The sequence below is a fragment of the Macaca mulatta genome, chromosome 15, assembly GCF_049350105.2.
Source record: "Macaca mulatta isolate MMU2019108-1 chromosome 15, T2T-MMU8v2.0, whole genome shotgun sequence".
NCBI classification, from domain to species: Eukaryota; Metazoa; Chordata; class Mammalia; order Primates; family Cercopithecidae; genus Macaca; species Macaca mulatta.
The window spans coordinates 54,434,380-54,578,558 of NC_133420.1; positions in this window are offsets into that span (position 1 = coordinate 54,434,380).

Here is a 144,179-nt window from a genome sequence, read left to right on the forward strand (position 1 = left end):
TTTTCATATGAATCTTCAATTGCGCAAGGAAAATATTTATTTCATTTCCACTTAAATAATTACAATTTAAATCCTCATCTTGTCTTGCCAGCCAGAAATTCAGTCCGATTCATGATTTGGGCTCAACCCTTCCAGCATTATATTAAGATTTTATTCTAGGTCCTATGCTGTGCCAAAGAATTGGAGCAAGCCCCTCTGCTTTTTAGGACTTGGCCCCTATTGGTTTTGGCTGAAAAGTCCCTTATTTCCTCTAGTGTTATTACTTGAGGTTCAGTAGTTCTAATATGTCTGAGGCATGCACATCTTTGTTGAGTCTAGGGAGATTCTACTGTCCTTGTTCATTCATTTTATATTTATTAAGTATCCTTCCAATATCAAGCACCATCCTAGATATTGAGGAACAAGCAGCAACAAAACAAATGTATTTTGTGCTCTCTGCTTAGGTTCCAGACTCTCTTGGTATGTCATGAAGTCTTATAGCCTGTGGAATCTCGTTACCTCTTAACAGGATGCTAAGAGTGGCGCATTCCAGCCAGAGGTGAATTTATCATGAAGCTAACGAAATGGGATTCAGGGACCCTCACTTTCAGGGCCCCTTCCAAAACTTTGAGATGGGCTTTAAGAGTGTGTTTTTGTTTGCTTTGTTTTGTTTGCTTTTGCAAAGATAAGGTATTTGAGTTATAGTCAGTTAGACTTGTCTTTTTTCAACCTTAAGTTCTTTGTGTTTTTATGATCCTGCCAAAGGGAAGTTGAGTTTACTATTTTTATTATTATTATTATTATTATACTTTAAGTTCTAGGGTACATGTGCACAACGTGCAGGTTTGTTACATATGTATACCTGTGTCATGTTGGTGTGCTGCACCCATCAACTAGTCAGCACCCATCAACTCGTCATTTACATCAGGTATAACTCCCAATGCCATCCCTCTCCCCTCCCCCCTCCCTATAATAGGCCCCAGTGTGTAATGTTCTCCTTCCCGAGTCCAAGTGATCTCAGTGTTCAATTCCCACCTATAAGTGAGAACATGCGGGGTTTGGTTTTCTGTTCTTGCGATAGTTTGCTGAGAATGATGGTTTCCAGCTACATCCGAGTTTATTATTAATATTAAGTTGTTAGGTGTGCTAGCTTTATGGTGGTTATATGAAAAATATGTTGTTATTTGTTAAAGTTGTGTCCTCAGCATTCTTAAAGGACATAAAGCACAGAATAATTCCTCCCCCTCTCCAAAAAAAAAAAAAAAAAAAAAAGAGTTATAATGAAACAAGTGCTAGCATGATGTTTATAACTGCTGAAGCTGGGTGATGTATACTTAGAGGTTCATTACATTCTTTCTTTTTTTCTTTTATATGTTTGAACATTTCCAAAATAAAAAGTTAAAAATACCTGAACCCAGGATAAATCTAACTGTGGTATTTTTTTCATGTAAATTTTACATAAGTTGGTAAGTTATTTAATGTATAGTCTCCAGTTTCTTATCCATTTTTTCCCAGAAATATTTGTACTAGATCTTCGATTTGCTTTTTTTAAATTAAACTTATTGTGGTTTTAAGAGTAGCACATTTAATTTATAAATTGAATCAAAATATTTATCAAATTGTTTCATTTTTCTCTACCTTTTTACTTTATGTTCTTGGAGTTTCTCAAGTCTACTCACCATGTTACTGATTTTGTTTTCTGAAATTCAATTTTTCTACTGATTACACCTCGTCACAAATTGATATTTCATTCTTGAATTTGGGGTTCCTTGTATTTTAAACTTTTACTATTATAATGAGCTCATTTTGCTTTTCAGCCTCTACTTCTGTTGATTGACTTCCAGCTTGTAACTCTGTTCCTTTTTCATAAGGCTATATTTTCTTGCAGTTTTTAAAATTAACAAAGCAGGCAACTTATTGTCTCTTTATTTTAGAAACTGGAAGAGGCATGTATGAAACAGTATCTTTTATTATGCTTAATATCTCTTCATAGTGTTAATTATATATCTCCATTTATTATGCTTAATATCTCTTCATAGTGTTAATTATATATCTCCAAAAGGAAGCAACGCTCTCCAAGTAGGTGGGATTTTTCCCTTGTCTGAAGATCCATAAAAATCTCCATCCATATTATTCTACAGAATCCCAATTGGTAAAATGTAGGCTAAACATTTTCTATTTTTTTTTTTCTGCCCATAATCAGAGGGAAGGTGGTAAATTTATGCTGTGAATCTTGTGTGTGTTTTCACCATTACTTAGTTCCATAAAATATTATTTAGCATCTGTAATGGACAAAGCACTGTGCTGGCTCTGGGGATACAAAGACGAATACTTCTCCTAAGCTTTAAGGGACTCCATGGGATAATAAACACATAAACACAGGTGTTTCTGGTAATGGAGAAAGAAAGGTGTATACAACTGTCACTAATAGCACTGACCTAAAGGCTACAAAAAATACATTAACAGAAGTCTTTCAAGAGTAGTAGTACAATTACTAAGTGGTTTGTTTTAAAATATAAAAGCCAAGTGTTCTCTTTATAAGTTAAAGTTTTCTTTTGTTTGTTTGTTTCTGTTTTTGGAGTTTTGTTGGTAACCCTGAGGAAAAAAAGAATGAATCCTATTTTGCCAAAATGTTTCAAAACCTCTTAACATGTATTAAAATGAACGGCTATTTAAATTTAGAGAAAAATATTCTGGTTTAATACTAAACTTCTTTAAGATTTACTGAAGGTGTTTAATATTAGAACAACTGTTTTGGTTCATTAAATTTTTTAAGAGGTTCTAAACTCTCATCAGTGAAAACTCACTCAAGCTTCTAAGAGCAAAAGCGGACTATTTTAAAGTAATGTGACAACTTTAAAATTTTACAATTTTAAAGCTCTTCTACATATAAATTTTCGTGGATGCCTCTGAAGTTTTACATTTCCCTAATGAGATAATACTTATAAATAGACTAAAAATTCTGTAAGATATAAAGACTAATACACATGAGTTTTATAAGTCTAAATTTGGTTTGTACTTAGCATCTTAGAGATAATTTTTAAAAGTAATAAAAAGGCTTATATTTTTTAAGAGCTTTATGCTTTAGTGTTTTCTTTTGTTCTTTATTGTAATAATTCTTATGTTGGTATTTCCAACAAAGAAGTGATTTAAGAAACTAGTATTATGTGAATATTCTTAACAGACAGTTGAACAACAGGAGTTTGAACTGCAAAGGTCCACCTGATTTTTTTCTACCTCTGCCACCTCTGAAACAGCAAGATCAGCCCTTGCTCTTCCTTCTCCTCCTACTCAACATGAAGGCATGAAGATGAACACTTTATAATGATCCATTTTTACTTAATAAGTAGTAAGTATATTTTCTCTTTCTTATGATTTTCTTAACATTTTCTTTTGTCTAGCTTATTTTGCTGTAAGAATATAGTACGTAATACACATAACATACAAACTATGTGTGAATTGCCTGTTTATCAGTAAGGCTTCCTGTCAAACAGTAGGCTATTGGTAATTAAGTTATAAAGGAGTCAAATGTTACACACAAATTTTTGACTGATCAGGGGTTCCTACCTCTATTGCTTGTGTTGTCCAAGAGTCAACTATATAATGAGATATTACACAATTGGCAAATAAGTGTTGAATAGTCCCATAAAAAATGATCAAAGAAAGTGAAGAGGAAGTTCACAAAACATAAACTACAAGTTGCCAGTATAAATTTAAAATGCTGAAAAGCTGAACCTCCACAGTAACACCCTCACTAAACCATGGATCAAAAATATTCCAAAAGAAAACCCAATCAAAAACAGCAACACAACAATAAAATATAATACTAATAAAAAATACAACATAACAAATATTTACTTAGCATTTACATTGTATTAGGTACTATAAGTAATCTAGAGATGATTTAAAGTATACAGGAGGATGTGTGTGGATTATATGAAAATACTACACCATTTTATAGAAAGAACTTGAGTATCATGGAGTTTTGTTTTCATAAGAGTCCTAGAGACAATATCTTATAGGAACCAAGGGATAACTATAATTTATTTTCAACTTATATAATGATATGAATATTAATTTCAAATACACAATTAGGAACCCCTTAGGAGTTACACATAATCCTGCAAATATTTTATATAGGTGTTGAGGGGCACAAAGCAGATGTCACCATGTTCTCCAAATTCAAACTTAATGTTTCAATCTCATGCCTTGGGTAAATGTGGGTGGTTTCCTTGTCTCTTCTGGAAGGACTTAAAGCTTAAGATTGTAGTGGCAGGACTGGCCACAGAAACAGTGCAGTATCCATGAAGCTAAGTGTTGGTTGTCAAACCAAATGCAAAAATAAATACAATTGCGTTTGAAGCATGTAATTGTTATATAAACACAAAATATATTATCATAGTTTGAAGGTATGTAAAGGAGTCTTGTTAGTAGAAAAGTCATCAAAGAATTAATGCTATTCAGAGTGTTTCCAGCTTTGATCTTAGCCACAGTATCACAACTCTTAGCCTGTTGTTACTAGATGCTCTCTTGAAGCCAAATTTTGGGAACAGTAATTTTCAAGCTCTAATACAAAGAGCAAACATCAATTGAACTCTTCCTCTAAGTGCTTAAGGACATTAACTCTGTTGAGCCTTACAACAGATTTTTGTTTTCATCACTACACATGTGAGAACAGAGAATTAGAAAGGATAAATAACTTGCTGAGTGTTACACTCTTGTGAGTTTTAAATCTGAGAATTAAACTCCAGCAACAATTAGGCTCTCACTCATTTACTGAATGGTTTATTTCACTGAAGAAATGAAATATTAAATATTTAGAATTTGATAACCACTTCTCCCATGTCTTATGCTCCTAGTACTGTTCATCGAGTCTATAACTCCTCCAATACCCTACTTAACATATTCTAAATCTGCTCATTCATATATGTTTTATTGTTATCATTTCTATGTTATGAAATAATTTGGCAGAATTAAACATACTCAGCAGTCCTGGAACATGAGAATTAAAATTCTCTGATGTGACTAAAAGAGATAAACCAGCAGATAGTAATACATTCATTTATCCTTCCTCTTTATAGTGTTTTGAATGGCTTCATGATTTTGCAGCTTTTTCAATTATGTTTCCAAATACAACAGTTCACAAGTTCTGCACTTCTACTTTCAACTTAGAAAACTTGATAACTCACTGTTTTTGGTCCCTTGAATCCAAATGTGGCTACTATATTTTAAAGAAAATAATACTGCATTATTATCTCTATAGCGTATTCTTCTACTCTAGGAATAGGGTGGGTTGAAGAGCACAAAGTATATTTTATAATTCTGAGCTATTCCACTGATCATTAATACGAGCATACAATTAATGCATAAGTTCAAGAGGAGAGTCTCTCTCCCATCTTTGCTAGTAGAAGACATGCAGAGCGGCATAAAGGCAGGGAGTGTCTCTTGGCAGTGTGAAGACCAATTTTAAACAACTGACAAAGATGTGTGTGGGAAGGATAAAAGGAAATTCACAAGTGATGGCAAAGCCCTAGGCTCTATCTTTGGATTAGGTGAGAACTTCAGCTGTAGGAGAGTCAGCCTCCTTGAAGATGAGTATTTTGGTAGTTAAATGGCTGAGATTGAGTCTGGAAAGTAAAAAGCCAATGAAACAAAAGTGTCAGCTTCTTGTTTTTGCCTTCTAATCTTCATCTGGTTTACCCATTGGCAGAATCCAACAAGAAGCAGAGGAAAAGGGGACACTCAACCTCCTGGAAGATACATCAAGATATATTAGGGTAGAGAGTAGATCAGGAAGGGTGCAAGCAGAATGTTCAGCACAAATGACACTCCAAAGCTGCCCCACATTGCCATTTATTAGAGCTATATACCTTGATTTCAATTTCTGTTTGCTACTATTTCAATTCCTGTAAAGGTAGCTAATTCTGGAACTAAAATTCCTTTTCACAGAAAGCATTCAACATTAAATTAATAAATACTTTTTGGAGTCTATACTATGTGCCAGATCTATTTCGAGCAGCTGGAAATGCTCTCTGCCATTTAGGAATGTACGTTTTTGTGAGTGATATCTTTACAAAGACAGCGTAGTGCAGTTCATAATCAGATATTACATATGAACAAAGAAGACTTATTTCTGTTTTAGGTAAAGCAGGATATAACAAAAAAGGGTTTGTCTGCGGGCAAGGTAATTACAGCTTTTTCTTTTCTCAGGTGAAGCACTGAAAGTTAGGCTCCCACTAGTCTTTAACAGAAATATTACAAAGTAGAAAGTATTCAAAACTTTAGTGATCCAGAACTGTACAGTATGTCACCGCTTTGTTCCCTCTTCCCTCTCATTGTTTTTAATTATATAAATCATTTATTGGAATGCAACTGTCCAAATCCCTGGGTACCATATTCTTCTAGCTGTAATTCTGTAGTGTTGCTTTACGGTTGAGAAAGGAGTGACATGTGGCAAATGACCAAAAGTCACCCGGGCCAACGAGATTCAATTGTCCAAGAGTCCCTTGACACACCAGCTTAAAAGAAGAAAATAGGCCTATACTGAGAATAAAAGAAACTAATAGAAATGCCATGTCCCAACTGTTTCAAAATATGTGTCTATTCAACTCTGTAGGGAGGTTCTCAGAGCCATGCCAACACTGAGCTTTTTTGTGCTTTCTTCCTTAAGCCTCCTAAATACATATAAATATTACATAGGTAAAAAACACCCCAAGTGCCCTCTATGTATCCAAATTATTTAATACTTTTTGTCCTACACATTGATAATTCTGTCACTTTTATGATGTCTCTTATTCTCTCTTTTCAGAATTAAGTTTTCTTATACTAAAATAGTCCCCATCCAGCCAGGCGCGGAGGTTCACATGCCAACACTTCGAGAGGTTGAGGTGGGAGGATCACTTTAGTCCAGGAGTTTGAGATCTGCCTGGGCAACAAAATGAGACCTCATCTCTACAAAAAATAAAAAATTAGTCAATCATGTTGGTGCAGGCCTATAGTCCCAGCTACTTAGGAGGCTAAGGTGGAAGGGTTGCTTGAGTCTGGTTTGCTGAGGGTTCAGTGATCCATGATTGTGACATTTCACTCCAGTCTGAACAACAGAGTAAGACACTTTCTCAATAAATAAATAAATAAATTTAAAAAGGAAAAAGGAAAGAAAAGAAAAAAAGTCCCCACCAACTCTCTCTTTTAGTTACTTCTATCATAACACTAATTTTCAGAGTGCTTTTTAAGGGAAGCAAATGTGTAAAAAAGAAACAGAAATAGTGTTATGTTTAAAATTGTTAAATGATTTGGATATGAAGGTTTGTGTCTATCTGTTTTGTATGTTTAATGTTCAGATGTCTTTATAATTCTGAAGGTAAGAAAGTGAAGGAGCAACAAGAGCTAATTTTGAGACTCATGTTGATGACAGTCTGTGTCCTGGGATAACTTTCAGTTAAAGAAATATCAAAAATCTAAACTAATCTCTCTGTATTCATCCAGAAAACTTCTACATATAATTTAAAACTCTTACTAGAAAACTCACTCAAATAGAGAGAAATGTCTTTACACTACTAATTACTAAACAGTACTTATCAAATTACTCAGTGTGATGGTTAATTTTATCTGTCAATTTGATTGGGCCATGGGGTGCTCATATTTGACCATGCTTTATTCTAGGTGTTTCTATGAGGATGCTTTTGGATGAGATTAACATTTAAATCAATAGACTGAATCAAGCAGATTGGCCTCAATGATATGAGTGGGCCTTCTCTAATCAGATGAAGGCTTTGAATACAACAAAAGTCTGACTGTCCCCAGAGTAGAAATAATTTTTCCTTCCTGACTGCCTTCAAATTGGGACACCAGCTTTTTTCTTGCCTTTGGATTCAAACTGAAACCTTGGCTCTTGCTGGGTCTTGAGCCTGCTAGCCTTTCAACTGGACTACACCCTTAACTCTCTTGGTTCTTAAGCTTTTGTACTCAGGCTGGCTCTCTTGGGTTTCTACCTTGTCAACTCACTCTGTAATCTTGGGACTTAATAGCTTCCATAATTGTGAGTCAATTCCTTATTATAAATTATGTATGTATTTGTATATACACACCCATACCAACCCTCCTCCTTCTCCCCCAGATCCCTTATTGGTTTTGTTTTTTTTTTCTGAAGACTTTTAATATATTTGGCCTTCCAGGCAAATAATATAGTCAAATCATGATGATATATGCTTTCAATCACTTGTAAAAATAAGTAGGTTTACCGCAGTCTCTTAACAAATTATCTTTATGTTTAGAATATTTTAAACTATGTTGGCTGGTGAGATGTCTAAGGGAACTGTTTGGCTGCCCTTTCTTGACTCAAACAGATTTGGCCACATCTATAGCACAGCACTTTTATAAATGGACTTCTAAACATGAGATTTTCTTTGAAGACGGTTTTGAAACAGATCTGGAAGGCAGAATACAAGAACTTTTCATTTGCTTGTTTGATTGTTCTTTTCATTGTTTTGCTCTTAGTCATTTCTTTTTTAGCTCCAAAACTCCTGATGATTTTCGCCTAAAATTTGCATGATTGGCTTTTAAATGTTGTCGAAAAAAGAGTTTCATGTGGTAATTGTTCAGTTTCTTTTTTCACACAAAAGATACTGAAATTTAGACTAATTTGCATCTCTCCAATAAAAAAGCCCATACTTTAAATAAACATCTAAGTATATCACTTTTTTTTATATTGATGACTGCTACTTAGTACTGAGTTGCTAATTGTGGCTGAGAAGGGCTATCATCCTTGCTTTTAACTTTTTGTGTGCAAAGCCTCAGGGACTAGACACAAGTGTAATATTTTCTAATCTGTTGCTACAAAGAAATTATTTTTACTTTTCTGGCTTTCATGATAAAACCATGACCTTCACTGCCCAAGAAAAGCAAGGTTCTGCTGGCTTTGTTTGCACAGGTATGGGGTGAAACCTTTGAAGCATATAGAATGTAAAACTTATTTTATCCCAAATCATAAGTAAAATGTTCACCTCTTAAAACTACACCACGCATATCCCTAGCCTTCACTTATGGCTCAGCACACTAACCCCATGTGGTGTGTGAACCCTCCTGAGAAGACTGGTTTAGCTCTCTTCCCTAATCTGGTCCTCCCCACTGTGAATGTCTCAAATTGCAATTTCAGTGATTTTTTTTCTTGAATATAACTCTTCTAACACTTCATTGCTTAAAATACCTTAAATGGGTTCTGATATGTCTCTGTTTACCACCACAATATAAGCCGAAACCCTGAAACCCAATTTACCTAGCTTCTGAGGGTCTGTCACTCATTGGTCTCTGTCCACTTCTTGAGTCTCGGCACTTACTATTTCTTCATGTTCATCATAAAGGTTTCTCAGATCCCTGAACCTGTCATCTGCTTTTCCTCTGAGGATTTCTATTTGAGAAATTCCATGATTATAGTTTTTCCTCTGGAGCTTTTCCTGTGCTGTGTCCTCTGGCCAAATCACTGTCCCAGGACTTCTCACTCCTCTCTTGTGTTGATTATTCCCTCTTGACCTTTCAAGCCCAGAAAGACTTCCCCAGCTTACCAAGTTAAGGTCAGTTTTCAACTTCTCCCTCTCCTGAGACATAAATATCTAAACATAATCTCTACTTTCTCGTTGCAACGCTTGTCACATCTTTTTAATTTCCTAATTGTTTGTTCTTTCTGTGACTTTCCAAAGGCAGAGATATGCCCTGCCTTTTTTTTTTTTTTTTTTTTTGGCCTTATTTTTAGTCTTTAATATACTGCCTTCTATATTGTTGGGAATCAGTAAATAGTTGTATCAATGAATGCTTACTGGAATAGGCAACTGCCAGTCAAAAGTCAACCAAGAGTCAACATTATAAGAGCAATATCATACTTTAGCCAATGCTTAATTCTTTTTTTTTTTTTTTTTTTTTTGAGACGGAGTCTCACTCTGTCGCCCCGGCTGGAGTGCAGTGGCACAATCTCGGCTCACTGCAAGCTCCGCCTGCCGGGTTCACGCCATTCTCCTGCCTCAGCCTCTCGAGTAGCTGGGACTACAGGCGCCCGCCACCACGCCCGGCTAATTCTTTCTTTAATTATTTTTATTTTTTTTATTTTTAGTAGAGACGGGGTTTCACCGTGTTAACCAGGATGGTCTCGATCTCCTGACCTCGTGATCTGCCTGCCTTGGCCTCCCAAAGTGCTGGGATTACAGGTGTGAGCCACCGCGCCCGGCCAAGGCTAACTCTTTCGATGTGTTTTTCGTTTTATAATTTGCCCCTGCCATGCAGGTTGGATCAATAAGTATGTATCTCAATGGAGCTTTGTAACAGGACTCCAATGTGAGGTTGATTGGATAGGAGGTAGTAATCTTTCCTGATACACATGCATTCTCCTCAGGGAACTTTTACAGTCCTTCTTACACTATACTGTAATCATCCTTTCTCCCAATAGTCGGTAAGCATTTTAATGGCAGCAAGCTGTCTGATTTCCAGTGTTGAACCCCTAGTCTACCATACAGTACATTTAATGAATTAAAAATTTATTCAATTCTGTGGGAACCTGGATCTCAAAATCATGGAATAACATATTTGAATTCTACAACTGCTGAATTAATATGGAGGCATAAAAGAGTAGAAATCAGAATTTTTGACTCAAAATTTGATTTGAACCAGATTTTTTGATTCTCTCCAATCTTTTAGTAGTCATCTGACTCCTTATTTTAAGACACAGCAGACTGTCAGGAGCTATTTGAGAAATTCCACAATTACATTTGATAAAAAGGCCAACCTGTAGGCCTACATGACAGAGAAGCTTAGATCTCATCTTCTCTGACAGAGATGACTCAGGGCAAAGTGATATTGTAGAAGAGAGACAAGAAGTCAAGTAGTCTATTTTCTGAGTTTAGACTATGAGTGTACTTTTATTATGGTAGATAATTTTATTTCTTCTTTTTTCTTTTTATTGCGATAACACATATGTCAACAAAATATACCAATTATAAATGTACGATTTAATGAGTTATAACAAAGTAATATCCAACTGCCATGTATATTAAGAAATAGAATTACCAGCATGCCAAATACCCACCATTGTGTCCCTCTCAATAATTACCCCTTTCCTCCTTTCTACCTCCCACCCCTTTTAAAATGCTTTGGGATTATATAAGGTATATAAGGGGAAAAAGCCAGCATCTCTGGAAAGCAGGCTACCATAATCTAACAGAAGAGGCAAACTTATTCAAATAGGCACAAGATGGCAATAAGAGGCTAGCAATGTAAGCTGGGGATTATGGAAACTCAAAGGCTGTGGGCTGAGGGGGAAACAGAAGTATTCAGAGGAGGTGATATTTAAAGAGGGTTCTGAAAAATGTTTTTCTGGTTTAGAAAAGAAAGAAAAGTAGGATATACCACAGAGAAAAAAATAATTAACGATTTCATGGTGAGAGGAAAGGGGTTGGCTGTTGGAGAAAAGTATTGGTCTAATGTAATGTGGTTAGGGCAACAGATTTAAACTTCAATTGCACCTCAGAATCACCTACTAGACTCTTGAAAGTACATATCCTAGATCTATAGATTCATGATCTCCAGGGATCCAGGGTTGAGGCCAACAGATGTGGATTGTTTACAAAGCCTGACAGTTAATTATGGTTTGCAAGCAAGATTTGCAAATGACCAAAGCAGAAGACAAAATACAAAATACAGGGCAGATTGTGGAGGATTTTAAAGACAATTAATATACTTTGGGCTCTTTAGCCTGGTATTTCCCAGACTTACCTCATCATAGGAGTCACCCAGAGAGTCTGGTAAAAAGCCAACTTCCTTCGCCCTGCACCAAACCTACAAAACACAAATTGATAGGGAGGTAGGGCTGGAGTTAATCTTCTTTTTTTCCTCTTCCCTCCCTCCCCTGCTTCCTCCCTTCCTTCTTTCCTTCCTTCCTTATCCACTTCTCTTTCTTTTCCTTCCTTGCTTCCTCCATCCCTTCCTTTCTTCCCTTCTTCCTTCCTTCTTCCCCTCCTTTCTTCCTCCCTTCTTTCTTCTTCCCTCTTTCCTTCCTTCCTTTCTTTCTTCTTTATGCTACTATTTCTCTATTTTTTTCTCTCTTTCTCTTTTTCCCCAAATAATTCAGATGATTTTCATTAGTACTCATATTGGAAAACTTTTTTTTTCAGCCCATTGGAAGTCATTTAAAGTTCATTAGAGTAAGATTTGCTTTAAAGATTATCTTGGTACACATTCAGTGGTTGAAGAAAGGGAAGAGATTTAAATGAGAGAGAGGAGAGGGGGATCTGTTCTGTAATTTGGGGGATAGCTGATTAGCAGAGACACTGGTTGGTTTACTTTCTAATTCCTTCATGAGATAGTGTCCAGTAGAAAAGTGATAGAAGTATGTTAAATGAATGGATGAATTATGAACTCATTAGGCTGGAGGATGAGCTTTTCAAAGGATGATGTGCTATTTAAATTTCTGTGTTATAAAATTATGAACTTATTAGGCTGCAGTGGAGGTGCTATATAAAGGAAATTTTCATAGGCATCATAAAGAGGACTTGGTAAACAATTGGTTGTGGGGATTGGGAAATAAGGAGCACTGAGTACGACTTGGAGATTTCTAGCATAAATGGCTGGTGGGTGGGGAAGCCACTCATAGAGACAGGTTTAGTGTTATTTCTTAAGTTGAAACTTGGAGGAAAATACTGTTTCTTTAAAAATAGTTATTAGTAAATGACTTCAGCAACTCAGAGTCTACTATACTTCCTCTCTGTTCTTTATGCTTCTATTCAGGTCAAGCAACACCACCAACGCAAAACTCATACTCACACAAGTGACACATACTGTCATCAAGAAATGGGTATATACATTTTAGGTCCAATACTTCAACTAGCAAAGCCAGTTTCCGTATCTGTCAGATTCTCCCTGCTTTGCTTCCCTCTTCCTCCTTATTCAGAACCACTGTTTTCTACTTCATAACAGGCTTAATACTACATGAAAAAGAGAGAGAACAAGGCTGAATGAAATGATGGCTGTCTGATTTTGTTACAGTATCTGCTGAAAATTCCTCAGTAAGTGGTGTATCTTGGTGCTAGAGTTTGAGGCAGAATGGCAAAACTTTAATTGAATCTTATCTTCAAACAACCAGAGTAATAAAAGAGAAATAAGGGTGAAATTTCATAGCAGTTCAATTTGAGAACTCTTGTAGCTGCTCAATTTGAGAACTCCACATAACAATTACATATATATTAACGGATCATAGGTGAGTCTGGATTTTTTTTTACCTCAGTGAACATTGTTTCTCGCAATAAAACAAGCAATACTTCCTTTTCTTATTATGGTAAAACTGCCACTGGGCTTCATTTAACAAGAATTACTGTGAATAAATTACAGCATTAAATTATGCATCATGACAGGACTTGGTGTGAAAAATCTGGGCAGCTACAAGACTCCTTGAAGTTAATTCAAGCTGAGCTCACTAGAGAAATCCTTAATTACTTCCTGGACCCATGGATTTATTTTCAGTTCTTGGTGCCATTGGGATCACAGTTTAGATGAATTACCAGCAAATGCTCATGAAAGGCGACAGTGGAAACGGACCACAGAAATGGGGGTCAAAGTTTGTATTCTTGATTTGCCTCTGGCTTTTATTGCTACATGTGTCTCCACAAATTGACTTGAGAAACCACAGCTGGATATAGGAGAATCTACATTTTTATATTTGGGAGGAAATATAAAATCATCCAGTTCTACCTCCCACAGAGAACAAACTTTCCTGCTTTGTCATTTTTGACAGATGGTCAGTCTCTACTTATAATAGGTCTATGACCAGGACTCAATACCTCCCAAAGCTCCCTCTTCCCACAGGACAAAATTTTAGAAACTCCTGTCAAAATCTAGCTCATTTTAATAGCGTGTATACATTTAGCTATTTGAATTGGAGTAGAGTTCCCTAAACTTTCATGATTAGTGTCATCTGGTGTACTTGCTAAACGTACAGATTAGCTGATCTTTTCCCTTGGAAATTCTAAACCAGAAAGTGCGAGTTCTGGTCTTTAGATCTTCATTTTATCGCATATAGCAGGTGACTATTGCTTCTATAAAAGTTTGAGAAACACATCTGTAACTACTTCTCAGACATAAGTGTGCACTGAGTCATCTGGAGATCTCATTAAAGTACAAATTCTACCTTAATGGGTTGGGGATGGGACCTGTAATTCTGTGTTTCTAGTAAGCTCCTGGGTGATTCCAGAGCTACACGTCTGTGGACCATACGTCTGTAGCAAGACTCTAGAATGATGTCAAATCCTTCTTTTAAGACGATGCTCCTCAAAATATTGTCAAAGACAATTTCTCCTTAGCTTCTATATCTCCAAGCTGAATGACCTCACTGACTTGAGTAATTTCTCATCAGTATAGACGTGCTATGATCTTCATACCCTTCATCATCTTGGTTACTTTCTCCTACTTAATCTTGATTTGCTAATGTCTCTCATAAAATATAATGCACATAATGTCCTACAATTAATGTAATGTGCTTCAAAATTGAAACTCTAATGTTCTTTCAATAATTTGGTCCAATTTTCACCAATTATTAGGTTATATGAAATTGTAAACTGCTAAAATTTCTAAACGTTCCATGCTCAACTACTGCCAAGGATGGTCGTTTGGAGGCCAACTTAAATTTTTTGGGGGTAAGTGTACACTAAATTCTATACATTAGCTATAAAATATCCCATTTGTTTTATTCTAGTTTAGTTTTTGAGAAAAAGTTTGAATTTTGATTGTGTATCCTATATATTGGCTATCCCTTTCAGCTTTATTTTATGTCTTCCTAGTTCTTCATTCTTTTTTTTTTTATGGAAAGTTGAAAATGAACATACAGAACTTCCTGGCATGTTAATGGAACAGAAATTCCTGGCATGTTAATGAAAGTTAAAAATAGCAAGCTGCTAATCTGTATACTGTATTTAGAATGTGGTCTTTAAATTGAAACTGTACCTTAGATGATGATCATTCAGTCCTTGTTTTTAACAGGGTCTGTTGGCATTTTAGGTAGAAACATTCTTTGTTATGTGGGTCTGCCTTGCATGTTGCAATCCACTTAGCATATGATATGGTGTGGATGTTAATACCCTCCAAATCTCATGTTGACATGTGATTCCCAGTGTTGGAGGTGGGGCCTGTTGGGAGGTGATTGCTCATGGCAACAGGTTCCTGCTGAATGGTTTGGCGCCATCCCCTCAGTGAAAAGTGAGTTCTCACTTAGTTCATGTAAAATGTGGTGGTTAAAAGTCTGGGACCTTCCCTGCCTCACTTTCTGGCAGTAGTCTTGTCAAGTAATGTGCCTGCTCCTGCTTCACCTTCCACCATTATTGTGAGCTTCCTGGGGCCCTCACCAGAAGCAGGTGCCAGCACCAGATTTCTTGTACACCCTGAAGAACCATGAACCAATTAGATCTCTTTTCTTTATAAATTACCCAGTCTCAGGTATTTCCTATATAGTAAAACAAATGGATTAAAACAGCATCTCTGGAAACTATTCTCTAAATGCAGACAGTGTGCCTGATATATTTCCAAATACTCCCTGGGATATAGTACCTTTCGTGGTTGAGAACTGATAAAGCCTATATTTTACTGTTTTTCTAGAGTATGTTGTGGGGCAATTTACCCAATATTTTGACCAAAAAAGCAGTTTCTTTGTGTTAAACTACATCCACGCTTGTGTAAGAACTAAGGCTACTTCTTTCACATAACTATTGAGACTAGAAGTGAGACTAACTGTGTCAATACAATTTAACTGTTTGATCAGGAATTTTTTAATCAGGAAGATAAACCTGTAAACCAATACATTTTATTTTTTGCTTCAAGAAATTTTTGCAAACTAATTTATCTAGGTGAATGATATGGACAACAGTTCATGCACCTGGGCAGACAGCTTGTTTATTAGAGCAATAGTTTGATTATTAAGGCTTATTTTAAGATCCTTTACTTGCTGGAGAAACAATTCTAAATGATATGTGACAAACTTTCCCAAATCCTAATTAGTTCCTCATCTTGAAAGACCTATCTTCAAATCACTTTATCCCAAACCCCAAAGCCCCAAACCTTCCTTAATTCCTTCCTTTTGAGACACTATTGAGACTACTGAGGTGGTGATCTTCTTTGCTTCAATGTTTAATGAATTCAATTTTGTTGAATTACTGGGTTTCTCTGGTGGTCTTTACATGGAGCTGACATTGTTTATCATGTCAGTGATAAAGGCTTTAAAATATTCCTGACGGTGATCTTTTTATATCCTGACCTACGAGTCCTTTGAAGATCTTGAATACTTGTTCCAAACTTGTTTGTTAATGATTGATATATACTTTTGCAGTTGGGAAGAGATGAAAAAAGAGGAAAAAGAGGAAAAACAAGTGATAATGAAGATGACAGAAGAAAGATGAGGAAAAGGAGAAGGTGGTAGGTGAAGGAGGAAGCAGAGAAGACAAAAGGAGACAAAAAAAAAAGAGAGAGAAATACTATGGGAAATATGCAATAAAAAGGAATAAGCAAAAGAGAGAAATATATCTGACCCTTTTCTTTCTCATTTTTTCAATCATGGGAATCTACTGCAACTCTTTGTTGATCCCAGTCAGTAGCTACAAACATGGGCAAGGAGAAGGAAGACAATGAGAATAATTAGATATAGAAGATGCATTCAAGGTATGACTAGTCACTTTACTCCTTATTCAGCAGAGTGCTCTCTCTTTGCAGAAATGGCTCCTCCCACCCAAAATCTGCTGAGCAATACTTGAGATTTTACCAAGTTGTGACTCCTAGAATCTGACACAAAATGGGCTGTCATTAATATTTATCAGTTATCTTGATAATTAATTGAGTCATTTTTATGACCTTTCTTAGCCAATTTGAGGTTCTGTTAGTTTTGGTTTTATTATGAAATATTTATCTGTTAGGTTCCTACTACTGAGATATATACATCACCGTTACAGAAATTTCTTTTTAGATATTTCTAAATTCTAAATTCTAAATTCTGAAATTTAGAAACTCAGAAAAATCTCTTTAGTTCTTCCTGTATCTTTCTCTATAATGGAGTGATCTTAAAACTTACTGATCTTACATAACATTTTCAAATGTATTAAACTCTAAAAGTGTAATCTACCTAAACATTCATAATTCAGATGTTTCTGTCAAGTAAATTTATGCAGGTGAGGGGGGTGTGGCCAATAATGTTTTGTTAAGAAGTCTAAATAACATGTTTATGTATAGATGTCTTTGAAAATAAAATTTGTCTAAAGAAGCATTTAGCTTTTGTTGTAAGTATTCATAATGCAGTCCAATATCTCATTTCTGTATAGGACAGTCAGATATTCATTCTTCATTGACTCAGAATGTGTTTTCTTATTCTTCCCAAACTATTGTATTGTAGAGTGTACTATTCCCTCCTGCAGAATCTGGGGTGCGTTCTTTTACTACCTATGGAGAAATCTATGGTGATTTTCATTTAAAATGTTTTATTTGTCTTATGTGGAGCATATGATAGAAATGAAGAGATTAATCTCAGTAGAACACCAGTTTGTTAATGTAAGCAAACTTTCTCTAACAACTTCATAATAAGCCAACGCCACAATTAACTCCCCCCAATGCATGAAATTTATGCTAAATGAGCCTGTATAAAGCAACCAAGAGTGTCTTAAACTGTAGGCCTGGGCTGTATTATTGACCCTAGGAGCACTTCCAAGAATGGAAAGCCAATAACCAGATGGATGTGAACTGTGCAACCAGTTTATGTGGGTTTCATAGTGCAATGAGAACAGAGGGTGCAACCCAAGTTGGGGAAGAGTGAATATATATGTATATATTTAAATACTTCTCACTCATTAACAGGATACATGAGAAAAAAAATTCTTGAATGCAAAGTATATATTTGGTCCACAAATCTACAGTAAGCCCTAGAGACACTGTTCAAACTCAAATCCAATATAGAAAGGACATCTATTGCCAAAAATTTCTGTGTTAAATGGGGTAGACATTTTGTGTGGCATTATAAATTTGAGAGCAACAGAGGGGACATTAGTAAGGAGTAGGAGTAATGACCAAAAGCTGAGGCCAGAAACTCAGTGTTCCCAGACTATAAGAGGGAGTTTAGTCTACAGCCTAGCAGAGACACTGCACAGCATTAGTGTAGGTCCAGAAGTTTCAGCAGGATGCTGTCCCAGGCATCTGGGGCTTTGAATAGCTTTAGATTCACGTTCATCAGTCATGACAGCTGTGAACTACTTCCAAATTCCACTTGCTAGGAAAATAACTATTAATATGTATTTGGCTAGTTCCTATACTGATTGAGGTTTAGCCTGCAGGTGTGCATATATCATTTCTGGAATTGGGTTAAATAAGCCATAACTAATATTGAGAGGTTTTGAGGAGCTAAGGTAGAAGATAGAGAGTGAAAAACAGTGGCCAGCGTCCCTCCCAGAATATGCTGGTGGAAAGACCATCAGTCCCTCCTTACAGTCTATAATTCCAGGTCTGAAGGATCCTGATAGCAACAATCAAATATTCTTTATATAGTTGTTATTATAAATCAGACTGTGATCGGAGCATTATTTGTAGTGTTTTATTAAATTATCCAACAACTGTGGGAACTATTATCAATTTTCATAGATGAAAAAAATAATGGGATATGGAGAGGCAAATAAAGACCTTTCCTTTGTTTGATTCCCAGTTCTGTCTTTCTCTTTACATATTTTGTTTTGGAAACATTCTTTTTATATATCCCATATCATACAAGGCATCATCATAAATTGACTTGAGAAATAACCCGTGTTAACATAGAGTAATCCATGGTAATTAGGCTCAAACAAGGGTCATATATTATTACATATTGATACTCTGAGGAAAGATAACTTCTGAGACTACTCCCATAAACTTAGCCAATGGCAGAATATATTATTGCAAAACATGATAGCATGATGCTGTTATATGATTCCATGTACATCATAAATAAGTTGTATGAAGTAAGTTGTATATTTAGCAGTTAGCTCTATCCTCTTAGATGAAAGAAAAGCAGCAGTCATGTTCTCTTAAATCATTATAGCTGCTTGTGCTGTTGTGGTTTTTCATAACTCTAACGATAGGTCTTCATCCTGCACTAACACTTAGCAGTCCATAGCAGTATCACTTCTGTGCTTTGTTTAATGTCCAAACATTAAAGTTTTATGAATGACTGCAAATAGATAACAAGTGCCAAGGCAGGCCCCAGTTGCTATTGTTAAGCAGTGTTTGCTCTGCCGCAGTTTTCTGAGCTCTGCAAACACATCTTCCATCTGGCAGCTGGCTATGTTTTCAATTTTCCTCTGTATAAAGCAAGCCCATAGGCAATGACATTTTATACATTTCACTATTCAGGCTATGTGAGTAGCCTATCGAAATATTCTGAAGAAGTCCTAGTGATCAGTATTATTGATGAACTACCAAAAATTATATTTAAATATTTAAGTATTCCTCACTCATTAACAGAATCTATGAAAAAAATCCTTGAATGCAAAGTACATTTTTGGTCAACAAATTATTTTTCTTCTTCTTTTTCTTCCTTTTCTTCTTAAGGTGCATAGTTATAATCTGCCTTTCCCAGTCTTGCAGTTTAGGCATCATGGGTGACCCTGCATCTCTAAACTCTACTAGAATCTGAGGTCGAGTTAGCTAAGGCACTGCCTCTTTTTCACCATTTACTCAGACCTGGAATTTATGCTTCTTGCTGATTCTGAATACCGTGTGCTGTGAATGAAATTCCAGGACATTTGAGCTATTGAAGATGCAAAATCTCCCACCCCTGGTCACACACCACGCTGACTCACCTCATAGATGGACTGCTTTATTAGATTTCTCATTAAACTAGTCTATTTGTTTATATATTTGCACCTGGCTATCTCATTCCAGATGATTTTCCTAGAAAAAATTAAAAAATGCCTTGTGTGCATATCCATTATAATTGATTAAAATAGCTAATTTGATAGCGTTTTTAAAAGGGTTGGTTTAACTTACTGAGAATATCATAGACTTGGATGTCAAAAACATGGTCTTTGACCTAACTTTATCTCTAATTAATGATTTTTGTCTGAAGCAACCACCTAGCTACCCTGGATTTCAGTTTTCACGTCTGTAAGATGAGAAGGGTAAGTATTCAGATGGTATGGAAGAAGCAGAGATCTTTAGCTACTCAGTTACTACCCGCCAAAGAATGAAAGCATGGTCACATTATATCTGAGAAGATTGTCCTCCTTAATTCTTTCAGGCAGATTCACAAAGGAAATGAATTATACAATGAAAGAGAAAAGAAATGCTACCTAGTCAGATAAACTACATTTAATTGTGTGATGGCTGGATTGCCCTAATCTGTACTAGTTTAGATTAGATCATTCCTGAGGTTTCCTTTAGTTCCAAGTAAATAAATAATTCACTTACTTTTGTCAAGAAAACATAAAGGAAGTCAAATAACCAGTTCACATAGTCTCTGGATTTAACAGACCAACTTTATAATCAAGCTTCTTTTCATAATATTCATACAATAGTTATTATAGAGTCTCTGGTTTTTTACACATGTCTAGCTTCAAAGATCTATCTCTTATAGCAGCAGTCCCCAACATTTTTCACACCAGGGACTGGTTTCATGGAAGACAATTTTTCCATGGATGGAGGAAATGGTTTCAGGATAAAACTGATCTACCTCATGTCATCAGGCATTAGATTCTCATAAGGAGCCTGCAACCTACATCTCTTGCATGCACAGCTTACAATAGGGTTCGCACTCCTATGAGAATCTAATGTTGCTGCTGGTCTAATAGAGTGCGGAGCTCAGGCAGTAATGCTGCCTTGCCAGCTGATCACCTCCTGCTCTGTGGCCCTGTTCCTAACAGGCCACAGACTAGTACTGGTTCAAGGCCCAGGGGTTGGGAACCCCTGTATTATAGCTCTCAAAATTCCTGATGGAGGATAAAGAGAGTCTACGTCGAAACATCTTCTATTGAATGAATGAAGAAACTTTCTCTAATGTGTAGGAGACATTAATATGGGTCTCATATATTGAAAGCATTATAAATGGGATAGATAAGGCATTGGTTTGGGGGGTACAAAAACAATTAAAAAGTGGAAACACTATAGTAATACAGTGCAAATATTTTTCATCTTAAATAGGTGCTTTGTGTAATTTGAAAGAACTAGTAGAAAAGCATTTTGAAGGGAAGTTGAATCCCCCTGGGTTTATCAGGTTCACATACTATTACAAATGGAATTTAAATAGTTGTTTAAAAAACTCATTCAACAGTGTTAACTTTTTCTATAAAAGTGTTACAGAATCTAATCTTTTAAAAATTTATTATGGAAATTATGAGAAATATTCAAATATGTAAAGAAGAATAATCCACTCCTAACCAAAATTAACATTAATATTTGGAGATTTCCTTTGTATATATATTTGTGTTGATGTATATACATGTGTGCATATTTGCAAAATAGGTATAATATGGGAATATAGTTTTGAGTCAAACTAGTTTTATTTACCCATATATTATGAACATTTTCTTATTGCATTAAATATTTTTCAAAAGCGAAAAAGATTGTATTATATATTATGGTATGAATATATCAAAAATTGTAAACATTTTCCTAGGAGGACTTTATTATTCTACAATTGTAGCATTAACAATAGGTTTTAGAATATATGAGACACTATTCTAAGTGCTTTACATACTCAGGTATTGAGTCACTTATTCTACCGAATAAATGTGAAGTATCTGCTTTTATTTTTCTTATTTTGTGGGTAAGAAAACTGAGGTGCCAAGAAGTTAAATAAATTGAGAATAAAAAAAACATCTACCTCACCTAGCATCTAGTAAATATATTAATACCATAACTGATTGCAAACCCAATTATGGTGTTTATCAGCAGGGAAGTCTTTATTATGAAATGCGTTTAGCAGGGTATACTCAGTCTGTCTAGAATTATAGAAAACAAAACATATTTATGGGGAATAGATCCCTGAAATATATCACCTATGCTATATAAATATCTGAGTATCACATTGAGATGTTTTATGATGGAAACAACTCTCTTCTTTGCAAGTAATGTGACTATGCACTAGTCTTAGAAGCTGATGTGACAAGAAAGGACTTGGAAAGCCATAGTTGTGTTCTCAAACCTCTTTCCATTCCTCACAATTACTTGTATACTTGAAATTGTTATTTCCATATTGAATAAGATCTTTGATTCATTTGAGTTTGATTTAACAATTCCGTTCTTCATGCAATATCAGATTTTCTTTTTACACTTTTTATATTTAGGATCTGTTGGGAGACAATTTTTGGGGAGTTTCTCACATATATCTGTGTCTTATGAGAAATCACTCACTGCTTTTGCTCCAGGTTTTTTATAAATGATTGTCTGGTGAGCAATCTTGGAAGATAGAGATAAAGCTTCTTCCAGAGCAATGGACACTTTCTGTCCGGCATAAAATAATTAGGTTCAGGTTCCTCTCTTATATTACGATTTATGTTATATCATGTGCCATGTGATCTTTGCTTCATTCTCTGCCAATTAGGGTTTGGAGAACTGGCACAACAAAGAAATAATATTGTGGCTACAAGAGTCTCAAAACTTCTGCCAACCTCCATATAAATGTTGTAGGCTAAATTTTCACTTGCAAGAAAGGTGAAATTTCAGATACTATACTGTTTTTGACAAGGTCAAATTCAACTTTAGAAAGATGACAATAATTTACAATGCCATCAAGAGTGGACAAAATTGTCTATATGCTCACTTTTGATAACACTGGCTAGTATTTTAAGATTAAAGTCTACACTATCAACTTTGTTAATTTACAGTTTAAATAAGGTCATTCCTTTGGTTAACTGTGTGCATTTTTTTGTAATTACTAAAGACGTTTCACCGAGTGTTATAACTGCCTTTATTTGTTTACTCTCCCAATAGACCCTCAACCTCTATAGTACAGGGACAAAGTCTAACGTATTCTTTATTTAGCACCAAATTTAGTGTCCATCTATTAGGTAATAAAAATATTTAGTAAATTTAATGAAGAAAAGGATGTGTTACCTTTGCTGGCTTTGACTCTTTTTTCTTTAGATTTTAACTATTCTATTGATATTTAATTATCTTTAAGTCTTAAAATTTTCTCAAAAATATGCTATTTTTTTGACAGTCATTTCCCACTACCAATTTGCGCGCCTTCTTTTCAGCAACCTTTCTTTTTGTCTGTCAGTTGAAGTAATCCTTCATTTCAAACTTCATAGAATGGAAAATTGATCATTTATAAGTCCTTTCACCCTGATAGCCCTCAAAAAGGAATCATTCACATATTTTAGTCATCTGTTTCTTGAAAGCAAACAAACCTTAGTCTTCAATTCTACACACTCATTTTCTGGTCTAGCACCTGTCTCTTCCATTAGCATTGATGCTTTTTGTTTATCCTTTTGTACAAACTTGTTTCTCTAATCTTTGCATGGTGAAATTTTATTTGCTTTAGTAATTTCCGTCCTAATAGAGACTTGAAAGTATTTTTTTCTGTAGGATGATGTTAGCAGTCATTTCTGAAATTCTCATTCACATATACCAGATTAGTTTGTTTTCAAATTTTATGTCAAAAAATAAATATTACAAAAATACTGAAATGATTAAAATCACATGTATGCACATCTAGATACATATGTTTTCAAATCTGTATGTATATATGATGATAATGTATGTTAGTACAAACTTTCAGGACAACAAATTGCCCATTTCCATTAAGAGTTTTAAAAAATGAGAATCTGTATGTTTGTCATGAAGTATCCTAAGGACATCATCTAAAACAGTACAAAATAAAGCTCTTTGTCCAAGATAGCCATTGCAACGTTATTACTAGAGACTACAGTTTTTAGAATCTTAAACATCCAACATTAAGAAAACTAAACAACTTAAAAACACTGTATAGAAAAACTTAAGTAACATTAAATTTACATGTGATGTTTAGTGAAAAAGAATGAAAAAATCACTTTGAAATGCTATCAGTGATTATATTGAGGAAATAAAACTATTTGGATTTTTGAAAATGTAATAACGTATTTCCAAACCCTTAATTTGCTTCTCTGTAAAATGGGAGTAACAAAGTTAGCTGAGAGAGTTTTTCTGAGAATTAATGAAGTAATGAATTTTAGTTTCTTATGACAGTGCCTGATACATGGCAAAGTGTGCCATTAGAAATAGCTGTTCTTATTACACAGATTAATTATTATTTTATCTATTATAAAAATATCTGGCATTGACTAAAAACTCTTATTTTGCTTGTATGTTACATGAATTATAACTTTTAGAATGATATCAGTCATGCACATGAGGAGATGCTTCTAAAATGATTTTAAAGTTATTACATTTCTTCAAAACAATTTTGTTTATGTTGCTTCCATAACAGTTTTACATTATGTTATTTTATACTTGAGAATATGAAGTTGAAACAGACAAACCTCTTTAAGCATTTATTATGCCTTTAAAATATAGTCTCTAATCTTCACTACAACTCTATTAGGTAGGTATTAGTATGTTTATTTTTAGTTAAGTACTCTGGTGTTAAGTAAAGGAAATGAGTGAATTTTCTATGTCTTGCTTTTTAAATATTACTCAACATTATATTTGTAAATTTATCCATGTGAGATACAGTTTAGGCATGCTTATTTTTTAATGCTGTATCCTATTCCATCATATGAATACATCACAATTTTTGTTTCTTGTCTGGAATATTTTCTAGTGTTTTCTTATAGCAAACAATGTTTCCATAAACATTCTTGTACATGTCTTCTTGGCTAATGTGTAATAATTTTTCTGGAAGATACAACTAAAATTAAAATTGTATTGAATATGCACATTTTTAACTTTGCAAGGTAATGCCAAAGAGCTTTCCAAAGTGGCTTACAGTGTATAGTCCTACTGGCTGTGGATGAATATCCTCACAGCAACAAATCTTCACTTCTTTGCATAGTCAGACTTTTTGCTTTTTACAGTGAAATGAGAGTAATGATATTTTACCATGTTTTAAATATGTTTCTATATTTAGCAATAATGAAACTTTCTTATGTTTATTGGCCATTTATGTTTTATTTTTAAAATACATGTTTTTATATCATTGACTCCTCCTCATTTTCAATTAGATTACTTGACTTTTTCCTCTTGATTTCCTTCCTTAAATAGGTAAACAAAATCTAACAAAAATATTACTTTATGAAACAGTAATAATAACTAATTTACTTGGCTTCCATTTAAAAAACTAAATTAAAATCTTAGTCATAAAAAGGAGAGTGTTGAACAAAACTACAGCTTCCAAGATCCTCATATTGGCCATTATTCCATCAGTAATAATGGTTGGAATTATTGGCTCCTATTTTGAGACATATCTTTTTCAAACTTCCTTATGAAGTTTCTTTATGAAATTTTGTTTTATGAATGATAAGTTCTAAATTTATTTCCTTAGTTAAATTTCATTTTATGCATTACTTGTTTATACTTAATAAATTATTTCCTATACCAAAGTCATAAAAATTTCTCCTATGCTTTTTTGTCATGAAGTTTTAAAACATTGTTTTTGTAGTTGGCATGAAGTGGCAATTCTATTTCTTTTGGTGTTAATTATATATTCATAACAACATACTAAATATTGCATATTTTAATCTAAGATTTGGAATGCTAGCCATCTTAGACACTGTGTTTTCATACATCCAGAGATTCATTCTCTTCTCTAAGTCTGTTTATCTATTCTTGAGCCTATGCAAGATTGCCTTCCTTACTGCAGTCTAATAATTCTAAGTCTTGATATCAGATAGCATGAATTAGTCACATTGTTTTCCTTCTTGAGTAGAGACTTGGGCTTTTGCTTATCCATATAATTTTTAGGTTTCTTTGGCCAGATATGTTGATCTGAGGGCATCTTTTTAAAAAACATCATGTACACATATGGGTTAGTCTATGTTTGGATTCTATTATTTTCCCATTGGTCTATGGTTTATAGTTATCTTTATTACTGTTGGTGAGAGCAAGTTCACTGGTTCTTCTTAAAGAGTGTTGCCCTTGTTAGGGTTTGGCAGAAGCAGATTGGGAAACTGGTAAAGGACTGAGGAAAAGAGGACAGAGAAATATATGGAAGGAGAGGAGCAGTAGAAGGCAAATCGCATAGAAGATAGTTTCAGTTTGAACCCGCAGGGTATTATTACTCTGCATTATAGTTATTCTTCAGAGTTTTCCAGACTCAGGGCAAAGAATAGGTTTCATTATGACTTCCTTGGACTCTAGGCCCTTTTAGCTTTGTGGGCGCTTTTCTCTATTTACAGCTTTTAAAATTTATATTTTATGACTACATTTGTAGAAAGATGAATAGAATTCAGACTGGATGTACTATTTTATGGATTCATTGTTACTATATTAATATTTTTCTTCTTCTTCTAAAATAAAGTAGAAGCAGTTGTGTGGCCCCACAAAGTATTGTGGGCCCAAAGCACAGTGCCTACTTGTCTAATGGGTAAGTCTGCACTGACAAGGAAGCTTGGCTTTATGTTCTGCTATCTTAGTATTGCTTAATTGCTGTCCCGACTCTCCTCTCTGAGCGCTGGGACAAGGACAGTCTTAGAAAAACAGAATTGCAGCTACTGGCTGTTAAAAATAAAAGTAAACTTGAGATCACAAAGGAGTCATGGAAATAGGAACATGAAAGTATCCTGGGGGATGCTCACACTATGCAATAAATAGTCTTGGCTATTCTTGGCTCTTTACATTTCCATATGAAATGAGAATCAGCTTGTTAAGTTTTACAAATTCCTGTAGGTTTATTAATTAGAAATGCTTTCATTCTATAGATGACTTTGGAGAGAAGGAACATCTTTCAAGCATCGAATTTCCCAAGTCATGAAAAAATTGTGTATCTCTATTTAAGCCTCAAAATAAAATTTTATAATTTTCTCCAAAGACATCTCAAATCATTTTATTAAATATTTTCCCAAGTATTCAGCATTTTATTCTATTGTAAATAAACCATATTAAAAATTTGTATCTTCTATTTGTTTCTAGTAAGCAGAAATACAATTGATTGTTTAATAATTATTTTGATCCAACAAAGTTGCTACATAATCTCATAAATTTGAATAAATTTGTGATAGATTATTTTAGATTTTCTTTCTACATAATTCTATCATTTGAGAATGACAGTTTTGTCTACTTCTTTCCAGGTTGTATACCTCTTATTTCCTTTTCTTGGCTCAGTACACTGGCTAGAACCTCTAGAACAATGTTGTATAGAATTCATAATGGAAGATATTTTAAATCTCTAATTTTAAAAGAAAATTCCCATGGTATTACTGTTAAGAATAATGTTAACTCTGGGTTTTGCTAAGTTTCTTTTCTAAGATTAATATAATTCATCCTCTGCAGATTTAGTTTTAGTTTTTCATTTCCCCCATGAATGATACTGAATTTTATGATTGTCATATACATTTTCAACTTGGTAATGCTAATAATCTATTATCAATTTTATATTACTGAATTAAATATGCTAATATTTTATTTAATTTTTCATCAGTGCTCATGAGTGAAATGGGCTTATAATCTTCCTTTCTTTTACTTTCTTTGTCAGATTTTTGTATTGAAGATCATGTTAAACACGTTAAATATTGATTAATTATCTTTAATTCCATAGAACTATACCGGTTTTCAATTTCTTCTGGAGTCAGCTTTGGTAACATAGTTCTCAGAGAAGTTGTTTATTAATCAATTCCCAAGCTAATTGGAACAAGGTTGTTACTAGTATTGTCTTACTAGTTTTAGTCGTTTAATGATTTCTTTATTTTCATAAATAATATTTTTATTGAAAAATATTATGAGAGTTTTACCAATTTTATTATTTATAAGTAACCAACTTTTGATATTTTATCCTATTTCATATTATTGTACTTTGTTTCAGATCTTATTTGATTATGTCCTTTCTTTTACTGTCTTTGGCTTTATTTCACTCTCTTTGGACACATAATCTATTAATTTTAGTTTTTTTCTCTTCTAAAATATACATTTAAAACTAAAGTGCTTGCCTCAATTAGTAATTTAATTTCATTCTGACTATATAATATACAATTAAAATTATTTTCCAATTTTATTTTCTTCCTGGACCTATGCTTATTTAGATGTACATTTTAATATTTCCAAACATATGTGGATCTCCTATTTATATTTTTGTTATTGATTTCTAGCTTAATTACTCTTCATTCAGAAAATGTCCTCTGTATTCTTTAAAATTTATTGAAGCTTGTTTTAAGACCTAATAATGACCAACTTTTAAGTGCTTTCTCAACTTAAGAAAAATGCTTAAGTTAAATTCTTTAAATTGAATGTTTCCTGTGTAACTGAAAAAAGAGAGCATGTTCAATAAGATAAATGTTGTTAATTGTATTGTTCACATCTTCACTATTTTTACTAATTTTTGTCCTGTTGATATATTAGTGATTCTTGAAATGCATGTATTATAATCTGTCATCATTGTTGGAATTTATTTATTTCTCTTTATAGTTCTGGCAAGTTTTTCCTTCATCTATTTTGAGGAAATTTAGAATTGTTACATATTCCTGGTAAATGAAAATTTTCTCATTATGACTTAAAAAATATTTAGTAAAGCCTTCTGCCTTAAAGTGTATTCTGATGGATACTTATATGGATACATCTGCTTCCTCTCAGTTATTACTCGAATGCTCTTTCTGTTCTTTGTTTTCAATTTTTCTGTTTCCTTGTCTGGTAAATATGTCCCTTGTAATGTATATGTTCATTCTTTAATTTAGTATGCAAGTATCGTCTTTTAAATGGAATATTTATCTCATTTCATTCTAATCTAGTTATTGATATATTTGACAATAAATCTACTATGTATAGACTTTCTGTTTCTCCTTCTATCTCTGTTTCTGTTTCTTTCCTTTCTTGCCTTTCAAAAAGAATATTATAAGGCCATGTTTATTTAACAAAAAAGTGCAGGAAGAAATGAGAAGAAGGTAAAGAAAGGAAAGGCCTTCCAAAAAGGCAAAAAAGAAAGGAAATAGAAACAGAGACAGAAGGAGAAACAGAAAGGTATATTTATTGAAACAATAAAGTTTTATTGAAACAATGTATTTATTGAAACAATAAAGTTATCTTTATTGTTCTATTTTTTTCTATTTCAAGAATAACACAGTATTTCTATTTGTTTAGGGATTATATACTAACCAATATCCCTCACTTGGCAAAAGTGTAATATTATTTGGAACTTTTACTATCTGCTTATACAAAGAACTTAGAATACTTTAACTCCATTGATTACTGTTCCTGATTTATATTCTATCGTTGTAGGACATTTCACTTGATCTTAGCCAAAAGGCCAAAAGGTGATAATTGTAGGACATTAAAAACATCTTTCTATATTTTTCAATGCAAAATGTCATTATTTCTTTACATAATTAATGCTTATTTAAATTTGCCAATATATTTTCATTTTTATGGCTTCTCATTTCTTCCTGTACTTTTTTGTTAAATGAACATAGCCTTATAATATTATTTTTCTTTCTATTAGGGAATGTTCACCTTTTAGTACTGAAATACCTAGCACAGAAGAGGTGTTCACTGTTCACAAAATGTTTTCTGAAGAGAAATAATAAAATCTTCATGACCTTTAACCTTTTTAAAAAGACCAGTACCCAAATTTTCACTCACTCTTGAAAAATTGTATATATGTATAAATATATTTTCAAGGTATAGCGTGATGATTTTATACACACACATACACACATATATATACATTGTGTAATTAACACAATTAAATTAACCAACGCTCCATCATCATATGTAGTTACCCTTATTGTGTGTGTCTGTGCATGATGAAGATACTTAAGGTCTACTCTTTTAGTACATTTTAAATAGTCCTCATGGAATCATTTTCCTTTTCCCTGAAGACCTTCTTTCAGTAAGTTTAGGTGTTTACTTGATAAAGTCAGCTTGTAGCAAATTATCATGACATTGTTTTTCTGAAACTATTTTACCTTCCTTCTTGAATATTTTTATTTAGTACAGAATTCAGTGTTGGAAAATTGTTTTTAGTTCACTATATATATTTTCCACTGTTTATTTCTGACATATGTTCTGAATCTACGGTCCTTTTATTTTCTTTTACTTTTTTGTGGTAGTTAATACAGTGCACAGTGTAGCGTTGTTTCGTCTGTTATCCATAGTACCTAGCATGTGGTTAGCACAGTAAATAGGCCTCAGCGAATTCCCTTAATTGAATTTAAAATAAGGTTTTGATGTAATATTAATGTTAAGAGACATGGTTTCCTCCAAACTCCTTATTTATAAATGATAAAGTTTATAGGTGATATATTAGATTCTCCCCAGCCTGCTATGATCACTCTTTCTTGGCCCTGTGAAATAAGAGATTTGTGATCAACTTGCCCTTGAGTTGGTCCTCACTATGTGGTCGCAAAACAGCTGTGTATATGTAATGATTATTCATAATTTATCATTCATTATTTAGTATTGTGTAAGCTGTGAAGAGTAGTAATATGGTGTTAGTGGTTTCTTAAGAAATCCCATTTAAAACTTGCTAGTAGAAAACTGGTGTAAAATACTACATTTATTTTTCAACTATATAAGATAATTGTGATGAGAATTCAGGGATATGTGCTAGAAGTATAAGAAAGAGGCTTTAGGCTCTGTGCTGGGTTTCCATCCTTCACAGATGTGCAACCACAGCCACCCTCTCAGCATGTTGTATACAAAACTGAGAAAGACTTGGAAGGCAGTGTTCACATCCCATTTGCTAACAATTGAATCCCATATCTTTTCTTAGTAGACTGTAACTTGTATGAAGTTTGTGGAATTGAGTGCTTATTATCATTGATTATGGAATTCATATACCTAAGGGATTAATTAAGATACTAAGTAGAGTATCAACCAAAACTCGACAACTAAGTTAGGTTAGAGCAGGTAATGTAACCATATCTTCTAACCTCCCTCTTTCTGCATGCAACCACATTGCCAGACAATCACAGCAAATACATTCTTTAAGAGGTTCATCTACAGAGTGTTGTTTTAGCAAAGGCACATGTTCCCATCTGTCTTAAAATCCTTAAAAGTAAAGAACTATTATCCAAAATATGCAAATAACTCTTAACACTCATTAAAAACCAGTAAGAGAAAACAGTAAAAACATCAGATTTTAAAAAAATTGTCTATGCATCTCTTTCCTTTGGCTGTTCCTGAGTTATATCATTCATAATAAACTAGAAAGGTTAAAAACAAACAAACAAACAAATCAATTATTTCCAGGGCTTACACGAGGAAAGGCGGGAGGGAGGAATAAATAAGCAGAGCACAGAGGATTTGGGGAGGTCATAAAACCATTCTGTATAATACTATCATAGTGGAAACTTGTCATTATACATTTGTCAGAACTTGTACAATGTGCACCAAGAATGATCCCTAATGTAAACAATTGACTTTGGGTGATGATGAATTGTCTATGTAGGTTCAACAACTGTAACAAATGTACCACTCTGGTGGTGATATTGCTTGTAAGGGAGGCTAGGCATGTGTGGGCACAGAGGCTGTGTGTACTTCCTGTACTTTCTGCTCAGTTTTGGTGTGAATCTAAAACTTCTCCAAACAATAGTTTATTTTAAAAAAATCTATAATTGTTTCAGCTTTTCTGACTGTACTGTGGTCTTTTACCTGGGATATATTTTTGGTGTCTTTATTTTTATCGTTATATTCACTATTTTTTTCATTTTGAGTTGACACATAATAATTGTACATATTTGTGGGACACAGAGTGATACTTTGATACATGGATGCAACGTGTAATGATCAAATCAAGGTACTTAGTATATTCATCACCTTGAATATTTATCATTTCTTTGTGTAGTAAATATTTAAATAGTCTTTTCTAGCTTTTTGAAAATCTACACTAAATTTTTGTTAACCATATTCACCCGACAGTGCTATAGTACAAAATACAAAGAAATAAAATGAAAAGCAATTACCTATGACTTTTCCTACAAATGGAGCAGGTGTTTTTCATTTTTGCTTATTACTTTCCTATTGCTATTTGCAAATAGCTTATTTTACAGTTTATGCCAAGTATAAATCACCGTCTATGCTTTCTTTTGTGCCACTTGAAATTATATTACAAACAGTTGTCTCCTCTTCGTTTTAATAATGATCATTTTTCATAGCTATGTAATATCCCAATGTGTTAATGTACCATGATTTAGCAAGTCTTTCCCTATTGTTGAACATTTATTCTATTATGGGTAATGCTGCACTGAATATTCTTTAGGAATATATTTTATCACCTTTGTTTAATTATTTCTTTAGGAGAAATTTCCCAAAATGGAATAACTATAGCAAGGGCATGAAAATCTTTGTTTTTTTGCTATGTATTACTATAGTCCTTTCAGAAGTGTTCTATTAATCTATACTGACATAGTAGAGTAAAAATGCATTGATTTAACTACATTTGGGGGGCCATTGAATACTATCACCTCTAATATTCATTTATTAGTCATCATAGGCATGCTGTAAACTGATTTAATTATTTTATAAGGAATTTATAAGGAATTTTGCCTTGATAATAATGTCTATAATGGGACATTAATATCAAATGACCATAACAGATCAGTATTACCATATTTCCTGATGGTAATTCTATACTTAACAATGTGTGAACATCAGTCTTACAAAAAAAGAAAAAATAAATATTTGAGACCAGCTGATTAATGAATGGCAATTTAGCATCGTGCATGCAATAGTATATGGTTTTGAAAGTTTGAAAATAGCTTCATTTCTGAAGTAATTTGAACACTTACTTTGGTAACTGTTAAAATAATCAATCTGCTTAGCAGTCCTTTTCATAAATATTGCACACTTTAGGGCAATTTCCATTTAATAGGTATATTACCAATTCAGAAGTGTGAGTTTAATATTACTAAGTGCGACGAAGGAGGGCAGTAGCAGACTTTTTAAATTTTCTTAATCATGGACTCTCAAACAATTCTTCACTGTTCCAATGTAGACATGGCTTTGAGAATACAGATACAGAGAATACAGGCTTAGCAATGCCAAGATAGATTTAGTATTTAAAGTTCAGTCAAATACCAAAAGGCCCAGAGGTTTTCTTCTGTACTAAAATAGCAAATCTCATTACTTTGAAAATCAGAAGAGAATAGAGCACCTTACCATCTTACCCAAACAGCTCCCTAATGCTTTCATTAGCATTGCAATAGATCACATTGCCTTTCACAGTGGTTTTGCAGATTAGATGACTATACAGTCAACTTTTGACTATGCTTGATAATATGGCATTAAGAAAACTTGCTTGGTCAAAGTTAATATATTTCTACCAATTTGGTCAATTTCTAAATGCATTCTCCAAATAAACAGTCATAAAAATCGGTCTGGTCTGTACCTTTATAATAAGTGTATGGATTTCATAATAAATTAAATCTGGATTTCTTTTCACTCTCCAAGATTAAGTTGTTGATCACCTTAAGGGAACAGTAATTTGCAAGTCATTTTATAAGTTTTTTTTCCTGGAGTACATAATATTAAATTTCTGTCTAGATATACTCTAATATTGGTAGGTAAAACTGAACTTCTTGTGGCATACATAAATGGGATCATGCAACTATTTTATTTTTCTTAGGTTTACCAATGTCCACAGTGAATATTTATATAGAGAAAAATAAATATCTGAAATTGATGAACATAATTTTAAGAGAAATCAGCTCTTTGCATGGATAAGTAATCTTTTGTAACTTCTGGATACAAAAATTTATTAAGAAAAATTATCAGATTGGTAGACTGCTTGCTCTGTCCTAAGTAATAAGCACATTTTATTAACATATATTTGGCTAGCAAAAATCTAAAACTAAAGGTAAAAATATTCACTTAAAATGAAATTGAGTTTTGTTTCAATTGCACATGAAAAATTAAATAAATACACACAATACCATATTGCAACTTGGAAACAGTGTTTTGGAGACAAATATGCCAAAAAATAAATCATATCCCTTTAGAAGAGATTAGTCTTTTAAATCTTCGATTATATAATTGGAAAATAATAGGTTAATTTGATTAAAATACTAGAGAAAAACTGCTTAAAATGTTCACCAAGTTTCTAGCCATTAACTTATGGATAAAAAAACCTTTGAAGTTCTTTTTATATTCTTCCCAAATCACTGTAAAACTACTATAGTTTTTTTTCAATAGAAGTACTGAATAGAATGTTTTGGTCAAAACCTTTCCTTCCTTCTTTTCCTTGCCTTCCCCTTCTACCTTCTCTCTTTCTCTCTCTCTCTCTCTGTTTCTCTCCCTCCTTCCTTTCCTTCCCTTCCCTCCCTTCCCCTCCCCTCCCGTCCCCTCTTCCCTTCCCTTCCCTTCCCTTCCCCTCCTCTCCCCTCCCCTGCCCTTCCCTTCCCTTCCCTTCCCCTCCTCTCCCCTCCCCTGCCCTTCCCTTCCCTTCCCTTCCCTCCTTCCTTGTCTCTCTCTCTCTTCTCTCTCTCTCTCTCACAAACACATATACACACGCACTCTTTAAAAATTTTTAAGAGTGGTAATTATTTTCTAATGTAAGATTTAGATGTTTGGTAAGAAAGTTATACTTTTTATACTTCCTAGATATCAGTATAGATAACAAACATTTATATTCAAGAACATGCTTGTTAACCTAGGATTTGTAGCAAGTACAGTGAATTTTTGATGTTAAACAATTTAAGGGCTTCAATCCCTAGCTTATGGATTTCGCTGCCATGTGAACCACATATCCATATTCATGTTCTTGCTGAACTTTTTATAGTCAATTTTTCCATGCGCTTGGTGTGTGAAAAATTTTTAAGCTTGGGGAGGCACTTGGGCACAACAAAATACAAAGCATCAAAATGGGTGCTCCAGTTTTGTCTCAACTTTAATAATTTCCTTCCTCCCCTTCCCCTTCCCTTCCTCCTCCCTCCTCTCTCCCTCCACTCCTTTTCTGTTCCCTTCTCTTCCTCTTTCTCTTCTAGTTTGGTAATCAGATAACCAGAGAGTGGTGGTTTAAATTTCCTCATTTCAAGTGTTTCTCCACTTGTAAATTATTTAGGTTATTTAACATCTTTAAGCCTTTGTTTCACCAACAGTAAAAGACTATTTTAACATCAGACATGACAAAAAGTTTTCATCTAAAGTTTCAAGTCTGAGAGACTCATAGTGGCTTCCTGTATTGGGAGATTGTAAAGATGCATTTGAACTGAATAGAACGGTAGGCTTCCTGTATTGGGATTTTAAAGATGCATTCGAACCGAATAGGACAGTAGGCCATAATCAATTATTTAACGTCTACTAGCAGATTGGGAGATTAGAATTATTATCCAGGCCCAAAGTATTTGTCACTTTTAATCTTAGAACCCAGGCCAAAGGGCTAAAAAAGAATCAAACAGGTTTAATTTTCTCAGTGTAGTTAGTCTATTTTTACTAAATATATTTCAGGATAATTTTGTGGAACTGAATTCTTGATACTGACATTTCTTTTTTTCTTACAGAAAATGTAACATTACATATCAAACCACTATCAATATTAAAGTGAAACATGTTAGTTTTAATGTGGATATTTTTAATATAAAACATGGTAAGAATTCATACAACAATATACGGTTTTGAATGATTAATTCATTTGACTTAGCAACTTTGAAAAGAAAATCAGTAATTTGGAGAGTTTTGAAAAGCCTATTGCCTTGGGTGCTTTGCCCAGGATATTGATATATATATATATATATATATAAAATTCAATAAAATATAATAATATACCAAGATGAACTGAAGTATAGATAACTTAAAGTTTGTTATTTCCAGAAAATGAGAATATGTTATGTTTAAAATATCACAACTTGAAGGAAGTGATTAGAATTTCAGAATGGTAGAACGGAAAGGAGCCTTAAGAACAGTGGTTCACAAAATTTGCTTCACAGGAAGCTGTCCTAGCAGCATTTAAAAGAAGAGCAAACAAAGACAGGTAATACACACAGACATCCGGTTTCAGTTGGTCTGAGGTTGTTCCCAAGTATCAAACGCATTAAAAGCACTCTAGATACTTATGTACCAACATCCTGATTTGTGGATGGGGAAAAGAGGCCTACAAAGGGAAATGTATTTATGCATATTCACATATTTAGTGGCAGAATTGTGCCTAAATCCCATTTTCTCATTGATGCAGCGTCATTTCTCTTATTTTTCAAGTGTGGAATATAAAAATACCAAATATTTTTGTAATTATGTATCTATAGTAAACCTTGGTATAGCTATTAATTTGTGCTATAATAGTAATACAACCATTTGATAAAGAACATTTTAGTTAATAAATGATACTAATTGACAATTTATTTGAGCAAAAATGGAAAGTCATATCATACAGTTAAAGATTAATGCAATTAATGAAAATTAATCTTGATGTGACACATGTTATAACTCTGTTCAAACATGTAAAGTAATATGTATTTGTTAATCATGAAAATGTAGAGAATCTCAACAGGGAAATAGAGACTATAAAATATAACCAAATAGAAATTCTATACCTAAAAAGATAATACCAGAAAAAAAAGAGAAGTTGGAAGTCATTTTGGAGATGACTAAATAGTCAGTGTACTTGCACATAGATTATTATAAATTATATGACCTTAAAAAGATAAAGTAATAAAAACTTTTTAAAAAGAATGAGTTATCAGTGATCTCTAGGACAGTATCAAACATCTAGTATTTGTGCGATTGAAACCCTAGAAGCAGAGAAGAGAGTGGATGGAAAAAATATTTGGAAAAATGGTGACTACATTTTTCTCACTTGGTGAAAACCATTAATTTATAGATTTCATATAAGCATTAAACTACAAGCAGTGGAAAAACAAAATCAGACCTAGGTACATCAAAGACAAATTGCTGAAAAAACAAAGATGAATAGAAAATTTAGAGGGCAGACCTTAAATACAGGGAAAGAGTAATACAAGTAACTTCTGATTTCCCATTGGAAATTTTATATCTTGTGAAATATCTTTCAAGAATAAAAATAAAATTAAGACATTTTCAGATAAATTAAAATGAAGAAATTTGTTACCAGCAGGCCTACAAGATAAGAAATGCTAATGTTTTTCAGGGTGTAGAGAAATGATATCAATGTAAGATAGGAAGTTCCTGTTTAGGAAGAATTGGTACCAGAAAGGGTAAACATATGAGTTAATATAAATGATTATTTTTTCCTATGTATTTGAAATGCGTGTTATTTTAAACAAATATTATAACATATGGTGGGGTTAATAACACATGTAGATATACATATGGCAGCCATAGTGTAAAGTGGGGGGATTTCAAGATTCTCACATTTATGTGAAGATGTATCATGTTAACACTAATTACTTCAGGAAAACTTAGGAAACAAACCATTAAATATTAACTCCATGAGGTATAACAAAGAGGTAAAAGATAAATTAAAAAGGAATTATAAAAAATATTCAATGAACCTGAAAGTAGGTCAGAAATCAGTAGTACAGGAACAAAAGACAGATAAACAGAAAACAATTCGTAAAATGGGAGATGTAAATCCAGCCATATCTACAAGTATTTAAATCCATACATATCTATAATTACACTAAATTTAAATAAACTAATTATGATAATTAATAGTAATAGATATGAGTGAAGAAAAGGAGACAGCAAGCCTTCAATATATGTTGTTTAGAAGTGATGCAGTTTAATTTTAATTGTTGTTTCTTTTTTTTTTTTGGTACACAAAGAAGTTCTTCAGTGGTGATTTCTGAGATTTTGGTGCACCCATCATCCAATCAGTGTACACTGTAACCAATGTGTAGTCTTCTATCCCTCAACCCGCTCTTACCCTTTCCCCCGAATTCCCAAAGTCCACTGTATCATTCTTATGCCTTTGCATCCTCATAGACCTCATAGCTTAGCTCCATTTATGAGTGAGGGCATACGATTTTTGGTTTTCCATTCCTGAGTTACTTCACTTAGAATAATGGTCTCCACTTCCATCCAGGTTGCTACGAATGCCATTATTTTGTTCCTTTTTGTGACTGAGTAGTATTTCATGGTATATATACACCACATTTTCTTTATTCACTTGTTGATTGATGGGCATTTTGGCTGGTTCCATATTTTTGCAATTGCAAATTGTGCTGCTATAAACATGCTTGTGCAAGTATCTTTTTTGTATAATGCCTTCTTTTCCTTTGGGTAGATACCCAGGAGTGGGACTGCCTGATCAAATGGTAGATCTACGTTTAGTTCTTTAAGGAATCTTGACACTGCTTTTCATAGTGGTTGTACTAGATTATATTCCCACCAACAGTGTAAAAAATGTTCTCTTTTCACCACATCCACGCCAACATCTATTTTGTTTTTATTTTTTTATTATGGTCATTCTTGCAGGAGTAAGATGGTATAACACTGTGGTTTTGATTTTCATTTCTCTGGTGATTAGAGTGCATTTTTTCATATGTTTGTTGGCCATTTGTGTATGTTCTTCTGAGAATTGTCTACTCATGCCATTAGGCTGCTCTTTGATGGGATTATTTGCTTTTTTCTTGCTGATTTGTTAGAATTCCTTCCTTGTAGATTGGGGGTTCTAGTCCTTTGTAGGATGCACAGTTTGCAAAGATTTTTTTCTCCCACTCTGTGGCTTGTCTTTTTACTCTGCTGATTATTTATTTTGCTGTGCAGAAGCTTTTTAATGTAATTAGGTCCCATTTATTTATTTGTGTATTTGTTACATTTGCTTTTGGGTTCTTGGTCATAAATTCTTTGCCTAAGCTAATGTCTAGAAGAGTTTTTCTGATGTTATCCTCTAGAATTTTTATGGCTTCAGGTCTTGTATTTAAGCCTTTGATCCATCTTCAGTTGATTTCTGTATAAGGTAAGGGATGAGGATCCAGTTTCATCCTTCAACATGTGGCTTGCCAATTATGTCAGCACCATTTGTTGAATAGGATGTCCTTTTCCCACTTTATGTTTTTGTATGTTTTGTCGAAGATTAGTTGATTGTTAGTATTTAGGTTTATTTCTGGGTTCTCAATTCTGTTCCATTGTTCTATGTGCCGATCTTTATATCAGTACCATATAATTTTGTAACTATAGCCTTATAGTATAGCTTAAAGTTGGGTAATGTGATGACTCCAGAATTTATTCTTTCTCTTAGTATTGCTTTGAATATGAGAGCTCTTTTTTGGTTCCATATGAATTTTAGAATAGTTTTTTTTGTTGTTGTTCTGTCAAGAATGATGATGGTGAATTGCATTGAGTCTATAGGTTACTTTTGGCAGTACGACCATTTTCACAATATTGATTCTACTTATTCATGAGCATTGGATAATTTTCTATTTGTGTCATCTGTCAAACTTTGGGGAATGTCCCTTCTATGCCAATTTTGCTGAGTATTTTATCATAAAGGGATGCTAGATTTTGTCAAATGGTTTTTCTGCATCTATTGAGATGATCACATGATTTTAGTTTTAAATTCTGTATATGTGATGTATTGCATTTATTGACTTGTGTATGTTAAACCATCCCTGTGTCCCTGGTATAAAACCTACTTGACTGTGATTTATTATTTTTTGATACGCATTAGATTGAGTTAGCTAGTATTATGTTGAGGATTTTTGCATCTATGTTCATCAGGGATATTGATCTATATTTTCTCTTTTTTTGCTATGTCCTTTCCTGATTTTGATATTAGAAGTATTCTAATTTCATAGAATGATTTAGAGAGGATGCTCTCTTTCACTATCTTTTGGGATAGTTTCAGTAGGATTGGTACTACCAAATCTTCTTTGAATGTCTGATAGAATTCAGCTGTGAATGGTCCTGGACTTTTTTGTTGGCATTTAAAACAATTACTGTTTCAATCTCACTACCTGTTATTAGTCTGTTCAGAGTTTTTCTTTGTAACGAAATTATGAGTTCACTGTCCCTGATGGAGTTGGAATGGCAGAGATGTCTTTAACTCTTTCTCTTATGGTGTAGACCTTAATTTTTTCCTGGTGTTTTATTTACTGAGTTGATGATTCGGGCTTCAGGCCAATAAGGGAGGTATCCCTGGGTAGTCACTGTTTGGGGCTAGGGCAGGTGGGTAGATGCAATAGTCAGTGGTGGGCCGAGGTCCCAGCCTTGATGAGGGCGGCTGGGGAGCTTTCAATTAGATGTGCTGAGGTTGTATCAGGGTGAACAGTGGGAACTACATTAGCTCCCCTGCCAGATCAGCAGGAATGCTATTTACTTCATAGACTCACTCTTGTCCTAGTGTTTCAGCTATTCAAATCAGACAGGCACCTCTTTTCATCTATCAGAAAGTTGATGTTCCAAGTAGGGGGAAATTGTGACTCTGTCCCTTGTGCAGGCCTGAATCTGGGGGTACTCCTCCTGTGGAGCTGTACTCACCCTGGATTGCTCCAGAGAGACTGTCTATAGGTGACTCCATGCTGCATTCCTGTGGTGGAAGCCCCAGCTATGTCTATGATGGACTGCGAGGGGGATACGAGGGCCCCTTTTCCAAGGCCCTTTATGATTACAGGGGCTGTCTGCCTGTTGGGGTATAGGTGTGGACTTTCCCTACTGCATCCAGCACTGCAATTGTGTCTCTGCTATGAGAAATTACCCACCAGCAGAAAGATCTGGAACTTAAAGCCTGCTGTTCAGATTCTTTCTTCCCACAGGTCATCTACTGGTGTGGTGCTTCCCCCTTTCTCTAGGGATGGGGCTTCCTGAGAGCTGAACTGCAGTGAATGTTACTGCTCCTCTCGGTCTAGCCACCCAGAGGGGCTACCAGGCTTCAGGCTGGTGCTAGGGAATATCTGCAAAGAGTCTAGTGACACGACCAGTCTTCAGGTCTCCCAGCTGTGGATACCAGCACCTGCTCTGGTGGAGGTGGCAGGGAAGTGACATAGACTCTGTGAGAATCCTTGGGTTGTGGACAGGTTTAGTGTGCTGGCTTCCTCAAATGCTGGTTATGCTAGTAGGGAAGTTGTCATGTGGGCTGACTCAGGAACTCTAGTTAGCCGTAAGGTTGCAGGTGGTGGTGTTAACTGTTGTTTACTCCTTCCTAGGAGCAGGGATATGGTCATGAGTTGCTCTGATGGCCTGAGTTGGTTGACCTCCAGCTATGAAGTGGTACTTTCAAAAGAGCCCCAGTTATGGTATTAGCAGTGGGATTTGAGCTTGCCCTAGTTGACCAGGGCAAGTATTCTGGTTTCTCAGGCAATCGGCAGGGCCATAAAACCCCAAGAGTTTATGTCTTGTGTTCTGCTACCAAGGTAAACAGAAAAATACCATTAGGTGGAGGCAGGGTTTGTTGGGTCTGAGCTCAGATTCTTCTTGGAGATGGCTTGCTGGGGCCACTGTGGGGGATGGGATGGTGGTTCTTAGGCCAATGAGGTTATGTTCCCGAGGGGTGTATGGCTGGCTCTGCTTACCAATATTGTTCACCAGGAAAGTTGGGGATAGCCAGTAGCAAAAGGCCTCCTCCAGTTCCCACACAGTTGGCAAGGGCCAGTCTCACTCCCACAGTGTCCCACTAACAGCGCAGTGTTTAAGTTCAGTCAGCCTGCACACAGAACTCAGAATTGCCTCAGGCCATAAGCTTCCCCACTGAGAAAGCAAGCCACATCCCTCCCCATCTGCCCACAATGGTAAGGGCTCCGCACTCATATCTGCAGCAGTTCTCATTTGCCCCCCAAATTCTGCTCAAGAAAGTTTGTGCCAAGTAGAAATTATCACAATATTCAGGTAGAAGTTCCTTTTGCCCTGTGACCCCTCCCTAATTCCCCTGGGTACCTTCCCTGAGGGCTCCTGTGAGAATAGTCAGAGATGGCTTCCCAGGGCTCCAGCTGGAGGCTGGGAGCGCCTACAAGACTTACCATTGCTGTTTCTACTTTTATGTTTCACACAGCTCCCTAAATTCATTCTGGCTCTAGGTAAGGTTAAGTCCTTCACCTGTGATCTGGATTTTTAGATTTCCCATTGGGGATGTGTGCTTGGAGGCAGGCTTTTCCCCTCTTACATTTTGGGAACTCACAGATTTTGCCTGTCTCAAAAAACAGGCATTTTGCAGTGGTGTGCCATTTATTTAAAAAAATCTGTGACTTCTTTCAGTTTTCCTGGTATATTCCTTTGCTGATTATTGAAACAAAAGTTCACAGTGTGAATCTTCACACATTGTTTTGTCTGTTCAAGTGGGACATGAACATTAACTCTGTCCCCTATCTGCTTCTTCTTCTCCTACTCAATAATTTTTAAATGTTTTTAAAAGGCCACGTTTTAAATAGTTATACATTATGTATGGAATACCCCTGATATACGTATCTATAGAATATCCTCATTTGGCAAAGTTTAAAATGTCTACTATTTGGCCCTTTAACAAAAAATTTACTCAGACACTAGATAAAGTTCTATTTTAAGAAGAAAGAAAAAGAAGTACTAAGTAAACTCAAAGGGGAAGGAGGAAATTAATAAAGATGAGAGCAGAAATCTGTGAAATAGAAAATAAAGAAACAAAGTCAAAAGTTGGCTTTTTGAAAAGATAACAGAAGTCATAAACCCCTACTTAGATTAATCAAAAATATGATACTGCAAAAATTGCCCATATGAGAAATTTACAAATGGAATGTTTTAGCGATCCAACAGACATTAAAAGATTAAAAAGAGAATATCATGAACAACTTTATGGGAATAACTCCACAATTAAGATAGAATAAACAAATTCTTTGTAAAGTGCAACTTACTATAATTGACAGAAGATGGGATAGAAAAACTGAATGGTTCTATATTTGTTAAAATGTTGGAATCTGATACTAGAGGAAGCACACACACATACACACGCTCACAAAGAAAACTCTAGGGTCGGATGTTTTCATTGGTGAATTCTTTGAAAGATATCTCTGGTTTATATCTGTAGCTACATCCCTCTGTCATTCTTCTGCTACAACCTCATTTCATGTATAGGGCTTCTCTTAGAGACTTGTTGTCTATACACTTGACGTTTCTGTTTTGTACCCTGAAAAGAACCCCAAGTATGACTCTCTCTCTCTTCTTGTTCCACTCTCTTAGGTTCTCTCTTCCCGCAACAGCACAGTGGAGCCTTTCTACCTTTCTATGTTATATGTCATACTCTCTGCGGTCCCAGGATGCCATGCATCCTGTTCTCTTCCTGGAGACCCACATAGTGCTGATGAAACCTGAAGGGAAACAGGTTTGCACATAGGGTAGATTAAAAAAACTGACCTCCGTCAAAGTGATTTTCTTTATACTTAGCTTTATTCTCTGGTTAGTAGTTAGACTGTTGATGTGAAAAGACACCAGGAGTTAGTAGGCCACATAAATGTGTGAATCAAGTTTGATATAAGTATACCAGACAATGATGGAGATTCTCATAACTTGAGAATACATTCTCATGTAAGGGCATTTAATGTTTTCTTTTTTCTTTTCTTTTTTTTTTTAAGCACTGCATACTTTCACTAAGACTGTTTGGCTGTCAGTTTTGCTACTGAATTAGTCACATTATCTAATTTTTTGTCATTTGGAATTGTTCTATTTTATTTATTTAGTTTGATGACATCAGCAAGATGGTGGAATGTGACTTTCCAGTAATCAGCCCCTCATAGAACATCAATACAAATGACTATCCACACTCAAAAATGCCTTCATAAGAGCTAAGAAAACCAGGTGAGAGATTATCACACGTGGGTATAGTACAGAAATAAGAAAGATATAAAGAAGAGGGTAAAAAGGACAGTTTTATGTGTTCTGTATCACTCCTCCTCAAAACCCAAGTAGGACAGTGTGGACAAAGATACTCATATGTTGGAGAAAAAGAGGAAAGCAGGCATCAGACTTGCCATGGACCCCAAAACCAGTCTGGCCCCAGTGAAATTTGGTGTCAGGCCTCCAGGCCCACATCAGAGGGCCCAGGCCCTAAGGCTCTCCCCCTCAGATATAGCTCTAGGCCCAATCAAGGTTCCAGACAAGCTCCAGGCATCTGGTGAGCACCCTTCAACTCAGCTTTCTGGCCCACTCTAGTGGCAGGCCAGTCCCAGTGACCCCAGGCTCCAGACTAGCCAGAGCCAGGACAAGAGCCCAGAAATAAATGCACACATTTATAGTCAATTGATCTTTGACAATGGTGGCAAGAACACACAATGAAGAGGAAGAGTTTCTTCAAAAAACCATGTTGGGAAAATTGAATATCCACATACAGAAGAGTGAAATTGAACCCTCATCTCAAAGTATATAAAAAATCAACTCAAAATGCATTAAATACTTAAACATAAGGTCTGAAACTATAAAACAACTGGAAGACAACATAGGGCAGAGCCTCTTGGCATTGGCATGGGCAATGATGTTTTCGATATGACCCCAAAAGTACAGGCAACAAAAAGCAAAATACACAAATGGGATGGCCCACAAACTCAAAAGCTTCTGCACAAAAAGGAAAACAATCAATAAAGAGACAACCTACAGAAGAAAATATTTGTACACCCAATACCTGAAAAGGGATTGGTTAATATTCAATATCTATAAGGAACTCAAACACTTAATAAAAAAAAATAACCTGATTTTAAAATGAGCAAAAGACTTAAATAGACATTTCTCAAAAGAAGACATACAAATAGCCAAACAGAGATATAGAAAAATTGTCAACATCATTAACCTTCTAGACATGCAAATTAAAGCTACAATGAGATATTACATGACACCTGTTAGAAAAGATTTTGTCAAAAAGATAAAAGATAAGTGCTGGAAAGGGTGTGAAAAAAACAGAACTTTTGTACACTGTTGGTTGGGTTGTGAATTAGTACAGTCATTACGGAAAACAGTCTGAAGATTTCTCAAAAAATTAAAAATATACCTACTGTATGATTCAGCAATTCTAATTCTGGTTATATACTCAAAGGAAATCAAATAAGTATGTTGAAGAGATATCTACATTCCTATTTTTATTACAAGCATTTGTTCATAAGGGCCAAGATATGGAAGCAACCTGAATGCTCATGGGTGGATGAATAGATGAAGAAAATATAGCATATATAGACAATGGAATACTACTTAGCCTTAAAAATAAGAAGAAAATCCTATAGTTTGCAACAGCATGGAAAAATCTGGAAAATATTATGTCAAGTGAAATAAGCCAGATTATAAAGAAATGCATAATTTCATATGTGGAATCAAAAAAAGTTCAACTCACAAAAGAAGAGAATAAAATGGTGGTTCCTAGATGCTGGGGGTGAGTGGGAAATGGGGAGCTGTTGGTCATAGGGTACAAAGTTTCTGTTAGGATTAATAAATTCTGGAATTCTGTCATACAACATGATGACATATAGTTATAGTTAATAATAACTAATACTTGAAAATTTCTGAAAAAGTAGATCTTAAATGTTCTCACTTCAAAAATAACAAGTGTGTGAGGTGATGGATATGTTAATTAGATTTATTTAATCATTTCACAATGTATCAAAAATTCAGATTGTACATCATAAATATGTACAACTTTTATTTCGCAATTATACCTTAATAAAGCTGAGTAATAAATACAAATTTCTAAATGTGTTAATTTCCAAGAAGGGATAAAGACTCCCTAAGTCTAAGTCAGACAAAACTTTACAAAGCAAATAAAAGCAACAAAAGTGCAAAGTTAAAGAATGAGTCAAGAGGTACATATAATAACAGAAAGATTATTGAAGTATAGCTTAACTACATTTCTTTAAGTTTTGACAGGTAGCAAAACCTGGGACCACAAGATGTACTATTTCTTATTCCTAATGGCAACTTTCCTTGAATTAGGCAAGGCCGTGTTTATTATTTTCTCTATTTCACTTTCTTAAGAAAAGGATTTAGATTGGCTAAAATTAAGCAACTAAGGTAAGATGAAATAATTTTAGCCATAGATGAGACTTAAGGCTTAGAAAAAAAATTAAAAAGGAAGTTAATACATTTTAGAAGGCAGCTGAGAGGATGTACATATTTCAATCTGATAGAGGTAGAAATGGAAAGAACAGAGTAGGTCCTCACAAAAAAAGAAACTGAGCTGAGGCTTTAATAATCACATTTAATTGCTCTATTATATATGATCTGCATAAACTCTCTTCAAGTTATACATTAGAATCCTTTTTTATTTGATAAAAATTGTATTAGAGAGATGACATTATTTGATCATAACCATACATCTAATTGGTGAAAGATCTAATTTAAAGGGACCTAGTTGAATCAAAGGCACAAATTCTTTCCATTACACCTTTTCCATCAGGTAGATAAAGAGGCAGATGCAATTAATCAGATACAGAATTTTACAACTATTTTATTACTAAAAAATGACTATGATTTAAATTCCTGAGGATGAGATATTAATGACTCATGGGCTCTTTCACTGTGCAAAGTTCTCAAATATAAAGTGTTAATCTTACAAATAGTAGCTCTAAACTTGTTTGTTTTCATTTCTAGCAGTAACTTTCAGAGAGTTTATATTTCTAGAAATTGTGTATGCCTATAAATCTTCCATTCCATGACCACAACTAGTCAGGAGAGAGATACTGCATTAAAGCTAATTGTTATATCCCTTACAGACATTAATAACGTTGCAGCCTAATGGCACTAAAGATGAGAATTTTGAGATCTTATAGCCACAGGATATCAGGAATGATGTATGATATACCAGTCTTATAATACTTTTTTATTTTTAATTTGGGGTTTAAAAAATAAAAAAATAAGCAAGAGTTCTGGCATTTGCAGGGAACTAGATTCTTATTATTAATTCACATAAGAAAAATAGCTATGATGGCAAAGGCCAGATAGTTATACACAGGCTATAAATATAGATGAATAATTAATTTCTCTATTAATTTTGAATTTATAGCCAAACTGGTTGAACTCTATTTTTTCTTTTCCTGGAAGGGCATACACCAGACAAAATACTGCACTGTCAACAGTTAAGAAAGACATAAACTACTCAGTAAGCAAAATGAGATTTACTATATGCATATTTATCTTATTTGAATGACCCTCTGTGTTCTCCTTATGGCTTACTAGAAGGTTTTGGAAAATTATGTCTTTTCAAAATATAACCTTAAATATGATGAAGTATTTGCCTCTGCATTAGGCAGCATGAGATTTGAGAGCTACCTGGAGGCTCATGCGCCCCCAAATATTATCTCCTTAACAAGTTATTGAGTCCTTAATTTAGCATGATGTCTAATGAAAGTCCTTATTACCATTCAAATGATTTTCCTGTAATTCTTAATCTCTCAGTCTAAGTCAGACAACAAAACTATTCATCGAAAGTTGGAATGTATTCAAGGAGGTCCTTGACTGTCTCTTCTGAGGTTATTTAACTTTGAGACTTTGGAAGAAGCTAATTCCAATGATAGGGTTATTCATACAACAAATATTTACTGAACAGTTTCTATAGTCTAAAATGAAGAAGCCAGTCTATTTGGTGTTCTTGCTGTTGCTCATCGAGGGCATGTGTGTACCAAACAGAGACATGAGTAAGTACATTATCCACACTCAACTTGCCTGAGGCAGGTGATACATCACCTGTGAAGAACTGGATAATGTTAAGCAAACAAACAAACAAAATCAGGTTACTTCCCAGCTGCACAGGTGAATGGAAGTCTGTGGTGCCATCCTCTGGGGTTGGCCCAGCCCAGAATTGGCACATTGAAGTCATTGGGTTATTAACATCCAATATGGCTTAGCATATATACCGACCACTATTGTAAATGCTTGCTTCAGCTTTGAGATGTGATTATCTATCACAGAAATCCAACTCACAATTCAAACATTTAAGGAATTACTATTATTATTAATTATTTACTATTGGGATACCCAAATTTCATCCAATCAAATAACAGAGCCCTCTTTACACCAAGGCAACATAGTCCCTGGCCACTCAACATTGGATCTGAGGAGTACTCTATGCCCCTTATTAATAGAAAATGCATATGTTACTAGTGAGCTGTGTGGTGGACTCCACGCCTAATGCTATTCATGCTCTGTATAGAGCCATCTTCTACACAAATATATCTGTGTCCTTCCAACAGTAGGAAAGGGAAGGTATCTGGAGTAATACAATTCCAGTTCCTTCCCACACTGTTCCTTTTTTTTTTTTTTTTTAACTCTCTACTGTTATTCTTTGGAATGGTTGGGGGGATTGGATTTCACATGCCAAGTGGTGGTCATTGCTAGGTCATTGGTTGGCATTGGTGGCCATAACCGTTACTTCCTCTCTGTTCCATGAGCTACCGGGCCTAGTCTAACGGCACTGTGTTGGTTGTCCTCACCCTAGTTAGGAAGCAAATAAATATTTTCTGACTGCTATATGAAGTGTGGTGATGATGGACACCTGATAGTTCTTCACCTGGTAAAAGAACTCCTGAAACCACAGTATGCTGGGTTTGTAGAGAAGACAGTATGGAATTATCATTAAGGCTGCCACAATTTCTTTGAGGTATCTCACTAACTTACCCTCCCTCTATAACCAGTTATGCTTCTAGATGCAGCAATAGGAGGGCTTGGAGCCATCCCAACATCTAACAATTTGCTTGACAATTCCCAGTCTTTTGGCACCACCGAGTATCAGCTGATGAAGTGGTCTACTGACTTGAGGTCAAGCCGGTTTAGCAGGACATTTCTTCTTCTTGCCAATTAAAAAGTTTCCCTGATTACTAGATGAAACTTAGAAACAATGCTGTAGTCTGGTTAAATTTTTATCTACTACGTCACTGCAGCTGCAAATGTGTGTCTTATTCAGTTTCATGACTCCTGTGCCCACCAATGGGTAGGACAGCCACCATCTGGTATCCCTTGGAACAATCCCGTTCATTTTCCTTTTCCAGGCTGGTCAATATGTCCCATTTTCCTATTTTTCCTATGTGGACAACTGGTCTTTTCCTTTCTGCTTTATCTCAATATATTCTGTATCTAGGACATATTCACTTTGTATTTGAGGTTTTTCAAGATTCTCCTCTAGATCTTTACAGGCACTCCTTGACATGGATGCAAGGAAGCACACTTGCCTCATTCAGGGGGAAGTGTAGTAGTAGACATGGTATTACACAACTTGGCTTGTATCTCATTAACATTTAGGATGAGGAAGAGGTGTTAACTAAACTGACAACAAAGATATAGAATGTGTCAACCACATTAGGTCAAATAGCCAGTGAACCTGCCCAAGATGAAAAGTTTCAGCTAACTAACCCAGGCTACTCTTAGCCTAGGAGGGTCAGGTAAGTTTGAGACTACAGAATTATTCTCAATTCTCTGTTGGCTGGCCAAGAAGACATGGGTGCCATGGCAGTATGATATGGGTCCACATGTGGTAGAACAGTTTCTCATATAAGAGAGCAAGGAGAATGGTTTTTAGTATTTCAGCACTCTGGGACTTATTCTCTTGGCTGGGTCATGGCTTTCTCAATCCCTGTCTTAGGGGAGGACTTTTAGTATAGTTTATGGACTCCTCTGTTTTTTAGTATCTCCACATGATTGTCACCAGTAGCCCTAGTGCCTTTATGGTTTGAAATTTCAGAGGTTGTTAACAATGGTTGTATAAAGCAATAGGGTATCTTTTAGAATGAGTATTGACTGAGAGGTGAGGAATACATTTTAAGACTTACCTGCTTCTCTAAAGCAGGGTAAATTTGGGAATTAAACTCATCAGACATATCTTTTGTATAGCTTAGTGTTCAATTAATTATTTTGATAGAACACTGAGGTGGCAGAATAGAACTAGAAGTGGACAGAGTTTAATCATATCATTTAGTTAAAAACAAAAATTTTGGACTCATGCTTCTGGCCATGCAGAAGTATGTTTTTCCAACCTTGCAGTTTGTAAGTGCAACAGCCCAGGAGATTCATGTCTAGGTGCACTAGATTTTTTTTCTCTCTGCTCTAGAGTGCAACAGACTCTCTTCAAAACAAATACTTAATACTCCTGAATCCATCAGCTTCCCCCAGTGAAGACTTTAGACACCTGCTGAACAGATGACATTTTCAGAAAACACAGTCTTAATTATGGGCAACTATTTTTATTTTGAGATAAACAATAATTTATGAAGAGTAATTAGAACACTTTTTGAAAGAATTAGGAACACAGTTTTATAATTGAAATCTAGTTGATTCATTATCATAACTCTTTAACAAGAATTCTTTATAATTTTTTAAGAATTCTTATTCCTATCTAATGAAAGTATGAATAATCTCCCAAAAGAATTCCAAGACACTGATGCAGTTGAGGTACAGAACAATGAGCAATTAAGGTGGAAGTCTGTTTACTTTTGTATTATTAAAAAGGATAAGAATTGTCTCTTTGAGAAAATGTTTAATTGCTGTTAATTTAGTCTGTTTTTTTAAAAAAATTCCTTGCAAATGACTAACAACAGAAAAACCTAACTTTCATAAACTCCACACGAAAATTTCCCTTGCTACCTGTGATTCTGCAAAAAAAATGAAGTGAGGAAATAGCAAAAGGAATCCATTCTATGAAAAAAAGCCCAGTTTCATTCAGATGGGCGTTATCAGAAGAACACAGAGAAGCAAATAATTCACCGGTAAAAGTAGGGTTCCAAGTGAAAAAGGCATCAAGTGTCCACCCCGAACCTATTATTTAAATTTCTCACTAATTTACACAAACATTGATGAAACATGATAGAGTTGATATTTGTAATCATTTTAAAAGTGTTTTCAATTAATTTTTTGAATTCCACTAAATGCATAATAGAAAAAAATAGGAATGGAACATAAACTATCAATTCAAGAAGAAACATAAATGACAAAAATTATTAGGAAAATGCTCAACATCATACATACACAATGTAATAAACAATAAAACAAGAATGAAGTACACTGCTTTTGTGAAATTGGCAAATAGACAAAAAACATATCAGTTGTGGGAGAGAGAATGACAGGTACGTTCATCCACAGCACGTGTCATGCTAAACTAGAATAACCTTCTATATGCTAATAATATAAAATTCTTAATCTTTAAGATTGATGATCTTAGAAATTTGACTAAGTAATTTCACTTCTAAATTTATTCCACTAAGAAATTTGGTCGAGTATTCAATTAAAAGATACATGATGGTATAATTATAATATTAGAAATCATAAACCAACATTAAAAAAGGAGGTTGATAAATATCAACATGGAATCCTTCTTGTAAAATTGTGGTTTTCAAAAAAAGGTTATGACTTATAAAAATGCTTATGTCACATTCAATGTGGGACATAGATTATAACATTGTATACATAACACTCTTCCAATTTTCTTAAAAATATAGATGTGTCAGAAAGGAAATTGAAAATAGGAAAAGTAGGTTTACAGGTTAGGATTATGTCTATATTCTGTGTCTGTTATTTTCATATTTTAAAGATTAGAACGAGCATATGTTAATTTCATTGTAAGAAATACAATGAGAAAAAAAATAAGTGAAAACAGGTATTTGATTTTAGTTGAAACTACTTTCCGATCTCATGGTTTCTTTGAGTCTTGTGGGTGGGTTTCAGGCAGGGAGAGGAGCTTTTATTAAGGAAAGGGGGCATGAACCTAGAAAGAGGAAGAAATGGATGTTTCCACATCTGGTTTGGGATTAACAGAGGAGCAGATAAAATTGAGTTTCAGTGTATATCTCGTAAGGGTGTCTGGTTATTCAGATCAGTACTAAATGACTTTAAGAACTATATAAAATTTCTTAGACTCCTTACAGTTCCAATTATTTCCCTCTATAAATTTTAAAGTGAGCAAAGTTTATATTTATCTTTTCGGTGTTTTTGAAGACAGGAATATTCAAAGGACGCAAAGCTGAATCTTTGAGATAGAAAAAATTAATCTTGAATTTTACTTCCTTCTGTCATTCAAGGCTACGAAGTTTTGTGCAGCAGAGAGTAATGTGTATACATAGCTGCTCCTAGTAAAAGTCTTAGTGCTCTTTCAGGTGTTTTTTTTCCCTATACCTATGCTTTAGAAGTATCTTAAATTTAACAAGATATGTGTAATCTTATCAGCATGAGCACCTGTCTGAGGGGTTCTTTGGCCACAATACACTGGCACAACAGGTAGGGGTTGAATATTTATGATCCACTAGTTTGTATATTTCTGGGAATAGAATTCCAAAAGCAAAGGACAGAATTGGTGGCAGCTGTTTTAAATTTCAAAAGAGGAGAGAATCAAGTGTGTGGGGACCTAGTCTGAGTGTGGGGAAAAGACTGGGATTTAGCAAAGAGGAGACATTTGTAGTTCCTTACATTGTGCTCTCGGCAGATGAAGATTTTGTGGGTCCTGCACCTTATGAAATTTGGAGACCCTCCCTAAATAAAAGAATGAGGCTGAGGCAGGAGAATGGCGGGAACCCGGGAGGCGGAGCTTGCAGTGAGCCGAGATCGCGCCACTGCACTCCAGCCTGGGCGACAGAGCGAGACTCCGCCTCAGAAAAAAAAAAAAAAAAAAAAAAAAAAAAAAAGAATATAAATTATGAATACAAAATTAGATAAGAAAGTTGATATTTATTTTGAACAAGCAGAGAAATCACAATAATTGACAAATTTTCAAAGGCTACAAATCCATCACAAAATAAAAAACATTTTTATTAACTACTTTTACACCTTAATAATGCTTTTTTTTTTAGTAATACTTCTGTGTGTTTTCTCTTTGAATTCAAAGTTTTACAACACTATTTAGACTGGGGGAAACAGACTCATCTATCATAATTGTTCAAAAACTTCTTTCTTATTGATAAAATTCATAAAAATTTTAGTTTCAAAACTCATCACTGGCAATGCTGTAAAGGTATTAAGACTGTTGTCAAAGTTTGGAAAACTTTTATTGAGTTTCTTTCCTATATAAACTGTTATGATTTACTAATTGGTTCCTGTATTACTACAGATTTGTGTGTTACAAACATGGGGATTTTAATAAATTGTACTTTGCATGATTCTCATCAATAAAGGAAAAATGGAAAGTGTGTTCATAATTATGTAAGCTGAATTACCAAGTTTATTCATAATAAGAGAGAACTTCTGTTTGAACTAGGCTTTGGTAAGAACCAGTCTTCTATTTAAAATCTTACATAAATGATGGCTAGTAGAGTTTTCTTCAAACTAAATTTGGGCTCCACATATTTCAATCCATCTTTCTCCTCTACTCCAATGTACTTCCGGTGCTGGGTATCACACAGGTTGTATTCACACTGTAATATCATTCTAGACCTGGACCTTCATGACACAACCTGGGTGAATTAGCACAGCAAGCAGAAAGAATATTCTTGGATTCAATTTCTATACCAGATAACAATCCTAACCCAAATTAAATATGTTTCTACCAAACATTTTCTGGCTATTTCAGAGGAAGAAAAGGCGTAATAGAAGTGATGGTAGGAACAGAATTTTTACCTGTAGCTACACTATTCTAACTCTTTCAAACTTTATGAAAAACATATGACCATGTTAACCCAATGCTAGGCCCCCTCTAACGGCCTTGGAAGGGGGTTCTTCAATTGAGGGGATCTGAGTGCTAAGCTTCATTAGCTTTTTGGTAAATAGACTCCTGTATCCTGTAATCACATTTTAGATAAAGGAGACTTAAGCAAGCTCAATGCCCTATACCTTGGATAAAGAGTACGGCCAGAACAAAAGCACGCCTGTAGTTTTCAAATAAGAATCCAAAATGACTGTGAAGGGTGTCAGATATTAAAAAGCCAATTAGTATGATGACAGTGATAATGAAAACTCTTAATGAAGTACACAAAATGGAAACCTACATGTCTTTTCTCAGAAATATAGTTACGCTAGAAATCATTAAATATTTAAAAAATCAATTTAGTTCATTTATGACTTCATTCATTTTCAGCACAGTCCCTTTTTAAAAACATAAAGCCATTCAAGAAATGATTTACACTATTATTAAATAATATAAGTATCAGCCTAAGCTTTATATGACCAGGTTTCAGACCCTTTTTTAAATAAGGAAGTTTAATATATGCTTCTTAATTCCTTCCTAACTTTTAAAATAGTTTCGGCTAATTGTTTAATAAGGTATTTTAAATGCTTCTCAAGGATACTGTCTTTTCTGTAGCTTCATTATATCCACGTGTAACTTACTACTAAAAATATTTTTAGTTCTAAAGCTACTGTATATTTATGAGGTTAAATTTTTGTCTAGAATTAGTGAAAAAAAGAATCAATGCATTAGAGGTTAGAAGGGAACTTGTAAAGTTCATGAACCATACGGTTCTGCTTTTGATCACATTCACATAATGCCAGATAAAATCCACATTAATTTTAACTACTTGAAAAGAGGACTCCATTTTTTTTCTTACTTCCTATACTGTCTTTTATTATATTCCTCCTATGTGACAGTTACTGTGGTTATCAAAAATGAACAGAACCCTGTTAGGTTATTAAGTCATTGTGAGCTGGACAATCCTAAAATCCTTTATTCACTTTGGCATTCCTGGAGCCTAGCACAGGGTCTTATAATCAGATACCCATTACATGTGTTGTTGGAGTAATGAAGCTGGTTCATATTAGAAGGTGATTTCAAACTTCCTCTTGGAAGACAGACTGTCTTTGTTTAGTAAAATAAGTTAAAGCACAACTGTGACAGTGAGTGGTAGTTCTAAGGAGAGAGCCAGAAGGAAGCCAGGGAGCTACGTAGAACACAGTGCTCTGTGTAAAAGAGAACAAACATTTTGGGGGTGGAGGGGGCTTAAATTGGGGAGAAGAAATAATGAAATCAAGGAAGAGAGGACACAACAGTAAGAGAGAAGGCTGGACTTGACTGAAGAGATGACTAGTCGGATTTCCATGGAGGTAGTGGGAAAGGTCTAGGGTCTCTGAAGAATTAGTTATATAAAGCATTCATGTGTCGAAATTTGAAGTAAAGCCATTTAACATTCCCCTATACAATTGTTTTGTAAAGTGGCTGCATGTAGACTTGAAAGAGTGCGGTTTGAGGAGTAATGGTGTAAGATCATTTTTCAGTGTTACAAATGGGCAGCAAAAATGGGAGGGAAAGGGAGAAAAGAGATGGAGAATTCAGTGAAAAGAAAAAATCAGAAGAGAAATTACTAAGACAAATGAATTCCTCCCCCACTTGAAAAATCCTTAGCAGGAGATGTTGACTTTCCCTTTTCTTGTAGGGTAGAAGCAGTTTTATTTAAGTTTACAAGGACAAGTTGATTCCAACAAACTGGAGGACTTGAAGATATGGCATGTTTTGAAATAGGTGTTAGAAATGATTAGAATTAATTGAACTGGGGATATTGTCTCTCCCTTGAAAGCACTTGAAGACTAATGATTGAAGATGCTCGTGGGTGTTTGATAAATTCTACCATAGAATTATGATCAACATGCAATGCAAACACAGACAGAAAGAGTCTTGTTACACTTTACCAACTGAGGAGGAATATCAGAAAGACGACACAAAGGAAATAATACATGAGCGAGGGTCTAGAAGGATAATGCAGAATTTCTCAGGAAATCCTATTTTGGGAATTCGAAATAGAGAGTGCAAATTCATGGAAATATAAAAGAGCAAGTTGTATTAGGGAACTGAAAGCAGAGAAAAGACTGGAGAACAACAAGTAAGAAGACAAAGACTTTGAGGAAATGACTAACTATAATTGCCTGCACTCAACTGGAAAGGTGAAATTCCTATTATTTTCATATCTTGATTGTTTTCTTTCCTGAAAAGGCATTAGATAAATATTTTGCAATATATTTTGTGATCTGACACAATTTGCATGTTTCTTTTCAAGGCTTTGCCTGTTTTATATCAATATTTCATTCACAAAAAGACACAATGACAGATTATTTTCACCTGTCCATCAATTCCTACAGCTACAGGCGGATCTATATTCCACTTTCTGCTCTAACAAATGAAATAAAGATACAGTGAAACAGTATATGTGAAGAATGTTATAGGAAATCTATAATTCTGATAAAAACTCTAGGTTTAGCAGAAATCAGCCAATTGAGAGTTCTCATTTTGTTATTATTTTTTCTGGCAAAATCTAAATTATTTATTGTAACACTAGGACAAACCTCAAACAAAGTGAATAAAACAATGTAGGGAACTTTATTAAATTTTGTCTAGCTAGCCAGGTTTAAAATATAAGTTTTATGTTCCTCTTCCAAGTGATTCTGAGACACACTGGAATGTACACACTCTTAACACATTTTTGGAAATAGTGAATCACAGATTTTGTCTGTGGGTTCAAAATCAAATTGATTCTTAAAGACTCATCTCCACTACAACCTCTTCTGTAAAGAGCTTTCTGGTTCTATTCTACTTCATGTGGTTCTGTGTGGCTGACCAGAAACACAGCTTTAATTGACAGGATGGGGATTCTAGGAAATTTTGTTAGAAGCTGAAAAGCCTTCTAGGGGATGGCCTATTCTAAGGTAAGAGTGCATGAAGGTACAGAAATTTGGTTTGAGTCACTGGACCAGTATTGGAAGAGAGAAAACAGAATGCATAATTATCCACTTACACTGACTTTTAAGTGAAACATAGGGTGAGAAAGATTAAAACACCGGAGGGAGCTAGGGCAGAGGAGGAAGAATATGAGAGTGCATTTTTAAACAGTATTTATACTAAACCTTCAATAATAACAATAATAAAAAACCCACAATTCAAATATTATTGTATCCTATATCCGGTAACAAGGGGCTCAGAGCTAATGCTGACAGGCAGTAATACCTCTTCCTGCCATCATCAGAAACATGGAACCCTTTGCACACTTTTCTTTCTTTTCTTTGTCTCCTTCCTTCCATCCTTTTCTCCTTCCTTCCTTCCTTCCTTCCTTCCTTCCTTCCTTCCTTCCTTCCTTCCTTCCTTCTTTCCTTTCCTCCCTCCCTCCCTCCTTCCTTCTCCCCTCGATCCTTCTTCCCTCCCTTTATTCTTTCTTGTCTTAATTTCTTTAGTGTTGCTATAAAGAAATACCTGAGACTGGGTAATTTATAAAGAAAAGAGGTTTATTTGTCTTACGGGTTTGCAAGCTGTACAAGAAGCATGGCACCAGCATCTGCTTCTGGTGAAAGTCTCAGGCTTCTTCCACTCATGGTGGAAGGCAAAGGGGAGCAGGTGCGTGCAGAGGTCACATGGCAAGAGAGAGAGAGCAAGTGGGGCAGTGCCAGGCTATTTTTAATTACCAGCACTCAGGGGAACTCTCCTGGTAATGAAAGTTCCTCCTCCCAGGGAGGGCATTAATCTCTTCATGAGGGATTCATTCCTATGACCCAAAAGCCTCCCATTAGGCCCCACCTCCAACACTGAGGATCAAATTTCAACATGAAATTTCCTGGGACAAACAGCATTTTCCTCTCTCCTCTTTCTCTTTCATGATGAAAGTAACAAAAACCCTATTTGAATTAGGTTGGAAAATCAGAGGAATTTATGGGAAAAATACTAAATTATCTCAGTGAAAGGTTAAGTAACTGTAGGGAAGGACAATTGAAGCTAGACATTAGATATACCTCTTACTAAGGAAGTGAATGATGCTAGGGATCTTTCTAGATCCTTTCTGTCTTTTCTTTCTCTGTTCTGACTTAATTCTCTCATGATGCAAATTGGAAGTCTTCCACATGGCAAACAACATGGTTTTAAAAAATCTTCAGGGCCTCATCACCTGTTTTTCAGGAAAATCTGAACCTTGCTTAATCTAGGGTCAAGTTATAAAAGTCTGCATGGATTTGTAAGTGAAACCTAGGATGAGAAAGATTAAAACCCAAACTAACTCTAGTAGTGGGTTAGTTTGAGTTAGGTATCCAGCATCAAGCAAATGATGTAGATGGAGGATGGAGAGGTGGGGATGGTTTTAAGAATATCTAACCTTTCAGAACTGATATTTGGTGCTTGGGTCAGAGCATGCCTTTGTAGAAGTGAGGCAGTATTCCCAAAAGAAAAAGAAAAGATCAAGGGGAGGCATAAGAACCGACATCTACTAAAGCAAGTACATAGCAGGCTGTGCCATCTTTAGCATCAATACAGATATTCTTAACCTCTGTCATTGGCTTAACACAAACACTGAGGACTTTCGACGGCGTGGCATCAGCGGGATCCAGCAGACATCAATAGCAGCATTCAGGCTTTTAAAATCATTATTGACAGGGAACAGCATCATAGTGAGCTAGAGCAGAGGAGGAGGAAAACAGTAGTAAACAAGATGACTGGAGCCTCTGAACCACAGGGTAGGTATTTGAGTGTGGATTAAGTTCCTATAGAGCAAATGAGGCTGAAGCCAAATAGCTTTGGTAAGATGCCCTTATTTATACTCTAGATTGCCATGGTCTGGGAAGATATGGACTTTGTATGTTTATAAGCTATGTAACTGTCTATTTTATCAGATGTTGATCCTAGCATTGTGCATGGATGCTCAATAAAAGGAATATGGTGCTGAATTATGTTATGAATTGCATCTGCCTCAAAATTATGTATTTCTTACATATTCATCTTCTGTGTATGCCTTTTCAAAGTAATTTATTTAGTTGTAGTGTGAAGTCATGGATTGTGACCATTTAAAAAAAGAATACATAGCAATAAAGAGTTGGGAAGGAATTAGTCAAGTGATTATGGGTGTCTAATATGTCATAAAATTATCAAGTACAAATACATCACCTATGGTGCTGGAAGGAGAAATCACTATAGCAGGAAATAAAGATGAAATCAGCATTTGGGATTTAAGATGTTTATATCCATGAGTTCATACTCATTATGACCCACTTTAGAAGCCTGGCCACTAGATTGGGCAGCACCTTGGAAAGGGATATGTCTGGGCAAGGCCAAGCATATGGTCCTCAAGAGGGAACTAGAGTACTAGGCAGTACTTAGCTGAGGATTAGGAGGAAGGACCAGAGCAGAAGTTTAGTCTTATGAATTAAAACAACCAAAAGAAAAGAAGGAGAGAACTTTGACCTAAAGGGCCAATAGATTCTCAAGGGATATCCACTGGGACATTAAACATGAATTTCATTGTTAGAGAAGTTATCTCAAAAAGCAATTGTGGTAAACCAGCAACCTTGGCTGGCAAAAGAAATTTTAACTCTCAGTAGGTGTAAGATTTAAGCCACACTGGGCCAGACCAGGAAGGAGGTGGTGAGAATGTGGGAATACTGATCTATTTCTTATATTTGTCAGGATTAGCACAGAAACTGCAACAGGTAAGAGTTTGCATGCAAGTGGGATCACCAATAGGTTTAGCTGTAAGGAACTAACCCAGCTACAGATGAAAAAAAGACAAAATTGACACAATCTTTTGAACTGAAAGTAAGTTGTCATTTAACGCTGTACTCTCCTTCTTACATTTTAAGTGCTTAACTGGAATGAATGAAAATATTGCTAAACAACCATTTAAATGTGATTAGATTTCAGAAGATGCACATTATCTTATTCTATAGGGATATGTGCATGCCATTTGAAGAAATGAGTTTTGATCCATGACTCTTTTACAGAATATGGTTCCAGGAGATCAGAGTTTACTGTCCCCTGGAGTAAACAGTTGCTGGTTTGAGCACTTCAGTGTTGTCTTGGAATCATGCAACCAGAAGGACTCAGAAATATGTAGTGCCCTTTGTGGGCAGCTCTCGTTGGTACAAGAGTTGTATTCAATCACTTTGTCAGAACAATGATAGCTGTGAGAAGGAGTCCATAAAGCTATTCATTAAACTCTGAAACAGCTAGCACTTTACTTGTCTGGAGTTATTTACTAGTGGTTGATGATGACACAGTTGAGTGAGGCAGAAACTTTTGAGCCTTCTTGACTCTCTTTTTGGTGAGAAGGTCATTTTGAAAAGGAGAATTGTAAGGTATTTAGTACATCTGAATCTCCAAATATAGCCTTTCATTAATACGGTAAAACACCAAAAATAGGGAAAAGTGTTTTTTAGAAGGAACATAGGCTGTGATGTTACAAACATTTGAATTCTGTATCACTCACCATGCAATCAGAAAAGCAGAACCACTAGGAATATAAAAATAATTGCAATACTTTGAGAAGAAATAATAAACTCTGCTCCTAATTGGATGGAAATCTTTAAAGAATTTAGCATCTTCATAGTCAGTCATCTGTAAATACTGAGATTTGGCAAGTTATTTTGGTTTCTTTTTAATGTTTGTGTTCTGTTAAACATGATTCTCCATGTACATTAATTTTATCTTTACATGAGGGTTTTGAAACTCCTGTAGGTCAGAAACTCTGACCAGTTCTTCTTTTAAATCTTCAGAGTATAAAAGATTCAGCACAGACTATCTTAAAAAATCTTTCCAGGATTTTTAGGTCAATCCTTCCATAGAGTCTTCTAGAAGAAAGAAATTGGTGGATAAACCAACTCTCAGATAGTTTATTATGCCATAATTTTGTAGCCAATAATATTTGATTAAATATAACCATATTTAAATATATTCTATACAGCTATAGTATAGGTGCTTGGAGAAGCTTGCATCTGCTGCCAGTCTTGAAAGCCACGAAATCACTACACATGGAAACTTGAGTTCAAGTCCCATTCAGGTTGAATTCCCATTTTTAAATATATGAAACGTATGACCCTAGCTTCTAAGAGTTTTAATTTAAAAAAATCATATCTTCTAACACCGTGAAACCCCGTCTCTACTAAAAATACAAAAAACTAGCCGGGCGAGGTGGCGGGCGCCTGTAGTCCCAGCTACTCCGGAGGCTGAGGCAGGAGAATGGCCTAAACCCGGGAGGCGGAGCTTGCAGTGAGCTGAGATCCGGCCACTGCACTCCAGCCCGGGCTACAGAGCAAGACTCCGTCTCAAAAAAAAAAAAAAAAAAAAAAATAATAATAATAATAATAATAATAATAATATCTTCCAAATTTAGTTTCAGCTAGTAAGAGTAAAATATTATGTACTTCTTTTAGCTGATAGCCATCTGCTACAGAAACATTCAAATGTCAGCTCATCAGAATTTAAAAGGACTTCCTGAACAGAAGTTCACTGAAATTTAAGAAACTTTAATGGAACTTCTGTTGTGAAATGATACTGTCTTGACTTTAGGCTAATCCCCAAAACACATCTACAAATCCATCTCCCAAAAATGTCTCCTACAGAGAAAGAGCTGGGCTGGTTTTACAATTTTTATGGCAAAGGTTAAAATAAGTAATTTCCACAACAGCTGTCGACATATAGTCTATCTTTGGAGGCTGCTTTCCCTAGAGAATTTTATTTCTTCAAATGTCATAATTAGAATTTAATCTCCAGTGACTACTCAAGGAAATCTGACAGCAGGATGCAGCATGGGTCACATTTTAATTACGAATGCATCTTTCCCATCTGAAGGGCCAGGAGCTTTTTGCTAGTCATGTCACGGAAACTCCTATGCACTGTGAATAATTAAGTGTGTTTTTCAGTGGATAGCAGTTGTTTCCTTAAAATTCAGCAAGATTTATCAGAGCATGAACAGATTTCTTGTCCCACCAAAAACCGATGGGGTGCAAAGAAGTCGATTTCCAGGCAATTAGAGCAGTGAGTTGTGTTCATTCACACGCTGGCATTGTCTATGACACATGTGTATCTATAGCAGTGTGTTTTCATGCATTTGTTTATTAATTTCCTTTCTTTTATTAAACAAACCTTTATTAAGTATATACTTCCCTGAACTTACAGTTGGGGAAACAAAGTAGAACAACACTGTCTTTTCCATAAGAGAGACATACCTTAATCTGGTCAGAAATGATCATTAAATGAATGACACAGGGGACTCACATACATGGTGCTTTGGAAACACCAAGAAAGAAGCAACTAATTCTGCTTGAAAAGATCAGGAATGACATGACAGGGGAGGTGACGGCTCAACTGAGCTGTAAAGAATAATGAGCAGGAAGGAATTTGTTATGACAAGGAAGGGGAGGGAATTCCTGACAAAGGGAACTACATCTGTGAAAACAAGGATATCTGAAGGCTTTTGTAGGTTGGTGCAGTGAGGATAAAAAGTAGAATGTTTTTGGAGAAGTAGTACAATATGGGCATACAATACAGGGTCAGGGGTTATTTTAATACCAGCAGAAATGTAAATGTATCGGGCAAGAAATTTGTCTTCACAAAACAACATGACACTGATCATCTCAACCCTCAGAACAGTCAGACAGGATTTTTGAGTAGCTTTGTCTCTTTATCCCACTTATCTGAGACTATCTATCATTTTCCAAGCTTTTTTTTTTTTTTTGTGAAGAAAAAGTGGTATGACCATACAATGAACTACTACTTAGTAACAACGACAAACAAAATGTGCTACTGAAAAATCCAAGAAAATGAATGAATTTCAAAACAATTTTGCTAAGTGAAAGAAGCAAGAAAGAAAAGACTATATAATGTATGATTATATTTACATGAAATTTCGGAAAATTCAAGACTATGGTGATGGAAAGCAGGCTGGTAGTCGCTAGGGTTCAGGGTTTAGGCAAAGAATATTGACAAAAATGGGGCATGAAGGTTTTTTTTTGGATAATGGAAATGTTCTATATCATGATTGTGGTGGTGGCTATAAGACTATGAGCAAATCTTAGAACTCTTCAAATTATTTACTTAAAATTGGCAAATTTTATTGTTTATAAATTATGGTTCATTAAAGCTGACAACAAAGGTGAGCCATATCAGAAACTCTGAGTTGGGATTAGTTTGCTTCAGAGATGCTAAGGAAACAATAACTGTGCCAATGAAAACCTTCAGGATTCCAAGCATGGTACTGGTACCAAAACAGAGATATAGACCAATGGAACAGAACAGAGTCCTCAGAAATAATACCACACATCTACAGCCATTTGATCTTTGACAAACCTGAGAGAAACAAGAAATGGGGAAAGGATTCCCTATTTAATAAATGGTGCTGGGAAAATTGGCTAGCCATAAGTAGAAAGCTGAAACTGGATCCTTTCCTTACTCCTTATACGAAAATTAATTCAAGATGGATTAGAGACTTAAATGTTAGACCTAATACCATAAAAATCCTAGAGGAAAACCTAGGTAGTACCATTCAGGACATAGGCATGGGCAAAGACTTCATGTCTAAAACACCAAAAGCAACGGCAGCAAAAGCCAAAATTGACAAATGGGATCTCATTAAACTAAAGAGCTTCTGCACAGCAAAAGACACTACCATCAGAGTGAACAGGCAACCTACAGAATGGGAGAACATTTTTGCAATCTACTCATCTGACAAAGGGCTAATATCCAGAACCTACAAAGAACTCAAACACATTTACAAGAAAAAAACAAACAACCCCATCAAAAAGTGGGCAAAGGATATGAACAGACATTTCTCAAAAGAAGACATTCATACAGCCAACAGACACATGAAAAAATGCTCATCATCACTGGCCATCAGAGAAATGCAAATCAAAACCACAATGAGATACCATCTCACACCAGTTAGAATGGCGATCATTAAAAAGTCAGGAAACAACAGGTGCTGGAGAGGATGTGGAGAAATAGGAACACTTTTACACTGTTGGTGGGATTGTAAACTAGTTCAACCATTATGGAAAACAGTATGGCGATTCCTCAAGGATCTAGAACTAGATGTACCATATGAGCCAGCCATCCCATTACTGGGGATATACCCAAAGGATTATAAATTATGCTGCTATAAAGACACATGCACACGTATGTTTATTGCAGCACTATTCACAATAGCAAAGACTTGGAATCAACCCAAATGTCCATCAGTGACAGATTGGATTAAGAAAATGTGGCACATATACACCATGGAATACTATGCAGCCATAAAAAAGGATGAGTTTGAGTCCTTTGTAGGGACTTGGATGCAGCTGGAATCCATCATTCTTAGCAAACTATCACAAGAACAGAAAACCAAACACCGCATGTTCTCACTCATAGGTGGGAACTGAACAATGAGATCACTCGGACTCAGGAAGGGGAACATCACACACCGGGGCCTATCATGGGGAGGGGGGAGGGGGGAGGGGGGAGGGATTGCATTGGGAGTTATACCTGATGTAAATGACGAGTTGATGGGTGCAGCACAGCAACATGGCACAAGTATACATATGTAACAAACCTGCACGTTATGCACATGTACCCTACAACTTAAAGTATAATAATAATAAATAAATTTAAAAAAAAAATAAATAAAATAAAATAAAAAAAAGAAAACCTTCAGGATGAGGCTACTGAACTGACTTCCTCAAGCATTTGGAGATAAAGAACCACATTAGCTGACACTGAGCAAAATAAGAAATTAAAGTCTACAAGAAGTGATTTTTTCCAATAAAACGTAATTTGGGGACTTTAAGAATGTTTGAGTCCAAATTACAAGTACAGTCATAAAATTGAGCACTTCTTATCTGTCAGCCATGTCTTTAGATGCTTTACATATATAATTTATTTAGTTCTCATGACAACCTTGCAAGTCTGATTGTTACTTTGACTTTTCAGGTTAGAAAAGTGAGGCTCAGGGATATTGATTTACTTGTTCAGGATCGTAAACCTAGTAAGTGTAAGGACTGGGATTTGAAGTCAGGTAGTCTGGTTCAGAGTCTATACACTTAAACACAAAGGCATTATATTTGAGTTTAAATTTCATTATAGGAGGAGTTTGCATTCAACCCTGGGCATCTTGATGTTGTTGCTGTTTATTACTGAAGTATGTTAATATTGTTATTATATGTCATTGTAGAACCCCTCATGACCTATATAAGACAATGTGGCTGGAGGTGATTAGAACAGGGAATATATTTTCAATTTCAAATAGAGTGTGACATTAGCGTTAACTAATTAAGCACACTGTTCTTATGCATTTCAGTGCCTTCTGGAGGGCAAAATCGGTACTGACCATCAGAGGTACAAGGAATATCCACAACAAACCAACAGTTGATATTGGTGAGGTGGCTCCATAAAGACAGAAATGAGACTTCCCTTACCCTGCTAAGAAGGATAGCCACAGACATGTATGATCATAGGTTTATGAATAAGCTCAATGGATTAGATGAATAAAAATAACTGAAGAGTATTAAGATGATCTACTAAAACATAGTATATATGTTTCCATGCCCAGAGATCTCCATTTGCAATGCTGTTTTGGAATAAGCTATTAGGTGACATTGTTATTGGTCTGACATATTGGGTGACATTATTGGTCTACATTCTGAACTGAATGAAGATAATGTAGTAGCACATTTGTAAGCACAGAGAATCTTGCCTCTCTATTTCATTCTTTATTTTGCACCAGCATAAATGAGAAATCCCAAGTAATTACATCTGTGCTGAAAACCAAACATTCCCTTGGTTGGAGTCTCCCAAAGTCTAAGCTGGGAGAGACAGAACAAAGAGCATAAGCAAGCCAATCTGGTCACTTTCTTTAGTTACACTAATCTAGCCTTTGTCTAGTAAAAATAAAACAAAACAAAACAAAAAATCCCCCAAACTCCTATTTGATATCCATTTATCTCGATCTTGTGTCTATTGATTGGTTCAGATCATAGCTGGCAAAGAGAGAAGTGTTATTAATAGACTTGAACAAGAAAAGCAACGCTGATTTCATTATTATTTTCCAGTAAAGGTGGAAGGCAGAGGGCAATGTTGGGAATAAGGGCAATATGAGGATCAGGACAATATAGGAAAGAAAAATAGAGCATAATAAGTCTCTCATATAACGCATTCTTCATCCATGTTATGTAACCCTCTTCTGCTCTTCCCCCTACCATGGTCAGCACATACACACATGCCATCTCCACCGTACCCAACAATAGCAACCAAAACTAAGAACTTCTCTTTCCCAATAATTTTTCCAGTTTTTATGTTTGTCTTATCAAATCCCAGTGCTCAAAGATCACCAAGAACATAATTGTAATCAAACAAATGTAGTTGTATTGACACACGGCAGCAAGAAAAACTGCATCCTATGGGGAAGATCATCTCAGCGAGATGGAATTAGGATAGTCTTGTTATAGGGTTTGGGTTTGTACTGGGTGATCTCTGTGTCTGTTCCTGACTGTATTGTCAGAAAACGGGGGTTATTTGTTGACTGAGTACATTAATAATGTTAATTTAAGAGGTAGCAGGAATTAAGTAAGGTTATCATTAATGGGAGACCGTTAGTTGCTCAGAAGGGAATGTGGTTGCATAGTGTCCTTGTTTTCGTCTTGTTCCATCAGGGTTATATATTAATCTTATCTGATGTTGATATTCTGTGAAATTGTTCATGTTCAGCAAGGAACACAACCTAGCTATTGGCCACCAAGCCAGCTAACACTTGTCAGCTGTCAAAGATTGTTAATTTTTCTCCTTTCCTCCCTCTGCCCGCCACCGCCCCCACCCCAGTTTCGTATAGTCATCAATTTCTCTTTCCATACTGACGAAGGTTGAAAGTTTGTTCTCAGGGGAGAAAAAAAGGCAGCTTGTATTTGTTAATGATAATTAACTTATCATTAATTACTGAATTTTAGAGCAGAAATCCCAAGAGAAAGAGGAAAAAAGATTACCTTTTAAGAAACCACTTACGTGTAAAAATGGAGGTGTATTAGCTGTGTATGTGCATGGGCCTATAATTTATTGGAGGTACAAACCCATTCATAAAAATGTTTATAGCTGCATTATGGTTAGAGTCACTAATGAGACTGAGTTATTTGAGGTATGCAAAGATATTAACAAAGTTTTGGTGATAGTTCTGTTTATGTTAACCTGGATGTAATTATGCTTTAAAGACATAAAAATAATTCAAGAAAGGTTATTTAAAAGATATCAGTAGATTGAAGTATTTTGATATACTTTTTCATAGATGGAATATTATTAATATTTGAGAGAAGTATTATATTTCAAGCATAATGTAGCTAAGACTCAAATGAAAATTTCATTAGGTTTATCTTTAATAGCAGATTGGGAGCACCAGAGATTGCTTTCTACACGTAACATGAATGTAATGTAGAATTTTCAGTACTTCAATAATTCTCTTTTTAGAGAACTGCATTTCTTAAAGTACAGACTTCTCATTGCTTTTCTGGTTTGGGCTTTTTATTTATTTATTTTTCAAAAGAGATCATGTTATTCCCTGTACTTAAATGGCTGCTACAGAAATAGTTATGGTTGTGACTTGTTTCTTAAAAGTACATTTTGGCCATTTTCAAGGTTTCTGATCCATTAATTGATCTATACATGAATGTTCATCTATCCATGAACAGATGTCCAAGAAGGAGCCAATGGAGAAGAAACTGCTCAATTTTCACTACATTTGATTGGAATTAAAGTTTCCCTCCCCTATTTATTTTTTCACTTAGAAAGCCTGAAGTGCCCCCTTTCAACAGTGCTGTCTTATTTCTCCTTTTATCCCATCTAGAGAAATAAGTTATGGAGACTACTTGGGAAGAGTTAGTGAAAATAGGGGAACAAAAGAAGGCAATGAGAAGAGAAGGCTAATATCAGAGTCTATCCTGCTTCTGTCCAGGCACAGTTGTGGTTGGGAAATATTTATTGATACATATAGACTGAAGACGTATTTTTCCAGTTGAAATGGCCAAAATTGCTGCCTTCCTATGGGCGGAACTACAGACTTTATTTGGAGTTCACTAGATGGTCTGTTAATGTGCACTTTGTGTTCCAGAGTGCAATGCAGGGTACCATATTGCATGCTTTTTCAGCCTTCAGTTTGTTATTCCTCAGTCTTTCCTCGTATTCATGAGGATTACCCTTACAATTAAGAGGATTAGTAGTACCTAGTTGAATATCCTTTAATTTGGATTTGTCTGATATTTTTCTTGGGTTTAGAGTTGGGTTTTTAATTTGTAGACAAGTATCGAAGACGTAAAATGTCTTTCTTGTCACGTAATCATAGGAAATACGTGATATCCACACGACATCACTGATGATGGTAACTTTGATCACATGGTAAGGTAGTGTTTGCCAGGTTTCTCTACTGTAAAGTTGCTATTTTCTTCTTTCCCTTTCTATTACTTGAAAGAGAGTCACTAAGTATATCTAGCCCACTCTTCAGTGTAGGATGGGATTAAACTTCACTCCTAGAGGAGACAGCACCTATATGTATCATATGGGATTCTTTGGTAAAGATAATCTCTTCTGCCTCATTTATTTATTCAATCATGTATTTATCAGTATAGACTCATGAATAAATATTTTATATTTGGTTGTAATTCAACATCACATTATTATTATTATTATTTTTATTTTATTTTTATTTATTTATTTATTTTTTATTATTATTATATTTTAAGTTCTAGGGTACATGTGCATAACGTGCAGGTTACATATGTATACTTGTGCCATGTTGCTATGCTGCACCCATCAACTCGTCAGCACCCATCAACTCGTCATTTACATCAGGTATAACTCCCAATGAAATCCCTCCCCCCTGCCCCCTCCCCATGATAGGCCCCGGTGTGTCATGTTCCCCTTCCCGAGTCCAAGTGATCTCATTGTTCAGTTCCCACCTATGAGTGAGAACATGCGGTGTTTGGTTTTCTGTTCTTGTGATAGTTTGCTAAGAATGATGGTTTCCAGCTGGATCCATGTCCCTACAATGGACACAAACTCATCCTTTTTTATGGCTGCATAGTATTCCATGGTGTATATGTGCCACATTTTCTTAATCCAGTCTGTCACTGATGGACATCTGGGTTGATTCCAAGTCTTTGCTATTGTGAATAGTGCTGCAATAAACATACGTGTGCATGTGTCTTTATAGCAGCATGATTTATAATCCTTTGGGTATATACCCAGTAATGGGATGGCTGGGTCATATGATACATCTAGTTCTAGATCCTTGAGGAATCGCCATACTGTTTTCCATAATGGTTGAACTAATTTACAATCCCACCAACAGTGTAAAAGTGTTCCTATTTCTCCACATCCTCTCCAGCACCTGTTGTTTCCTGACTTTTTAATGATTGCCATTCTAACTGGTGTGAGATGGTATCTCATTGTGGTTTTGATTTGCATTTCTCTGATGGCCAGTGATGATGAGCATTTTTTCATGCATCACATTATTTTTAATTTTAATTTTATTTTTATTGCTATATAATATATGTATATATTTGGGGATACTTGTGATAATTTAATACATTCATTTAATTTATAAAGATCAAATCAATGTAATTGGGATTTACAAAAACTTTTTTTTTTTAATTTCTTTTTTGTTTTTTTTAATTATTATTATACTTTAAGTTCTAGGGTACATGTGCATAACGTGCAGGTTTGTTACATATGTATACTTGTGCCATGTTGCTGTGCTGCACCCATCAACTCGTCAGCACCCAACTACTCGTCAGCACCCAACTACTCGTCATTTACATCAGGTATAACTCCCAGTGCAATCCCTCCCCCCTCCCCCCTCCCCATAATAGGCCCCGGTGTGTGATGTCCCCCTTCCCGAGTCCAAGTGATCTCATTGTTCAGTTCCCACCTATGAGTGAGAACATGCGGTGTTTGGTTTTCTGTTCTTGTAATAGTTTGCTAAGAATGATGGTTTCCAGCTGCATCCATGTCCCTACAAAGGACACAAACTCATCCTTTTTTATGGCTGCATTGTATTCCATAGTGTATATGTGCCACATTTTCTTAATCCAGTCTGTCACTGATGGACATTTGGGTTGATTCCAAGTCTTTGCTATTGTGAATAGTGCCACAATGAACATACGTGTGCATGTGTCTTTATTATTTTATTTTTTATTTTATTTATTTATTTATTTATTTATTTTGAGACGGAATCTCGCTCTGTCACCTCGGCTGGAGTGGCAAGATCTCCGCTCACTGCAAGCTCTGCCTCCCGGGTTCACGCCATTTTCCTGCCTCAACCTCCCAAGTAGCTGGGACTGCAGGTGCCCGCCACCTCGTCTGGCTAATTTTTTGTATTTTTAGTAGACACGGGGTTTCACCGTGTTAGCCAGGATGGTCTCGATCTCCTGACCTCGTGATCCACCCGCCTCGGCCTCTCAAAGTGCTGGGATTACAGGTGTGAGCCACGCACCCGGCCTTAAAAAACCTTTAATATTTGTCTTTTCTTTAAGTTAGAAACATTTGAATCCTTTTCTGCTAGCTACTTTGAAATACACAATAGATTATTGTAAAGTATAATCACCTCACTGATTTATCAAGTGTCTTAGTTTTTCCACAAAATTGTATATTTGTACCTATTAACCAGTCTGTTTTCATTTCTCTCTCCCCTCTACCCTTCCCAGCCTCTGGTAATCACCAATCTTCTCTTTATCTTCAAGAATCCTACTTTTTTAGCTCCCACATATGACTGAGAGTGTGCAATATTTGCCTTTATGTCCCTGGCTTATTTTACTTAACATGACCTCCAATTCCATCCATCTTGCTGCAAATGACACGATTTCATTCATTTTTCTGATGGAATAGCATTCCCTTGTGTATATATACCACATTTTCTTTATCCATTCATACGCTGATAGGAACTTAAGTTGATTCCATTCTTTGGCTATTGTGAATAGTGCTGCAATAAACATCAGTGTGCAGATGATATTCCTTTAAATATTTTATAAATATATATACCCAGTATATATATTTATATATATATAAATTATATATATTTTATATATTATAAAATATATAATATTTTATAATATATTTTTATATTTATTATAAATATAAATTGCGGGATTATACAGTAGTTCTAAAAACAGAACCTTTTTGAGGAAACTTTATACAGTTTTCCACGGTGGCTGTACTAATTTACATTCCCACCAAAAGTGTAGGAGAGTTGCACTTTCTCCACCTCCTTGTCAGCATCTGTTAGTTTCTGTCTTTTTTATAGTAGCTGTTTGACTTGGGTGAGATGATATCTCACTATGGTTTGAATTTGCATTTCTCTGATGCCAAGTGATGTTGACAATGTTTTTTTCATATACCTCTTGGCCATATGTATATCTTCTTTTGAGAAATGTCTGTTCAGATTGTTTGCCCACTTTTAGATGCTATTGAGTTGGAGCTCCTTATATATTGTGGTTATTAATCCCTTGTCAGACAGATAGTTTGCAAGTATTTTTTGCCATTCTGTGGGTTGTCTATTCATTTTGTTGATTGTTTGCTTTGCTGCACAGAAGCTTTTTCACTTGATGTAATACCATCTATATATTTTTTCTTCGGTTGCCTGTGTTTTTTTTTTTTTTTTTTTTTTTTGAGACGGAGTCTCACGCTGTTGCCCAGGCTGGAGTGCAGTGGCGCGATCTCGGCTCACTGCAAGCTCCGCCTCCTGGGTTCACACCATTCTCCTGCCTCAGCCTCCTGAGTAGCTAGGACTACAGGCGCCCGCCACCGCGCCCGGCTAATTTTTTGTATTTTTAGTAGAGACGGAGTTTCACTGTGGTCTCGATCTCCTGACCTTGTGATCCGCCCGCCTCGGCCTCCCAAAGTGCTGGGATTACAGGCTTGAGCCACCGCGCCCGGCCGGTTGCCTGTGTTTTTGAGGTCTTACACAAAAAATTTTTCTCAAATCAATGTCCTGGAGTGTCTCCCCAGGGTTTTCTTCTAGTGGTAGTATCATGGTTTAGGGTCTTAGATTTAAGCAATCTATATTGATTTAATATTTGTATATGATGAGAGGTGGGGTCTAGTTTAATTTTTTTTTTTTTTTTTGAGATGGAGTCTTGCTCTGTGGCCCAGGCCGGAGTGCAGTGGCACAATCTTGGCTCACTGCAACTTCCACCTCCTGGGTTCAAGTGATTCTCCTGCCTCAGCCTTCCGAGTAGCTGGCCTGCCACCATGCCCAGCTAATTTTTGTATTTTTAATAGAGACAGGGTTTCACCATGTTGGTCAGGCTGGTCTAACTCCTGACCTCAGGTGATCCACCTGCCTCAGCCTCCCAAAGTGCTGGGATTATAAGCATGAATCACTGTGCCCAGCCTTTTTTGTTTTTTATCAGACCTTTATTGAGATTTAATTCTCATACAATTTATCCATTTGAAGCATAGAAATCACTGGTTATTAGTATAATTACAGAGTTGTGCAACTTTCATCACAGAATTTTAGAACATTTTCTCACCCCAAAAGAAATCCCATACCTGTTTTCACGCCACTCCCCATTTCTCCAGCAGTCACCCTCCCTGACCCTAGCAATGAACAATCACTGATCTACCTTCTGTCTCTGTGGATTTGTTTATTGCGGACTGTTCATGTAAATGAAATAATATACTATAGGGTCTTTGTGGCTGGCTTCTTTCACATAGCATAATCTTTTGAAGGGACATCTATATTATAGTCTGTATCAATATTTCATTTTTTTTTTAACTTTTATGTTCAAGGGTACATGTGAAGTTTTGTTACATGGGTAAACTCGTGTCATGGGGGTTGTACAGATTATTTCATCATCCAGATATCAATTGCAGTACTCAATAGCTATCTTTTCTGCTCCTCTCCTTCCTCGCATCCTCCAACCTCAAGTGCACCCCAGCGTCTGTTGTTTCTGGGTGCTCATGAGTTATCATCATTTAGCTCACACTTCTAAGTGAGAACATGTGGTATTTGGTTTTCTATTCCTGTGTTAGTTTGGTAAGGATGATGGTCTCCAGCTCCACCCATGTTCCTGCTAAAGACATCAACTTGTTCCTTTTTTATGGCTGCATATGTTTCATGGTGTATATGTATATGTTTTCTTTATCCAATCTGTCACTGATGGTCATTTAGGTTGATTCCATGTCTTTGTTATTGTGAACAGCACTGCAATGAACATTCGTGTCCATGTGTCTTTATGGTAGAATGATTTATATTCCTCTGGATATACACCTAGTAATAGGATTGCTGGGTCGAACGGTAGTTCTGCTTTTAGCTCTTTGAGACATTACCATGCTGCTTTCCACAATGGCTGAACTAATTTACATGCCCACCAACAGTTTATAAGTGTTCCCTTTTCTCTGCAGTCTCATCAGCATCTGTTGTTTTTTGACTTTTAACTAATAGCCATTCTGACTGGTGTGAGGTGGTATATCATTTTTGTTTTGATTTGCATTTCTCTAATGATCAGTGATATTGAGCTTCTTTTCATATGCTTGTTGGCCCGGTGTGTGTCTTCTTTTGAAAAGTATCTGTTTATATCCTTTGGCCACTTTTTAATGGGATTGTTTTCTCTTGTAAATTTGTTTAAGTTTCTTATAGATGCTGGATATTAGACCTTTGTCAGATGAAGTTTGCAAATATTTTCTCGCATTCTGTAGGCTGTTTACTCTGTTGATAGATTCTTTTGCGGTTCAGGAACTCTTGAGTTTAATTTGATCCCCCTTGTCAATTTTTGCTTTCGTTTTGATTGCTTTTGACATCTTCATCATGAACTCTTTGCACATTCCTATATACAGGATGGTATTATCTAGGTTGTCTTCCAGGGTTTTATAGTTTTGGGTTTTACATTTAAGTCTTTAGTCCATCCTGAATTGATTTTTGGTGTAAGGAAGGGGTCCAGCTTCAATCTTATGTATATGGCTAGCCAGTTATCCCAACACCACTTATTGAATAGGGAGACATATTTTCCACAGTTTGGCATTTATATCTTTGATATTTTTCCTTTGGATTTTTCAATGGCATGATTTCATATTTTATATAGACGATTGAATTTTTATGTAATTAAATGTAAGGCTTCTAAGTTTTATGTCTTTAGAAATGTCTTGATAAAGGACTTATATTAAGAATAGGTTAAGGATACTTATATTTCAACAGCTGAAAGACAAATAACCCACTTAAAAAGTGGGCAAAGGATTTCGATAGAAATATTCAAATATGATATACATGATCAACATACACATGAAAAGATGCTGAACATCATTAGTCATTGGAAAATGCAAATAAAAACCAAAATGAGATTTCACTTCACATCTACTAAGATATCTAAAATTTTTTTTTTTTTTTTGAGACGGAATCTCACTCTGTCACCCAGGCTGGAGTGCAATTGCATGATCTCGACTCACTGCAACCTCTGCCTCCTGAGTTCAAGTGATTCTCCTGCCTCAGCCTCCCAAGTAGCTGGGACTACAGATGTGCACCACCACACTCAGCTAAATTTTTTCTCTTTTTAGTAGAGACAGAGTTTCACTATGTTGGCCAGGCTGGTTTTGAACTCCTGACCTTGTGATCTGCCAGCCTCAACCTCCCAGTGTTGGGATTACAGGCATGAGCCACCGTGCCTGGCCTAAAGTTTTTTTTATAAGTCAGGAACAGACAATAACAAGTGTTAATGAGAATGTGGCAAAACTGGAACACTTGTATACTGCTGGCGGCATTGTAAAATGCTTGGAACACTTGGAGAGCAGTTTGGCAGTTTCTCAAAATGTTAAACTTTTTAAAAAATATTTTTGCATCTGTTTTCATCAGGAATATTGCCCTGTACTATTCTTCCTTTGTTGTGTCTTTGGTTGGATTCGATTATCGGGCTAATGCTAATGTCACAGAATGAGTATGGAAGTATACCCTATACCCTCTTCTTCAATTTTTTTTTTTTCCAAAGAGTTTCAGTAAAATTGGTATTAGTCCTCTTTTTATGTTTGGTAGAATTCAGCAGTAAAGCCATCAGGTCTTGGGTATTTTTTTTTTTTTATAGGAGACTTTTTATTATTGCTTCTATCTCATTACTCATTATTCGTCTGGTCAGTTTTTTTCTTATTTATTCATGGTTCAATTTGGCAAGTTGTACATGTCTAGGAATTTATCCATTTCATCTAGGTTTTCCAATTTATTGGCATATAGTTGTTCATACAAGTCTATAACAATAATTTATATTTTTGTGTTATCAATATGCAAAAGAATGCAACTAGACCCCTCTCACCATATATAAGTATCAAATCAAAATAGATTAAAATGCATAAATGTAAGACCTGAAACTAATGAACTACTACAACAAACATTGAGGAAATGCTTCGAGACATTGATATGAGTAGAGACTTCATTAGACTGGGCATGAAGATCTCAAGATTTTATTGATATGAGCAAAGACCTCAAAACCACAGGCAACCACAGCAAAAATTTAAGAATGAGATAATTAGTGTTAAGCTAAAAACTTTCTGCATAGCAAAGAAAACAGTCAACAAAATAAACAGATAAAGAACAGGAGAAAATACTTGCAAACTCTTTTTTTTGACAAGGGATTAATAACCAAAGTATAAAAGGAAATCAAACAACTCAATAGCAAACAAACAAGTAATTTAAAAAATAGGTAATAGATCTGAACATACATTTCTCAAAAGAGGACATACAAATAGCCAACAGGCATGTGAAAAAATGTTCAACATCACTAATCATCAGGGAAATGAAAATCAAAACCACAGTGAGGTATCATCTCACCCCAGTCAAATGGCTATTATCAAAAAGACAGAATATAACAGATGCTGGCAGGGAAGTAGACAAAGGGCAACTGTCCTATATTGGTGGAAATGTACATTTGTACAACCACTATATAAACCTGTATAAATGTTCCTCAAAAAACTAAAAATAGAACTATTATATGACCCAGCAATCTCACTACTGGTTATATATTCAAAAGAATGGAAATCAATAAATCAGAGACATTTGCACTCCCATCTTTCTTACAGCACTATTTGAGGTAGTCAAAATATGAAATCAAGCCAAATTTCAATTTGTGTATAAATGAATACAGAAAATGTCATATATATACATAATGAAATAATATTTAACCTTAAAAAATGAAATCCCATCATTTGCAGCAAGATGGATGGAACTGGAGATCATGTTATGTAAAATAAGCCAGGAACTTAAAGGCAAATATTTAATGTTCTCACTCATATGTGGGAGCAAAAAGAATTGATCTAATGGAGATAACGAATAGAATGCTCATTACCAGATGCTGGGAAGAGTAGTTTAGAGGTGGGAATGAAGAATGTTTGGTTAATTGGTATAAAAATACTATTAGATAGAAGCAATCAGCTCTAGTGTTCGATAGCACCAATAGGGCAGCTATAGTTTACAATAATTTATTCTATATTTCAAAATAACTAGAAGAGGAGATTTGAAATGTTCCTAACACAAAAATATGATAAATTCTTGAGGTGATAGACATTCCAGTTACCCTCATTTGATCATTACCCAGTAGATTTGTATCAAAATGTCACATGTACCTCATAAATATGTACATTATGTATCAATTACAATTTTTAAAAATGTTAAACAAAGTTACCAAATGATCCTGTAATTTTGCTTATCCTATATACACCCATGAGAATTAAAAACATGTATGTCCACAGGAAAACTTGTGCACAAATGTTCATAGGGACTTATTCATAATCACCAAAAAGAAGAAACAACCCGAATACACAGGAATGAATGGATAAACAAAACTGTAGGGACAGTAGATTAGTGATTAGGGCCGAATGCTGGGGGAAGAGAGGAATGAGGAGTGACTGCAAATGGGTGTGGTATTTCTTTTTGGTCATGAAGATTTACTCCTACGTTTCTATCTAAGAGTTTAGATTTGAGCTCCTACAAGCTTCTGCTTGAAGTGGCCATTGTAGCCACATCTGCTTCCTCTCTCCATCACATTCTGTGCTGTAGCAACAAAGAACTATCTTGATTTTTATGTGTTGGTCTGTTTCTCTGGAGAATTGTGTTCCATTATTATAATATTTTCTGAAATAATATATAATTTTATAATATGTGATATTAATATGTATGAACTCTGTTCAATCATTATATTTGTCAATATATTATTTAACTATATAAATGTATTATAACATATATTAATAGCATATATATTTGCTAATATATTTTTATATTAGCAAAAATATAAAGGTTTTAAATTATTTCTACTATACTTATATCCGATTTACTTAAAAACAATTGATTTTCTTAAAGTTTTAATAGCTCACTACAACCATTATAATACTATACATGAAGATTATTGACAAAGAGGATGAGCTGATTGTCCTCAGTTACTCCGCAGGAAGGCATTAACTGTAAATGCCTTCAGTTGAAGTATTTATTCTCATCCTGCTTGCCCAGACAAATCAGACTTATAGAGAAAGAAGCTGGAGATACCTCAGAAAGAGGAACCTACTCGAAAATAATACCATCTCACTATAGACTTCTGTATAAAACCAGTTGAAGGGCTTTAATGGATAGTGTGATGGCTAATTTTATATGTCAACTTGACTGGGCTATAGTGTGCCCAAACATTTGCTCAAACATTTTTTGGGTATGTCTGTAAGGGTGTTTTTGGATAAGATTAACATTTGAATCCATAGACTGAGCAAAGCAAATTGCCCTTTCAAATAGGAGTTGCCGTCATCCAATCAATTGAAGACCTAAATAGAACAAAAAGACTGAGGAGGAGGGTATTTCAACTGCCTGACTGATTGACCTTGCATTTAAACTGGAACTCACACAGTTAGCTCTCTTGAATCTTCACCTTGCTGACTGCAGATCTTAGAACTTCCCAACCTCCTGTATGAATGCTATATAAGCCAATTCCTTATAATCTCTCCCTCAGAATCTCTCATTTTTTCTCAATCTCTCTTTCATGTTGGTTCTGTTTCTCTGAAGGACCCTGACTAATATAGACAGTTATGACCTCCATCAGTGCAATTTCCTCCTGGACTGAGAAATCTACAGAGATGGCCAAAGCATAACCCATAACTAGTAAGAAATAGGAGCAAGCTATATTACTTATAATAATACAAACAAGTTATATTTAGGCAATTATAGATGGCTAAGAGCTGTCAACGTCTAAATAGGTATAGATATCTAATTATCTCTCCAGTCACCCACAGCCCATTTGTCTTCAGAGCTTATTGAGTATTATAAATTCTTTCCTAATACAAGTATTTAATGACTGTTTATGTGCCAGCAATCTTTTAAGTATGGCATAGTAGTAAGAAATACAAGTGCCAGCTCTATGGTAATTGATAGGTAATAAATAAATAGGAGAAAACGGATAATGAAAAGTGATACTAAGAAATTAGGGTTATATTTTTCCAAGTGCCTAGAAAATATTATTTTATTGGTGTGCTGGTTAATATTAGGTGTCAATTTGATGGGATGGAGGAATACCTAGATGGCTGGTAAAGTATTGTTTCTGAGTGTGTCTGTGAGGGTGTTGCCAGAGGAGATTGACATTTGAGTCAGTTGAGTGGGAGAAGAAGACCCATTCTCAACGTGATTGGGGACCATCCAATTGGCTGCTAGTGTGGCTGGAAAAGCAGGTGGAAGAAGATGGGATAGCTTTGATTGCTGAGTTTTCTGGTTCTCTTACTGTCATGTTGGATGCTTGCTTATGCTACTCCTGCCCTTGGACATCAGACTCAAGGTTCTTCAGCCTTTGGACTCTGAAACTTGTACCATTCGCTTTCCCAGGGGGCTCTTGGGCATTTAGTCACAGACTGAAGCTTGCATTATAGGCTTCCCATGTTTTGAGGCTTTCATACTTGGACTGAGCCACTACTGGCTTCTCCCTTCCCCAGCTTGCAGATGGCCTATCATGTGACTTTGCCTTGTAATCACGTGAGCCAATTCTCCATAATAAACTCCCTTTTATATACACATATATTGTATTGGTTCTGTCCATTTTAAGAATCCGAACTCACACAGTTGGCCATCCTTATTTTGGAGGTCTTGGTTGGTTTGGTATATCCAACACAGCCATACTACCACCGACAATGTGAACGTACTTTTCAGGTACTCATTTCTCAGCTGAAACATAAATGAAATTAGATATATCCTATTGGTAAGTGACATTCAAAGAAGATTTTTAAATACAAATTTTACGTATTTGATGGTTTATCTATGTATAATGAATTTAAGTAAATGCCTTGACTTTAGCAACTTTGTACAATATACAGTAATTATATTAATTAATGTTTTGTGTCAGGATTAGAAAATGATAAAAAACAATTTTGTTCTTCAAGCCAGATAGGCAGAATGAACATTTTTCTTCTTCAACATCAGGGCACTTCTTACCGTTCAAGCCTATAATGGCCCTCTTTAATGGTTACATAGTAACAACATTGAAGGTGCTAAAACCCCAACAATAAACCATCCTGTTATTATTTCAATATTTATTTCTCTGGTTCTAGGACTGAGCTCGGCATCCAGAGCAGTAGAACTATACCTGGAACATGGTATAGCTTCAGACCAAGAGATTGACTCTTATCAAGGTCACCTGATCTCTGAATAACTGTTTGGTTCTGGTGATTTCCATAAAAATGGTACATTATCAGTACACAGTATATTTGACACAATTCCAGGGCCTACAACATATTCTTTGCCTTAAGACAGGTGTATTAGGGTTCCAGAGAGACAGAACTAATACAATACAGATATATGAGAGAGGATTATTAGGGGATTGGCTTTTGTAATTACGGAGGCTGAAAAGTCTCATGACAAGCCATCTGCAAGCTGGAGACCCTGGGATGCTGGTAGCATGGCTCAGTACAAGTTTGAGAGCTTCATAGCCAGGGAAGCTGGTGGTGTCTGAAGCCAAATACCTGAGAACCAGGTAGGAGGGCATGGGTGTAAGTCCTGGCATTCCAAGGTCAGAGAATCTGGAGTTTGATGTTCAAGGGCAGGAGGAAGAGAGTGTCCTAGCTCCAGGAGAGATATTTCTCTCTCTCTTGTTCTTTTGGGGCCACCAAGCTGATTGGATGGTGCCTGCCCAGACTGAGGGCAGATCTTCCTTACTCAGTCCACTGATGCACCTGCCAATCTTTTTTGGAAACACCCTTATAGACACAGCCAAAAGTAATGCTTTTCCAGATCCTAGATATTCCTTTATCCAGTCAAATTGACATCTAAAATTAACCATCATAAAAGGTAACATTCAGTGAGTCAGATAGTCACAGGATTCATGTAAAATGTGCTTTCAGGGAGAGTCAGATTACATCCTTACTGGAAGCTCTCTATCCAGACAGAATGAGGATCAACGTCTAGATTTGTTTCCTTTTCTCTCTTTAGTGGTCTAAGCAGCATAGAAATTTGAACAGCTTTTATTTGTACAAGGATATTCTAGATAACTTAAAATACATTTTACCCAGCAATTCTGTAATTATGACAGCAATATATTCAATATCTACATTTATTTTATCTTATTTTGAGACAGAATCTCACTCTGTTGCCCAGGCTGGAGTGCTATGATGTGATTTCAGTTCACTGCAACCTCTATCTCCAAGGTTCAAGCAATTCTCCTACCTCAGGCTCCCTAGTAGCTGGGACTACAAGTGTACACCACCATGCCTTGCTAATTTTTGTATTTTTTTTTTTAAGTAGAGACAGGGCTTTGCCATGTTGGCCAGGATGGTCTCAAACTCCTGATCTAAGGTGATCAACTTGCCTTGGCCTCCAAAAGTGCTGGGATTACAGGCGTGAGCCACTGTGCCCGGCCCTATCTAGATTTATTATAGTATTTGGCTTTACATAGGATTTATTATTACAAACTACTATTGCAATTACATTGTGGAATACTGCCCATAATGTTTTCATTTTAAACGTTCTATTTCCCCTCTGGAGCAAAGCAATTTATTTGTTGAAACTGTATAGGATAAACAATAAATGATAATGTTTGAGGTTAATATCCCAGAGAAAAAGCTACTGTGTGAATATGCAGAAGGCATGAAATCTACCTTTTGATCTCCAGCTTGGTCAAAAAAGACTACACCATAGAATAGAGCTACAATCAGTCAGGATATCAAAGAAATTCCTGTGGCTGACTGACGGTAAATTAACACCTTGATGTGCTTCTGGTTATACTTCTGGTTAACACTGTATGACCAGGCAGAAAGAAACAGCAGTTTAGTGAGAAAAGTAAGGTGAAATAAATCATACTATTTTTTTTTTTGCTTTTTGTTGACATATTTATCCTTTGTATATATGAGTGTAATTTTCTACTCAGAATGATTTAAATATGTTACAACAAACTGAAATTTGATTAAAGGCAACCCTGCTGCTTTTAGTTGACTATTCGTATATATTCTAACATTATGAATTGATTATATAGAATTTTTAGTTTAATCAACAAAGTGAGCTTACATTGCCTTTGCCTACAAAATACAATCAGTTTTATGGATCTAAGATACCATTTTATGGGTTTATTAAAGAAGATATAGAAAAACCTAGGTATGTGATAATGGGAGGCAGTGGTCGAAGTTGGAGGCTGAGACAGAGCATCATGTTATTTGCTTGCCTGTTAGATTTCTCATGTTAAAGGCATAAAAATCCCCATTCTAAAAAAGGAGGGATTTATGCTTGATAGGATGTTTCATTGGATTACAAAGCATTTTTTAAATAAGAATTTTTCAAAATTAATTCATTTCCTTAATATAGCCATTATTTATTTACTTTTATTTATGTTTTCAGTTTCCTTTAATTGATAGAAAATTTACACGTAGTAAAATGCACAGAACTTAAGTATATGATTCAATTATTTTGGGTAAATATGTACACCTAAGCAACTGACATCTCAATCAAAACATAGAACATTCTCATCACTCTGGAAAGATCCTTCATGCCCATTTTAGTCACTCTTACTCCTATCACCAACCATGTTTCTGGTTTCTATTGCCATGTATTAGTTTATCTTGTCCTTGAATTTCATGTAAATGGAATCATACACTGTGTTCTCTTCTGTGCCTTCTTGGACTCAATGTAATATTCTGAAACTCAACTTATATTACAGGATGTACCTATACTTCATTTCTATTTATTGCTAAATATGTTTACCATTGTAGGAATATAGCAAGTTTTATTATCCATAGTTTGATAGGAAAACATTTTTGGTTTTAGTTTTTAGGCTATTACAATAATATCGCTTTAAACCTTCTTGTACAAGTCATTTTTGTACACATGTATTTTTATTTGTTTTATATCCAGAACCTCACTGTGTAATATCTAATATGTCCAGGAAACAATCACAACTTGAATGAGAGAAGACAATCAACAGACATCAATGCCAAGATAAATCAGATGTTGTAGTTACTTGATATGGTTTTTGAAGCAGCCATCATAAAAATGATTTTACAAAAGTTAAAAATTCTTTTGCAATTTAAAAAAGGGAAAATTTGAGAAAAAATAGAATTTCTAAAAGAACCAAACGGTAATTACAGACCTGAAAACTGCAATGCCAAAAATAAAACGTCACTGGATTGACTCAATAGTAGAATGGAGATAACAGATGATAGAATCAGTGAATGTGAGGAATGATCAATACAATATGCTTAATCTGAATGACAGAGAGAAAATAGGCTAAAGAAAACAAGTGTCAGAGTTCTTTGGGAAAATAATAAAAGCAAACATCTATATCATTGGAGTTGAAGAAGGAGAGGATAGAGTATTACTAAAGAAGTATTTAAAGAAATAATGGCTGAAAACTATCTAAATTTGGCAAAAAGACACTTGGTAGGCAGAAAAATGCCTGCACTCCCATGGTAAATGCCCAAGTCCCTGAACACCGTGTTCTTTCAATAGTATCTAACATAGAAAAAGGGACTATGCAGATACCTTTAGAACCTTGGGATGAGAAAATATCTTGGATTATCCAAGTGGAATGAATCAAATATCATAGGTCTTTAAAATCAGAGGCTCTTTCCTAGCTGAGTTCAGAGTCAGAGGTAGATTTGACTATAGAAGAATGCTCAGAGAAATGCAAAACTGTTGACTTTGAAGATAAAGAAAGTAAGTCATAAGTCATGGAATAGAGACAGTCTCTAGAAGCTATAAAATGCAAGAAAATGGATTCTTCCCTACAGCTTCTACAAAGGAACACAGACTTGCTGACACTTTAACTGTTGCCCACTGACACCTATATCAGATTTCTAATAAAAAAACTGTAAAATAATAAGTTTGTTTTGTTTTAAGCTACTTGGTTTGTGACAGTTTGTTATAGCACCAATACAAAGCTCACATTAAGACATAAACCTCAAAATCCCAGAAGCTAATTGTGTATCAAATAAAACAAATCTAAAGAAATCTATACCAATATACACAGTAATTGAAATTTTAATAATAGGACAGAAAACAAAATCTTGAGTGCAGTCAAAGAGAAAAGCCTTGCAGAGGGACAATTCAAATGACAACAGATTTCTCATTGAGATCTATTGAGGTCAGAAACAAATGGAATGACATTTTTGAATACTGAGATTTGCGGGGGTGGTAAGAACTGTTAACCACAAAGTTTGTATCCAGTGAAAATTTCCTTCAGAAATGAAATGGAAACAGAAATATGCTCAGATAAAGGAAAACTAATAGAATGTGCCACTAGCAGACCTATCCATAAAGAATGGTTACAGAAAGTTCTCTCAATAGAAAGGAAATTATAACACAAGAAGGCTTGGGACTTTAGAAAAGAAAGTGCTTGAGAATGACCAAACATAGCAGTAAATATACAGACTTCCTTTCCTCTCATGAGTTATTTAACACATATTTGATGGTTGATGCAAGAATTACAGCACAATCTGATGCTGTGGTCAACGCATGTAAATACTTAAGTATTTTAAAAAATGGGGAGTGCAAAGAGACCTAAATGGAAGTAAGGCTTCTCCACTTCATGCAAACTGGTAAGAAATTGACACAAGTAGACTTTTTAAAAGTATGTGTTATGTATATTGTAATACTGAAAAGAACCACTAAGAAAAATAATAAAAATGATTAAAAGAAACATTTTTTATTGCATAAAACTAATGATCTCCTTGTAGGGTTGATTGCAAAATACAGAAAGAGAAGTGATGCAGAGTTCATAAAGTACCACAAGTAGTTGAATAACATTTGGGGTTTTTTTAATGAAAAATAAAGACAAAGAAAGAAAGAAAAGAAAAAGGAAAAAGGGAAAATGACCGAGAAGAAATCAGAGGAAGAAGAAAAGAAAGGGAAGCATTTTAGGTAATCTATTTATGATTTTGACCCTTTACTGACATAATCCATTCTTATCCATATTATTCCCCAAATTTAGTTACAGTTAATTCCCAGTAGAGCTTGGATTTTTGCCCAGCCCATTAATCTTAACTTTATACGTGAAACCTATTGATTCTATTAACCTGCAACATTGGTTACATTTTGTAAAATGCTGTTTCAAAAGTCTCCCTTCCCAGGAGAACTGGTGACATATCAACATTGTCCCAAGGGGTTTGGATTGCTAGTTTATTTTATAGTGACATTTAGGCATTCTGACAACTGCTTTATTATTATATGTTCCTCTGTAAAGGTTGTCTCTAACTATATGTATAAATCAAATAAATGATAGCACTATAGCATTTTTTCAGTTTGATTGGCATCTGTAATATTCATTAATAATTTGGTACATTTATAGACAATGATGAGGACAACATCACTTCTGCCAGGATTGTTTTCTCCCAAAGGATATATTAGACAGCTGCTTACTTCTAATAAAGTTTAATCTAATGCCACGAGTCTCCATTTTGCCTTACTATTAAAACAGTATAAATATCCTCTGTTAGTTTACATTATGAATATGCATGATTTAATGCTATGCAGTGTGGTATAGTGGAAGGACGATTATAGGAGTTACATATTTAAGTCCCAGATTTTGTTACTACTAAGCTGATGTACTGTATGTTATTTATCCTATCTGAATCTCAGTTTCCTAATCTATAAAGCTAAAGTTATGAACTACATGAACTCTAAAGGTATTCCTAGCACTAAAATTACAAAATTTTGTGTTTTAATAAATACCTCCTGGGAATCTGATAAGTAGAGTTATTCTTCCCCTTCTCCTTAATGCTACACCTTGCTTGCATACACTGTCTTTCCTTTATGCTTTATTCTGGGTATATAGATGACTCAATTACATTAATTGTGAGATCAGATTGGGCCTATTCATAATAAAAGTAACTTTTGGTATAGAAAATAAGTCAGAGTCAAGTTGATTCTTATAACATCTAAAAATGCACTACATCTCAATTTGTTACTGGAAGACACCAGTTTTCCTAAGGTCCTCAGACACAATAAAGCAAACGGTGGGTGTGAAAGAAAAAGTGAGAAAGATGGGTGAGGGAGAAAAAAAATCTTTATTCCACTCATCTGATTAACATTTACCGAAATACCTGCCCTATGCTAAGCAAATGAAGATACAAAAATGAATAAAACATTCTCTGTCCTCAGGAAACTCAAGGCCTAGTAGTAGAAACAGAAAATTTTAAAAAATGATGATATAGTGTGATGTGACCAGCATTTAACTTGTATGAGGACCTATAATATGCCAGACTCTTTTATAAGAGCTTTATAAGTACTATCTCATTATCAAAACAGACCTATAAAGCAGGCACTATTTTTAATACATCCTTTTTTTGTTTTACAGAAGAAACGAGTACAAAGAAGTTAGTTAAAACTACTCTTGGCCAGGCGCAGTGGCTCACGCCTGTAATCCCAGCACTTTGGGAGGCCTAGGGGTGCGGATCATGAGGTCAGGAAATCGAGATCATCCTGGCCAACATGCTGAAACCAGTCTCTACTAAAAGTACAAAAATTAGCCGGGCGTGGTGGCGCGCCTGTAGTCCCAGCTACTCGGCAGCCTGAGGCAGGAGAATCGCTTCAACCTGGGAGGCAGAGGTTGCAGTGGGCCGAGATTGCACCACTGCAATCCAGCCTGGTAACAGAGCGAGACTCTGTCTCAAAACAAAAACAAAAACAAAAACGACTCTTGTATGGCCCCATGGGCCTTGTTGTTTCACAGCCTCTATGTACCTGTCCTTTTTTTTCGAGATGGAGTCTCACTCTGTCACCCAGGCTGGAGTGCAGTGGCCGCAATCTCGGCTCACTGCAACCTGCGCCTCCTGGGTTCAAGCTATTCTCCTGTCTCAGTCCTGCAATTAGCTGGGACTACAGGCGTGCACCGCCATGCCCTGCTAATTTTTGTATTTTTAGTAGAGACTAGATTTCACCATGTTGACCAGGCTGGTCGTGAACCCTGACCTCAGGTGATTCGCCTGCCTCGGCCTCCCAAAGTGCTGGGATTACAGGCGTGAGCCACCGTGTCCGGCCTATGTATCTTTTCTATTTTTCATTAGCTAGTAGTTCTCTGGTTCTATTTTTTTTTTTTTTTTTATGTTCACATTTCAGAAAAAGAATCCTACTGGACGATTTTAGTATCATCAGCTTTTTTTGGGAAATGATCGTATTCTAGGTCACCTCACTTGCTGTTGAATTTTGTTCAAGCTACAGATTTGTGCCTCTTGAGCCGGGTGGCTTCCCCCAGGTGGAAGAATTAGGCAAGCCAAGGAAGCTGGGTAATGTGGTATACAACATGGCGGCTCCCTTGAACAAGGCAAAATTCTATGGAAGGTAGTTGTGGGAATTGAACTGCATGATTGGCTTACTCAGCAGTAGATACTGGAGGAGGTTTCAAATGATGGAATATATCAACTGTGGAGTATGCTTGAAGATTGATCATAGTTAAATACTATGTGGTATCATTTTAAATAGAAACTTAAAAATAAGCGAGTTAATACCTTATGACATCTAAACGAAACTATTTTCCCTAGAAAGCTATCTTTAATAATTTTTAACAGACATATTTCAGGCATAAATTGAATGAACCTTTTAGATTCAAGTTACGATGCACAAGAGTTTCTTTTAGAAATACTGATATATTTATGTGGTCACATTTTGTTCTACATTTTTAGCCATTCTTCTGAGACAAAACTGTGATATATGGGATAGAACTGTATGTTTACTTCTGTCAGTTTTGGGATCCAAGGTAGTATGAATCTTTAGAGCTATTAGATATAATCTATATGAGAATTTAGACCTTAGCTCCAAAGTAGAATCGAAAGAACATAATATATGTGTGTTTAATGGCAGAAGGGTGTGGTTCAATTTGCTGAGCCACTTTAATGAATTGGTTGATAGCTGAATATAGTTGCCCTAAAACTCAATCTACATTTTCACCTCACTTCTACCTATGTAAAAAAAAAAAAAAAAAATAACAAAAGTGGCAAAGTCTATAAACAGCCTTTCCTGCAAATAAGTGATTATAATAATTCTGAGAACTAAGAATCAGAATTATTGAGAACACTCCACATCTGAGGGATGGGACTTCCATATGGAAGTGTTATAGACTGAACGTTTGTGTCCCCCTAAACTTCTTAAGTTGAAACCCTAAGCCCCAGTGTGATAATATTAGGAGGTGGGCCCTTTGAAATACGACTAGGTTTGTTAAGATTACGAGAGTGACTAGTGCCCTTATAAGAAGATGCAGAGACACTAGAGCTTCCTCTTTCTGCCACGTGAGAATACAATGAGAGGGCAGCTGTCTATAAGCCAAGAGGAGGGCCCTCACCAAGGATTGAATCTGCTGGCACCTTTAACTTGGACTTCTCAGCCTGCAGAACTGTGAAAAATATAGGTATGTTGTTTAAGCCATCCAGTCTATGATATTTTGTTTTAGTACCCTGAGCTAAGACAGACTATATGACCACAAGAGAAAAAAAAGTGATGATTTAGTCCCTATAATTATGAGACTATTTCCTTCACTATTTAGTCTTATCTTTTTTCAATGAATTGAGACATTTCCTAATATATCTCCATTATGGATGATGTCTTGTTTGAATGCTTTCAAAGCCTATTTAATCAAAATCAACTTTTCATGGGATTGTCTGGAAAAATCTGTTCTGATTTTAAGGAAAACAAAAAATTGTTTTTCTTTACATATGAGTTCTTTACTTGTTAAACACATCTATTACAGTGAAAGACCATGATACACAAAGTAGGAAGTTACTGAAAGAGAAATTACTTGGAATTATTGTTTGTCAATGATTTAACACTTTCAACATCCTCAAGTTATCATAAAGATTAAATTTGCATTTAAGTGATGCTATGTTTGAACACACAACATTCTTATAAATTACTTACCGGTACACAGAAATATTATTGACAATGGCTATTCAGTATGCACCTGAATTATCAATACTTAAAATGAAATATTTGCTGGTACAAAAGCCTCCTAAGTTCAGATTGGTTTAAAGAATTTGAAATTTAATGTCCACTGGGCCAAGCAGATAATGCAAATTAATGAAAGTGGCCTTGTGTATGAATGCTGGGGGCTGGCAAACTATAGGGTGTATGACCCATCTAAAGGAGTCACCCACTCTGCAGATACTCCTGAGACTGGTGACATATCATGCAGAAATGCTGTACCAGTGTTGCCAGCTGTCTTATTTTAAAAATAAATCGAAAACTCAGGTTTATACGAAAAATCCATTTTTGTAAACTGTATATATCAAATATAACATGTTTTCAGGTCAAACCTGACTTTTTGGTATGTTAAGTTTAATGACATCAGACATGACATCCAGATATGTCCATCTCATAATCATAATTATAATAAATCTGAAAGTTGCTCAGGATGTTTGCACAGAAATTTGGAAGAATTATGGATGGACAATGTTGAAGTTTGTCTCTATAACCCTTCCTTATGTATGCTTTCAATGTTAACGTCCATTGACCTTCCAGCATAAATCTTGAAGTCAAATCGCTACCATGTTTAGCTGGCTTTAGTGTCATTCTTGAGGTACACCTTGCACAGTTGTCCTCTGATTGTTTTGGTTTTATATTTCATTCCCTTTGGACAACCTTACTTCCATATTCTTATAATGTAAAGGGTGGGCACCTCATTCATCAACTACAAGTACAAATGCATTGCAAAATCATCTAATATTGTGTAAAAAGTAGATTTTTTCAAATTTTGCGCACTGAGATTTCATCTCCAAACTTGAATAATCATTCCTTAATTGGGCTAATTACTAAGGATATTATTGCTAATTTGCTCTAAAAAGTACTGGGAAATGTTAACACAAGGCTGCACTCCAGGCTTACCATAGCCAAATATGCAACAGACAAGAAATTCATGTGATCTTGATTAGCTGTTGTCCTTGATTTTTCTATCTACATGCACCAGTAGAAAATGACTAGAACTTGTAGGTCATGTTTTGGGATTTTTCCCACTGAAATTATCCCTAATCACAATAACGTATATTAAGAGGGCATTAGAGTACTTTTTGTTTTTGCTTTTTGAAGGCCCTTATTGTTTGGAGACATCCTAAGAGGCAATGGAGGTTATATTCTCACCCATATGTGTCATAGTGCTTTGCCCCTTTTTCATTTTCTAACCCCAACTTGCTAAGTTAGATGTATTGATTCTCTGGTGAATTATGATCACATTGTTTCCATCTTGGTGTTTGATTTATTCATGTGCTCTAGACCCTCTTGAAGGTATCCCATGATTACAAAGTTTTCTCGCATGGGTACTCATTTGCTAATTTTTAGTTTAAAAACACTGCAAAGCTCCCAATCTAAAGCAATTACCCATGACTTTATTTCATATGCTCTTATTTCTCAACATCATTATGTTTAATGTTTTCATTATCTTCTCTAGGTGGTTTGATTCACATTTGCTTAGGAGAAACCAGATTCATCATTTGATATTTAATATTACAGTGTGAAATAACTCTTACATGTGTTTCAGGGCCAATATCTTCTCCCAATTCCATAGTGTACTAAATATATGTACATATGTCAGATGGCAACAAACTCTATAGATTACTGCATTTATCTTCACAGAGAATTGTAAAATACTACATCATTTTCATTAAGATTATTTTACATTTGTTCATTTTTTTTTTGAGACAGGGTCTCACTCTGTTACACAAGCAGGAGTGCAGAGATGCAATCACTGCTCACTTCAACCTCAACTATCTGGGATCAGGTGATCCTCCACCCTCAGCCTCCCAAGTAGCTGGGACCACAGTTACATGCCACCATGACTGGCTTTTTTAGAAAAGTTTTGGTAGAGACGAGGTTTCACCATGTTGCCCAGCGTGTTGTCAAACTCTGGGGCTCAAACAATCTTCCTGCCTCAGTCTTTCAAGGTGCTGGGACTATAGGTATGAACCACTGCACCTGGCCAGAAATATTTATCTTGTGTACTTACTGCATTATGGTAGACAAAGATAAATAAGACTTTTTATTCCTTTAAGTGGTTTACAACCTAGTAGATGAGGTATTAATGATCTTGAGAAACTATAACTAAGTATGAGCAAAAGGTTCCCCCTGAGAACTATGACCAAAATACTATAGGGCATATAGCAGTTAATTCTGATTTGGGGACTGGGAGAAATCCAGTAGTTTACTGTGGAAGAAATATTCACATTAACCTGACAAAATTATTTTTAAAAGATACTTTTTTTCTGTGTGAACACTGAATATGGTGTTTTTCAAAAACCAAACAAGCTGACATCATTAGATGTGGAAAATGCCCTCCCCCAGTGTTACCATTAGCAGTAAGAGGTAATTCAAAATCCAATTCTTTCACAGTGACTCATTACTATTAATGAGACAAAATGAAAGGAAATGCCAGATAGTCCTCCTGGATGTACAGAAAAGGTGAATATGAAATATGAGCTGAGATTTTAATTTGTAAGTCTGGATATAATAAAACAGAGTACAGCCTCCGTAATTTATCAAAAAAGTTACCTCTTAGCTTCCATATTGCTTTTTTTCTTGTGATATTTAGGTTACACTTTCCCTAGTTTACTGTAAATCTTCCTCTCAAAGGATTCTGATTAGGTAGTTTTAAAACTGAAGGGCATGAATAAATTAAAAAATATATCACTCATGTTATTTGTACTTTCAAGTGGCTTTTAAAAATCAATATAGTCATAAGAATTCTAGAAGAGGGTTAACATTTTGAGAACGTTTATGCTAGAAAAGAGTATGTTTGTGATAGATCTGGATTCTACTGAAATTATCTTCCTCCTGTTCCAAGTTCTTGATGACATTTTTTAAAATTATTATTGCTTTCACTTTTTTATTATTATTATTATTTGTAATTATTATTATACTTTGAGTTCTAGGGTACATGTGCATAACGTGCAGGTTTGTTACATATATATACTTCTGCCATGTTGGTGTGCTGCACCCATCAACTCGTCAGCACCCATCCACTCGTCATTTACATCAGGTATAACTCCCAATGCAATCCCTCCCCCCTGCCCCCTCCCCATGATAGGCCCCAGTGTGTGATGTTCCCCTTCCCGAGTCCAAGTGATCTCATTGTTCAGTTCCCACCTATGAGTGAGAACATGCGGTGTTTGGTTTTGTGTTCTTGTGATAGTTTGCTAAGAATGATGGTTTCCAGCTGGATCCATGTCCCTACAATGGACACAAACTCATCCTTTTTTATGGCTGCATAGTATTCCATGGTGTATATGTGCCACATTTTCTTAATCCAGTCTGTCACTGATGGACATTTGGGTTGATTCCAAGTCTTTGCTATTGTGAATAATGCCGCAATAAACATACGTGTGCATGTGTCTTTATAGCAGCATGATTTATAATCCTTTGGGTATATACCCAGTAATGGGATGGCTGGGTCATATGGTACATCTAGTTCTAGATCCTTGAGGAATCGCCATACTGTTTTCCATAATGGTTGAACTAGTTTACAATCCCACCAACAGTGTAAAAGTGTTCCTATTTCTCCACATCCTCTCCAGCACCTGTTGTTTCCTGACTTTTTCATGATCGCCATTCTAACTGGTGTGAGATGGTATCTCATTGTGGTTTTGATTTGCATTTCTCTGATGGCCAGTGATGATGAGCATTTTTTCATGTGTCTGTTGGCTGTATGAATGTCTTCTTTTGAGAAATGTCTGTTCATATCCTTTGCCCACTTTTTGATGGGGTTGTTTGTTTTTTTCTTGTAAATGTGTTTGAGTTCTTTGTAGGTTCTGGATATTAGCCCTTTGTCAGATGAGTAGATTGCAAAAATTTTCTCCCATTCTGTAGGTTGCCTGTTCACTCTGATGGTAGTTTCTTTTGCTGTGCAGAAGCTCTTTAGTTTAATGAGATCCCATTTGTCAATTTTGGCTTCTGCTGCCGTTGCTTTTGGTGTTTTGGACATGAAGTCTTTGCCCATGCCTATGTCCTGAATGGTACTACCTAGGTTTTCCTCTAGGATTTTTATGGTATTAGGTCTAACATTTAAGTCTCTAATCCATCTTGAATTAATTTTCGTATAAGGAGTAAGGAAAGGATCCAGTTTCAGCTTTCTACTTATGGCTAGCCAATTTTCCCAGCACCATTTATTAAATAGGGAATCCTTTCCCCATTTCTTGTTTCTCTCAGGTTTGTTAAAGATCAGATGGCTGTAGATGTGTGGTATTATTTCTGAGGACTCTGTTCTGTTCCATTGGTCTATATCTCTGTTTTGGTACCAGTACCATGCTGTTTTGGTTACTGTAGCCTTGTAGTATAGTTTGAAGTCAGGTAGCGTGAGGCCTCCAGCTTTGTTCTTTTGACTTAGGATTGTCTTGGAGATGCAGGCTCTTTTTTGGTTCCATATGAACTTTAAAGCAGTTTTTTCCAATTCTGTGAAGAAAGTCATTGGTAGCTTGATGGGGATGGCATTGAATCTATAAATTACCTTGGGCAGTATGGCCATTTTCACGATATTGATTCTTCCTATCCATGAGCATGGTATGTTCTTCCATTTGTTTGTGTCCTCTTTTATTTCACTGAGCAGTGGTTTGTAGTTCTCCTTGAAGAGGTCCTTTACATCCCTTGTAAGTTGGATTCCTAGGTATTTGATTCTCTTTGAAGCAATTGTGAATGGAAGTTCATTCCTGATTTGGCTCTCTGTTTGTCTGTTACTGGTGTATACGAATGCTTGTGATTTTTGCACATTAATTTTGTATCCTGAGACTTTGCTGAAGTTGCTTATCAGCTTAAGGAGATTTTGGGCTGAGACAATGGGGTTTTCTAAATATACAATCATATCATCTGCAAAGAGGGACAATTTGACTTCTTCTTTTCCTAACTGAATACCCTTGATTTCTTTCTCTTGCCTGATGGCCCTAGCCAGAACTTCCAACACTATGTTGAATAGGAGTGGTGAGAGAGGGCATCCCTGTCTTGTGCCAGTTTTCAAAGGGAATTTTTCCAGTTTTTGCCCATTCAGTATGATATTGGCTGTGGGTTTGTCATAAATAGCTCTTATTATTTTGAGGTACGTTCTATCAATACCGAATTTATTGAGCGTTTTTAGCATGAAGGGCTGTTGAATTTTGTCAAAAGCCTTTTCTGCATCTATTGAGATAATCATGTGGTTCTTGTCTTTGGTTCTGTTTATATGCTGGATTATGTTTATTGATTTGCGAATGTTGAACCAGCCTTGCATCCCAGGGATGAAGCCCACTTGATCATGGTGGATAAGCTTTTTGATGTGTTGCTGAATCCGGTTTGCCAGTATTTTACTGAGGATTTTTGCATCGATGTTCATCAGGGATATTGGTCTAAAATTCTCTTTTTTTGTTGTGTCTCTGCCAGGCTTTGGTATCAGGATGATGTTGGCTTCATAAAATGAGTTAGGGAGGATTCCCTCTTTTTCTATTGATTGGAATAGTTTCAGAAGGAATGGTACCAGCTCCTCCTTGTACCTCTGGTAGAATTCAGCTGTGAATCCATCTGGTCCTGGACTTTTTTTGGTTGGTAGGCTATTAATTATTGCCTCAATTTCAGAGCCTGCTATTGGTCTATTCAGGGATTCAACTTCTTCCTGGTTTAGTCTTGGAAGAGTGTAAGTGTCCAGGAAATTATCCATTTCTTCTAGATTTTCCAGTTTATTTGCATAGAGGTGTTTATAGTATTCTCTGATGGTAGTTTGTATTTCTGTGGGGTCGGTGGTGATATCCCCTTTAACATTTTTAATTGTGTCGATTTGATTCTTCTCTCTTTTCTTCTTTATTAGTCTGGCTAGTGGTCTGTCAATTTTGTTGATCTTTTCAAAAAACCAACTCCTGGATTCATTGATTTTTTGGAGAGTTTTTTGTGTCTCTATCTCCTTCAGTTCTGCTCTGATCTTAGTTATTTCTAGCCTTCTGCTGGCTTTCGAATGTGTTTGCTCTTGCTTCTCTAGTTCTTTTAATTGCGATGTTAGAGTGTCAATTTTAGATCTTTCCTGCTTTCTCTTGTGGGCATTTAGTGCTATAAATTTCCCTCTACACACTGCTTTAAATGTGTCCCAGAGATTCTGGTATGTTGTGTCTTTGTTCTCATTGGTTTCAAAGAACTTCTTTATTTCTGCCTTCATTTCGTTATGTACTCAGTAGTCATTCAGGAGCAGGTTGTTCAGTTTCCATGTAGTTGAGCAGTTTTGATTGAGTTTCTTAGTCCTGAGTTCTAGTTTGATTGCACTGTGGTCTGAGAGACAGTTTGTTATAATTTCTGTTCTTGTACATTTGCTGAGGAGTGCTTTACTTCCAATTACATGGTCAATTTTGGAGTAAGTGCGATGTGGTGCTGAGAAGAATGTATATTCTGTTGATTTGGGGTGGAGAGTTCTATAGATGTCTATTAGGTCTGCTTGCTGCAGAGATGAGTTCAATTCCTGGATATCCTTGTTAACTTTCTGTCTCGTTGATCTGTCTAATGTTGACAGTGGAGTGTTGAAGTCTCCCATTATTATTGTATGGGAGTCTAAGTCTCTTTGTAAGTCTCTAAGGACTTGCTTTATGAATCTGAGTGCTCCTGTATTGGGTGCATATATATTTAGGATAGTTAGCTCTTCCTGTTGAATTGATCCCTTTACCATTATGTAATGGCCTTCTTTGTCTCTTTTGATCTTTGATGGTTTAAAGTCTGTTTTATCAGAGACTAGTATTGCAACCCCTGCTTTTTTTTGTTCTCCATTTGCTTGGTAAATCTTCCTCCATCCCTTTATTTTGAGCCTATGTATGTCTCTGCGTGTGAGATGGGTCTCCTGAATACAGCAGACTGATGGGTCTTGACTCTTTATCCAGTTTGCCAGTCTGTGTCTTTTAATTGGAGCATTTAGTCTATTTACATTTAAGGTTAAGATTGTTATGTGTGAACTTGATCCTGCCATTATGATATTAACTGGTTATTTTGCTCGTTAGTTGATGCAGTTTCTTCCTAGCCTCGATGGTCTTTACATTTTGGCATGTTTTTGCAATGGCTGGTACCGGTTGTTCCTTTCCATGTTGAGTGCTTCCTTCAGGGTCTCTTGTAAGGCAGGCCTAGTGGTGACAAAATCTCTAAGCATTTGCTTATCTGTAAAGGATTTTATTTCTCCTTCACTTATGAAACTTAGTTTGGCTGGATATGAAATTCTGGGTTTAAAATTCTTTTCTTTAAGAATGTTGAATATTGGCCCCCACTCTCTTCTGGCTTGGAGAGTTTCTGCCAAGAGATCTGCTGTTAGTCTGATGGGCTTCCCTTTGTGGGTAACCCGACCTTTCTCTCTGGCTGCCCTTAAGATTTTTTCCTTCATTTCAACTTTGGTGAATCTGGCAATTATGTGTCTTGGAGTTGCTCTTCTCAAGGAGTATCTTTGTGGCGTTCTCTGTATTTCCTGGATTTGAATGTTGGCCTGCCCTACTAGGTTGGGGAAGTTCTCCTGGATGATATCCTGAAGAGTGTTTTCCAACTTGGTTCCATTTTCCCCCTCACTTTCAGGCACCCCAATCAGGCGTAGATTTGGTCTTTTTACATAATCCCATACTTCTTGCAGGCTTTGTTCTTTTCTTTTTCTTCTTTTTTCTTTTGGTTTCTCTTCTCGCTCCAGTTCATTCATTTGATGATCAATCGCAGATACTCTTTCTTCCAGTTGATCGAGTCGGTTCCTGAAGCTTGTGCATTTGTCACGTATTTCTCGTGTCATGGTTTTCATCTCTTTCATTTCATTTAGGACCTTCTCTGCATTAATTACTCTAGCCATCAATTCTTCCACTTTTTTTTCAAGATTTTTCGTTTCTTTGCGCTGGGTACGTAATTCCTCCTTTAGCTCTGAGAAATTTGATGGACTGAAGCCTTCTTCTCTCATCTCGTCAAAGTCATTCTCCGTCCAGCTTTGATCCGTTGCTGGCGATGAGCTGTGCTCCTTTGCCGGGGGAGATGCGCTCTTATTTTTTGAATTTCCAGCTTTTCTGCCCTGCTTTTTCCCCATCTTTGTGGTTTTATCTGCCTCTGGTCTTTGATGATGGTGATGTACTGATGGGGTTTTGGTGTAGGTGTCCTTCCTGTTTGATAGTTTTCCTTCTAACAGTCAGGACCCTCAGCTGTAGGTCTGTTGGAGATTGCTTGAGGTCCACTCCAGACCCTGTTTGCCTGGGTATCAGCAGCAGAGGCTGCAGAAGATAGAATATTTCTGAACAGCGAGTGTACCTGTCTGATTCTTGCTTTGGAAGCTTCCTCTCAGGGGTGTACTCCACCCTGTGAGGTGTGGGGTGTCAGACTGCCCCTAGTGGGGGATGTCTCCCAGTTAGGCTACTCAGGGGTCAGGGACCCACTTGAGCAGGGAGTCTGTCCCTTTTCAGATCTCAACCTCCGTGTTGGGAGATCCACTGCTCTCTTCAAAGCTGTCAGACAGAGTCGTTTGCATCTGCAGAGGTTTCGGCTGTGTTTGTTATTGCCCTGTCCCCAGAGGTGGAGTCTACAGAGACAGGCAGGTTTCCTTGAGCTGCTGTGAGCTCCACCCAGTTCGAGCTTCCCAGCAGCTTTGTTTACCTACTTAAGCCTCAGCAATGGTGGGCGCCCCTCCCCCAGCCTCGCTGCTGCCTTGCCGGTAGATCACAGACTGCTGTGCTAGCAATGAGGGAGGCTCCGTGGGTGTGGGACCCTCCCGGCCAGGTGTGGGATATGATCTCCTGGTGTGCCTGTTTGCTTAAAGCGCAGTATTGGGGTGGGAGTTACCCGATTTTCCAGGTGTTGTGTGTCTCAGTTCCCCTGGCTAGGAAAAGGGATTCCCTTCCCCCTTGCGCTTCCCAGGTGAGGCGATGCCTCGCCCTGCTTCAGCTCTCGCTGGTCAGGCTGCAGCAGCTGACCAGCACCGATCGTCCGGCACTCCCCAGTGAGATGAACCCAGTACCTCAGTTGAAAATGCAGAAATCACCGGTCTTCTGTGTCCCTCGCGCTGGGAGTTGGAGACTGGAGCTGTTCCTATTCGGCCATCTTGCTCCGCCCCCCGAAAACTTGTATTTTAAGGTATTTTAATAATATCCACTGATAATTTATCCTAACAGCTGTTTTATTTTTCCTGATATAGTAGAGAAAACAGTACCTTATCCTTGGAAAATTTAATGTTAGAGAATTGCACAGTTCTGGGTGTTCCTAAACTTAGCGCATTTCTCAGAGCAAGCAAAGACCAGCATGAAATTCTCTTTCTTTCCTGCAACACATCCCAGTGTCTAAGTCTAACTTCCTTTCTTCTTTATTTATATCACTTCCCACTGTTTTCTGTAATAGCCCCAAAACTGGCTGCCAGATTTTTCATAACATTTTTTAGTGAAAAGACAGACTGGACATACAAATGAAAAATATAAACATGGTCACATAATAGCTTAAAACATTTTACTAGTTCTTGTAGTTATTATTCTAGGTTTCTTAATTGGAAGGAAGGTTTCAAATAGCCTTCTCATCTTCCTTTCTATTTTGAAGGGTGTAATACACCCAACCTCCTCTTCCCTTACATCCTGGCTTTTTTCTGGATTGCTTGCTCTGTGTTTTATTTATTTATCCTGAAATATCAACTGTAATGCATTAATAGAATTGTATTAGTCCATTTTCACACTGCTAATAAAGACATACCCGAGACTGGGTAATTTATACAGAAAAAGAGGTTCAGTGGACTCACAGTTCCATAGGGCTGGGCAGGTCTCACAGTCATGTCAGAAGGTGAAGAAGGAGGAAAGGCACGTCTTACATGGCCGCAGGCAAGGAGAGCATGTGCAGGGAAACTGCCCTTTATAAAACCATGAGATCTCACAAGATTTATTCACTATCACAAGAACAGCATGGGAAAACCCACCCCCATGATTCAATTACCTTCCACTGAGTCCTTCCCACAACACATGGGGATTATTACAATTCCAAGGGAGATCTGGGCAGAGACACGGAGCCAAACCATACCAAGATTTGAATTTGTATCCATTCAGTTGCCCAATTACATGCAGTAAGTAGTTTGTACTCCCAGAGTCCAACATATTTCTCACATGACTGGGACCTATATATATTTCCTACATCTCCAGGAAATGTTTTATTTCTACCTTTGCACACAATCATATTTTTTTTTTCTATTTTTGTCCTTTTTGTAACCAGAAAGGTGAAACTAGTGGTTTCCTCAAATAACTTTTCTTTAAGTAATAAACCCAATAAAGAAGGAATATTTCTATTTGAGTAGAGGAGAAGAGTTTTGGAGCCCAGCAATCTCATTCCTGATAGGTATCCTGAGGGAACTGCTAAGACTCCACAGCTGACATTAACCCCACAAATACATACATATGAACGGACACACACATGTCAAACCAAACAGATCCCATTGCTCATGCTTGATATTGAGAATATTTTGAAAAAGAAGAAGCAAAAATGACACATTAATTTCTGGTTAAATATGGTGGTTTGAAATATTAATCACTACTAAATGAAAAGCATATGAGTATGAATCATATCGATTCACAAGGGACAATGAGAATGAGAGAAAAACTGCAAACGAAGTATTTCTGCTAACTTTTGGAGGACAAAAGCAGATGGAGAAGTGATAACTGAACCCAGAAATCTTAAAACATAAGACAGAAAGAAAACAAAACTACAATCTTAGAGCCTAAGGAAGGGTTTATCTAAGGTGGTAGCAAAAAATATTTAACCCTTGTAGTCCAGCTACTTGGGAGGCTGAAGTGAGAGAACTACTTGAGCCCATGAGTTTGAGGCTGCAGTGAGCTATGAACACACCATTGTACTCAAGCCTGGGCAACAGAGTGAGATCTCATGTGTAAAGGAAAAAAATTCTGCATAGCATAGGCTCTGACTAATAACTTTTATGTTGAATCTGGAATAGGTGAGCAGTTACCAGCCCTGAGAAAACCAACAGAAATGAACATTTCCAGTAAGCTCTGTTCATGACAGCACCCACTCTCTTTGAAAGAGGTGTGGGTCATAACATTACGAGACTAACTCAAAGTTTGTCTAGAGCGTAGTTACCTATATAGCACTTACTACAATACTTGTATGCCATTTACTATATGCTAGGCATGATTCTTTGTACTTCACAAATATTTTTATTGTATAATAAGCCTAAGAGTAGAGTGTTAACATTATCCCTCTACAGATTAGGATAGTGAGACACAGAGAAGTGAACTTGCTTAAGGTCAACTGTATAGGAAGTGATGGTGCTATGATTCTAAGTTAGGCAGTTTATCTCCATTCTCTAAATGACTGTGCTATGTTGCCTCCTCCTTTTTCCTTAGGAGAATTATGGGGATTACAATTCAAGATGAGATTTGGGTGAGGACACGAAGACTAACCATGTCACCGTAGAATTCAGTTCCTCTTTTATGGATGCAACATCACTTTGGGGATATTATTGATGGTTTTATTTGACTTTAGGATAATTTTGAATGAAGAGGCTATACCTAAGGGAACTTCTGCATAGCAAGCATAAAGCAGATTTGATGGAGAGAGCTGAAAACAATGGGATTCAATTAATTTATTCACTCCGAATTGTGTGGCCCTTAGTCTCCTCTGCTCTCAGGATGACAGCATGGAAGTATTATCTTTTCCCCACCTTCTGAACATACATATTGACAGGCGATAGGAGGATGGGTGCCTGAAGGAATAAAACATCTTAATAGGAAAAATCTTCATGTGCTAATCTGAGGGTCTCACAGACAAATGATGGACTTAATATCTGATTATCCTAGAGCCCACTAAGAAGTCTTGCCTATCAACATTTGTCACATCCTGAAATATAAAACGCCAGGAAGTGCTCACTAAGAATTTGAGGCATAGTTTCAAAATAAAAACAAATACAACCAAAAGTATGAATATAAATTGTTATAATAATAATTACTGACTAGGATAAAGTCAAAACAAAAACCATCAATACTATCCCCAAAGTGATTTTGCATCCATAAAACAAAAACTGAATTCTACAGTGATATGGTTAGGCTTCGTGTCCTCACCCAAATCTCATCTTGTATTGTAGTCCCCATAATTCTTATGTGTCAAGGAAGAGACCAGGTGGAGGTAATTTAATCATGGGAGCGATTTCCCCCATGCTGTTCTGGTAATAGTTCTCAGGGGATCTGATGGTTTTATAAGGGGCCTTTTCCCCTTTGCTCATCACTTGTCTTTCCTGCCACCTGGTGAAGAAGGTGCTTTGCTTCCCCTTCGCTTTCCACTATGATTGTATGTTTCCTGAACCCTCCGCAGCCATGCAGAAGTGTGAGTCAACTAAACCTCTTTCCTTTCTAAATGACCTAGTCTTGGGCAGTTCTTATAGTGGTATGAAAATGAACTAATACATAAGGCAAAGTTATTTTAGGAAAACAAAAAGAAATGCTAAACATTATTAAAAATAGATGAAAAATTTTGAGATTTCAGTAAACGAGATGAAATGAAAATTGAGGTAAGGTCTCAGAAAGTGGAACACAAGGGATCAAAAAGAAGATGATCAAAATATGAAAACAACTTTCTGGAACTATTACTATTTCTATTTGTTTGTTTATAGTTGCCCTTGAATTTTCTTTGTGGACCAACACATACATAGAACAATTTCAGTGCAATGTTGTGCTTTCTAAAGCATCTTCCCATTTTTGTTTTCTGTTCTATAATTTAGGTTAGAATTCTCAGTACATTGTTGAAGAGTAACAATAATAAGATTATTCCTTATCCTGGTTCTGATTTTAATAGTAATGTTTTCAATGTTTCACTACTGTGTTTGCTAACATATGTGACATATTACTATTTGATTACAATTAAGGAAGGCATGTTAAATTTTTACTTTTCAGATAATTTTATTACGAAAAACAGCTACCTTATAAAATGCTGGGGATTTCCCTTTTAAAAGATATTGAGGGCCAGGTGTGGTGGCTCACGCCTGTAATTCCAGCACTTTGGGAGGCCGAGATGGGCAGATCACGAGGTCAGGAGATTGAGACCAACCTAGTAAACACTGTGAAACCTCATCTCTACTAAAAATACCAAAAAATTAGCCAGGCATGGTGGCCGGCATCTGTAGTCCCAGCTACTCGGGAGGCTGAGGCAGGAGAATGGCACAAACCCAGGGGGCAGATCTTGCAGTGAACGGAGATCGCGCCACTGCACTCCAGCCTGGGCAACAGAGCAAGACTCCATCTCAAAACAAAACAAAACAAAACAAACAAATAAACTATATATATATATAGAGAGAGAGAGAGAGAGAGAGAGGGTAAATTGCATAAGCAAATTTTCTGATAATGCATAATTATTTCATTAGAGATAAATTCTGCCTGTTTATGTTCTAAATGTTAGAATTATTTATGTTTATAAAGACATTGATGAATCCATTTGATATTAGCAGCACTCAATATTTAAGATTTTTTATAGTTATTTTGATTAAATCATATATAATTTTCTTTTAACTTTGAGATATTTTTCAATGTTATTAAGTATGTGATAGGATTATGAAATATGTGGGGTTGTTTTCCTGATTTTACTGTCTGGAAAGTAGTAAAAAATTAATATACCTCTTAAAAGTCTGATAAAGATGGCTCATTAGATTTGGAATTTGTGCCTTTTAGGGAAGGAAGATGAAAATATTTGAGTAACAATTTAACTTATTCAATAGTTGTTAGTGCATTCAGGTTTTCTATTTATTTTTAGGTAAATTTTAGTTAAATATGTATGTCATGTGTGTTGTCTGATTTGTTCATCTAAAGTTGATCATTGCCTTTTCTTAGGAATTATACATCTTGATTGGATGAAGAAAATGTGACAAATGTGTGTGTGTGTGTATATATAGAATATATGTATAGAATATATAGAATATATATTATAGAATATAAAATATATATAATTATTTATTATTATATAATTATATAATTATTTATATATTTTAAAATATATAAAATATATATTTTATATTATTCTATAATATACATTCTATATATTCTATATATACACACACATATATATGCATATATACTACACAGCCATAAAAATATAATGTCTTTTGTACCAATGTGGATGGAGTTGGAGACCATTATCCTAAGTGAAAGCACTCAGAAACAGAAACTCAAGTACTCCATATTCTCACTTAGTAGTGTGAGCTAAACAGTGGATACACATGGACATACAGAGAGAAATAACGGACACTGGGGACTCCAAAAGTGGAGATGGGGAAGGGGGTGAAGGCTGAAAAATTACCTGTTGGGTATAGTGTTCACTATTCGGGTCATGGGTACACTGGAAGCCTGAACCTCACCATTACACCATATATCCATGTAACAGACAATAGACATGTACCACCTGAATCTATAAAACTGATAAATAAATTTAAGAAAGAAATTACACATCTCTATCCTATGTCCTCCTTTTCTCCTTAATATTGATTATTTGGGCTATCTTTTCTTGTTCTTAATAAGTTTTGTTAGAGTTTTCTTTGTTTACCAGTGTTTTCTAAGAAACATCATTTTTCTTAGTTCTTCATTTTACCTTATACTTTATTAATGTTTCTTACATCTTGGATATTTACTTAAATATTTCCTTGGATTGAATCCATGTTATTACAATTTTATTCTATTATTTTAGTTAACTACTAATGTATTTTTAATAATTGTATTTAAGACTATAGTTTGTGCAATAAATGCCATTTAGCATATACCACACATATTAGTATATGGGACTTTCATTATTATCTAATTTTAGGTATTTTGTGATATCTATTTTGACTTCTTCTTCAGTGTAATTCAAAAATAATATTGTTTCCAAACAAATATATTTCCACTAATTTCTAATTTAATTGTTTCTTGAAAGAAAATGTGGAATGTATAACATTGAATTTTTTTGAAATATGTTAAAAATTGTAATAACCTAATACTGACTTTTTAAAACTATTTTTTTGTACACTTAAGAAGAGTATTTCAGTATTTCACTGCACTTTCCAATTAATTTTCTTGTAAACCTAAAACTACTCTAAAATAATCTGTTTATTAAAAAGTAACACATTTTAAATTTGCATGTATATAAAACCAGGCTTATTTTAAAATTTCAAATATCTATATTCTTTTCATTTTACTATTAAATTTTTTAGTTACTGATAAAAGTACAATATAGTGCACCCCTACAGTAGTGTTTGTCATGTTTGCTTTGTAATTATGACAGCTTTTGCTTAATATGTTTTTAGACTCTGTTGTCAGCAGTAGGAATGTTTACAATTATTTATCTTTGCTTGTAGTTTGTTCCTTCTACTATTTTGCTTGTCTTTATGTCTTGTGAACCATACTTTATTTTTGCTGAAATTAATATTGCTTCAATTCTTACATGTTTAATAATATCTTATCTATGTTTTCTAATCGATAATTTTGAAACTTGTTTTAAAATATGTCTGCTGAAGGTGGCATATTGCTGAATTCAAAAAAATATATAAACAACTTGTTAGCCTTATCTTAATACATTATTTTATTATGTTTCTACTACGTTTGTAGTTATCTCTAGTATGTTGTTTTTGCTTTTTTAAAAAGATTTCTCAAGATAGAAATTAAATATCATAAAATTCACGTATTTTAAGTACATGATTCAATAACTTTTAGTAAATTTACAGAGTTGTTTAACCATCACCACAATCTACTTTTAGAATATATCTGTGTCCCCAGAGAGATCCCTCATGTCTATTTGCATCAATTCCTGTTCCGGTCTCCAGCCCCAGGCGCCTCCAATCTATTTTATCTCTCTCTGGATTTGCCCTTTCTGAACATTTCATATAAATGGAATCATAGAGTAATTGATGACTTACCTATGGTTTATTTCACTTAGCATGTTTTTGAGGTTCATCCTTCTAGCATGTATCAGGAGCTTGTTCCTTTTTAGTGTTGAGTAATATTTGATTGTAAAAATGTAATGCATTTTGTTATCTATTTACAATTTGATGGACATTTGAATTGTTTCTACTTCTTGTCAGTTAATAACAATGTCACATGCCTCATTTGTGTGGACATGTGTTTTTATTTCTCTTATTTCTTCTAGGCAGATTTCTAGAAGTGTAATTGTGGGCTTGTGGTAAATTTTGTTTAACGTTGGAGAAACTTTCATAATAGTTTTCAAAGTGGTTGCACCAATATTTCATCTGCATGAGCAATGTATGAGGGTTCGTTTTGCTCTACAATCCTTGTCAACATTTGTTATTGTCTGGGTTTTTGATTAAAGGCACTTGAGTGGGTATAAAGTGGTAAATCTGTCCTGTGATTTTAATTTGCACTTTCCACCTTACTAATATATATGTTTTCTATGCTTTATAACAAATCACCACTAATTTAGCTGTGTAAAACAGCACACATTTATTATCTCACAGTTTCTGTGGGTCAGAAGTCAGGTCATAGCTTATTTGGGTCCTCTGTTTAGAGTTTCACAGGGCTACAATTGAGCCGTTGACCAGATAGAATTTTCCCTAGATTTGACTGGAGAAAAATGTGCTCTTAAGCTCACTCAGGTCTTTGCAGAATTCATTTTCTTGGGATTGTAGGTTTCATATGTTTCCATGCAGAGATAGAGACAGGAACCAATGAGTCAGGTCTAGTTAGATCTTATATAACATAAGGATAGGAGTGACAGCTCATCATCCTTGCCATATTGCTCAGAAGCAAATCACAGGTCCCACTTATCCTCCAGGGAAGGGCATTACACAAAGTGTGAACACCAGGAGGTGGGGAGTTTGTCCATCACAACTAATGATGTCAATATCTTTTCATGTGATTTTTGGTCATTTGCATATTTTCTTTGGTAAAATAGTAATTAAAATCTTTCCTTTTAAAAATTGAGTTATCTTATTATTAGTTTCAAAGTTTCTTTTTATATTATTGTTATAGGTCCTTTATCAGATAAAATTTACAAATATTTTCTCCTAGTTTGTAGTTTGTCTTTTCCCATTATTTATGATGTTTGTTGAGCACAGAAGCTTTTACTTTTGATAAAGCCCAATTATCAACACTCCCTTTTTCTTCACATTTTTTTTCATCCTTTCCTGACATCTATTGTGTTCTCTGGATTCTATTTAGTACCATTTCCTTTCCTACAATTTGGAAATGGTGTGTTAATTTTTAAATATATTAACATCTTCCAGTTATTTTTCTATTACTGGCTTTTAGTTTAATTCTGTTTTTGTCAGAGAACATACTCTATATGGTTTAAATTCTTTGGAACTTTTTTGAAACACTTATAGAATTTACATTCTAAAAATGACATTCTATAAATGTCAATGAGGTCAAACTGGTTTTTAGGTCTTCCATATCCTTATAGATTTTCTCTCTACTTGTTCTACCCATAACTGAGAGGAGTGTTGATATCTCCCTTTGTCATTGTGGATTTGTCTACTGTTCCTTTCATTTCTATTAATTTTTCTTCATGCATTTTGAAGCTCTTTGGTTCTGTACATTCACATTTTGAATTTAAAACAATTCCTTAGTTTTATGTGATTTTTTCATTGTTCCTTGTACTTTTTCTTGTTTTGAAAACTACTTGATACTAAGACAGCGAATTCACCTTCCTTTTAATTAATATTTGCTTAGAGTATTTTTTTCAACATTTTACTTTTTCTTTTTTGAGATGGAGTCTCGCTCTGCTGCCCAGGCTGGAGTGCAGTGGCCAGATCTCAGCTCACTGCAAGCTCCGCCTCCCAGGTTCACGCCATTCTCCTGCCTCCCCCTCCCGAGTAGCTGGGACTACAGGCACCCACCACCTCGCCCTGCTAGTTTTTTGTATTTTTCAGTAGAGACGGGGTTTCACCGTGTTAGGCAGGATGGTCTCAATCTCCTGACCTCGTGATCCGCCCGCCTGGGCCTCCCAAAGTGCTGGGATTACAGGCTTGAGCCACCGCGCCTGGCCCAACCTTTTACTTTTAACTAATCAAACTTGCTCTATTTAAAGAGGCTTCTTTCACACAGCATATCACTATTTAATACAATTCTATGGACAATCTCCTGTCTTTTAATTGATATGTTTAGATTAATAATGTTTAACGTAATATTACTATGTTCAGATTAAATCTTACCATCTTGTTAGTTATCTCTGTTTTGTCCCTTCTTTTTTTTCTCTCTCTCTTTTTCTGCTGGGATTTGGATTAATTAAATATTTATTTATCATTGTATTCTCCATTACTGGTTTAATATTTACAGCTCTTTAAAAAAAATGATTCCACTGGGGTATATAACATTCATCTCTAATTATCAATCTGTATTTAATTAAGGAAAAATAAAAACTTTACGATGTATTTCCAAGTTCTTCCTGCCATTTTGTCTTCCTTTATCACCTACATATTACTCTTGGTACAGATCCAAACTATACTGAAATTATTTTGCTTTATACCATTTATTCAAATAAAAGGGAGAAATCTATTTTATATGTGCTTTCATTTTTACAATTTTTGGGGATCTTCTTTTCTTAAGATCTAGTTTTTGTATAATATTCTTTCCACCTATAGAATTTCCTTTAACTTATCTTGTAATATGAGTCTTCTGATAATTAATTTTCACCACTTTGTCTAAAACTGCCTTTATTTAGCATGTAGGATTCTGGTTTAGCAGGATTTTCTCCTTCTTTAAAACTTTTAAATATGTCAGTCTACTGCCTTCTGACTTACCTATGTAAGTTTCTGATATAATAATTATTTTTATTCCTTTGTATGTAATGTGTTTCTTTTCTTTGGATGGCATCAAGATTTTCTCTTTATCTGTGGTTTTTAACAGTTTGCATATGATCTGTCTATGTATGTTTTTTAGGGAGGTACTTTTTCCTACTTGGTGTTTCTCTGAGCTTATTGAATCTGTGATTTCAATTTCTTTTATTCATAACTTCAAATATTTTTTTCCTTACTTTCTTCTCAGATTGCAAGTAAGTGTGTGTTAAACTATTTGATACTGTTTCATAGCTCTTGGATTCTCTGTTCCGTTTTTGTTTCTTCTAAATTATTTTGTTTTCTTTTTGCTTCAGTTTTGATTATCTCTATCACCCTCTCTCGTATTCACTGATTCTTTTTCATTAGGTTGTGTCAAGTCTACTGATGAGCCTGTCACAGGCATCTAAAAAATCTCTATTATTAAAATTTTGTCTCTGGGGTATCAACCGTGTCTTTCTTATGGGTTTCCTATCTCTGATGAAATTCCCCATATGTTTACATATGACATTCACCCTTTTCACAAACATTTTTACCATATTAACTCCAGATAATTTGAATGTCCTCTCTGATTGTTCCTATAACAGGGTCATTGTTTTTAGTCTGGTTCTATTGTTCTATTGATTGTTTTATCCTTTGACAGTGAGCTATTTTTCTTCTTTTTCTTTTCTTTTTTTTTTTTTTTTTTTGAGATAGAGTTTCACTCTTGTTGCCCAGGCTGGAGTGCAATGGTGCACTTGATCTCGGCTCACCCCAACCTCCGCCTCCCAGGTTCAAGTGATTCTCTTGCCTCAGCCTCTCGAGTAGCTGGGATTACAGGCATGTGCCACCATGCCTGGCTAATTTTGTATTTTTAGTTGAGACAGGGTTTCTCCATGTTGGTCAGACTGGTCTTGAACTCCCGACCTCAGGTGATGAGCCTGCCTCGGCCTCCCAAAGTGCTGGGATTACAGGCGTGAGCCACTGCGCCTAGCATTTTTCTCATAATTTTTATTGAATGCTTGTCATTGAGTACGGAACGGTAGATATTGACATGCACAGTATTTATGCCTGAAAATAAGCATGCGTGTTATTTTGCTAGGTCTTTTGTGTGTGGAGTGACTAGTCAATCTAGTCAGGATTTGAGCTGGGTTTATTGTTGTTTGTTGTTACTATGGACCTTCAGTATAGCATCAGCTTCAATTCCTTGTTACATTGTGCTTAGGTGAAGGTTAGGATCCTTAGAAGGGTTCTCAATGTCCCTAACATTTGACGTTTAGATTTGATCTTCAGCAATTTGCTAAATATTTTAGCTGAAATCTTATTTGCTTGTCTGGTACTTGTAACTCATCCTTGCGGTCTTCTGCAGAGAAGTTAGTGCTTCTTATCTCTTTGGAGTGACCGGTCTTTCCCCAGATTTCAGGACACTTGGTTGTTTTGAGACCTTGGCTATCTGATGAATTAAAAAATAATTATAATTTTGTAGATTATCTGGCTTTTTCTTGTTATTATGATGGAAGCAACACCATTTTTAGCTTTCTATATCATAGGTGGAATTGGAATTACTGTATCTAGTGATTTCTGGGTTTTGACATTGTCTCCTGAGGCAACTAAACAAAAACCAGGATTTGTGTTATAGGCTCAGTTCAAGATGTAGTGGGCTGAATTCAGCCAAGTCAGCTTGGCTCAGGTACAGAGATAAGACCATCTCTACTTCTTCCCTGTTTTCTATAAGCTTATATGGGTGAATTTTACCTCTTCTCTCAGCTAATTGTAATGAGATTGGCTGTATTTTCCCATTAGACGTGGGGTATTTCCTATGTCTATCATTCCATAGGGCTACAGTTTCTGACTGCTTTTGCTTAATTTTGAATATGGTGTCTGGCAAGTCTTTGGCCTCACCAGTGGTTTGATTCTGTTCCACATCCGTCTAAAACAACTGGTAAAACAGCACCTCTGAAGAAATGCAATGTTCTAAATAGAGAAAATAATCTTGAATTTGAAAGACCTGGTTTCAAGTTCCGTATCCACCAGTTGTGAGATTCAGAAATACCTTCCTCATAATAATTTGAAATAACGGATATGTGTTTTAGTTGGCTGCATTTGGATCAGTCGTTAAAGTTAAGCATGATGCAATTTACATATAATATTATACAATATCAGTGAAGTAGGGATATTTTAAAGATGAACTAGATACAATTAAGTAAGTACTATTTCAAAATAACATATCCACTTACGAAACCCTTTCATCCGCCCTCATTTTAGGGTCTCACAGTCTTGGAAAATTGTTTGAATTAATATATGTATGTTTTCAAAGATGAGGCTATGGAGACTGAATGATTAAGTGACAACTTCTAAGAGACAGACCTGGGACACGAAAGTGAGTCTTTTTTATTCCACCTCCATGTATTCCTTCTGTTATGCAATGATATCTTCTTTAAAATTACTATATACTTTTGGACATAATGTAACTTCAATATGATGGCTCCATGGAAGGTCAGATAACCCCTTCAATTACTACAAAATAAATTAGGGCTTTCTGCCATAAGTGTGAGAAAGATTTTCTACCCTGAATGTTTAGTTTTAAAACCTGCTGAATTGACAGAGGAATGATGGAAGTAGCCAATATGAATGCTATTAAAAAATTTATAGGGAGAAAAGGAAACTGGAATGTGGGCTGTCTATAACAGCATAACAGAACCCAGGGGTGTTGGTGAGAAAATCGATTATCCCAGCTGGGTTATTAAAAGCTGAGCACACAAAGTGCAAGTGGTAATAAAACCTGCTGCTTTTGTGCCTTAGTGTTTTCTGGGTAAACATAGACATCTGAGGGTTTACAGTTATCCATATGCAGTACCTAATCCTATATTCTGTCACTGGAAATATGCTTGGCACAGCTTAGTGCCCTATCTTTAGGCAGAAGGACTCAAGGGGCATTGGCAAATGAATTTGTTTTTAACAGCCTTAATTTTACTTCTCAGTGTCTCGGAAAGTGTAAATCTCTACAGAGGGCCACAGCCTTTAAACTTGCTCTCTGTTAGCCCTTTCTCATCAGATTTTTTTTCTTTTCCTGTCCCTTCTCACATTCATTCAGAAGGCCCAGAGAACTTACAAGGCAACGAATGGGTCAAGTCTGGATAAGCCAAAGGAGATTTGTTTTCTTCAAAAATTTGAGTTATGCATTATGTTGTAGTTGTCAGAAATATGTTTTAATTGTACCTTTTGGTTTGGTAGTCTTCTTTCTAAATAGTGCATCACATATTATAAAATGTTTTCAATGCATATTTACCTGTGGTGGCTATAGGAAAAAAAATAGAAAAGCTTATTGGTATTAAAATGCTAACATTATGAGGAATTTAAAAAAAATCTTGTATTTGGAGTTTCAAAGTATTTTCACACTTTGTATTATTTTACTATATGTGGTTATTGGTGAAGCTTATTTCAGTAAATGTTTTCCAAACAAGTAATAATTATAGGAATGGGATTTAAATCCAATTCTCTAGATTTTTAACCTACATTATATTTTTGCCCATGGACTTATTTCTAATTCCTTGACATAATTTTACTCTTTGTCAACAGAGAAACCTGTTTCTTCTCTTTAAATTTCAGACCATGACTATATGGGAAAATGATTCAGTTAGGGGACCCAAAAGATGCATATATCTAGGATATTTGAGTTTAAATAAAACCCTGCCCCAGTCACAAATAATCACATGTGATTTGTTCCTATGTGTTTAAAGCTATACACTTCATAAAGGCAACTGCTGTTTCGAGTTTGTCCTGTTCAAGTGCAGAATATTATTTACAATTTTTAATGGACATGTTTCAGACATCAGGATCAACAATCTAGGTTTCAATTTGAAACCCGAAAGGCAGCAAAAGGGAATACAATTGTTTTTTCATTATGTGTGTATTACCTCCTACCCCTCTGCTCAGGTTAGAAATAATGGCCTATGTAGCTCTGAGAACTTGGATCAGACTCTTTTGACATTTTGTATATAGATGTGTCCAGAGGTAAGTAATCTCATATGTGAAACCATCTATAATACATTATGATAATAGGAAAAGTTGTATCCACAACTTCATTTTACCAGCAGGAAGCATTTATATTTGTGCATAGTATTTCTCATGAGGTTTGATAACATGCTGAGAATAACTTTCTATATTTTTGTTAATGACTTCACACTTAGAATATCTCAAATCAGGAAGTTCAAATTTTCTGACCGAAAGTAACAGCACAGCACATCACAGCAGTTAAGCTTACTGCTTTCAGTAAGGGATCAAAACCTTAGAAACATCTTTGATGTCAGCTTATTCACTGAGGTACAGATAATATTGCTCATAGCACTTTTTATATCTCAGGTTGTTACTAAGGTCCACAGTTGATATTGCAAAAATAATTTGCTAAATACCTTTGATCATTTTCACGTATTTCCAGTTTGGGAGAACTACTGTGCTTCCGTTATTTCTTCTGGTTCATATAGAGATCTTGCCACCCAACTTCATAATTTACCATTCAATTTCATAATTTTTTTTTTTAATTTCTCAAGTTACTTTTTAACGATTTGGAAAACTTTTAATGTCCTGACTGTAGAAGGCCTTGAGGATTTCAGTTTTCTAAAGAAGAAGAAAATGATCCCTTTAGTCACTGCAGGTTTGTATTACTTTAAATCTATTCTCCATAAAAAGTTGATGCATAATATTACACATGAAATTGCAGTGATTGTTGCACCCATGCCTAACCCTATTAAATTTATATTCTGTCTTTTATATATTTCAATTCTAAGTCATCTTATAGATTAGTTAAGAGCTGATGCTAGAATAAGCATAATGGAAAGCAACAAATAGTGTGAAAAAATATTAAAATACAGGGAGATTTATTTATTTACTTTTAAGTAACTAGGATTAAAAATAATTTGGACAGCTCTTGGGTTAGAAAAAGTGAACGTTTAAGAGCTATTACTGCTAATTAATCTGCTCAGAAAAATATTAGGTCAATATCAGATACAGATTATATTAAGATAAAATCTTGTTTGATATACATTATTTCTTATCTTTGAAATTTAAGGATTTGCTCCAAGTGATAAACATTATAATTTAATTTTCCTTAATGCAGATACTCAAATAGATGGCATGGAATTTGGAATAACGAAATGAATCAAGACTTCACAAAATATTTGCCAACTTATATGGTGGACATAAAACTCTTCTCATAGAAGTCGAGTGTGGTATCAATCAAAAAGCAAAATGCCTTGTTATTTTTCAATGATAATTTTTTTAGTGCACTTATTTACCCTTAGGTGATCTGACCTTCAAATTAGCCCTTTCATATAGGTAAATGTTATCAAAATACAAATGCAATGACACAATGTCTTTTCCAAATGAAGGTTAAGATTACCCTCTAAAAGCAAAATTGGGGATAATGCAAAAGCAATGGATGAGATCATCTTGCTGCAGAGATGACATAAAGCTGCCTGTTATCAAAGACTAGAAAATGCCAAAAATTTAATCAAGAGTGTACTGTCTGCACACCCTAGAATGCATGAGTGCAATGTCATCATTACAAAGCCAGGCTTTGCGATAACAGACTGAGGATGTGCAAAACTTTGTTAAGCAGGGTCCAGACAATAGAAAAACCACAGTATACTTGCATTATTCTGCCTATAAAACGTTTCCCTGATTAGCCAGCACAAATGTTTATTCATATCTCTCATTTGAAGGAAGGACAGATATATCAGGCTAACATTATTTGGTGCTATGGGCAATGAAAATCATTCAACTAACGTCTTTCTGTTGCCATGCTAACAAGATGACCTCCTCTTCTAATAATTAATTTGCTTTACTTGTATGGTGGCAAAGAAAAAAGAAGACACTTATCAGGCATGTGGATTATTTAAGTCTACATAGGAATAATAAAATTATGAGGTATTTTGGTAAGATGGCAACGCAAACTCATTTTGGTAAAACGATAATGAAAAATCTTCCATTAAAAGTATCTAATTTTTCTACTCCAGAGTTCTATTAAAATGAATATTTACTATAAAATATTAAAAAGAAAAAAAGCACCAGTAGAAGTTTGGAAAAGTGCCATGAACATGTTATAAACTTCACATATTTATTCCACTCCAATTTATTAGCTTACTATTAGGGGCCCGGCATATTTCTAAATGCTTGAGATATATCCAGCATTGAAAGATGAAAATCCCCATCCCGCTGGACTTTATATTTTAGTTGGAGGGGTCAGAAAATAACAGCAAACATAAGTAGCCAGGCATGGTGGCTTACACCTATAATCCCAGCACTTTGGAAGACTGAGGTGGGAGTAGTGCTTGAGGCCAGAAGTTCAAGAGCAACCTGGGCAACACAGTGGTATGTTGTCTCTTAAAAAAAAAAAAGAAAAAAAAATTGGTCAGGCATGGTGATGCATGCCTGTGGTCCCTTGCTATTCCGGAGGCTGTGGCAGGAGGCTTGCTTGAGCTGCAGTGAGCTATAATGCTAGCTTGGGCAACAGACCAAGACTCTGTCTCTTTAAAAAAAAACAAAAAGTAAGTAATATATCACAAAGTTATTCGGTCCTATGGAAAAGGAAAAAAAACCCTGAAATAAAACAAAATAAAAAACCACCAAAACTCAGGGATATTGTGGTCTTGGGTGAGGCGATTTATAGTATCAAATAGGGAAATCAGGGTAAGTTTCATTGAAAAGGTAAAAATGGAGCAATGATTGAAAAGAGGAGAGAGAGTTAGGCAAACAAATAACCGGGAGAAGTACATCCCAGCCAGAGGGAACAACTAGATTGAAGGCCCTAGGTGGGTGTCATTTGAAATCTTTTTCATGGATGAGTACCCTGGCTCAGATTGAATGCAAAAAAGCAGCAACTAACTACACTGCTTCCCTTGCCCACTCCAAAGCAATGCAAGTGACTGGAGAAAAACCCCAGGGAGCCTGCCAACCCTCCGTAACTTACAGGCCAGCAACAGAAACATCAAAGGAGTATTTTGTATCTTTAGTTCAAAAACCTCTTTAGAGTAGATTTACTCAAAGAAAGAAGAGAATATTTTTTACTTTTATGTAATAAGAATTCAATAACAATTGCTTCTTGAATTTATTAAATTAATCCTTTATGAAAAAAGAAAAGGTTAACATTAATAAAATCGAATTGGGATGACTTCTGCTACCAATATGGCATTTTTAGCCTGTGGCTTCAACTTGCTCCACCTTCCAAAATGTGAACAGCTCATCAAAGAAATAGGAAGACATCTGTGTCATCCTGGAACACAGTGAAGGGGTTTTAAGGACTTTCTGGAAGGCTTAAAGGAGGCAGGATGGTCTTGAAGGAAGAGTGATTTAACGCATTTGATGCAACACATTTGATTCAGGCGCACCCAGTCTGAACCCCTTAATGTACAGTTCCAACCTCCACCTGGCATGGATATATGAGTTTACTGACACTACTATAACACATATGAAAGGCACTGGCAACTGTTAATTTTTTAAAAAATACTGCTGGCTGGGCGCGGTGGCTCATGCCTATAATCCCAGCACTTTGGGAGGCCGAGACGGGCGGATCACGAGGTCAGGAGATCGAGACCATCCTGGCTAATATGGTGAAATCCCGTCTCTACTAAAAATACAAAAATTAGCCGGGCGTGGTGGCGGGCACCTGTAGTCCCAGCTACATGGGAGGCTAAGACAGGAGAATGGCGTGAACCCGGGAGGCAGAGCTTGCAGTGAGTGGAGACTGCGCCACTGCACTCCAGCCTGGGGGACAGAGCGAGACTCCGTCTCAAAAAAAAAAAAAAAAAAAAAAAAAAAAAAAAACCTGCAATGGAGGACACAGATACTACAGTGAGACTCTTTTAAAAATATGGATCTCTGGTGAAGAGAAATAGATTAATCATAGTCCTTTTTATGATATATTCACGTAATTGGCCTGAGCAAAGGTCTTTTTATTTATTTGATCATTTATTTATTTTAGTACTATAGTAAATATTGTTAAACTCATTACTCAATCCAAAATCTTAAACAATTAATTTACTTCTCCCTATAGTGACCCTTCCTTCTCATTGCCTCCTTCTCATTTAGAGATTATAACTTTATGAAATTTTATGATTGCCATTATTTTGCTTTTTTAAAAAGAATTATCAGACATGTGTATGGCTGATCAATATATTGTATAATTTTGCCTAATTTTGAGCCTCATAAAAGGAACTCATGTGAATATAGTCTTTGAAATCTTGCTTTTTTGACTCACATTGTGTCATTGAGATTCGACCACAGTTTTGCAATGATCACAGCTGTGTACGTTCTTCGAAAGTTTTACAGCTCCCACAGCACAGCACAGTTCTCTGACACAGGTGAAGCAATCGTTGGGTGATCTTTTGTGACCGCCCTTCAAACTTTGTACCAGCTTCTGCTCTTGATGGCAAATCTACATCTTCTTACCTCGGGTTCTCATGTCACTAAGAATCCCTCCTGGGTGGATGCTATAAAGACAGCTGAAGTTAGTCTCCCTTTCTCAGAGGCCACTGGGTCCATGTAGACTCCCAAGGGTTGGAAGACTGGTTGCTTTCACTATGGTCGTCTTTCCTCATCCGCCATATTGTAGCTGCCTCAGCCAGGCTTTGCCAGAAGAATTCCCCAGGAGGGACAGAGGCAACTTCTTGATGTTCAGGAGCTGAAGGCCTTCAAATTCCAGAGGTTGCACGCCTTGCTCACCCAAGGGCTTTGACTGAGCTTTCTCTGTAATGAGGGAGGCAGCCGAAGTGTTTCTGTGGCCGGTGGGGAAGTTAGGCCCAAGCTCCCCTGCTTGCAGGAACTCTCAGTCTTACTTGGAGCCCCTCTCACCCCACTTGGCTTATGGGATAGGGAAGAAGCAGCTCTTCACCCTCTTATAAGGGGAGGAGGGGAGAGAAATGATAATATATTCCCTAATAAAGGTAATGTATTGCTCAGAACACACTTTTAAAACTTCTGCTATTTATATAAGATGAAAGATGAGTTTAGCAAGCTCAGATTCACTTTTTAGGTTTTCTTTCTTCTCCTTTTTTTTTTTTGTAAGTAGGTAGTTTTATCTATTGTTTTCAACACTTTAATATTTTCAGGTTCAACACTTTAATCTTTCTGAAACAATTGAAAAATTATTAAACTGAGTAGATGTCAACTGTGAATACTGATGATCACAGAAGGTAGAATTAAAATTAGGTAGATGGGAGTACTGTCTTTGCTTAATTTAACTTTTTGCATTGTTATAATAATTATGTCTTAATTCTTGTAATTTGAGAAACTATTTGGGGAAAAAATAAAAATCAAATTTACTTAGTGTAAAATTATTTATAAAGATGAGTAGCAAACCTGAAAACACACTATTTCTAAGGGGCTTGTCTTCAGGGGTCCAACTGATGAGATTATCTTTATCTGTGAGACCACTGGTGTGGCTTTCAAATTTTGACTAATCAATCCAAAAGAAGACAACTCTCTGTATTTTGATTTCAGAACACAAATGAATCTCTTCTCTACCCACCCCCAACTATACTTAGCAAAAACACTTAACCATAAATGGAGACTCTGAAATACTCTAATACAATTACAAATCAATAAGCAGTAACATCAAGTTAAAATGGTGAAATCTTTTAAAATATCAATGACATGTATGTTTCAGATTTGTCTCTGGATATAGAATAATTAACCAGCTTTGAAAATTCTTTAATTCGGTATGAAGAAGGGATGTGATTTTTTTGAAAGTGGAAAACCAAAATATTTTAATATATATGACTTTACTGATAAAATGTTTTAATATGTGCTTACAGATTGAAATTAGATAAATTTTATTTCTAAAGTTAATCTCATCTTTTCCTATTCTTCTTCACATTACTATCAAGTGAAAATCTGCTCATGCCAGTATTTGGTTTAAAAATATTCAGTTTTTGTCATTTGCCAGCCAGAAAATAATTGACATTCCTTAATATGACGGACTAAGTGCGAGGTCTCTTTTCACTTTAATTTCTTAGCACTTGTCCTCATGTACTCCACACTTTGGTATCATTGAAGGATTTAGTGTTCCGTGAGCTCAGCATAGTCTTTTATATATCTTTCCTTAGCTAATTTTATTCCTTCTGTCCACAATCCTGAAATACTCTTCTGCCCATGAACTCCAAATTACCCTCATATACCCAGCTGTTTTAATTTATTTAGGTTGGTACAAAAGTTATTAATTAAAAGGTTATTTTAATTAAAAATAATGGCAAAAACCTCAATTACTTTTGGACCAACCTAATAGGAGCTTTAAGAGGGAGAACACTCCTGAAATGATTAGGAGAGACACAAGATGAAAAGAAATATTTCATTACTTACAAATCCTGTGGGTACATGGCATGCCTGAAGGACACACAGAGGTTAGCCAGTGCCAGGAGAGAAAGGGGAATTTATAGGTTAATGCCTTTATTGGCATCTAGGACTTTATCCAAACAGGTTTCCTATGGGAAATTTTGATTGGTAGGTTTAATTCAAGCAGGCACGAGTTCCAGGAGGTCACACTGTGACTGAGAGGAGGTCGCTGTGGCATATGTGCACAATCCATGGGGTGTGTCAGGGTCACCAGGACCAGTCAAGTAGGTTGTAGGAAATTGTGTAAGGTAGATACCTGGACTGACCACACTGAGGAACTGGGAGAAGGCAAAGAGCTAGAGATAGTCAAGGTGACCGAGCCCTGCTTCTGGTGTGAAAAAGTTAAAGTTACATTTAAAGTGGATCCCGACGGAACACAAAATTATAAGAATTTACTATACCAGCCCATATGTCATCTCTACAAGGCCTCCTATAACAGCCTGACCCAGTTAGTTATTACGTCACTTGTAATATTAGCTTATGACAGTTACCTATATATAGTAGCAATTTCTTAAACTCCTAAAATTCTTAGAGTAATGCAAATAATTAATAAGCATTTATCAATTTTATGAGAAAATTAAGAAAAGTTCCTTGCTAGGTTCAACTGAATACACTAACAAGGTTCTATGATCATAGTTTAATTTTATAGCTTACTTTATATAGGAAAACCAAGACCATTTTGTACTCTATTCCCCTATATGGTAAAGTCTATTGCAGTAGCTAATATCATGGCAAAAATCATTCAATAGCCTGTATATATACACTGGAATTGTATTCAGAGCTGTGTAAAATCTGATTTGCAGATAAAGCTAACATTTTAATGATTTCACTCTGGAGCTTTTTTGTCACTCTTTCCAGGGCTAAAGAGACACCACCTTCTTCAGAACAGTAAATCAAAAGATTGACTATGCTTTTCTCCCTTAAAAAAAAAGTTTTTTTTTTTTTTTTTTTTTTTTTTTTTCTGGTAATGTCAACTAGTTGTTCTACACGAGGACTTGCATAGTTCTCTCATTTCTTGAATGTCCATTATCTTCCAGTGTGGAAGGATGTTTTCATCCTATGAATGGGTTCACTTACTTGTGAAGCTCTAGTATTAATCTTGTCTTCCCCAGAAGTGGCTGTCTTAGCTAGCTTTCCTTGTTTATCACCATAGATCACCACAAAGGTGATTATAGCAAGATGGTAAATGATTAGGGAACTCAAGTTTATTGCTCTGGATTGCCCCTGCAGCTTTAAAATTACTTCACCCAAGGTTTACTACATTTCTCCATGCTTGGCTTTTTTTCCTGAACACTGGTATGTCTCTTGCTCCAGTTCGTGTTATGTGGTAATGTGTTCAATCCAACGGTTTTAGCACCTTCTGCCTTATAGTTATCAGGACACTATAGCAGCGTAGGGATTTGGCCATAGGTGCAGGCTAAGGAAGCCACTGTGCTCTCACTTCTGTGAAGTTTACATTGATATGTTCTCTACCAGAACATTGTAAGTCCAGCTGGCTGCTACTGCCAGATGATATTGCTATGGCAGCTTGCCAATCTCTTTCCTGTAGGCTTGTTTGTTTTCCCAGACTTGTCTTAGTAGGTTACACAAATATTTTAAAGATAAGAAAACATGCAGTAGGGAATTCTGAGAATTATCGTGGTGTAATAGATGACACAAAATAAATTGATCAAAACAACAAAAAAGAAATGAGAACAGGAAACATACAAACCTTTACCAAGGCTGACATTATGAAATAGTGCCAACCACGTGCTCCAGATAATTCAGACTGAGCCAAATCAAAGAAGGCACCAGAAGAAAATGCGCAAATCCCCATCCTGAGACAGCAGTGCAGTGCTGCAGGAAATTACAAGAAGACTGTTTCAGAAAACCCCTGAAATATACACTAATTTTGAGAAATTAGGGCGGTAGTGTCATGGCTAGGAGACAAACTGTGTGGTTAATTCCTTCTTTGACTCTGATTCTTAATAGTAACATGAGATTATTCTAATAAGAGATAGATCCCTCTCTGGACATGGAGTGGATATAAAGGCAATATTGGACCGTGGAAAAGATGAGAAACAGCCTATGAGAAGCCATTGCTGTAGTGAAGTCCAGCACCAGCAAAAGCAGTTAAAATATAAAAGCTGACAATATATGTAGACTGTACTTTTTCTTCTCTGATTCCTTAGCAATGCTGTCATTTAATTCTAGTGCAAATGAGAAATTAAGAATCAGAAGAACCCTCATCTACTACAGGACATTTACCAATCACTGCAACCCTTCCAAAATCAAAATAGTCACAATATATATAATTAAAATAAAACAAATATAACTAAAAAAACTCCAATTTTTTTGACTGAAACTATCCAACTTATTTTAGACTACTGCATGCCTATACATGTAATATAGAACCTATGTCTTAAATAAATTATTTTACATAAAACACAGGAGGGGGTACAAGAATAATTCACTTACACTATTTTGGGGGAAAGAGAAACACTAGGCTGCTTCTTTAGGTTTGGTCTCATTTAAACATGAATAACTATAAAACAAAATCACAAAGTTATACAAAATATCTGAATCAGAATACATGAAATAAAGCTAGCTGCATATTTCATAACCAAATACTTGAAGTACAAAAATATTAACTTATCTAGAATTGACTATAATTTGAATCTGATTCCCCAACAAGTTCCATTTAGGTTTACTCCTTTTCATGACTCCTCTGTCACTGGCAGCCAAAACTTTAAGGGGAGAACTAAAGCCTGCTTTCTCAAACCAGTCCGTTAGCCTCCTTCCCCACCCCTGAAAATTTTAGTACTATTAACTCTCATTTATTTTTCTTACACTACTCCCACCTTCTTTTCCTATTTACCCACCTCTTCATCTTAATTTAAGCAGGAGGTAAAAATCACTTCCTAAGTTATTTTATTTCTTCTTATTTTGGCTTCCTTTTGCTAGGTCTTCTCAACTTAGTAACTAAAAACTAGAGTCTTTTCAACCTAGGCAACATGGTAAAACCCCATCTCTACTAAAAATACAAAAGTTAGCTGGGTGTGGTGGCGCATGCCTGTAGTCCCAGCTACTCAGGAGGCTGAGGCATGAGAATCGCTTGAACCCAGGAGGAAGAGGCTGCAGTGAGCTGAGATTGCGACATTGCCCTCCAGCCTGGGTGGCAGAGCGAGACCCTGTTTAAAACAAACAAAAAACACTAGAGTCTTTTTGTCTTCAATGATATGTTGGGCAGTGGTCGATGAAAGAACATAAAATATTTCATTTGTTGGCTTAAGCTACTGATCTGCCATAAATTAATAAACTACATAATGTATTGACAAACAAGCAAAAGGTGGCTTTAAAAGGATATATTGAATCATTTACTTCAGGAAATAGACTATCACCAAAGATTTGAGGCAGTGTCAACTTATATTCTTCAGGAAATTAAAACATAAGTCTATAAGAAATAGAAATATGCTGATAATTAAATAGATTGAGATGAAAAACTTCCTAGTGTGGCTAAGGAATGAATTTAAGAGAACAGAGAATATAATTACAGAACCCAAAATGAACTGAGAAGCAGTATAATGCAAAATTGAAATTGCTGAAAACAAAACAAATTGATGTGAAGCACAGTTAAAAATAAATATTTCAGAATACAGAGAAAAATAAATAAAAGTTATATAAAATGTATTATTTATATACAACTCATGTTAACTAGTATAATTAAATCAATCAAACAAATATATCAGAGAAACTAAAATTTTAGGGATAAAGCGATTATGAAGGAAAATGAATATCAACATGTAAAATTATTTGTGACAGGTCCTCATAATGAAAAGCTATCAAGTGGGTATTTATTTTGAAAAACGTATTGGATTTTAAAGACAATTATACAAGCCTCTAAGTAAGAGAAACGTGTCAAATCTAACATAAAAATCAGGTAGTTTTGGATGTATCTTTATGATATCTTCAACAGAAGCCAGAATACAAGGAAGTAATCTGTACCATGTGTTGCAGAAAAAATGACAATGTAAGAATTTCCAACCAGTCACATAGGCAAACATGTGATGGTAACAGAAAAATATTCTACTACACACTAGGGAATAGTATATTGATATATTATCTGCTTATCTTACTTACACTTAAAAAAAGGAAGAGAACCTTTGAGAGGTGACAATGTGCCAGCAGCCCTTGCTCACTCTTGGCGCCTCGTTGACCTCTGTGTCAGCTCTGGCCACACCTGAGGAGCCCTTCGGCCTGCTGCTGCGCTGTGGGAGCCCCTCTCTGGGGCTAGCCAAGGCTGGAGCCTGCTCCCTCTGCTCACGGGAAGGTGTGAAGGGAGAGGCACGGGCAGAAACAGGGGCTGCAGGTGTGCCACCTTTAAGAGCTGTAACACTCACTGTGAAGGTGTGCTGCTTCACTCCTGAAGTCAGTGAGACCACGAACCCACCAGAAGGAAGAAACTCTGGACACATCCGAACATCAGACAGAACAAACTCTAGACACACTATCTTTAAGAACTGTAACCCTCACCACGAGGGTCCGTGGCTTCATTCTCAAAGTCAGCGAGACCAACCCACCAATTCTGGACACATTTTGGTGACCATGAAGGGACTTTCACCTATTGCCAGGCAGTGAGACTTTTTACCTATCACCACGCAGTGAGACTTTCATTTATCGCCATGTGGTGAGACTTTCACCTATCTCAAAGCAGTGAGTGCCATCAGACCCCTTTCGCTTGCTATTCTGTCCTATTTTTCCTTAGAATTCGTGGGCTAGATACCGGGCACCTGTTGGCCAGTTAAAAGCGACTAGCATGGCTGCTGGACTAAAGACACAGGTGTCAGGCTTTCTGGAAAAAGGCTCTCTAACAACCCGCGACTCTTCAGAGTTGGGAGTATTGGTTTGCCTGGAACCAGCTTCCTCTTTTCCTGTACTTCTGGGCTGAGCCAGGGGTCAATAACAGAGGAAAGTCATTTAGCTCCAAGGTCCCGACAACAAATTGGTTGACTCTGTGGCCATGAGCAGAACTCTCAAAGGCAGGTCTCCCAAGCGAGACTCGCCCATCTATTCTATCTATCCTGACCCTTGCCTCCTGGCTCCTAATGCCTGTCATACAAACTTCCTCCTGCCTCTCTTCTCCAAGGCTAGTCCTGCTTCTATAAACCACTCCCTGCCTCTGGTACTTTTCTAGTTTCTCCTGTAAGAATGATTTCTAGTATAAACTCCAGGACTCTGTTACCTTCTTTAGGCACCTGGGCTCACCAATCAGAAAGACATAATTTTTGCCCAAAGCCCCATTGTAGTGGGGACTATCTGGAATTTTAGGATCCCTCCTCAGAACAGCAGACCTAACAAAAGCTATTCCTGAAGCTACGATATGGGGAGCCTCAGAAATTTTATCCTTCCTGTTCATATAAGTGTGGACAAAAGGCATCACTCTTCCAACTGTGGAGATCCCTTCCCCCTCTCAGGGTATGGCCCTCCACTTCATTTTTAGCATATAACATCTTTATAGGACACAGGTAAGGTCCCGATACTAACAGGAGAATGCTTAGGACTCTAACAGGTTTTCAAGAATGCGTTGGTAAGGGCCACTAAATCTGATTTTTCTCGGTCCTCCTTGTGGTCTGGGTGGACAGGCGAGGGTGCAGGTTTTTGACAATGTGTCGGTAAGGGCCACAAAATCTTACCTTCCTTGGTCGTCCTTGTGGTCTGGGAGAAAAACTAGTGTTTCTGCTGCTGCGTTGGTGAGCGCAACTATTCTGATCAGCAGGGTCCAGGGACCGTTGTGGCTTCTTGGGCAGGGGTAGAAACAAAACAAACCAAAACTGCGGGCAGCTTTGTCTTTCAGATAGGAAACACTCAGGCATCAACAGGCTCACCCTTGAAATGCATCCTAAGCCATTGGGACCAGTTTGACCCACAAACCCTGAAAAAGAGGCAGCTCATTTTTTTCTGCACTACAGCTTGGCCCCAATATTCTCTCTCTGATGGGGAAAAATGGCCGCCTGAGGGAAGTACAAATTACAATACTATCCTGCAGCTTGACCTTTTCTGTAAGAGGGAAGGCAAATGGAGTGAAACACCTTATGTCCAAGCTTTCTTTTCACTGAAGGAGAATACACCACTATGGAAAGCTTGCAATTTATATCCTACAGGAGGACCTCTCAGCTTACACCCATATCCCAGCCTCCCTATAGCTCCCTTCCTATTAATGATAATCTTCCTCTAATCTCCCCTGACCAGAAGGAAATAAGCAAAGAAATCTCCAAAGCACCACAAAACCCCCCAGGCTATTGATTATGTCCCCTCCAAGCTGTAGGGGGAGAGGAATTTGGCCCAACCTGGGTGTAATGTCCCCTTCTCCCTCTCTGATTTAAAGTAGATCAAGGCAGACCTGGGGAAGTTTTAAGATGATCCTGATACATACATAGATGTCCTACAGGGTCTAGGGCAAACCTTCTATCTCGTTTGGAGAGATGTCATGCTATCGTTAGATCAAACCCTGGCCTTTAATGAAAAGAATGTGGCTTTAGCTGCAGCCTGAGAGTTTGGAGATACTTGGTATCTTAGTCAAGTAAATGATGGAATGACAGCTGAAGAACGGGACAAATTCTCTGCAGGTCAGCAAGCCGTGTCCAGTATGGATCCCCACTGGGACCTTGACTCAGATCATAGGGACTGGAGTTGTAAACATCTGTTGACCTGTGTTCTAGAAGGACTAAGGAGAATTAGGAAAAAGCCCATGAATTATTGAAGGATGTCCACCATAACTCAGGGAAAGGAAGAAAATCCTTCTGCCTTCCTCAAGCAGCTACAGGAGACTTTAAGAAAATATACTTGCCTGTCACCCGAATCACTCGAGGGTCAACTGATTCTGAAAGATCATTTTATTACCCAATCAGCTGCAGATATCAGGAGAAAGCTCCAAAAGCAAGCCCTGGGCCCTGAACAAAATCTGGAGGCATTTTTAAACCTGGCAACCTCTGTTCTATAATAAGGACCAAGAGGAACAGACCCAAAAGGAAAAGCAAGATCAGAGAAAATTTGCAGTCTTAGTCATGGCCCTCAGACAAACAAACTTGGTGGTTCAGAGAGGACAGAAAATGGAGCAGGCCAATCACCTGGTAGGGCTTGTTACCAGTGTGGTTTGCAAGGACCCTTTAAAAAAGATTGTCCAATGAGAAACAAGCCGCCCCCTCGTCCACGTCCGCTATGCTGAGGCAATCATTGGAAGGTACACTGCCCCAGAGGACGAAGATTCTCTGGGTCAGAAGCCCCCAACCAGATGACCCAACAACAGGACTGAGGATGCCCAGGGCAAGTGCCAGCTCACATCATCACCCTCACCGAGCCACGGGTATGTTTCACCATTTAGGGCCAGGAAATTGACTTCCTCCTGGACACTGGTGTGGCCTTCTCAGTGTTAATCTCCTGTCCTGGACGACTGTCCTCGAGGTCCGTTACCATCTGAGGAATCCTGGGACAGCCTGTAACCAGGAATTTTTCCCACCCCCTCAGTTGTAATTGGGAGAATTTTCTCTTTTCACATGCCTTTCTTGTTATGCCTGAAAGTCCCACACCCTTATTAGGGAGGAATATACTAGCAAAAGCTGGAACTGTTATCTACATGAATATGGGGAACAAGTTACCCATTTGTTGTCCCCTACTTGAGGAGGGAATCAACCCTGAAGTCTGGGCATTGGAAGGACAATTTGGAAGGGCAAAAATTGCCCACCCAGTCCAAGTCAGGCTAAAAGACCCCACCACTTTTCCTTATCAAAGGCAATATTCCTTAAGGCCTGAAGCTCATAAAGAATTACAGAATATTGCTAAACATTTAAAAGCTCAAGGCTTAGTAAGGAAATGCAGCAGTCCCTGCAACTCCCCAATTCTAGGAGTACAAAAACCGAATGGTCAGTGGAGACTAGTGCAAGATCTTAGACTCATCAATGAGGCAGTAATTCCTCTATATCCACTTGTACCCAACCCCTATACCCTGCTCTCTCAAATATCAGAGGAATCAGAATGATTCGCTGTTCTGGACCTCACAGATACCTTCTTTTGTATTTCCCTGCATTCTGACTCCCAGTTTCTCTTTGCCTTTGAGGATCCCACAGACCACACGTCCCAACTTACGCAGACTGTCTTTCCCCAAGGGTTTAGGGATAGCCCTCACCTGTTTGGTCAGGCACTGGCCCAAGTCCAGTCACTCTCATCCTTCAGTATGTGGATGATTTACTTTTGGCTACCAATTCAGAAGCCTCATGCCAGCAGGCTAATTTAGATCTCTTGAACTTTCTAGCTAATCAAGGGTACAAGGTGTCTAGGTTGAAGGCTCAGCTTTACCTACAGCAGGTCAAATATCTAGGCCTAATCTTAGCCAGAGGGACCAGGGCCCTCAGCAAGGTACAAATACGGCCTATATTGGCTTATCCTCACCCTAAGACATTAAAACAGTTGTGGGGGTTCCTTGGAATCACTGGCTTTTGCTGACTGTGGATCCCCAGATACAGTGAGATGGCCAGACCCCTCTATACTCTAATCAAGGAAACCCAGAGGGCAAATACCCATCTAGTAGAATGGTAACCAGGAACAGAAACACCTTCAAAACCTTAAATCAGGCCCTAGTACAAGCTCCAGTTTTAAGCCTTCCCACAGGACAAAACTTTTCTTTATAGGTCACAGAGAGAGTGAGGATAGCTCTTGGAGTCCTTACTCAGACTCGTGGGACAACCCCACAACAGTGGCATACCTAAGGAAATTGATGTAGTAGCAAAAAGCTGGCCTCACTGTTTATGGGTAGTTGCGGTGGTGGCCGTCTTAGTGTCAGAGGCTATCAAAATAATACAAGAATAGGATCTCACTGTCTGGACTACTCATGATGTAAATGGCTTACTAGGTGCCAAAGGAAGTTTATGGCTATCAGACACAGCCTACTTAGATACCAGGTGCTACTCCTTGAGGGATCGGTGCTTCAAGTACGTAAGTGGCCCTCAACCCTGCCACTTTTCTCCCAGAGGTTGGGGAACCAATTGAGCCTGACTGCCAACAAATTATAGTCCAGGCTTATGCTGCCCAAAATGATCTCTTAGAAGTCCCTTAGCTAATCCCGACCTTAACCTATATATTGATGGAAGTTCATTTGTGGAGAATGGGATACGAAGGGCAGGTTATGCCATAGTTAGTGATGTAACCATACTTGAAAGTAAGCCTCTTCCCCCAGGGACCAGCGCCCAGTTAGCAGAACTAGTGGCACTTAACCGAGCCTTAGAACTGGGAAAAGGGAAAAAGAATAAATGTGTATACAGATAGCAAGTATGCTTATCTAATCCTACGTGCCCATGCTGCAATATGGAAAGAAAGGGAGTTCCTAACCTCTGGGGGAACTCCCATTAAATACCACAAGGAAATTATGGAATTATTGCATGTAGTGCCAAAACCCAAGGAGGTGGTAGTTTTACACTGCTGAAGCCATCCGAAAGGGGAAGGAGAGGGGAGAACAGCAGCATAAGCTGCTAGCAGAGTCAAGGAAAGACCAGCAGAAAGGAAAGAGAGAAAGAGACAGAAAGTCAGAGAGAGCGAGAGAGAGAGAGGAAGAGACAGAGACAAAGAGGGAGTCAGAGAGAGAGGGAGAGGAATAGACAGACAAAGAGAAAGAAAGAGAAAGATAGGAAGTCAAAGAGAAGGAGACAGAGAGGAAGAGACAGACAAAGAGGGAGTTAGAAAGAGAGACAAAGAAGTGAAAGAGAAAGAAAGAGAGATGGAAGCAGTAAAAAAAAAAAACAAAAAACAAAACAAAACAAAACAAAAAAAACAGTGTACCCTATTCCTTTAAAAGCCAGGGTAAATTTCTGTCTACCCAGCCAAGGCATATTCTTCTTATGTGGAACTTCAACCGATATCTGTCCTCTCAGACAGTTTACAAGAAATAACAAAATCTATCCTTACTCTATAATCCCAAATAGACTCTTTGACAGCAGTGACTCTCCAAAACTGCCAGGGCCTAGACATCCTCACTGCTGAGAAAGGAGGACTCTGCACCTTCTTTGGGGAAGAGTGCTGTTTTTACACTAACCAGTCAGGGATAGTATGAGATGCTGCCTGGCATTTACAGAAAAAGTCTTCTGAAATCAGACAACGCCTTTCAAACTCTTACACCAACTTCTGGAGTTGGGCAACATGGCTTCTCCCCTTTCTAGGTCCTGTGGCAGCCATCTTGTTGTTACTTGCTTTGGGACCCATATTTTTAACCTCCATGTTAAATTTGTTTCTTCTAGAATTGAGGCCATCAAGCTACAGATGGTCTTACAAATAGAACCCCAAATGAGTTCAACTAACAACTTCTACTGAGGACTCCTGGACTGACCCGCTGGCCCTTTCACTGGCCCAGAGAGCTCCCCTCTGGAGGACACTATAACTGCAGGGCCCCTTCTTCACTCCTATTCAGCAGGAAGTAGCTAGAGTAGTCATCAGCCAAATTCCCAACAGCAGTTGTGGTGTCCTGTTTAGAGGGGGGATTGAGAGGTGACAACATGCCAGCAGCCCTCGCTTGCTCTCCGTGCCTCCTCGGCCTCGGCATCTGCTCTGGCTGCGCCTGAGAAGCCCTTCAGCCTGCAACTGCACTGTGGGGGCCCCTCTCTGGGCTGGCTGAGACCAGAGCTGGCTCCCTCTGCTTGCAGGGAGATGTGGAGGGAGAGGTGCGGGCAGGAACCGGGGCTGCACATGGTCCTTGCAGGCTGATGGGGGTTCCAGGTGGACTCAGGCTAGGTGGGCCCCTCACTTGGCGTGGCCAGCAGGCCCCTGCTGGGCTTGATTGGGGGACAAGCTCCCTCTGGGCTGCCGAACTGCCAGGACTAGGTGCGGCAAAGTCCTGTGGCAGTGAGTGCCAGTGAGAGGTGAAGCCAGCTGGGCTTCTGGGACAGGTGGGGACTTGGAGAACTTTTGTGTCTAGCTAAAGTTTGTAAATGCACCAATCAGCACCCTGTCAAAACAGACCAATCAGCTCTCTGTAAAATGAACCAGTCAGCAGGATGTGGGTGGGGTCAGGTAAGGGAATAAAAGCAGGCTGCCTGAGTCAGCAGCAGCAAGCTGCTTGGGTCCCCTTCCATGCTGTGGAAGCTTTGCCATTATGCTGTTTGCAATAAATCTTGCTGCTGCTCACTCTTTGGGTCCATGCTGCCTTTATGAGCTGTAACACTCACCACGAAGGTCTGCAGCTTCACTCCTGAAGCCAGTGAGACCATGAACCTGCCAGGAGGAAGGAACAACTCTGGACATGCTGCCTTTAAGAGCTGTAACACTCACTGCGAAGGTCTGCTGCTTCACTCCCCAAATCAGTGAGACCACGAACCCACCAGAAGGAAGAAACTTCGGACACGTCCGAACATCAGAAGGAACAAACTCGAGAAACACCATGTTTAAGAACTGTAACACTCACCACGATGGACTGTGGCTTCATTCATGAAGTCAGCGAGACCAAGAACCCACTAATTCCGGACACACCCTGACCACAACAACCACATTATTGAGAATCACAAGACACTTAAGAATATACTTCACTTTATTTATTAGATACTGCTTTGTTTATGAACTTGTTTGAAGAGAAGAAAACCTAAAATAATGACAGATACAAGATTCAACATCTTATCAATGTAAAATAAATGAAGACACCTATTAAAAGAAGAAAACTCATATTTGGGTTAGAAAAATATCTTGATAATCTATGTCATTTATCAGAGATGCACCTATAACAAATGATGGAGAAATGATGAGTGTGGTAGACTAATGCCTCCCCTCTCCAATGATGTCCACACTCCAATTGCCACAAGCAGTGAGTATGTTACTTTACATGGCAAATCGAATTTTCTTGATGTGGGTGAGGGCATGCACCTTGAGATTGGGAAATTATCCTGGTGGAACCAATATCAGTTCTTAAAAATGGAGAAGCAGCCAAGCACAACCGCTCAGCCTATAATCCCAGCACTTTGGGAGGACAAGGCAAGCAGATCACTTGAGCTCATGAGTTGGGGACCAGCCTGGGCAACATGGGGAAACACTGTCTCTACAAAAAAATACCAAACTTAGCCAGGCATGGTAGCATGCATCTGTAGTCCCAGCTACTCAGGAGACTGAAGCAGGAGGATCACTTGAGCTTGGGAGACAGGGGTTGTAGTGAGCCAAGATTGTGCCGCCCTACTCTAGCCTGGGCGATAGAGCCAGAACTTGTCTCAAAAACAACCAAACCAAACCAAACCAAACCAAAACCAAAACCAACCAAAGAAAAAAGCCCAACAACAAAAACTTTCAGAGCTATTGTAGAGAGAAGAAGATGGATGTGACTTTGGAATAAGGATCAGAGAGATGCCATACTGCTGGCTTTGAAAATAAAGGAATGAAGTCCAAGCTGAGGAATAGAGATGGCTTGTGAAAACTGGCAAGGGCAAGGATTGTCCCCTAAAGCCCATTTTTCTTCTTTGTACTTTTGCCTACTCTGCTGACCAAAATCTTGTAAACAAAATGTTTACACATTCAAGATTTCAATTATAGCTGGGCTCTGACTAGAATACATAAATTCTTGTCTACGTATCTAATGTATAAGTCCATTCAGCTTACTACAACAAAAAATCATAAAGTAATTATTTATAAACAAATTTATTCCTCATAGTTCTAGAGACTAGGAAGTTCAAGATCAAGGCACCAGCACATTCAGTGTCTGGTGATGACCCATTCCTCATAGGTGGCACCTTCTTGCTGTGTCCTCACATGGCGAGAGGGGGAGACAATCTCTCTAGGGTCTCTTTTATAAGGGCACTAATCCCATTCATGAGGGCTCCACCCTCATAACCTACTCACCTCCCAAAGGCCCTCTTTTAATTCCATTACAGTGTGAATTGAGTTTCAACCTATGAATTTTGAAGGAACACAAATGTTCAGGCATAGAACTTGCTAAGTTTTTCCCCCTTTTCTCTACACTGACTGTCAAATCTTCTCGGTTTTGATAGAAATTCTTGATTTTGTCTGCCTAGAATCCTTACTCCCTTTTTCTCAGAGCGTTATCTTGGTTTTCTAGTAGATATCTATTTTCCTTCCACATTCTGTCTACGCTGTTGGTTTTGACCTAATCCACCTTAGAGTTCTAGAGGTGGACACATGACCCAGGATTGGCCAATCAGTGCATCCACAGCACTAGCAATGATTGCTTTGGAATGAAACTTTGACCTGTGACCCAAGCTGTTGGAATAAAAGTTGACTCCAGCTTCAGTTGCTGAAACTATGGAAAAAGAAGTACTTCTTGGGTTCTTACAATTCATTTTTTTCTTGTATATGTGGTTATATTGTATTGATCAGAGCCCCCAAGTTTATAGAGCACAATTTGGAAAACAAGTAAATAGTTGAGGGAATAATTTTAATTACAAAATTTCCTGGACTAAAAATTGAAAAGTAGTTGCATATTTGAGACAATATTCCTATTTTTTTGTGAAATATATTTTATACTTCACTAACAGGTAAAATTTGGAACTAATAAGACTCATTCATGCAACTATTTTTGTTTTGTTTTTATTAAACTGTTTTTAACTAAGTAAATTACTTAGAGATATCAAGAATTTTTTACCTTTATCTGAAAATAATAAGAGAAACAAATTAATATTTTTGCTAAATACTTCTCATGCTTATTTCTCAAAAGTGAATATTTATTTACATGTTAATAGTCTTTCTTAATATTGTCCATTGAAAATGATGCTACGTAATACAGTGATTTTATATAGAAATATTTTCTAGGGTTTCCTAAATTTTTAAATGAAAAATAGTATTTGCATGAGTACATTAGTACATTTTATTGAATATTACATTTTACATTGAATTTATATGAAAGATAAATTTTATATTTTAATATTTCATTGTAAATATCAAAGTGTATATTTTATTTATTAATATTAAACCACATTTTTTAGCATACAAATGAAATAGGCTTGATCCATTATATGCATAAAAATAATTGAAAAAATATTTGAATTTGTTATATTTACTGATTTTACTTTTCCTTAAATACATGTATGACAAAGACACAAAGAAATAAATTAACAATGGTGAATGTCAAAGGCATTCTCTGTATAAGCCATCATTTTTCTTTTAGACTATGTCTACTCAGAGAAGCTTGAAATAACTGCATCAACTTGATGTTTATGTTAATTCATTTTCTGTAGGGGCTTATAATACTGTTAGCCAAACCAACATATTGGCTGTGAAAAACAGTGGAATAGGAAATCTCTTGTTCTTTATTTCATAGGATATTGCTGTTGAATCATATGTTTTGGGATTCTAAGTGGTCATAAGAATTAAAATTTTTGTGCATAATTTATTTTTGAATAAATATGTTGTATTACTTATGTTTTTCCTCCCATATGGATAATGGTTTGGTACCTTAATTATTAAAAAGCTAGCGAACATCTTTGGAATACGTATGCTGGCTTGAAATAGGAGTGCATACTTTAGTAAACCCTTTCTTATTAAAACTTCTAATTAAAAGCTACACATTCTGCATGTTACCCTCTAAAAAGGAGATGTAACCCATTCATTTAATGCAACTGATTTCTTGAAAAGTGCCAGGTGGTTGGTGGAGCAGGGCCATGTGGATCCTTGGATTGCTTCTGACCCAGGCGCTGGACCCCATGTACTTGGAGTTCCTGTTTCCTTTGTTTTCTTTCAGTCAGTGTAAGGTCAGTTTTCTTATGACCTATGCTTCCATGGCAAGATCAGTGAAAACATGGCAAGATATTTACCTGACAGAATTACATGGAGCTTAGGTAGGAAGAGTTATATTATCAAATTCTGCACCTTTGAATCCCAGGTGCATCCACAAATGTAATTCTACCATTGTCTCTACACTTTTACACATGGTCAGGATTTATGGACAACAGAGGAGTGTTTTCTTATTATGTGTTTTAGTACCAGGAATTTTGAGAGATCAAAGTTTCATTCATCCCACTTTTTTTCTTTCTTTGACTAGGTTTGCTTCCCTTCCAACCCAAGGAAAATGATATTGGTCCCAAAATAGTAGAGTAGATTCCATGAGGGCTACTGCCATGATTGTCGAGCCTGCCAGAGTACTGTTGACTAGCACAGCTCAGAAGCAATCTACATTGCCTGTGACTGTCTAAGTCTGTAATTTCAGAGAACGTTCTTGGAAAGTTAATCAAAATATCTAAGACTGAGATTTCTCACCTATTATTAGGTAATGAGAATCAATTGCCTTGCATATCAAAAGATCATGAAGTTCAAAATGAAACAACTTGTGTGAAATTATTTTGAAAATTTTTAGGGCAAGTTGAGGCCAGTGATAATATTAGATGATTTGGGGATGAGCACACTATTAAATAACATTAATAAGTATAATTCTTTTGAGGCCTTTACGTCAATGCACTTTATCTTTGACCATGGTAACTACTCCACTGGATTGTCACAAGATATTAGAGATTGTCTATCTCTAATATCTTGTGAATTTATTTAACCTGCTTGGTTGCTGAAAGCATTTGAATTAACATCGCCTGATGCAGGCTTTAAAGGAGAATTATCATTACAATATAGAACCTAAGATACACTTCTCAAAAAGCTAGTTTATGCAAATTATTTCTGTGTAATCAGAAGTTTTATTATCAGATCGTATGCTATTTAATGCTTCATATAATGGCAAATGCTCAGTTTTATTTTGTGTTTTCCATAAAAAAAACACTAAAGATATCAAAAGATAATAATGTGTAAGTTTTGGGCATCATAATGATCTTGAGAAAGAATTCTAACCACTCCTTTAATATATGGAAGTCTCAGTTTAGTAAAATTTTCACGAGATAATTTTGTTCCCTGGCAGAAAGGACTTGTAAAATCTACAATGTGAACTATAATATTTACAGAATTCTTGGTGCTTGATGTGGTATATTAGGATCAAAAACATTCAAAAGTTGCTCTTTGAGCTTTTCTTTTTGTTATAAGGAAGCAAGCTCTGTATTCCCCAAAGATGCAGCAGCTATCTGTGGGGAAAGAAATCTGTCTGAAGTTTTATGTGTGTGTGTTTGTTATTATATATGTGCATATTATATAGATATATACTCATTTGAATAAATAAATTCCTATACAGATAAGGTTTGTAATTTGTGTTTTACATATATGTGAGGAAGGAGAAATTGAATTTTGTGTTTCTATGTGGAGTTATTGCACCAGAATAAAATTTGTTTTATTAATTTGATTTGCAAGTAGCTACTATCAGAAATTGCTACTGAAATCAAATTTGGTTATTAATAACACTAGATTATTTTCCTCAAAGTTTTTCTTAAAAACATTTTCCATAAATATGTACCCCTATTTTATTTTGGTTTTGGATGAAACCATATAAACATGCTTAAATTATACTAAATGACTGTGAATTTCATAATGAAATTGTGAAAATATTAACTGATTTGGAGCATCTTAGCATTACTCTTCTTCACACATGTGCTGTGTGGTCTGCCAAAAATATGTCCGCTAAAGAGGAAGCTCTAAAGTTCCTTCCAGATAATGCATTCTAGAATTGTATCAGTCTGTTACCTCCTTTTTGGCAAGTAAGTCTTAATTTAGCTGTTGAATCTCTCTCTGGATTTATAGCCACTTTTTCCCAATTAACTGCATGACTGTTTGCTTTGGGGCTTTTATGACAGAGAATCTAAACCTAATGATGATAAAAATAAAATTTTTATGCTATTGATTATTCTTATGTCTTAAAAGCTGCTTATTTTTAGGACATAAATTGTTTTAATGTTATTTATTCATCCAATTGAATTAATGTTCATAATTCTGAATCTGTTCAGTTAGATTCCAGTGTCATTATCCTGATTTCCTTTGGCTATAATTTAGAAATTTAACCCTCCAGGCCTCATGTTGGAATTTGATTTCTACTATTGGAGATGGAGCACAATGGGAGGTGTTTGGCTCGTGGAGGGTGGATGCCTCATCACTGGTGTGGTACTTTCCTTGAGGTACTCAGTGAGTTCTCCCTCTAATAGCTGCTACCAGAGCTAGTTAGAAAGAGCCTGGCACCTCCATCCCTTATCTCTTGCTTCCATTCTCGCACCAGGTGATATCTAACACTGGCTTCCCTTCACTTTCTGCCATGAATGGACAGCCTGAGGCCCTCATCAGAAGCAGATGTAGATGGCATGCTTCTTGTACAGCTTCCAGAACCATGAGCCAAATAAACCATTTTTCTTTCAAAATTACCCAGTCTCAGGTATTCCTTTATATCAAGACAACCAGAATAAGACATCTAATTAGATTTTTAAAATTCACACAATGATTGCTTATTTGTCTTGCTTCCAACACTTTTCAGAGGAACTTACCCTTTTAGGGAGAAAATAATGTAAAATAGTCACTGAGAAGAATATACAATAATACAAAGTCATTTCTTTCAGATTTATAATTTTCTAATAAACTATGGTGTTTTCACTATATACTGCTGTTGATCCTAATGGAATACCTTCTGACTCCAAGATTTGATAAAAATACAATTTAAGTCTTCCCATATATACAACAAACCAAATGTGTTATATATTTTAATTTGGGGGAGAGCCTGTTCAGAAGAAAAATGGTGGAATCTTACAGTACTTGACCCTGAGAGGAAGGCTGCCACCCCTGGACCTTTGAGGATATTATATTGTATTTACAGGGTTAACAGTCTCTTCCCAAAGAACTATCTCAAAGATAGGCATTCTTCCCTTTATTAATGCATTCCAGATAGGCACTATTCTATCAAGAAGTCAGCCTGAATGTGGAAAAACAATATCACACATGCACACAGTCAATATAGGTTGAGATTGTCAAGATGCCTGGAAAATAATCACACTTTAGATGTAACAGAATAATTTTGAATTATTTGTCAGTATCATATAGCTACCACATGAACCTGACCTGATAAAGCAGTTTTCTTTTTACCCTTGACAATTTCAGCACATTAAAGTTAATAATGCAAATGTGTAACAAGTGATATGTCAGCTCATCTCGCCTGACTGTTTCTTTAGTCACTCTAGTCTGGCTGACAACTTGGGGACAACAATTTTTTTCCAACTGAAAAACTTAAAGAGATTATTAAAGTTCATTTTTTCAAGAAACTGAACTTTAGCATTTTCCTTTTTCATTGCTAATGTATTAAGAATTTATTTTGAACTTTGTGCTTTTTAAACATACCTCATTTATCCTCTTACGAGGGTAATTATTCTTCCTGACTTTTAAAACTTGTACCTTCCAATTCACTTTGTTGTTTAAAGAAAATGATTCTTATTAAGGAATTTATCCAGTACAGCAAATAAATTTCCATATTTCCTTTTTCAGGAAATAGTTTTATTTAAAAGTTTTTATTAAACAAACTTAGACATTTCCTCAACAGCATTTTTCTGTCGCCCCTACTGGAGTACAGTGGTGCAATTTCAGTCACTGCAACTTCAGCGTTCCGGGCTCAAACAATCCTCCCACCTCAGCCCAGTGCTGGGACTACAGGAACGCACCACCATGTTCAGCTAATTTGTGTATTTTTTTTTTTTTAATTTTAAGATATAGGGTTCTCCATGGTGCCCAGGCTGGTCTCAAAATCCTGGGCTCAAGAGATCCACCCACCTCGGCCTCCAACGTGCTAAGATCACATGTGTGAGCCACCGCCCCAGGTAAACTTTCAATGCAACTTTCTAATCACATTAATTGTTACCAAGATTGGCCAGCCAAATAACAGTGGGCAGAAAAATGTGCTTTAGTATTTAGCGGAGACATATTGGCTGCCAATTTTAATAGTTCTAAGTTTTGGAGCAAAGGATGCACATTGCTGCTATAAGCTCAAGTCTGTAGGTTAAGTAGTAAGTATTTTTATTCTTAAGTCATTGGGCAGTATCAGGATATTACAAAAATAACCAGGAATAAAGGGGATTCACACAGGGAATCAACCTCCAAGAGAAAGACTGTTTTGGAGTATCATTTCCCAGGAAATCTTGACTCCTGGTTGTTTAAATAAACGGAATATTTATAAGCTTTAAACACATTTAGTCAGCATTTACTAGAAAAAGACTGGGTATTAGTTCCAGGTCCAGATTTTGTTCTTTTTAAAAGAAAAGGATCAACACGTTGAGTAAATGCATCACAACTGTGATAGACCTAGCCAGGAGAGGTCATGAGTAGTGCTAACCCTCAGGCACTCCCTCTGGGTGAGTTCTACTAACTTCTAGATCTGAATAATTACTGATGACTAGTGAACACTTGTAAAGCATCCGGGATTTATCTTTGCCAAACCTTTTCACACAGTATACCACATACACTAATTAGGGATACTGAATGTGTGTAGCTTTTTCTTATTTTTAATGATCTGCATAAATATATATAATCTCTTTTCTATAGAGAATTCAATGTGATTTTAAAACTTTTACACAATATATTTCCTATTTTCACATTCCGTCTTTGCACACTAGGAAGATTGTGTTTAAACAAATATTTATTATTCTCTGGTTATTACCTTACTGACCCAACAAATATTTTCATGATGGCTATATTAAAATATTAGAGGTCTTTCCATATATCAAATATTACTGGGGGAGACATTACATTAGATTGCACACAGCTCTTCACCATACTTAATATATTTTAGTCATCTTAGAAAGATATATATTTCCTTGCACAACTAGTAAGCTTGAATGTATTTCATTTTTTAGTCTTCTGCCAAACTGTACTCTGCATTACAATTAATTTAACGTAAGCAGTCAGTTAAAATGTAAACTTCAGATTTTGTTTTTGTGAGACCCCTGAATCTTTATATAGCACTCAGGCATATCCAGATAAAATAAAAAGATCTAAAAGGAACAAAAAAACGCACATACTGTCTGGAAAAGCTGGGGAAAAGTTATTGCAAATTGAGTCAACTTAAAATTTGGACTAATATTGGAAACAGAAGCTGGTACCTGGGAGCAGAGGCGGCAAATTTGGAAGCACTGAGAGTCCCCATATGTAATAGAGAGAATAAAACAAGAAAAAAATATAAACTTTTGTTCTATAACAGTATCTTTATATAATACAAAGAGTACTGAGAGTTTAGGTCAAGATCGCTTACCCAAAGTCTTCCTCTCTTACAACTAAGTCATAATAATTTTGCATTGAAGTAAACATTTACACACATGTAGATAGCCATATCTGAAATCCAGAAAGGAAAAGCATTGTATAACTGAAACAGAAAATCCAGAGTAATTAATGGGAACTAAAAGTGCACAACCTACAGGGAACTTGGAAAAGACATAGCAGACCTTTGGGCTTGAGGTCTTGAAACAAATATAGGGCAGGGCCTTAAGCCTAGAATCATACATGGATTGAAAATAAAGCTGTGTTCCCATTTGGAAGCAGAAAACAAAATTGCTCTGAGTGGAGTCTAAGGTATTTCTTTCCATCCACCTGGACAAATGCCAGAGACAAATTACCTAATCTGGTGATGGTGGAAGTAGATTTACCTTTATGAGACCAGAAAAAGCCTAAGCATAACCGCATCATTTCATCCAAGGGAGAATCTGGAGCAAAGAGAATTATTCAAATCACAGCTTTGTTTGGGACCATGGTAAGGGCAACCACTAAACCTATTTCCTATGAGATGTCTGTTATTCTGTGTGTGTGTGTGTGTGTCTGTGTGTCTGTCTGTCTGTCTGTCTGTGATGTTCTGTTGACTATTTTTATATTGAGTTGTTCATCTTTATTATTTTATAAGCCTTCTTTAATAAAAGATAGGGGGCATTCACCTGTCATAATATTTGTACTCCTCCCCCACCCCCCATCGCCCACACTTCATTTTGCTTTTTGCTGCTTCTGGAAAAATCTTGTCTACTTTTATAATTCTGTAATTATTCTTGATGTTAACTTCTAGAACTCAGTCTTTCTAGAACAGTAAAATAATTCCTAAAATTATTTCTAACTTCTTTCTTATGCTATTAAAAGAGATTGTCTTGTTGCTTAGAGATAAAACTAACACAACAGTTATTACCACCTTTGTGTTTGAGGATGTGGACCCCGTCCTTGTATCAATCTGCTCAGATACTCTCAAGTTCTATATTCTACAGTAACAAAGAGTCTTCAAGTAAAACAATTTTTATGTTTTACATATCCTATTCTCATCTACAACCTCACATGTCCAAACCTGTAGAATTACCCCTGAAGTACAGAATCCCCCTTTATTGCAGAGAGGTCATGCTTCTTTCATAGAAAGTGAGTAGAAAGCTGCCTGCTAGGTTATTTCCTAAAATGACACAGTACATATTATATACAGCAAACATTCTTCACATTTTCTAGAATTTAGAAACTTTTGCTAGCTTTCAACGGTAAAGTAAAATTTTTTCCTTATTTTTACACATCCATGCTCATTTCTATTATAATTAATAAAGATCAGGTTTGGGGGAAGTGAGAAGACTGCAACACCTGTAATTATTTGATATCTTTATTTTGAATGGTTTATATTCCATAAAGCCATATTTACTAAACTTACTAATTATAGAATTGATAAGTATTTAAGAAAGTAAGTAGGAGAATCAATTTAAAAGAGAATACATCCCTGTACCATTGATGGCAAGTTTGACCATGTGACCTGCTGAAGTCTGCCTGGCAAGAAGATGATATGCCCTCTCCCCCACCTTCACATCAGACTTGGCTATGTGATATGCTGTGGATAGTGCATTGTGAATACAAGTGACATAAGCAAAACTTAAGAACCAGCTTGGGATTCATAATTTATTTTCTCCTTCTGCTGTAAGACTGGTAATGCTTCCAGATAGAGGTTGCTACAGCAACCTGGGTCCTAAAATGAAGACGATACAGAGAAAAGCTGTAGCCAACTCAAGAAAGATGGGTAGGCATGTGAGAAATAAACACGTTTTTATCCATCTCTCACACTCCATATAACTAGTTATCATAACATAACCTAGGCTAAGCTAACAGATACAGTCCTCAAAAAAGTTTCATTAATTACAGTTCCAAAAACTAGGTATAAGTGTGATGATGATGATTAATATTTTTTTTGTGTGTCAATTTAGCTAGGCTATGGTGACCAGTTGTTTGGTCAAACAGTAGTCTAGCTGTTGTAATGTTGCTGTGAAGGTCTTTTGTAGATGTGTTTAATATCTACAAAATCCTGTTCTAAATTGACTCAAAGAAATGTAGATGATAGATATAGAAAAATACACTAGGAAATATTGAGATAAACTCTGAGCAAATGGGTTAGGAAACACATTAAACTTTCGCATTTGATATAGCGTTTTCTTTTTTTTTTTTTTTTTGAGACGGAGTCTCGCTCTGTCGCCCAGGCTGGAGTGCAGTGGCCGGATCTCAGCTCACTGCAAGCTCTGCCTCCCGGGTTCACGCCATTCTCCTGCGTCAGCCTCCGGAGTAGCTGGGACTACAGGCGCCTGCCACCTCGCCCGGCTAGTTTTTTTGTATTTTTTTAGTAGAGACGGGGTTTCACCGTATTAGCCAGGATAGTCTCGATCTCCTGACCTCGTGATCCGCCTGTCTCGGCCTCCCAAAGTGCTGGGATTACAGGCTTGAGCCACCGTGCCCGGCCTGATATAGCGTTTTCAATATTATAATTTTTCTTCTAGAGCATGAAGAAATACAGAAAAATATCTAATGATTTTATAATAATAATGTAAACCTGATTCAATAATCCTGAAAATACGCTTCAATATTAAACTATAAATGGTTGTCAAGTATAATAGTAAATGGGAAAATCCTAAATAAGCCAATAAGAAATCATGACCAAAAATGTTTCAAAACAATTTACATGGCAGCATCAGCTTAAATTTTAGGAAAATATCTTTCTTAGACTATCTTTTCTAGTTATAATGTTCTAGAAAATTTTCACTATGTTTTATCCTTGTCTATATGTTGGCCTTGGTTTCCCAACACACTGATTCAGTGACATTAAATGAGGCCTGTGATTATGTTTCTTTACAGTGAGATGAACATACCTTAATGTCACATAGAATTCTCTATCTTGAGGCAGTAAAACAAAAACATATTTGACAGACCACCGTACTAATTTGTTCTGCATATGTACATCTTAGGTTTCTGCGTGAATTAACTAACCTTTCTCAACTCTCCAGGAACAATTCTTGTAGAGTTCCACAGAAAACAAGTTTTGCCCATCTGTTTCAGTGACTCTCACAGGACTCTCATCACAGAATAGCATACATTATAAAACAATTTAACTTCTTCTGTCTCCTAGATGTAAAACTGACCATCAGTGACTAAAGTATAAATAGTGCTGACCAGGTCAATGTGCCAAGTTACTTAATATACATATTTAAAAGGGTATTTCTACCTTCAGAATTAACTGGTAATTCATGATGATGATGATGATGATGATGATGATATCTTGAGAATTACACTTAATATTTATTTAGAGCTCACTAAATGCCTGGTACTGCTTTATGTACATTAACACATTTAATTTGCAAAATGACCCTACCTATCAGGAAGTGCTGTTGTTACCCTCATTTTATATATGAAGAAACAGGCACAAAGATGTTAGGAATGTTAGACAACTTATCATCATTATATAGATTTGATCATGAATGTCCACCAGTTTCTATGTTAGATTTCAATTGCCCTTGCAAGCAGGAATAAGAAGTTTCTTTTTATACGTGATAGAAATAGTAAGATAGTAAATACATGCAGGATGTTACATATAAACACACAAACACACACATCTATATGTAATATTTTGTTTTATTTTATATTTATTTTTACTGTATACATATGCACACACAAACATATGTGTATTTACTGTTGCTTTCTTCCTTTACAATCCTTACTTCTACACAGATCACATTGCATAAGAACACTATATTTCATTAAAATTGAAGGATTTGAATGCAGAATAATAACCCATGCATCTAATACAGTATGGAATTTAGGTTGTTATTCTGCATTTTAAAATATTTCCCCTTTTGTTTTCTGAAGAAAAATAAGTGAAGTATGTACTGTTCCCATGTTAGAAGAATGTCACAGTATTTAGAGACTATGGTCTCTGGTCTCTGAGTATTCTGTTCATTATTCTATTTTGTTTCTAAGACCCTTAGCTATGGATTTTCTTATTTGAAGAAATCAGATGTAGGAGACACATGTATTTACAGAAACAGGCTGAACAAACTCAACATGAGACTCTACAGAAGCTTATGTTATCAATTTACTTTCATCTCGACACAGGTGCAGCATTACACATGGCTATAGACACCACATTTCCTGACACCAGAATCATTACCAATGATCTGACATAAAAGTGTTTCAGAGTTTTAAAATTCTAAAAAACATGAAAAGTTTCATACAGTCATTTACAACTCATGCTTAGTAATATTTTTAATAAGTGTGACTTATTTAATATGTAATCTTCATTAAAGTATATAATGTTACATGAAACTGAGACAAGTAAAAATACACAGCGTAAAAATATACAGCATAAAAATAAAGGGCTTTGATAAGCTCATAATGCTCCTTTCTTCTATCCCATCTTGAATAACTTCATTTTCAGATGGCTGAATGTTTCACTATTCATACCATTTATGTAAGAGTCTTCCTAATATTTTAGGGCTTTAAGAAACCATTAACAGATCCGGAGTCTAGAAGTTCATTTTACAGATAATTGAAAAAAATCCCAGGGAGAATGAAGGACTTTTCCAAAGCCCTAATGTAGACTCCATTGGAGAACAAACAGGTCTAGAATTCAAATGCCTGACTCTTGCTCCTTTTGGATTATGCTACTCAGTCATAGCACTGTAACCTGAGTTACAACTTAGCATTTTGGATCCTTAGTTTTATGAGCTGTAAAATGGGGAGAATTATCATTATGTCATAGTGTAACTAAAAATTCAATGATCTTACTGACCGAGGACTCAAAACTTCAACAAATATCATGAATGCAGGTAACAAATTGAGAAAGTAATAATACAAGTTAGATGTTGAAATGAATTTTCAGTCTTACATGGAGGAGCTGAGATGCCTAGGAAGCAGACTGAGGATAATACTAGGAGACAGCTAAGAAGATAAACTACCCACAGTTCTCTTCCAGATGGTCCTGAGATCCCAATTTTCCACTTTTTCATGTTGCTTGGAATTTTCATTACATTTTAAAAAATAGAGATAATTATCTCTTTAAAGATAATTTAACAATGAGGCTTATCATTTCATACTAATTGTTTTATAAACATCTAAGTTGTGAAGGTGAGTGGCTACAATGGGAAATTTAATAAACATAACGCTAAAACTTAGATTGATTTTTTACAAATCTAATGTATCACATCAATTGAAAATGTACAATTTGCTATAGTAAAAGCCTTAGAAATACATATTAATAGAATGCTGAACTGTATAAATGCAGTGTAGCAATACACTTTCAACACCCATGACATGGAAGTCTGCATATTTTGTGCAGTACATTCATTTTGCATAAACTGTCACCATACTTAGTTTCCTTTGTATTCCAAATGAGCTTGTTAGTAACAACCCAAAGATATTTCCACTTATAAATATGAAATAATTGTCTCAATATAATCTCAAAAACAGTAAGCATGAGCAATAGTGTACTCCTTAGTCAGTCAGTGGATTAGCACTTGGTCATCTCCCTTTTTGCCATCCTTGATATTTCACGGAGACGTAGATTTCATAATATATTTGTATAGTCATTCTGACTGTTTCCAAATAATATGTTTTAAGAGCTCAAGGTCACAGTTGAGGATTATGGGACAAGTGTAATAAGACTACCCCTCTCTGTTTGAGAGAGAGGCTTTATTTTATGAGAAACAAAAGTTTCTCTGTAATTTTCATTTTTGTCTACTTGGTTTAGTTATTTTTCTTTAATAATAGCAGTAGGAGCCATTTTTAACTTAGAATAAAATGATAAAATCAGATGATGATGATTAATATAAATAAGAAATATAAAAATAGTAAGCATGAAATACATTATATAAAATTTAATATAGAAATATATTTGTAATGCTAATGTGTAAAATATGAATTCATATGGTGAAAATTTTCCAATGTAGTAATAACTCCTAATCCTATTTTGATAAGAAATAAGAGAAATCAGGCTGAGCACAGTGGCTCACACCTGTAATCCCAGCACTTTGGGAGATGGAGGCAGGTGGATCACTTGAGGTCAGGAAGTCGAGACAAGCCTGGCCAACATGGTGAAACCCGGTCTCTATTAAAAATACAAACCTTAGCCGGGTGTGGTGGTAGCTGCCTGTAGTCCCAGCTACTTAGGAGGCTAAGGCAGGAGAATCGCTTGAATCCGGGAGGCAGATGTTGCAGTGAGCCGAGATTGCACCACTGCACTCCAGCCTGGATGACAAAGCAAGACTCCATCTCAACAAAACAAAACAAAACAAAAATTAGAAAAATTTGGGGGCAAATGTAATTAATGTTATTTTTTTAAATTCTACATTTACTCTTATGATTCTTGACTCTGCATTATACTGATACTCTTTTTTTAAAAAATTCTGCATTTACTCTTATGATTCTTGACTCTGCATTATACTGATACTCTTTTTTTTTTTTTCTGAGATGGAGTCTTGCTCTGTCGCCCAGGCTAGAGTGCAGTGGTGTGATCTCGGCTTACTGCCAGCTCTGCCTCCCGGGTTCACGCCATTCTCCTGCCTCAGCCTTCGAGGCTGAGGTGGGCAGGTCGAGACCATCCTGGCTAACACGATGAAACCCCGTCTCTACTAAAAATACAAAACTTAGCCGGGCGTGGTGGCGGGTGCCTGTAGTCCCAGATACTGATACTCTTTTATATAACCTAGTGATGGTTATTTTAAATCACTTCCATTATTTGTACCAGAATAGCTTCTTATTTTGATGAAGATTGAAATACTGAGGCAGATTAATCTCAGGGTTTCTAGCAACCATTTTTCAAATATCAGACAGTTAGTTAGGCACACAACATTTAGTGCATATCTGTAACTTGCACTACTCTTTTATCTAGCAGACTACTATTAAGTCCTTGTAATACAGAACCTATTCATGCTTAGTCACTGCATATTTCATGTAGTTCCCTAATACATTGGCCAGGGGTCTTTCTTCCATGCCTTATGGTAGGATGGTAGGTGGGATTATATTGACTGCCTTGGAAATTTGCACTGTGATATAACTAG